General features: G+C 42.5%; 6 protein-coding genes and 1 pseudogene across 6 annotated transcripts in view; all 7 read right to left on the bottom strand.

Annotated features, from left to right (window-relative positions):
• Positions 1 to 7,832, bottom strand: part of LOC142851183 (antiviral innate immune response effector IFIT1-like) — a 10,511-nt gene extending 2,679 nt beyond the window's left edge. Inside the window, exon 1 of the mRNA XM_075975078.1 lies at positions 7,758 to 7,832. Coding sequence (XP_075831193.1) covers positions 7,758 to 7,762 — 5 coding nt within the window. The 5' untranslated portion in view covers positions 7,763 to 7,832. The remainder of the gene's footprint in view (positions 1 to 7,757) is intronic.
• A 1,960-nt stretch (positions 7,833 to 9,792) lies between these two features.
• Positions 9,793 to 18,040, bottom strand: LOC142851184 (antiviral innate immune response effector IFIT1-like). The gene is made up of 2 exons (XM_075975079.1): positions 17,900 to 18,040; positions 9,793 to 11,966 (listed from the first exon to the last, which is right to left on the bottom strand). Exons 1-2 carry the CDS (start codon positions 17,998 to 18,000, stop codon positions 10,580 to 10,582), a joined length of 1,488 nt encoding a protein of 495 aa, XP_075831194.1. The 5' UTR covers positions 18,001 to 18,040; the 3' UTR covers positions 9,793 to 10,579.
• Positions 18,041 to 30,160: 12,120 nt separating this feature from the next.
• On the bottom strand, positions 30,161 to 31,815 carry LOC142851413 (antiviral innate immune response effector IFIT1-like). Its single transcript, XM_075975260.1, has 2 exons — positions 31,766 to 31,815; positions 30,161 to 31,621 (listed from the first exon to the last, which is right to left on the bottom strand). The coding sequence occupies exons 1-2, from the start codon at positions 31,813 to 31,815 to the stop codon at positions 30,241 to 30,243; spliced, it is 1,431 nt and encodes a 476-aa protein (XP_075831375.1). The 3' UTR covers positions 30,161 to 30,240.
• A 14,671-nt stretch (positions 31,816 to 46,486) lies between these two features.
• LOC142851185 (antiviral innate immune response effector IFIT1-like) lies at positions 46,487 to 58,962 on the bottom strand. The gene is made up of 2 exons (XM_075975080.1): positions 58,853 to 58,962; positions 46,487 to 48,386 (listed from the first exon to the last, which is right to left on the bottom strand). Exons 1-2 carry the CDS (start codon positions 58,855 to 58,857, stop codon positions 47,012 to 47,014), a joined length of 1,380 nt encoding a protein of 459 aa, XP_075831195.1. The 5' UTR covers positions 58,858 to 58,962; the 3' UTR covers positions 46,487 to 47,011.
• An 18,909-nt stretch (positions 58,963 to 77,871) lies between these two features.
• Positions 77,872 to 87,917, bottom strand: LOC142851186 (antiviral innate immune response effector IFIT1-like; annotated as a pseudogene).
• Positions 87,918 to 93,918: 6,001 nt separating this feature from the next.
• On the bottom strand, positions 93,919 to 105,132 carry LOC142851187 (antiviral innate immune response effector IFIT1-like). The gene is made up of 2 exons (XM_075975082.1): positions 104,979 to 105,132; positions 93,919 to 95,920 (listed from the first exon to the last, which is right to left on the bottom strand). Exons 1-2 carry the CDS (start codon positions 105,077 to 105,079, stop codon positions 94,534 to 94,536), a joined length of 1,488 nt encoding a protein of 495 aa, XP_075831197.1. The 5' UTR covers positions 105,080 to 105,132; the 3' UTR covers positions 93,919 to 94,533.
• A 12,092-nt stretch (positions 105,133 to 117,224) lies between these two features.
• On the bottom strand, positions 117,225 to 118,912 carry LOC142851414 (antiviral innate immune response effector IFIT1-like). Its single transcript, XM_075975261.1, has 2 exons — positions 118,863 to 118,912; positions 117,225 to 118,718 (listed from the first exon to the last, which is right to left on the bottom strand). The coding sequence occupies exons 1-2, from the start codon at positions 118,910 to 118,912 to the stop codon at positions 117,338 to 117,340; spliced, it is 1,431 nt and encodes a 476-aa protein (XP_075831376.1). The 3' UTR covers positions 117,225 to 117,337.
• Positions 118,913 to 123,865: the final 4,953 nt, after the last annotated feature.

Below are 123,865 nucleotides of genomic sequence, written 5' to 3' on the forward strand. Positions count from 1 at the left end.
TATGTCTGAATTTTGATAACCCCAGTTAAAATCCATGAGCTCTAGTTTTAAATACTACAAGACCAGAATACTGCACCATCGCCTCAAAGGAAGCTTTGTGTGTGTGACAGGCCAAAATGCTAGAAAATCTCCAAGATGCTCCTGTAATAAAAGTGAGTTTTCATCCAAAGAATTAAAATAACTACAAACATAAAATAATCAATACGTTACAGCGCTACCATGAGTATTCATATGAGAGAAAAAGGCATATATAGCACAGAGGATGGCATTGCAGAAAGACATGGGTCAGAACACTGAGGGCATGGTAAAGCCCTTCTGCATACAGGGGGCTATAGGAAAACTCCATAGGCCCAGTGGCTTGCTCAACAGAACTTTGGGGGCTCTATATATCTAAATAATATTTTCTCTTACATAACAACCTCAGTTCTCCATTCTTCCTTTCCTCCTGCCCCCTACATCCCCTTCTTCCACCCTCCATCCACTCATCAGAAGGTAAGGCATTCCTTGGGAACTCAACAAAGTATGGCATACCAAGTTGAGGCAGGACCAAAACAATTCCCTCTGTATCAAGGTTGAGTAAGGTAATCCACCATAGGGGATGTGCTCCAAAAAGTCAGTTCATTACCTGAAATAGGTCTTGATCCCACTGCCATGGAGCCCCACAATAGATCAAGATACATGACTGTCACCCCACATTCAGAGAATCTATTTCAACACAATGCAGGTTCCACAACTATCAATCCATAGTCTGTGAGTTCCAACTAGCTCTGGTCAGCTGTCTTTATGATTTTCCCACCATGCCCTTCACCCCTCCCCCAGTCTTGTTCATATGATCCCTTCTCCCTCTCTTCAACTGAATGCCAAGAGCTCAGCCCAGTGCTTGGATGTGGGTCACTGCATCTGCTTCCATCAGTTACTAGATGTAATTCTGTGATGACAAGTAGACTAGTCAGCACTAAAAAGCAGTGACTTCTTGAAATTTGCAGACAAACGGATAGAACTAGAAAAAGCTTCCTGACTGAAATAACCCAGTCCCAGAAATACAAACACAGTATGTACTCACTCATAGTGGATATTAGGCATTCTGGCAGGGTTCTGAAAAATTGAGGTAGAAGAAAGAGAAGAACACAACACTTCCCTAGCAAATGTAGACTCTTAGAAGTGACAATCTGGAAGCAACTACTCTGAGACAGGTACCTTTGATTTAGAGAAGCACACATCTCAGTAAGGGACTCGATGGATAGATGTCCCTTCCATTTTGGAAATCTTACAATCTTTTGATTAGTTTTGAATGCCATTTCTCTATGTAAGACCAGAGATAGAATTCACCTCTAGAATTTTTGAAAATTTCATTGGCTTGAATGACCAAAGATGAGCTGCACAAAGATGATAACAATGCATGGGAAATATACAGATCAGATAGGAAGAGTCAGTGAGGCCTCATGATACACAAAGAGCAATGTACAAGCAGTACACTGGGGATGGGAGAGCTGGTATCCCCCTGGCTAGGCTGTACAGCACCAGATGTCCAACCCTGATGCCATACATATCAAGAAACATTATAAATGCTGGACAGGACCATAAACATATCTATGTTTATATACGTGTATACATTAACAACCAATGAAAAAAGGAGGCAATGATTCTGGAGCATAGTAGGAAGGGCAAATGTGAGGGCCTTGAAATAGGAAAGGAAAAAAGGTAGAAATGTAATTATTTATTAATCACAAATCTAAACAAAAACCTTGTGGAAGAATACATTAAAGTAAATGAAGAACAAGCAAAAACAATTCTTTTTTAAAGCAGTCATAACTATCAGGAAATGACATTTTAGGGGCTTCTTCTAAGCCTTGTTCTCTCCATGTTTCTCCTTATCTCACGGAATTTCAATTGTGTTTGTGGAGGGGCTGCAAATGCCAAGGCCCTCCTATGAAGGCCGGTGGACAGCACTTGGCGCTGGTCTTCACCTGCTTGTTTTCTGCAGCTCTGCTCTCAGTAATTGCACTGAGACTGCCATTCTCCCGCTTCCTTGGCAAGCCCTTTACCACTGAGCCATCTTTCCAGCTCCAGTCTAAGTCTCCAAGGGAAGCAACTGTGATGCTTTCTTCTGTCACATGATATTTCAGGTCTTACAGAGAGTTGCATAATATTGGGGTCCCAGAGAGAGCAGCATCAGTGACAATGAGCAAAGCTTGTTGAGTAAAAACACTGACAGCCCTTTCTCCCCTTGGCTTCAAGCAATGGACAGGGAATGCTTAAAATGACCTTGATGTACCAACCAGCAGAGGTGCCACAGCTCTTTGTTCATGCCGTATAAAGGGTCATGAGCTTCATGGACCAGTTCTCTTTGGGCTTATCCCTCATCTCACTTGTCCATTCTAATTTCCACAGCACTGTTTCATAATAAAATATTTCTAGTTCTCTTTCTAATCATATACCCCTGGTAGAGTTCTATTGATGCTGGACACAATTATGTGGATATTTGAAAAGTGCCTCTGTAAATGGTTGGCAGTTGTCCCTGTCCTCAAGTCTTTACTGATAACATTTGGTAAGCCAGGTTAGAAAGAGTTAAATGCAGAAGTTTTTTTATAGTCTCTGTGTCTGCCTGTCTGTCAGTCTCTCTGTCCCCCTCTGTCTCATTCTGTTTCTCTCCTCTTGTTCTGTCTCTGTCTGTTGAGCAGCACAAAGTCCTTGTCCCCTCAGATAAGCAGGAATGAAACCAGCAATGATAGACACATGGGATTGTTTCTTCAATTATAAATATGATAATAATACTGAGGAATATCTTGCATATCACCATAGAATCTTCATCTGGTGATGGATGGAGATAGAGACAGAGACCCACACTGAAGCACTGGACTGAGCTTCCAAGGTCCCAATGAGGAGTGGAAGGAGGGAGAAGATGAGCGAGGAAATCAGGACCACGAGGGGTGCGCCCACCCACTGAGACAGTGGGGCTGATCTATTGGGAGCTCACCAAGGCCAGCAGGACTGAGACTGAAAAAGCATGGGATAAAACCGGAATCTCTGATCATGGCGAACAATAAGGGCTGATGAGAAGCCAAGGACAATGGTATGGGGTTTTGATCCTACTTCATGTTCTGGCTTTGTGGGAGCCTAGCAAGTTTGGATGTTCACCTTCCAAGATATGGACGGAGGGGGGAGGACCTTGGACTTTCCACAGGGCAGGGTACCCTAACTGCTCTTGGGACTGGAGAGGGAGGGGGAGAGGAGTAGGGGAAGTGGGAGAAGGGTGGGAGGAAGGGGAGGGGATTCGGAGGATGGGAGGAGGCGGACACTTTTTTTTCCTTTTTTTCAATAAAATAAAATTAAAAATAAAAAAAAAAGAAATATGGATAACTTGTTTTTCTACCCTGAAGGCTGGGAATAGAGATCATTCATAGCCTGGTGATTGTGCTCTCTGTAGAGCCAGATCTACAATGCTCCCAAAACAGGACCAGAGGTGGCCAATAGCTAGGTGACCTTTGCTTTATCTGTATAGCCAAAGTCTCCTCAAGCTCCCAAATCAGGGAGGGACGTGTCTAATGCCCAAAAATAACATCTATGCTACTTGTATGACTGACACCTCACAGAATCCTTCCGTGGGCCCTTAAGGCAACACATAGAAGCTACCTCTACAACCCTTCTTATTAGAAGTACTTGGAATTGAGATCCAGTGCAATAATGCCTCCTTTTGGACAGAGCATTGTATTACACCAAAGAACTTTTGTTTTTCAAATTCAATTGGGCTTAATTTAATATTCTTACAACAAACTGCGTGGGGGTCAGACTCTAGTGAAGAGTTCAAGAATAAGAATCTTAAAATGTAGATTCCAGAAATATAAATTTGGAAATAAAAAAAAGATTGTAAGTCTAGTAAAATGAGAACAGACTGTCAGCAGCTCTCACCAGTTTGAGAGAGCTTTACAACCCATAGCTCTATGTACAAGGCCAAAGCATCTCTCTGCAAACTGAGAGCTAGCCTACGGATATGAGCTGAGTCAACTGTTAGGAAATAGATATACGACCTCTGGGTTAAGCCTTATACCAGCTATGTGAAATTGGCAGCATCAAAGGATACAACACAGGGCTTCAGTAAACACCTCCTGAACATCCCAAGGAAGACAATTAAGATTAAGCATAAACATTGGTTTAACTAAAAAGCCTTTGTTAATGGAGACTGTAAAATAAGGCAATCTGTACCTAAGTTTACTGTAGGAGGTTCTTCTGTTTATGTGTTGCTTTCTTTGGTTAACGAATAAAGAAACTGCCTTGGCCTTTGATAGGGCAGAACTTAGGTAGGCAGGGAAAACAGAGCTCAATGCTAGGAGGAAGACAGCAGAGTCAGAGAGCCACCATGGAGCCGCCAGAGTCAGACATGCTGAATCTTTCCTGGTAAGCCACTGCCACGTGGCAATATACAGACTAATAGAAATGGGTTAAATCAAGATGTTAGAGTTAGTCAATAAGAATCTAGAGCTAATGGGCCAAGCAGTGTTTTAATTAATACAATTTCTGTGTGGGTATTTCTGAACTAAGCTAGCCAGGCAGCTGGGATGAACAAGCAGCCTCTCCCTAAAACAACTGCCACTCCAACGTGGTCACTAAATCTACATAAAACCTGAGAGGGCTTGAAAAAGGAATTATAGAAGAAAGCAATATATATACATAAAGTTTAAGACAGCTTTTTGCTTTTTGCTGGTGGCGTTTCATAGCTCCTTTAAGACAGATTTTCCTGACTCAGCAGTCGCAGCAGGAAAAAGAACAACCTTTTACCTCAGCCTACATTAATCCATCTCTCGCTGAGGTCTCAGCTAGTTGATAAGCTTTGAGTGCCCAATGGAGATTTTTTATTTTATTTTTTACTGGATTCTTGTTTCTGGAATAAAGATTGGTTTTGGTTTATTAGACTTAGGTTGTCTATCCCCACCTTTGCATGACTCCGCTGGACCCAACATCTAGAAGTGTAAACAACACTGGCTGACTAAGGTGTGTTCAACCACATTTCTTTCTTGCCTCATGCAGGCCATCACTCTGCTGGCCATGGCGTTTGCAGAGAACCCAGCATTTCTTCTTCTCTGATTCTCTGTCTCTGTCTATAACAGCACTAAAAGCATGTGATTCTTTCTGTTCCTGGGCATGTAGAAATGATGGTCATTCTTCTATAGGAACATTAATCATAGTTTAGGGCGATCAAATTCAATCCTGCTTTTCTTTGATTTCCCTGCCTACAGCAACTACATTTGGAATTAGAGACTGTGTCCACACATTATGAGAAATAAAGATATTGTCATGGCAGCTAAGAACACTTTGAAATCTGGACACCATCAGACTATGGAGATCTGCCTTGACTGGGAGGACCCAAGGATTCTTTTGGGGAACTGTGTCCCAAGGGGGAGGCACAGGCACTTGTGCATAAGCTCTTGCAGCAGGAAAACTGAGCAGCACAAAGGGAGCTGCAATTTTTGTGGGCAAGGGGACAGAGAGCAACCTGGATCCTACTGCCCACATGCACTTGGAGATCTGAGCATCCAGCCTCCCCTGTGCACTTGGAGATCTGAGCATCCAGCCTCCCCTGTGCACTTGGAGATCTCAGCATCCAGCCTCCCCTGTGCACTTGGAGATCTGAGCATCCAGCCTCCCCTGTGCACTTGGAGATCTCAGCATCCAGCCTCCCCTGTGCACTTGGAGATCTCAGCATCCAGCCTCCCCTGTGCACTTGGAGATCTGAGCATCCAGCCTCCCCTGTGCACTTGGAGATCTGAGCATCCAGCCTCCCCTGTCCACTTGGAGATCTCAGCATCCAGCCTCCTCTGTGCACTTGGAGATCTCAGCATCCAGACTCCCCTGTGCACTTGGAGATCTCCAGCCTTTCCCACACTGCAGGCACTCATTTGCAAACCACAGTCCTAGCCACCTGCTAGAGTCATGGGAACTCTGGACCCAGTTACAGCTTAGTCATTGGCCTTATGACAATGACTGTCACCTGATAGCCCTCTTGTTTATTTTATTCCACAATTTTATACCACTTTTTTTGTAATCTCTATCTTCATACAACTGAAGCTCTGAGCCTCCTCCATACTCACGTTCTGTAGATGCTTCTATGTGCAAGAATATACAATAGTTGCCTATGAAAGAGATGATCACTGTAGCAATAAATTCAAAAGAAAACAACTTTATTGACTGACACTTTCAACCCAAACGGCAATATCAAATATAAAGTAAGAGACATTTACATTAAAAGATTTTACATGGACCCAGCTAGTGGTGTGCATGCCTTTAATCCCAGCACTCAAAAGCAGAGTCAGGCAGATCTCTGTGAGTTTACAATGAGCCTGGTCTACAAGAGCTAGATACAGGATAGGCTCCAAAACTACAGAGCAAATCTGACTCGAAAAACAAAACCAAAAAAACCCAAAAGCAAAAAACCAAAAACACTCCACAGTGCCTAGTATTTCTTTACGTTTTATATGTGTGTATGTATGTGAATATACATACATATATGCATATATTCCTTGGGGTGTTTAGTTTCTTGTGGGGAAATATTTAAATATCTCTCATCAAACAAAATAGAATTTCCAAATTTTTGTCTTTTACTAAGGGTCAGAAAAAAATGTGTCCTCTCTTCGGTTAACCCAGCCACAAATGAGCCAAAAGCACTTGAACCAGTAAGCTTAAACAGCATCTCAAAAGAACCTCTGGATGTAAGTTGGGTCCATCCCAAGGGTGATGAATGTGTGCGGTTAGGAGATGGGAAGGAAGCTGCTCTCTTTTAGGACTCTAAGTACATAGAGTGGTAACTCATTGTGTTGTAGGAGGTCGTATGTTTGTCCCAACTGGCCAGAACCAAATTGACCACACAGACACTGTATTAATTAAATCACTGCTTGGCCCCTTAGCTCTAAGTTCTTATTGGACAACTCTTACATCTTAATTTAACCCATTTCTAGTATTCTGCATATTACCATGTGGCTATGGCTTCCTGATAAGATTCTGAACAGAGTCTGTCTCTGGTGGAGTTACATGAGTTCTCTCTGACTCTGCTTTCTTTCTCCCAGCATTATGTTATAGTTTTCTCCACCTAGCTCTGATCTACCCTATCATGGGCCCAAAACAGCTTTAACCAATGGTATTCACAGCATATAGAAGTGAATCCCACATCATTATTCCACTCCTGAAGTTCTCGTTGGCAATTGTCTCTCTCTATGGGATGAACATGCTAATGTATCACCCAGAGATTTGAACTACATGTCTGAGACAGCCGTAAAAACTCTAGCAAGTATTCCATGCCCACATTATAATCATTCAACAAATTCTCTGGGCCATCAGTACAATTAGCATCCTTGTTCCCCTTTGAGTAGTAAAAAGAGAACTCATAAGACATAACAAATGAATGCAAGCAGACTCATCAGACCTGGCCACAAGAAATTATCTGAGCCGGGCGGTGGTAGCGCACGCCTTTAATCCCAGCACTCGTGAGGCAGAGGCAGGCGGATCTCGGTGACTTCGAGGCCAGCTTGGTCTAGAAGAGCTAGTTCCAGGACAGGAACCAAAAAGAGCTACAGAAAAACCCTGTCTCGAAAATCGAAAGAGGAAAGAAAGAAAGAAAGAAAGAAAGAAAGAAAGAAAGAAAGAAAGAAAGAAAGAAAGGAAGGAAGGAAGGAAGGAAGGAAGGAAGGAAGGAAGGAAGGAAGGAAGGAAGAAAGAAAATATCTGTGCCCTGGGTTCACTCAAACTGCAAGCAGGGAAATCCTTACCCCATGGTGGCTGTGAAGGTGGCTGCAGTTGTCTGGGTTTTCACCAGGAGAGAACTCCTCAGGATCCTTCCTTGATGCTCTGCTCTCTTCTGACCTTCGCACCAACTGGACTTCTCATATATAAGCTGGGAAGAGTGCTATAAAATGAGGTGTGGTGTGGCATACACCAGTGGGGAAATGAAACTGGAAACTGAAACAAAAGCCTTCAGGTTTCTCGTCAGCGAAACTGTGGACAACCAGGTATTGGCCTTCTTTCTCTCTCCTCTGAACTGATGGGGATAAGGCTCTGGAATAGACTGACTTGTCAGTTCCCCTCTCTGTCCAGAGAGAGACATCCCTGCACCAGGAGATGCTGTTACAAAGGGGTTGATGGAGGTGATGTGAACATAAAGAACCAGACTGGCATCTTCACAATTATTTTTTCATCAAAGTACTGATATTCTGCCTTTACTCTTTGGAAGTGAGACTATAGTCATGTTGATTTGATGGAATGACAAAAGGGAAGTTTAGGGATACAAGAGTCCATCTCAGCTAGACCCGGTCTTGCCAGTCTAGCTGCTGAGGTCAGACCTCAAGGTGCAGGCCCACAGCTTCCACAAGAGTCCAATAATAGATAAAAGTAAGTACAAATGGGTCCCCCCCCCCCCAAACCCCTATAGCATAGACAACAAAAAGGACCCACGAAAACACAGCTCTGTAGCCTGGGAGGCAATTTTAGAGTGCCATGGAGACGTCAGATTGGGGCTTTCAACATGTGGCCTAACCCCATGCAAAAAGGCCACCCTACCCAGTGGGACCTCCAAGATGTTAGGAGTTGTGTCAATGAGAAGAGTCGGGACAAGGAAAGAGAGACAACACTATGAGGAGATAAAGAAGAGCAAAATGGGCCTGGCGGTGGTGGCACATACCTTTAATCTCAGAACTCGGGAGGCAGAGGCAGGCAGATATCTGTGAGTTTGAGGCCAGCCTAGTCTACCAGAGCTTGCTCCAGGACAAGCTCTATGGAGAAGTCTTGTTTCGAAAAACCAAGAAGAAGAAGAAGAAGAAGAAGAAGAAGAAGAAGAAGAAGAAGAAGAACAAGAAGAAGAAGAAGAACAAGAAGAAGAACAAGAACAAGAAGAACAAGAAGAACAAGAAGAACAAGAACAAGAAGAACAAGAAGAACAAGAAGAGCAAGGAAAACCCAACCCAAAAGAGCGTGGGTCAGCAGACATAGAGCAGAAAGGTGCATAGGTGCATCCTGGGCCAGTGAGTCCAGGATCAAGAACTCAAGGCATGTTAATCAATGCAAGAACCTCAAGCATTTCAGTTCTCTAGTTTTGACCTGTAACTCTCATGGACTGAAGTAAAGGAGACAGGGCTTAGTGATAATAGGAACACACCAGATAGCTGAAGCATCCAGTATCTGACACACATACCATTTCCTAAAAAGTCTTGGAAAAGTGTCTCCCCTGGGGCAAAAATGGACATGGTTTCCTGGAAGAGAAACATCTGCCAAATACCCAAATCCCAGCTTTTCAATCAAACTGCATATCCTCTTGCTGCTTCCCAGTCTTTCTTACTCCCATTCCCTTTTCTTCTCCCTTCTCAGTTTCTCTTCCTCTCCATTGATGTGGGCTATCAGGGATCATCTTTATGAATCCTGAGAGCGGACACTACAGTTTTCCTTTGCTTGAATTTAATAAACATGTTATTGGCTTACCATGGATAAATCTGTAGAAAGTATCAGTTGTAACTTCCCAAGGGTCAGGCAAAGGAACACTAAGCTCATACCAAGCATCATCTTCCTACTGAGAAATATCAGCGCTCAGGTACCAGGGTAGCATCAGTCACCCTTACTATCCAGTGTTGTGTTGAATGAAATAGCCTTTTTCATATTTACACATCCCACGTGACACTTTCATGTGCACAGCTTTCTCCCCTGCTTGCCCACTAGACTCCTGGGAGTTGATTCTGCTATCCCATGCCTTCCTAAGTACCGTGAAAGATGAAGCTTTGGAATAGTATTAACAAATTACACTTAAAGAGCTTGTGATTCCCATAAATGTTAATGAATTTATTTTAATGGAGGGAAAAGCATCACACATAACACACTATCAATAGGACAGAAAAAAATCAGGCAAACTTTTTATGCCATCTTCAGTCTGTAAGGTTCAGCAAGTTTTCTTTGCATTACTGTCCCCCCGCTTAAGTCTCTCATTCGCTGTGAATGGGTGTCCAGGAATGTGAGAGCGTTCCTGCTTTCAAACTCCCTCCTTTGCTCAAATCTTTGCTCTGAGGTTGTACTATAGTAAGAGTTCCTAATGATCAAAATTGAATTCTGATTGGAAAAGACTTTTTGGTCCAGGACACTGGCAGTGAGAGTATGAAGACTTTCTTCTAACATTACAGATATAAGGTAAAAGGTTTGAGCCAGGACTCAAAGCATTGAGAACAGCAGCAGTCAGTCCCAGCCATTAAGTGAGCAGGTGTAATGAGGACAGAAATTCCTTCTAGACATGACCATGAGGGTGAGAAAGAGGTCGCAGGAGCCAATGCATTTAGGTACTTGGATTCCAGCAAGATTGCAGTTCTGGGGAAAGCTGTCAGTTGGGAGGGATGGAATCTCAGTGATGAGTACATTATCTTTTTTTTTTTTTTTGATTTTTCGAGTCAGGGTTTCTCTGTGGCTTTTGGAGCCTATCCTGGAACTAGCTCTGTAGATCAGGCTGGTCTCGAACTCACAGAGATCCGCCTGCCTCTGCCTCCCGAGTGCTGGGATTAAAGGCGTGTGCCACCATCGCCCGGCTTGAGTACATTATCTTCACAGAGGTGAGCTGCATTCAGAACTCAGGGTTCATCTCCCCAGTGAGTCTCAGAGCCCTTTCGTAGTACAGCAGGGCCTCGGGCATGTTCCCTTTAAGCTTGTGGACTAACCCAAGGAGGCTGGTGCTCTCCACAGGTCGAACATTCTGTTTAACCCATCTTTCAGCCACTTTCTCCAAAGCTATGAGGAGTTTCCTCTGGGCATAGGATGTTTCTTCTATTTTTAGACCTTTTAAATAGTGGGTGATCGCCTTTTTTTCTGATTTCTGATGAAATAACTGGTAACGGCCATAGCGTAAATGAATGTCCTGCTCTATGTGACCCACAAGGTTCTCCATGTTCAGCGCTATCTGGAAATTTGCCTCAGCTTCTTCATATTGGCAAATTTCTGCCTGCACTTCAGCCATGCAAACGTAAGCCATCTCAAACGTGGGCCTCAGTTCCACAGTCTTCTGAAATTTAGAAATGGCCCGTTGTGCCAATTCCTTAATGCTGCCCTGCCTTCTGGACAGTGTGTTTCTGGATGTTTTCAGTTGGATCATTTGTTTCTTGTAACAGAGCCCTATTTGGTAATGTAGGTAGCCAGACTCAGGTGATGTCTGCAAGGCCTTGTGTAGGAGTTGGAGAGCTTTGTCTATGTAACCTTTCCTTCGGTAATACTTGGCTGCATAACGAAAGACATAGGTTTGACAGGATGTGCTGCTGAGGGCTTCTTCAATGTGTCTTTCTGCTTCTTCTGTTTCTTCTATGTCCTGAAGTTTCAGGGCAAGATAAACTTTAATACATGGATCTGCTGGATTTAAAATTACAGCCTTCCTCAGGGGTTCCAAAGACATATTATTGTCATCGAAATCTTGACGATAGGCGGCTATTGCATAGCCAGTGTTGTATTCGGGGTTTTCAGGCTCAGCTTCCAGAGCTTTTGCAAAGCTTTCCATGGCGCGACTATAATTCCGTCCTCCACACTTCAGCAAGGCCCAGCCTTCCTCACAGTGCATCTCGGCACACTCCATCCTGTAGCGGAAGGGACTTCCAAATTGCTTGCAAGTATTCTCTACCTTGTCCAGGTAGCTCTGGGCTTCTGCCCAGCTGCCCATGTGGTAATGCACCCAGGCACAGTTGCCCCAGGTCACCAGGCTTCTCTTACCCAATGTCTCTTCCAGGATCAAGGCTTCTGCTTCTCTCAGGCTCTGCAGGGCTTCCTCATTCTGGCCTTTCCGGTGTCTCACATAGGCCAGGAGGTTGTGCATCCCCACTGTGCTCATGATGTCTAGAAACTCTACTTCCTCTGAGATTCTCATTTCCAAATCAGGAATGTCAATGTTTTCAAACAGCAAGCTCCACGTGAAGTGACAGCTCAGCTGAAGGAGATTCTCCTTGACCTGATCAGCACCAGCATTCTCTCTGCAAGAAGGAAGCAGAAAGATTTTTCATGTACAACCTGGCCAGAATCTGACACCATGGAAAACACATACAACATTCTGGCTTATTTCTTAGAAATCTAACATTTAGCCCATTTAGAATATCTTGATATCTGTTTTTTACATCGATCTCTCAGCTCCACTTACTAGAACTGCCAGAGTTTCCTTGACCATGCATGTCCATGTACATGTACTTACCATCTTAGCTTTTGAGTTCATCTATATATTCAAGACTGGACACGGTCACAGAGATACAGGCCGGGTCTGTATTCTTGTCAGACTCCTGCCCTGAGATGTGGAACTCAACAAAACTATTATCCCTTCCCCACTGTCTGTGAGGACAATGTGTACAAGTGCATGCCACATGAGCTGACCTAAATAGGACCTGGCCAGGGGTTCAACACCAAGTATTGGTCATTGCAGGTCCTTCCCTTTTCATCTCAGACACAAACACCTGGTATCCTTTCAGAAGTAGGCTGACTCAAAACAAATGGACAAGCTCTCTGCCTTGGGACAGCCTTGTGACAATAGCGATATGATTTTCTCTGGATCTTTTTTCTCTGGGCAACATAGATGGGGGGGTGACTCAACAATGGCGCAGGTGGTCCTTCTATATTTGTGTTGCTTTCATTGGTTTTTAAAGAAGCTGCCTTGGCCTAGTTGATAGGGCAGATGTCAGGTAGGCGGGAAAGACAGAACAGAATCCTGTGAAGAAGAACAGAGTCAGGCAGGTGCCATGAATCTCCAGCCTGAGAAGGAAGTAGGTTAGAATCTTGCTAGTAAGCCACAGTCACATGGTGATACACTGATTTAATAGAAATGGTTTACTTAAGAGGCTAGATATAATGGGGGAGGCAGTAATTTAATAAATACAATTTCTGTGTGGATATTTCAGGTATAAGCTCGCTGGGTGGTGGGATGCTACCTGCTCCTCCTACTCAGCTGGGGCGACAAGCCCCCCTTCTACTACAGAATGGGGCCTAGGATTACCTCTCCTATGGTTACAAAGAATCCCTGCATTCTACACATGCATCTACACTTCATGTGCTTTCTTTTTTCGCTATGGAACAGGACAATCACTTCCCTAGAATGTATCACTAATACCTCAATATCACACTGTGCCCATCTGTGTAATGGGAATGATATCAGTATATCCTATTTCTAGTCTTTGGGGAGATTAGTGAAGCTAAACACATGGCTATATTATAAACTCCACAGGAGTTTCCTGCTTTTCTATCAGTGTTGAGAGCAAGAGATAGAATTGTGTGACTCAGGTTTTGTAGGCACCCACAGCAGCACCTTTGAGTCTTCCATGGCTAGACGTCAATAGGCCATTGGTCCTGTTGGTAGTTGTCTGCCAGAGGCCAGAGATGCCATAGTGCTTAAATCAGCTGTCTTTGGCTTTGATCTGATCAGATGCCAAGAATAGCAGCAGGAGGTGCCATACCCTGTAAGGTCTATCCCATAAAGGAACACTCTAGCCTGGAGCCCTTAAGTGTTGACAAATAGAACATGACAGCCATTTAGAAACCTCATGAATCAGCCAGTTGGACTCACCAGCCAACCGATTTCTTATGCTTCTATTCTGATAATGTTATGATCAAAATCCTGAGGACTCTGTATATCACCCCCGACTTTTGGGTTCAAATTTTACTGTAGGAACTTCGTCTTCTTTTTTTCAGTTAAGTGTGAAAAGAAGTATGCTTTCTGAAAACCCCAGCTAACGTTCATGAACACCAGTTTTAAATACTATAAGACCAGAATACAGTACCATCGCCTCAAAGGAAGCCTTGTGTGACAGGCCAAAATGCTAGAAAATCTGCAAGATGGTCCTGTAATAAAAATGATTTTGAAAAAAAAAAGAATTGAAATCACTATAAAGCTAAAATAATCAAGATATTCTGGAGCTAGCATGAGTATCCCTATCATAGAAAAATGCACATATTCCACCGGGAATGGCGTTACAGGAAGACCTGAGAAAGAACACTGATTGCATGGTTGATCCCTTCTTCTCCTGTCACGTGGTATTTCAGATCTTATAGAGAGTTACATAAGATTGATCCCTAGAGACTGTGGCATCAGTGAACATGAAAAAAAGCCTATTGAGTAGAAACACTGACAGCCCTTTCTTCCCTAGGCTTCATGTATGCTCAAAATGTTCTTGATGTACCAACCAACAGAGGAGCCACGGCTCTTTGATATGCCGTATCTCCATGCCCTGTGCTGTTTGGGCTTATCCCTCATCTCACTCATCCATTCTAATTTCCAGAGCACTGTTTTATAATAAACTATCTCTAGTTCTGTTTCTAATCATGATCCCCTGGCAGAGTTCAATTGATGTTGGACACAATTATTTGGATATTTGAAAAGTGTCTCTGGGAATGGTTGGTCATTGTTCCTATACTCAGGTCTTTAACTATAACATTTGATAAGCAAAGCTAGAAAGAAATAAAAGTGTAAGAAGCTTTTTTGTTGTATCCTTGTCTGCCTGTCTGTCTGTTTTTCTGTCTCTGTCTCTGTCTGTCTGTCTGTCTCTCTCTTTCTCTCTCACTTTGTTTCTCTCTTCTTGCTCTGTCTCTGTCTGTTCAGCAGCACAAACTCCTTGTCCCCTCAGATGAGCACGAAGGACACCAGAAATGATAGACACATAGAATTGTTTCTTCAAGAGGAGAAATGTATAGCTTGTTTTTTCACCCTGAAGGCTGGGAACAGAGATCATTAATAGCCTGGTGACTGTGCTTTCTGTAGATCCAGATATACAATGCTCCCACAGAGGGACCAGAAATGGCCAATAACTAGATGGCCTTTGCTTTATCTGTATGGACAAAGTCTCCCCAAGCTCCCAAATCAAGAAGAGAGTTGTCTAATGCTCCAAATGTCCTCTACACTATCTGTATGACTGACACCACATAAGATCCTTCCCTGGGTCCTTAAGGCAATACATAAAACCTATCTCCACAACCCTTCTTCTTAGAAGGAGTACTTGGACTTGAGTTCCAATGCAATTATGCCTCTTTATGGACAGGGCATTGTATTCACCAAAGAAGTTTTTTCATATTCAATTGGGCTTAAATAAACACACAACAAACTGCTCAGGATCAGACTCTAGTGAAGAGTCCAAGACAATGAATATAAAAATGTAGATTCCAGAAACAGGAATGTAGAAATAAAAAAAATATAAAGTCGTGCCTAGGAAAATGAGAACAGAATGTCAGCAGCTCTCTCAGCAGCTTCAGGATGACCTATTAAAAATGGATTGTTTTGCTTTATAACCGATCGCTCTATGTACAAGGCCATAGCATCTCTCTGCAAACTGAGAGCTACCCTAAGGATATGAGCTGAGTCAACTGTTAGGAAATAGATATATGACCTCTGGGTTATGCCTTATCCCTGCTTTATGAAACTGACAGGATCAAAGGGGAGACCACAGGGCTTCAGCGAACACCACCTGGAAGTACCAAGGAAGACAACAGATTAGTGACAAACACTGGTTTAACCAAAACACCCTGTTAATGGAGATTGTAAAATAAGGCAATCTGTATCTGAGTTTTACCTTGAGATTTAAAAAATTCCTTTGTTCAGACGTAATGCTTTGTGCCCCTACTATATAAAGGTGGATTCAGAAACTGGCCTTTTACCACAGCCTAACAAAATCCATCTCTGGCTGTGGTCTCAGCTAGCTCCATAGAGACTTTTTAATTTTATTTCTTACAGGATTCTTGTTTCTGGGATAAAGTTTGCTTCTAGTTTATTAGACTTGGGTGGTCTGTCCCCACCTTTGCACAACCCCCCTGGAGCCAGCATCTGGAGGTGTGAACAACACTGGCTGACTAAGGAGTGTTCCACCACATTTCCTTCTTGCCTCGTGCAGACCATTACACAGCTGGCCATTTCATTTGCAGAGAGGGCAGCATTTGTCCTTCCCTGATTCTCTCTGTCTCTGTCTCTGTCTCTGAAAGCACTAAATACATGTACTTCTTTTCCCGGGCATGTAGAAACGATGTACATTTTTCTATAGGAACATTAATCATGGTCTAGGGACATCAGATTCAATCCTGCTTTTCTTTGATTTCCCTGCCTACAGCAACCCACAGCAGGAATTAGAGATGCTGTCCTCACATAATGGGAAATAAAGACATTGGCATGGTAGCTAAGAACGCTCTGAAATCTGGACACCATCTGTCCATGGAGATCAGCCTTGACTGGGAGGCCCTTAAGGATCCTTGTGGGGAGCTGTGCCCCAAGGGGAGGCACAGGCACTTGTGGATAAGCACTTGCAGCAGGAAAGCTGAGCAGCACAGAATCAGCCACCATTTTTGTGGGCAACGGGGACAGAGAGCAACCTGGATCCCACTGCGCACATGCACTTGTAGATCTCAGCATCCAGCCTCCCCTGTGCACTTGGAGATCTCAGCATCCAGCCTCCCCTGTGCACTTGGAGAACTCAGCATCCAGCCTCCCCTGTGCACTTGTAGATCTCAGCATCCAGCCTCCCCTGTGCACTTGGAGATCTCAGCATCCAGCCTCCCCTGTGCACTTGGAGATCTGAGCATCCAGCCTCCCCTGTGCACTTGGAGATCTCAGCGTCCAGCCTCCCCTGTGCACTTGGAGATCTCCAGCCTTTTTCACACCGCAGGCACCCATTTGAAAACCACAGTTCTAGCCACCTGCTAGAGTCATGGGAACTCTGGACCCAGGCACAGCTTAGTCATTGACCCTATGATCATGACTGTCACCTGACAGCCCTTAGTGTCTTCTGAACTCTTGTTGATTTCATTTCACAATTTTATGCCTCTGTGGTTTCTGTAATCTCTCTCATCATACAACAGAAGCTCTCAGCCTCCTGCATACTCACGTACTATAGATAGTTCTATGTGCAAGAGTATACAATAGTTGCCTAGGAAAGAGATGATCATTGTAGCTCTAGATTCGAGAGAAAACACTCTACTGACTGACACTTTAGACCCAGAAGGCAATTTCAAACATAGAAGTCAGAGGCATTTACATAAAAAGAGCTCACAGGGAGCTGGAGCCTAGTGGTAATGTCTCACTCCATTAATACCAGCACTTGGGAGGCACAGGTAGGGGGATCTCTGTGAGTTCATGACGAGCCTTGGTCTACAAGAGCTAGATCCAGGACAGGCTCTAAAACTATATAGAAACCCTGTCTCGAAAAACCAAAGACAAACAAAAACAAAAAGACTCCAGGTGCCTAGCATTTGTTACGTTTTATATATATATGGATGGATGTGAATATATATATGTGTGTGTACATACATACATTCCTGGGCATATTTAGTTTCTTACAGGGAAATATTTAAATAGCTCTCATCAAATGTATTAGAATTTCCATATTTTTTTCTCTTACTGAGGGACAGAAAGAAATGTGTTCTCTCTTAGTGTAACCCAGCCAGGGTGGGCAGAAAGCACTTGGAACAGTAACCTTGAGCAGCATCTCAAAAGATCCTCTGGGGGTCTGTTGGGTACATTTCAAGGGGAGTGAATGTGTGTGGTCAGGATACGGCAAGGAGAACACTCTCAGCAGCTGCTCTCGTTTATGGCTCTAATTACATAGAGTGGCACCTTGTTCCACTCCTGAAGCTCTCATTGGTAACCGTCTCTCTGTATGGGATGAGCATGCTAATATATCACCCAGGGATTTTGAACTACATGTGTGAGACAGCCTTACAAACTGAAGCAAGCATCTGTTCACCCATCCAGTCCCATGCAAATATTACAATCATTAAACAAATTTCCTGGATCCTCAGTACAATGAGCCTCCTTATTCCTTTCTGAGTAGTAGAAAGAGAAGCCACAAGAGAGAACAAAAAATGTAAGCAGACTCAGTCAGAACTGGCCACAAGCAAATGTCTGTGTCCTGGGTTCACTCAAACTGCTGAGCAGGGAAATCCTTACCCCATCGTGGCTGTGGAGGTCACTGAAATTCTCTGGACTTTCACCAGGACAGGACTCCTCAGGATCCCTCCTTGATGTTCTGCTCTGTTGTGGACTTTCATCCCCACTGGACTCTCAGATATAAGCCGGGAAACAGCTCTATAAAGGGAAGTGAGGTGTGGTACGCACCAGTAGGAAATTGAAACTGGAAAGTGAAACTAAAGCCTTCAGGTTCTCCTTAGTGAAACTGTGGACAACCAGGGATTTTCCTTCTTGCTCTCTCTTCTGAACTGATGGGGAGAAGGCTCTGGAACTGACAAACATGTCAGTTACACTGTCTGTCCAGAGAGAGACATTCATGGCACCAGAAGATGCTGTTACAAAGGGGTTGATGGAGGCAGTGAGAACATAAAGGACCAGACTGGCATCTTCCCAATACAACTGTTTCTCAGTCAAAAGAACTGAAGTTCTGTACATTGTTCTTGGCAGTGAGCCCATTGTCGTGTGGATTTGATGGGATGGCAAAAGGGAAGTTTAGGGATAGCAGAGTCCATCTGCAGGTCGGTTCCCATGCAGTCCAGAAGTGGTCCATACCACTTGGTTTGCTGTCTGGCTTTCCTTATGAACTTCTGTAGGTGCCATTATGTATATGTATATGTATGTGTATGTGTATGTGTATTTGTATGTGTATGTGTATGTGTATATGTATATGTATATATTCTAGTCTGCTTATAATCTGCCCTGTCATAGACTAAAGCAACTTCTTTATTAACGAATGGTAATAAAACATATTCACCATATACAGAGGGTATTCCCATATCATTTGCCCATGACTCATGGATTTTACCCCTCTTCCTGTATGACCTGTTCCATCTGCTTTCAGCTGGTGACTCTTTGGTCCATCTCAGTCAGTTGAATGTGGACTTTGCTCTCAGAACCAAGGTCAGACTCTACTCATGGTTTTGGGACAATCAATACAAATAGATTTCTCCAAACAGGCCCCTCATTTTGTCTAAATAAAAAGAGTTTTAACTGTAATATAGTAAAACTATGGACAATAAGGAAAATTATCAGGTATTGTCTAAATAGAAAGGAAAGCTATTAACTTTAACAAATGAAACTTTGTACAATAAGAGCAATTATCAAGTAAGAATTACATTCACATTGTCCAGTCCATTTGTTTTTGGCAAATTCAGAGAAAATATTACCTATCCTCTCCCGATAAACCCAAAGCTTTGTACCTAAATTACTTTCAATCATGGCTAAGAAAAACTACCTGTAACCATCTGTATTCAACACCATCAAAGAATTGAGAAGGATATACTATTACCTGAGTATATAGGAAGTGCACAGCAAGAATCTTCCAAAACTCTGAGTAATGACAGAAACAGCTGACATCCAAGCAATGTTGGAGCATCCATCTTTGGCCAACAGGCCTAGAATATCTGGTAGACTTTTCTGTGAAGAAGAAAATTTAAAAGACTGTCCTACCTTGTCTTGGCAAATTTCAGTAGTTGCCTTTTTGAGTGTCTTTGTTGAGAGGACAAAAATTCCAATTGAGACAGCATACCTTCAGCAGTTGAGGCAAGGGCAGTCTCTTTGCCCAGCTGCTAACTTTACCATAAATGAAAGAAAACTCCATGCAGAGGTTTTCTTTGCTGATCATCTTCTTTGCAGGAAATCAGTGCTGCTAGGAGCAGACGTGTCTCACTGTCACAAAAAGTACTTTGTTATTTGGTATTGGGACTTAGCTTTTTTTTTCATATTATATCCCTGAGAAAATGGTCAATAACAGAGACAAGAATTATTATACCTACAACAGTTTTCTAAAAATTATAATGGAGATAAGTTAATTTGCTGGCTAAATATTAAAGTGATTGGTAAATAAATAAATAAATAAATAAATTTGAATATTGTAAACCAACCCCAAGATAATTGCAGACAACATCACCATTCAAAATTTAACAACCTTTTTGTTTCTACTATGGATGCATTTCTGCAAGAGCTATATTACATACCTGGTACATATATTTCTGCCACGGACTGGCTCAGGGGAGCCACTCAGACTGGGGGAGAAGCAGGGTCTTGGTAACAGGAAGGCACAAGTTTGGCGAAAGACAGACAGACACAACCCACAAGAGAGTGGTTGGAATCTGCTGCAATTTTACTAAATTCATGTTTTCATTATACAGTATTCAAACAAAGAACAAATCAGAAGGTCATGTATCATTGATTGGCACAGTATGAAAGCTTCTTTTAGTCACATCAGAAATATTTAAGAAAAGTATATTATCAGGAACAGGTGTTAGACATAAAGCATCCTTAGAAGAGGAAATCTTGTTCTTGGGAATGTAAACCTCAGACAAGTGGTTTCATCTTATGAATAGAAAGTTTCTGTCTCATTATCACTATCATGGCCCTTCCTCTTCCTAACCCTTTATTTCATCTAGTGACCAAATATACCTAATCAGTTCTCTGCACATGTTGAACAATACTTTTTAGTACCTTCTTATGCAGCAGACATCATGGGGGTTGGGATCTAGCAAGCCTATCCATAAAGTTCAAAGTATAATATAACAGTCTTTGTCCACCAATGTTAACCCATCTATTCCCTAGCTCATAATATACCCTGTGTATAACAAAGGTTCTGCTGTAGTCTTATACATTCCCATACTGTGCTTCCCTATCTCAGAGCTGTTTCTGAAGAGAATGATCCTTGTCTTGTATATGTAAAGACCATCATTATTATGAAAGAAATTGTGCAAAGCTCATATCCCACATAGCCAGCTACTCGAGAATCCTGTCTGTGCCCCAAGGGCGGCCAATACCAGGCTATCTGCCATTGACCTCCAGGAAGCCTAGTCCCATGGAACATGTAGCTCCCGTCCGGCATAATGACATATGTCATGTCACACAGACAACACTGGAGTTGGTGTGGCATATTTCTGTGGCCACAGTAGTGATTAATTTTGTTCTTCTTTTTTATGTCCTTAAAGAAATGGTTTGATAACACAGTCAAGAATGGGAAATTGAGAAATGATACAGTCTTTATCCACAGGTTTTGAAGGCATGAAGAGGTCATAGAGAGCAGCTGAGGTTTGGTACTATGAGAGGCCAAGAAAGGCCATTTGGTGAAGATGCAACTTCAGTGGCAGTTGACAGCTCAAGACAGAAGGGGTCATGCAAAGAAGTTGAAGCTTGCAACTTTGAAAATAGCATGAGAGGCTGTTTGTGAAAGTAGAACCCAGTTGCAGAAAATGACCCCATCATTTTGAAGATTCCAGTACCACAGGATGGCCACCAAGAACAGCAGCAGCTGGGGAATGGAGCCAGCCAGAGCCTAGAAGACAAGCTGTGTGTGCTGCAGAGGGCAAAGGGATAAAAGTGACCTAAGCCCTTTGCAGGAGTCCAGAAAATTGTGAATGGATCCCAGATAATTGGATGGTTGAAATTTTATTTTGCTTTGACTTGATTGTGCCTGTGCCCTGATATTTCCCTCTTTATGTAAAAAGGATTTTACTGGAGCCCACAGTTGTGAGACTTGGCTTTTAAAAAACTGTATTTGCAAAGAAATTGGCTATTTTAAAAGAACTGATATTTTAATGTGTTGGAATTTGTAAAGACTGTGGAACTTTTAAAGTGTTTAAGATCTTGAGGATGAATAAGAAAGGAAGCGTTGTGGCTTAACAGAAGTTGGCAAGGGGTCAATTGTACTGACTGGTTTTGTGTGTCAACTTGATACAAGCTGGAGTCAACAAGGGAAATCAGCCAAGGAAAGGTCTCCTTGAGATTCAGGTGTAAGTCATTATTCTCATTTAGTGATCAGTGGAGGAGGGTCCAGCCCATTGTGAGTGCTGCCATCCCTGGGATGCTGGTTCTAGGTTTTATAAGCAGTTGGGTTGAGCAAGCCATGGGAAGCAAGTCAATAAGTAACTGCCTCCATGGCTTCTACATCAGCTCCCTCTCTGGGAACCTGTTCTATTTGAGTTTGTCCTAACTTCTTTCGAGGGTAAACAGCAATGCTGAAGTGTAAGCCAAATAAACTCTTTCCTCCCCAACTTGATTTTGATCATGGTGTTTCATTGCAGCAAGGGAAACCCTAAGACAGCCTTCTTGTATAAGAGCCATCATAGCCACTGCCATTCCTGTAAAAAGAAACTGACAAGCTTTCTTTGTGATGGGCTCTAATGGTCACAGTTCTCATGCTATGGAAGCCCAGCTGAGCGATACTTCCAGCTAGTGAGTGTCTAATGCCATCTGACTCAGTATTGAGGCATTTCTTTTACATAAGCACAGACTGACTTTTGATTAATCCTTGGTCATTAATGCCTGTCAATAACTCTGAGGAGTCTAAACATGACTGCCTGGGATGCTGAATGTCATCCAAGGTAGGCATCCTGACCTGACACATACCCCCTAACCACCAGAGATGCAGATTTCTACATGACTGGAAGCAATTTTATTCAAGATGTAACCAGGTATGTGGAGGCAGGATTGGTCAAGGGCAGAAAGGTCCTGAGAAAAGACATAATTGTCTTGGAATAGGCTTTAAGATGGACTGAAGGGCCAGGCAGTGGTGGTACAAGCCTTTAATCCCAGTACTTCGGAGGCAGAGGCAGGTGGATCTCTGTGAGTACCAGGCCAGCCTGGTCTACAAGAGCTAGTTTCAGGACAGGCTCCAAAGCTACAGAGAAACTCTGTTTCAAAAAACAAGAAAAAAAAAAACGGACTAAAGGAAAGCAGTAACCATTGACACAGACAGCCAATATGCTCTTGCCATGGTTCATGTCCATAGACAGATATATAAACAGAGGGACTTAGTCACCACAAAGGGAAAGATTATTAAAAATAAGTAAAAAATTGTCCAGTTGCTAGAGGCCATATGGTGCCAAGTGAATTGCCTATCATTCACTGGCCAGGACACCAAAATACAAAGCCCCCAAACTCAGGGTAACCACCAGGCAAATTAACTTGCTAAAGAGGATGATCCCCAAGAATTCAAACCCCAGACTATCTGTTGTCCCTGAGACCCAACTGTTCTTTGATAAAGATGTTCCTGAATCAGTTCAGGAGATATCAAGTTATATTTTTGTAACAGGATGGCCGCTTGTTTGTCCCGGCTGCCCAGAACCGAAATAATCACACAGAAAACATGTTCATTAAAACACTGCTTGGCCCATTAGCTCTAACTTATTATTGGCTAACTCTTACATCTTAATTTAACCCATCTCCACTAATCTGTGTATCGCCATGTGGCTGTGGCTTACCAGCAAGATTCTAACTGGCATCTATCTCAGGTGAAGAATCCATGGCTTCTCTTTCTGCCTCTTCTTCCCAGCATTCCATTTAGTTTTCCCTGCCTAGCTCTGTTCTCCTATGGCTCTGCTATGGGCCCAAAGCAGTTCCTTTATTAACCAATGAAAGCAACACATAGACAGAGGACCTCCTACACCATATTCTGACTTGGGAGCTCAGGGGAGCCACAATAGATGGTGGATCTAACCTGGCAGAAGAATCTGTATGCCAAAGGTACTGGGCCAAAACTTGCCAACTGCCTTGCATCGCTCCATGCACTTGTCACCTAAGAAGATCTCAGATGCCTTTCTAAAACTTTAGATTATCTTCTTGGGTTTTTCATCTCAAAGCTATTTGACAAAAACATCTTAGTCTAACTTTAAGTCCTTTTCAATGTTCTGTTTCAGCTGTGGGGCACTCTGAAACCCATGACCACATATCCCAATATTGAGCTTAAAAGAAATTAAGCTCACTGGACTAACTGGGACTCAAAAATTAAAATTTTTTCTTAATCATTAACCTTTTCTTAATCATTATGTCACAGTCTGTATGGCTCCTCAATAGAAACTTATGTGTTGTAACAGTGTGACACTTCCTTGTTTATATTTTAAACCATGAAAACTCTATCTAAACTGACATTATTATTATCATTTAGGTAGTATAGCTTAGGAAGAAATCATCTTCATAATAATAATGCTCAGTGGAATGAGATGTTTCCATGAGAGAAAGATGCCAGATACCAGAGAAACAGAGCAGCAGCAATCATGTGAGGGCACAGCAGAAGCCAAAGACGTTCCAGGGATTGTGATCTCTGGGTCTAATGTGTTAGAAATTGACCTATCAGAGAGTTTTGTCCTGGTGGGTTGATACTTTGAACTTAGGCTGCCATCTTTTGCTCTTCTGACACGGCCGCTAGCAAAGACACCCCCCATCAAAGATTTGACAGGAAAACATAAGTCAAGGAGGAAATGAGTAATATGCCTACTTGATTATGAAAACAGAACACATTATGCTGCATTGCTAACATCAGTTTCCATTTCCTGTAAGAGCTGAGTCACTACTTTTAAGTCTCTTTTCTGGATCCTGACCTGCCTCAACCTGTAGGCCCATATTTCTGTATGGTGTGGCTGCTAGGCTCTGAAGCCTTAGGCCCCACCTGAGTTTGTCACATAGCCCTGCAGAAAGGCTGTCACTGCCCCAACGAAACATCAAGATGTTGTTGTTCCTTTCTTTGTAATTTAGAAGAAGCCTTATAGACATGCTGATTCAAGCCTATGTGACAGCTAGCACACACAGCAGACAGGTAGATGCGGATGTGACAAAATGTCATTCACCTGATTACCTAGGAGACAGAATGTCAGTGTATTTCCCCCTCAGTTTGTGTGTTCGTATGAAAGCTGTTTGGAGAATGAACGAGAGGAAGTCTTTAGAATGTGAACTCAGGACCTCATGAGGGACCACTGAGAATCTCCCTCCCAATTAAGCATGTGAGTTGTGTCTTTAATTTTGTCTCCTCCACTCCAGTCAAGAAAGAGAGTTTATGTTGGGATCTGGTCTAGAGAAATAATTTATGGTCAGGGCTAGAAACGGACCCTAACATCAACCCATGAACTTGTCTTGTTTTTGAGAATCCTTTTACCCTCCTTGGCCCTCTCTAGTCATCTTCTCTAATTGCATGGTGACCACTATGATGTTTCTTGAGATTTTTCTGCATTTACTTATTGTCCCGTTGTCTCTCTTCTGTAAACCTGCTTTGCAAGCTACTGGTGATTTTACTCCTTAAAAAGGGCCTAAAAATGGATTCAGGGCTGCTCTCGTTAACACAATTCAGGAGGCAGCCATTATCCAGCTCTTGGGTGCGCCCCAATGAAATCAAGCTTACTACAAATTCGGCTCACATTGTGGTAATGGTCTTATTCTCACCTGGTGCAATTAACACTATAAATGAATTTTCTAAATTGTGATTGAAAAGAACCCATTTAACTCAAAACTGGCTTTTCCTTTGCTTTAAGGCTCCCCCTCTTTGAGCTGTGGGTTGGGCTTTTTGGTGATGCAGCTGCCCCAGTTCACTTGCATTTCTGTGAGTAGCTACAATAAATTGATTGACACACCATGCTGTACTTACATGGAATTTCTCCTGTCTGTCAGTGTCTTCCACGTGGGGTAAATAGATAAGTCTTTCTATGAACACAGAAAAGTTGTGTAACAGTAGGCCAGCACTGAAAATGAGTGACAGGAAGTGTAGATTCTTCCCATTACTTCACACGGAACTGCTTCCTTTTGTTTCTGTAGGCTCCTATCTTATTTGGATTTTTATTGCTGTGAAAATACACCATGACCACAGCAATTCTTATAAAGGAAATCATTTATTATGGGCTAGCTTACAGTTTTAGAGGGTTAGTCCATTATCATTATGGCAGAAATCTTGACAGTGTAAAGGTAAAGATAGTGTTGGAGGAACTGGGAATTCTACATCTGTCAAGATGTAGGCAACAGAAGAGAAAAATGTCCCACACTGTGTGTCGCTTGAGCATGTGAGAACTTAAAACCTCCATCCACAGTGACACACTTCCTCTGCCAAGGCCATACTTCTTCCATCAAGGCCGCACCTCCTAATAGTGTCATTCCCTATAGGCTAAGCATTTAAGCACTTGAGTTTATAGGGGTCATACCTATTCAAACCTCCACAGGCTCTGTGTTCAAGCCAGTCCCTGTGCTGGTTTGAATAAAAATAGCCACCAGAAATCCCTTAGGGAAGGGTGCTACTAGGAGGAATGACCTTGTTGGAGGAGGTGTGTCACTATGGGCCAGCTTTGAGCTCTTAGATGCTCAAGCCAGGGCCAGTGTGTCCTTCTCTTCCTGCTTCCCACTAATCCAGATACAGTTTTCCCAGTTCCTTCCCCAGAACTGTGTCTGTCTGTATACCACCATACTTCCTGCCATCACTATAATGGGCACAAGAGAAAGAAGCATGTTCCAGTCAACAAAGCTGAAAGAAACTAGAGATCTGAAGAGCATTTTGACATCAAATATGGAGATGTAAAGTTTGTATTTTGCCCAGCTGGTTTTTGGTCTTGCTTTGGTTCAGTATTTCCTCACTATGTTCCCTTTTCTGCTTTTTGGAATGATAATATATATCCTGAACATGATGTTGTAAGATAGCAGGAGACTTTGAAATTTTAAGAAGGTTCGAGATAGCTATAAATAGACTCGTGGGACATTCGAAGTTGGACAAAGTACATTGTGATATGACTACAAGGCTATGAGGGCCTTGTAGTGTGGTCATGTGGTAGTTTGAATAAAAATGGCCTCCATAGGTCCATAGGGTGTGCCACTATTAGGAGGTGTGGCCTTCTTGGTGTAAGTGTGGTCTTGTGTCAATACGTGTGGCCTTGCTGGAGGAGTGTGTCACTGTAGGTAGGCTTGGAGTTCTCAGATGATGAAGATAGGCCTGCTGGGTCCATGAGGGTTGCACAGAGATGGGCACAGATCACCAAAGACTAGTCAACCAGAAGCAAACTTTATTCTGGGAAAAAATTAAAATAAATAAATAAATAAATCTCCATGGGCACAAAAATCTTATCAGTTATGTGAGACCACAGCTAGAGTTTGGACTTGTAAGCCTGTGGCAAAGGTTGGCTCCTCCTTTTATAGCAAGCATTAGGCAATAACAAAGGAATTTTTAGAGTCTTGAGGTGAAACTTAGACACAAATTGCCCTTCTTTGCAACTTTCAGAAGTAGAATTTTTCAGTTAAACTAGTGTTTATATTTAGTCCATTGTTTTCCATGCTGTCCCCTGATAGTGTTTACCAAGGCTCTGCACCTCCCCTGACACTGCCAGTTTCCCATAGCAGGGAGGGGTAGGGGAAAATGCACAACTGAAATGTCACATACACCCCACCACTTAAAGGTTAACTCAGCTCATATTCAGTTGTTGATCATGAGTGGCCAGTTTACAGAGCTGACCCTCAGTTTGCAGAGGGCTTCTTCAGTCTTGCAGAGAGAGCTGTTTACAAAAGGGAGCAGCTAATCCTTAAGCTGCTGAGAAAGCTACTGACAGCCTGCTCTTATTCTTCTAGGCTTACAACTTTATATTTCTTTATTTCTACATTCTTATGTCTGGAATCTACATTTCCATATTCTTATTCTTGAACTCTTCTGTTCTACTGTGGCGTTTTCTTCCTGCTGCCTGTTGATCTGATGTAGAACTCCAAGTCCTTCTCCAGCACATGTCTGACTGCACACTGCCATGCCTCCTGCCATAACAATAATGTAATGAACGTCTGAACTGTAATCCATCCCCAATTAAATGTTTTCTTTTATAGACCTTGCCATGGCCATTGTATCTCTTCACACCACTAGAAACCCTAAGAGTTCCTATCCACCAAAGTATTGTTGATTATTCTCTGACGGTCATGCTGTTTAATACAAAAAACACTGACATGGATATTCATACCTTCCATGAAGTACCTGAAATGCAACTAACTAGAGATGGCCCTGTTCCCTTTCTTACTATAGCCACCCCTGTAATTGGTTTTTTATTCTTTGTTCTTTGAGGGGTCTGCCACCCAGCTCCCAAATAAATCCCACAGAGACATTCTTTCTTATGAATGCTCGGCCTTGCCTTGGCTTGTTTCTGGGACACTTTTCTTAGATTAAATTAACCCATCTACCTTCTGCCTCTTTTACTTTTACTTTTCTATATTCTATGTTCCTTTCTTTCCTTCTTACTCTACAGCTGGCTATGTGGTTGGGTGCCTGACCCCTGGCATTCACCTTTCCTTCTTTTTTTGCTCCTCCCTCTTCTGTTATTTATTCTCTCTGCCTGTCAGTCTACCTATCCCTCTCTCTTGCATAGTTATTGGCTGTTCAGCTCTTTATTATACCACTCAGGCATTTTAGACAGGCAAAGTAACACAGCCTCACAGAGTTAAACAAATGCAATATAAAAGAATGCAACACTTCTTTGCACCATTAGACAAATATTCCATGGCATAAACAAATGTAACATATCTTCAACTAATATTGAATACAACACACCCCCATTGTAGTTTTTCAGAAAATAATTCATAAATCCAGTCCATTATCATTGAAACTGCCAGTACAAATATCTGATAAACATGCAAACTTTAAATATATTATTTTTTAGTCTTTTAAATTTGTGTGTATACGCGTGTGCCTGCATAAGTCTATGTGTACAATATGCAAGGAGGAGTCTATGGAGGCAAACAGCGGGTTGACATGGACCAGCCTCGACAAAAACACATCTTGTCAGGGTAGAGGCAAAGGGATTTAGAAATAGAGATAAGAATATGAAAATGAAAATAATAACATGGAGAAAACGCCTTTAATCCCAGCACATGGGAGGCAGAGGCAGGTGGATCTCACACTTATCATCCCCTGAAATATTTTGTAAATATGTCTCCCCTCAGGCAAAGGTGGAAATGGATTACTGGAAGAGAAGAGCCTGCCAAATAGCCAGATCCTAGCTTGTCAATCAAACTGCTGCTGCCCAATCTTTCTCTCTCCCGTTCCCTTTTCGTCTCCCGTCTCAGTTACTCTTCCTGTCCATTGATGTGGGCTATCAGGGATCATCTTTATGAATCCTGAGAGCGGACACTACAGTTTTCCATTGCTTGAATTTAATAAACATGTTATTGGCTTAACATGGATAAATCTGTAGAAAGTATCCGTTGTAATTTCCCAAAATTCAGGCAAATGAAGTCTAAGCTCGTCCCAAGCATCATCTTACTACTGAGAAAAGCAGGGCTCAGGTACCAGGGTAGCATCAGGCACGCTTACTAACACGAGTTGTGTAGAATGAAATAACCTTCTTCATGTTTTCACATCCCATGTGCTGCTCTCATGTGCACAGCTTCTCCCATGCTTTCCCACTAGACTCCTGGGAGTTGGTTCTGCTATCCCATGCCTTCCTGAGTACTGTGAAAGATGAACCTTTAAAATACTATCAACAAATTACACTGAAAGAGCTTGTGATTCCCATAAATTTTAATGGATTTATTTTAGTGGAGGGAAAAGCATCACACATAGCAAACTATCAATAAGAGAGAAAAAAATCAGGCAAACTTTTTATTTCATCTTCGGTCTGTAAGGTCCCAGAAAGCTTTCCTTGCATTACTGTCCCCACACTTAAGTCTCTCATTAGCTGTGAATTGGTATCCAGGACTGTGAGAGCGTTTCTGCTTTCAAACTCTCTCCTTTTCTCATCTCTTTTGCTCTGTGGTTGTACTATAGTAAGAGTTTCTGACGACCTAAAATGAATCCTAATTGGAGAAGACTTCTTCGTCCAGCACACTGGCAGGCAGACGATGAAGATTTTCTTTATTTTCTTCAGTAAACTCCATTATATTTTTTTGTTTTTTTAAATTAATTAATTAATTTATTTAAAATTTCCACCTCCTCCCATCCTCCCATTTCCTTCCAACTCCCCCCACTCCCATTCCCCGCGCTCCCCAGTCCTAAGAAAAATAAGGTGCCCTGCCTTGTGGGAAGTCCAAGGATCTCCCTCCATCCTAGAAAGTTGTGCATCTAAACAGACTAAGCTCCCGAAAAGCCAGTACATGCAATACAATCAAAATCCAGTGTAATTGTCATTGGCTTCTCAGTCCGGGCTCATTGTCAACCACATTCAGAGTGTCCGGTCTGATCATATGCTCATTCAGTCCCAGTCCAGCTGGCCTTGGTGGGCTCCCATTAGATCAGTTCCACAGTCTTCCTGGGTAGATGCAACCCTCGCAGTCCTGTCTTCCTTTCTTATATTCTCCCTTCTTCTGCACTTCGATGAAGATTTTCTTGTCACAACACACACATAAGGAAAAAGGTTTGTGTCAGCGCTCAAAGGGTTGAGAACAGCAGGAGTCAGTCCAGGCCACCATTAAGTGAGCAGGTGTAGTGGGGACAGAAGTGAGGGTGAGAAAGAGGTGGCAGGAGCCAATGCATTTAGGTACTTGGATTGCAGCAAGATTGCAGATCTGAGGAAAGCAGTCAGTTAGGAGGAATGGAATCTCAGTGATGAGTACATTATCTTCGCAGAGCTGAGCTGCATTCAGAACTCAGGGTTCATCTCCCCAGTGAGCCTCAGAGCCTGCTCATAGTACAGCTGGGCCTCGGGCATGTTCCCTCTCAGCTTGTGGACTAACCCAAGGAGGCTGGTGCTCTCCACAGGTCGATCATTCTGCTGAATCCGTCTTTCAGCCACTTTCTCCAAAGCTGTGAGTAGTTTCCTCTGGGCATACGACTTTTCTTCTATTTTTAGACCTTTTAAGTAGTGGGTGATGGCCGTGTCTTCTGATTGAAATTGCTGGTAACGGCCATAGCGGAAATGAATGTCCTGCTCTATGTGCCCACTGAGGTTCTTCATGTTCAGCGCTATCTGGAAATTTGCCTCAGCTTCTTCATATTGGCGAATTTCTGCCTGTGTTTCAGCCATGCAAACATAAGCTGCATCAAACGTGGGCCTCAGCTTCACACTCTTCTGAAATTCAAAGATGGCCCGTTGTGCCAATTCCTTAATGCTGCCAGGCCTTCGGGTCTGTCTGTTCCTGGATGTCTTCAGTTGGATCATTTGTTGCCTGTAGCAGAACCCTATTTTGTAATGCAGGTAGCCAGACTCAGGTGATGTCTGCAAGGCCTTGCGTAGGAGTTGGAGAGCTTTGTCTATGCAGTCTTTCTTTAGGTAATACTTGGCAGCATGTCGAAAGACATAGGTTTGACAGGATGTGCTGCTGAGGGCTTCTTCAATGTGTCTTTCTGCTTCATCTGTTTCTCCTATGTCCTGAAGTTTCAGGGCAAGATAAACTTTAAGATATGGATCTGCCAGATTTAACCTGACAGCCTTCCTCAGGGGTTCCAGAGACATATTATTGTCATCATTGTCTTCACGATACGCGGCGACAGCATAGCCAGTGTTGTATTCGGGGTTTTCAGGCTCAGCTTCCAGAGCTTTTGCAAAGCAGGCCAGGGCTCGTCTATTATACTTTTTCCCACATTTCAGCAAGGCCCAGCCTTCCTCACAATGCACCTCGGCACACTCCATCCTGTAGCGGAAGGGATTTTCAGATTCCTTGCAAGTATTCTCCACCTTGTCCAGGTAGCTCTGGGCTTCTGCCAAGCTGCCCATGTGGTAATGCACCCAGGCACAGTTGCCCCAGGTCACCAGCATTTTCTTGCCCAGTGGCTCTTCCTGGATCAAGGCTTCTGCTTTTCTCAGGCTCTGCAGGGCTTCCTCATGCTGGCCTTTCAGGTGTCTCACATAGGCCCGGAGGTTGTGCATCCCCACTGGGCTCATGATGTCTAGGAATTTGATCTGCTCTGAGATTCTCATTTCCAAATCGGGTATGTCAGCGTCTTCAAACAGCAAGCTCCACGTGAAGTGACAGCTCAGCTGAAGGAGATTCTCCTTGACCTGATCAGCACCAGCATTCTCTCTGTGAGAAGGAAGCAGGATGATTGGTTATGTGAGACACGGGCAGAATCTGACACCACGGAAAACACATTTTACAACATTCTTGCTTATTTCTTGGAAATCTAACATTTTGCCCTTTTAGAATTTCTTGATATCTGTTTTTTACATCGATCCCTCAGTTCCACTTACTACAACTGTCAGAGTCTCCTTGACCATGCACGTCCATGTACGTGTACTTACCATCTTAGCTTTTGAGTTCATCCATTTATTCAAGACTGGACACAGTCACAGAGATACAGGCTGGGTCTGTATTCTTATCAAACTCCTGCCCTGAGATGTGAAACTCGATAAAACTATTATCCCTTCCCCACTGTCTGTGAGGAGAATGTGTACAAGTGCCTGCCACCTGAGCTGACCTAAATAGGAACTATTTGTCATTGCAGGCCCTTCCCTTTTCATCTCCGACACCAACAGCTGGTGTCCAGTCAGAAGTAGGCTACTCAGAATCGACATGCTCTCTGCCTTGGAACAGCCTTATGACACTAGCAATATGATTTTCTCTGGATCTTTTCTCTCTGGGCAACATAGATGGGGGGGAGGGTGACTCAACAATGGTGTAGGAGGTCCTTCTGTATTTGTGTTGCTTTCGTTGGTTATTAAAGAAACTGTCTTGGCCTAGTTGATAGGGCAGAACTCAGGTTGGCGGGGAAGACCAAACGAAGAAGAACAGAGTTAGGCTATACCATGGATCTCCAGCTTGAGACAGACATAGGTTAGAATCCTGCCAGTAAGCCACTGTCACATGGTGATACACTGATTTAATAAAAACGGGTTAATTAAGATGTGAGAGTTGGCCAAGAAGAGGCTAGATGTAATGAGCCAGGCAAAAATTTAATTAATACAATTTCTGTATGGTTATTTCAGGTGTAAGCTAGCTGGGTGGTGGGATGCCACCTAATCCTCCTACTCAGGTGGGTCAACAACACCCTCCCCTTCTACAGAGTGGCACATAAGATGTCCTCTCCTATGGTTACAAAGAATCCCTGCATTCTAAACATGCATCTACACTTTATGGGCTTTCTTGTGTTGCTATGGAGCAGGACAATCACTTCCCTAGACTGTTTCACTAATACCTCAATATCACACTTTACCCATCTGTGTAATGGAAATGATATCAGTGTTTCCCATTTCTGGTCTTTGCTGAGATTAGTGAAGCTAAACACATGGCTATGTTATAAACTACACAGGAGTTTCCTGCTTTTTTACCAGTGTTGAGAGCAAGAGATAGAATTGTGTGACTCGGGTTTTGTAGGCACCCACAGCTGCACCTTTGAGTCTTCCATGGCTAGACGGGAATAGGCCCTTGGTCCTATTGGTAGTTGTCTGCCAGAGGCCAGAGATGCCAAAGTGCTTAAATTAGCTGTTTTTGGCTTTGATCTGATCAGATGTCAAGAATAGCAGCAGGAGGTGCTATACCGTGTTAGGTCTGTCCCATAAAGGACACTCTAGCTTGGAGCCCTTAAGAGTTGACAAATGGAACATGACAGCCATTTAGAAACCTCATGAATCAGCCAGCTGGACTCACCAGCCCATCCATCCCCTATACCTCTATCCTGATAATGGTTTGATCAAAATCCTGATGCCTTTGGATAACCCCCTCCCCTTTCTGTATTCAATGTCTACAGTAGGATCTTCATCTTCTTTTGTTCAGTTAAGTTCTCATAATATGTCTGAATTTTGATAACCCCAGTTAAAATCCATGAGCTCTAGTTTTAAATACTACAAGACCAGAATACAGCACCATCTCCTCAAAGGAAGTGTTGTGTGACAGGCCAAAATGCTAGAAAATCTCCAAGATGCTCCTGTAATAAAAGTGAGTTTTCATACAAAGAATTAAGATAAATACAAATCTAAAATAATCAATACATTACAGCGCTAGCATGAGTATTCATATGAGAGAAAAAGGCATATATAGCACAGAGGATGGCATTACAGAAAGACATGGGTCAGAACACTGAGTGCATGGTAAAGCCCTTCTGCATACAGGGGGCTATAGGAAAACTCCATAGGCCCAGTTGCTTGCCCAACAGAACTTTGGGGGCTCTATATATCTAAATAATATTTTTTCTTACATAAAAACCTCAGTTCTCCATTCTTCCTTTCCTCCTGCCCCCTACATCCCCTTCTTTCACCCTCCATCCACTCCTCAGAAGGTATGGCGTTCCTTGGGGACTCAACAAAGTATGGCATACCAAGTTGAGGCAGGACCAAAACAATTCCCTCTGTATCAAGGTTGAGTAAGGTAATCCACCATAGGGAATGTGCTCTAAAAAGTCAGTTCATTACCTGAAATAGGTCCTGATCCCACTGTCAGGGAGCCCCACAATAGATTAAGATACATGACTGTCACCCCATATTCAGAGAATCTATTTCAACACAATGCAGGTTCTACAACTATCAATCCGTAGTCTGTGAGTTCCAACTAGCTCTGGTCAGCTGTCTTTATGATTTTCCCACCATGCCCTTCACCCCTCCCCCAGTCTTGTTCATATGATCCCTTCTCCCTCTCTTCAACTGAATGCCAAGAGCTCAGCCCAGTGCTTGGATGTGGGTCACTGCATCTGCTTCCATCAGTTACTAGATGTAATTCTGTGAAGACAAGTAGAGTAGTCAGCACTAAAAAGCAGTGACTTCTTGAAATTTGCAGACAAATGGATGGAACTAGAAAAAGCTTCCTGACTGAAATAACCCAGTCACATAAATACAAACACAGTATGTACTCACTCATAGTGGATATTAGGCATTCTGGCAGGGTTCTGAAAAATTGAGATAGAAGAAAGAGAAGAACACAAAACTTCCCTAGCAAATGTAGACTCTTAGAAGTGACAATCTGGAAGCATCTACTCTGAGACAGGTACCTTTGATTTAGAGAAGCACACATCTCAGTAAGGGACTCGATGGATAGATGGCCCTTCCATTTTGGAAATCTTACAATCTTTTGATTAGTTTTGAATGCCATTTCTCTATTTAAGACCAGAGATAGAATTCACCTCTAAAATTTTTGAAAATTTCATTGGCTTGAATGACCAAAGATGAGCTGCACAAAGATGATAACAATGGACAGGAAACATACAGATCAGATAGGAAGAGTCAGTGAGGCCTCATGATACACAAAGAGCAATGATCAACCAGTACAGTGGGGTAGGGAGAGCTGGTATCCCCCTGGCTAGGCTGTACAGCACCCGATGTCCAACCTTGATACCATACATAACAAGAAACAGTATAAGGACTGGACAGGTACACACACATATCTATGTTTATATACGTGCATACATTAACAATCAATGAAAAAAGGAGGCAATGTTTCTGGAGCAGAGTCGGAAAGGCAAATGTGAGGTCCTTGAAATAGGAAATGAAAAAAAGGTAGAAATGTAATTATATATTAACCACAAAAATAAATCCAAACCTCATGCAAGAATACATTAAAGTAAATGAAGAACAAGCAAAAACATTTTTTAAAGCAGTCATAACTATCAGGAAATGACATTTTAGGGGCTTCTTCTAAGCCTTGTTCTCTCCATGTTTCTTCTTATCTCACGGAATTTCAATTGTGTTTGTGGAGGGGCTGCAAATACCAAGGCCCTCCTATGAAGGCCGGTGGACAGCACTAGGCGCTGGTCTTCACCTGCTTGTTTTCTGCATCTCAGCTCTCAGTAATTGCACTAAGACTGCCATTCTCCCGCTTCCTTGGCAAGCCCTTTACCACTGAGCCATCTTTCCAGCTCCAGTCTAAGTCTCCAAGGGAAGCAACTGTGATGCTTCCTTCTCCTGTCATGTGGTATTTCATATCTTACAGAGAGTTGCATTATTTTGGGGCCCCATGGAGAGCAGCATCAGTGACAATGAGCAAAGCTTGTTGAGTAAAAACACTGACAGCCCTTCCTTCCCTTGGCTTCAAGCAATGGACAGAGGATGCTTAAAATGACCTTGATGTACCAACCAGCAGAGGTGTCACAGCTCTTTGTTCATGCCATATAAAGGGTCATGAGCTTCATGGACCAGTTCTCTTTGGGCTTATCCCTCATCTCACTTGTCCATTCTAATTTCCACAGCACTGTTTCATAATAAAATATTTCTAGTTCTCTTTCTAATCATATACCCCTGGTAGAGTTCTATTGATGCTGGACACAATTATTTGGATATTTGAAAAGTGCCCCTGGAAATGGTTGGCAGTTGTCCCTGTCCTCAAGTCTTTACTGATAACATTTGGTAAGCCAGGTTAGAAAGAGTTAAATGCAGAAGTTTTTTTTTTTATAGTCTCCGTGTCTGCCTGTCTGTCAGTCTCTCTGTCCCCCTCTGTCTCATTCTGTTTCTCTCCTCTTGTTCTGTCTCTGTCTGTTGAGCAGCACAAAGTCCTTGTCCCCTCAGATGAGCAGGAATGAAACCAGCAATGATAGACGCATGGGATTGTTTCTTCAATTAGAAATATGGATAACTTGTTTTTCCACCCTGAAGCCTTCGAATAGAGATCATTCATAGCCTGGTGATTGTGCTCTCTGTAGAGCCAGATATACAATGCTCCCAAAGTAGGACCAGAGGTGGCCAATAGCTAGGTGTCCTTTGCTTTATCTGTATAGGCAAGCTCACAAATCAGGGAGGGACGTGTCTAATGCCCCTAAATAACATCTATGCTATTTGTATGACTGATACCTCACAGAATCCTTCCCTGGGACCTTAAGGCAACACATAAAAGCTACCTCTACAACCCGTCTTATTAGAAGTACTTGGAATTGAGATCCAGTGCAATTATGCCTCCTTTTGGACAGAGCATTGTATTACACCAAAAAACTTTTTTTTTCAAATTTAATTGGGCTTAATTCAATATTCTCACAACAAACTGCGTGGGGGTCAGATTCTAGTGAAGAGTTCAAGAATAAGAATATTAAAATGTAGAATCCAGAAATATAAATTTAGAAATCAAAAAAAATTGTAAGTCTAGTAAAATGAGAACCGACTGTCAGCAGCTCTCTCAGCAGTTTGAGGATGAGCTATTCACAAGGGGTTATTTTGCTTTACAACACATAGCTCTATTTACAAGGCCAAAGCATCTCTCTGCAAACTGAGAGCTAGCCTACGGATATGAGCTGAGTCAACTTTTAGGTTATAGATATATGACCTCTGGGTTAAGCCTTATATCTGCTATGTGAAACTGGCAACATCAATGGGGACAACACAGGGCTTCAGTAAACACCTCCTGAACATCCTAAGGAAGACAATTAAGATTAAGTATAAACATTGGTTTAACTAAAAAGCCTTTGTTAATGGAGACTGTAAAATAAGGCAATCTGTACCTAAGTTTTCTGTAGGAGGTTCTTCTGTTTATGTGTTGCTTTCTTTGGTTAATGAATAAAGAAACTGCCTTGGCCTTTGATAGGGCAGAACTTAGGTAGGCAGGAAAAACAGAACTCAATGCTAGGAGGAAGACAGCAGAGTCGGAGAGCCACCATGGAGCCGCCAGAGTCAGACATGCTGAATCTTTCCTGGTAAGCCACTGCCACGTGGCAATATACAGACTAATAGAAATGGGTAAATCAAGATGTTAGAGTTAGTCAATAAGAATCTAGAGCAAAGGGGCTGGAGAGACGGCTCAGTGGTTAAGAGCATTGCCTTTTCTTCCAAAGGTCCTGAGTTCAATTCCCAGCAACCACATGGTGGTTCACAACCACCTGTAATGAGATCTGGTGGCCTCTTCAGGCATACATATAGACAGAATATTGTATACATAATAAATTAAATTTTAAAAATAAAAAAAGAAGCTAGAGCAAATGGGCCAAGCAGTGTTTTAATTAATACAATTTCTGTGTGGGTATTTCGGGACTAAGCTAGCCAGGTAGCTGGGATGAACAAGCAGCCTCTCCCTAAAACAGCTGGCACTCCAACGTGGTCACTAAATCTACATAAAACCATAGAGGACTTGAAAAAGGAATTATAGAAGAAAACAATATATTTACATAAAGTTTAACACAGCTTTTTGCTGTTTGCTGGTGGTGTTTCATAGCTCCTTTAAGACAGATTTTCCTGACTCAGAAGTCGCAACAGGAAAACAACAACAACAAAAAACGGCCTTTTACATCAGCCTAAAATAATCCATCTCTGGCTGTGGTCTCAGCTAGCTGATAAGCTCCTCGTTCCCCATGGAGATTTTTTTTTTTTACTGGATTCTTGTTTCTGGAATAAAGATTGTTTCTACTTTATTAGACTTTGGTTGTCTATCCCCACCTCTGCATGAGCCCGCTAGACCCTACATCTAGAAGTGTGAACACCACTGGCTGACTAAGGTGTGTTCAACGACATTTCTTTCTAGCCCATGTAGGCCATTACTCCTCTGGCCAAGGCATTTGCAGAGAGCCCAGCATTTCTTCTTCTCTGACTCTCTTTGTCTCTGTCTATGAAAGCACTAAATGCATGTTTATTCCTTCTGTTCCAGGGCACGTAAAAATGGTGATCATTTTTCTATAGAAACATTATCATAGTTTAGGGCGATCAGATTCAATCCTGCTTTCTTTGATTTCCCTGCCTACAGCAACCCACAGAAGGAATTAGAGACGCTGTCCTCACATAATGGGAAATAAAGACATTGGCATGGTAGCTAAGAACACTCTGAAATCTGGACACCATCTGTCCATGGAGATCAGCCTTGACTGGGAGGCCCCCAAGGATCCTTGTGGGGAGCTGTGCCCCAAGGGGAGGCACATGCACTTGTGGATAAGCACTTGCAGCAGGAAAGCTGAGCAGCACAGAGGCAGCTGCCATTTGTGTGGGCAACAGGGACAGAGAGCAACCTGGATCCCACTGCGCATGTGCACTTGTAGATCTCAGCATCCAGCCTCCCCTGTGCACTTGGAGATCTCCAGCCTTTCTCAAACTGCAGGCACTCAATTGCAAAACACAGTCCTAGCCACCTGCTAGAGTCATGGGAAATGTAGCCCCAGGCACAGCTTAGTCACTAGACCTATGACCATGACTGTCACCTGAAAGCTCTTAAAGTCTTCTGCCTCCTTGTTTATTTTATTCCACAATTTTATACCTCTGTGTTTTCTATATTTTTCTTTCCATACAACCGAAGCTCTCAGCCTCCTCCATACTGACGTTCTGTAGATGTTTTTATGAGCAAGAACATAAAATAGTTGCCTTTGAAAGAGATGATCACTATAGCCCTAGATTTTATAGAAAACAACTCTACAGACTCACATTTTCAACTCAAAAGGCAGTATCAACATAAAACAAGAGACATTTACATAAAAAGACTTAACATGGAAGCAGCTAGTGTTGTGCACGCCTTTAATCCTAGCACTCAGAGGCAGAGTTTACAGATCTCTGTGAGTTTACAATGAGCCTAATCTACAAGAGCTAGATCCATGATAGGCTCCAAAACTACAGAGAAACTCTGACTTGAAAAACAAAACCAAAAATACCCAGAAACCAAAAAAATAAAAAAGACTACACGGTGCCTAGTACTTCTTTACATTTTATATATGTGTATGGATATAAATATACATACATATATGCATAAATTCCTGGTGGTATTTAGTTTCTTGCAGGAAAATAATTAAATATTTCATATCAAATATAATAAAATTTCCACATTTTGTCTCTTACTAAGGTACAGAAAAAAAATGTGTCCTCTCTTGGGTTAACCCAGTCAGGGATGGGCCAAAGCACTTGAACCAGTAACCTTGAACAGCATCTCCAAAGATCCACTGGGTATCTCTAGGGTCCATCCCAAGAGCAATGAAGATGTGGGGTTAGGAGATGGCATGGAAGATACTCTAAGCAGCTTCTATTTTTTAGGACTCTAAGTACATAGAGTGGTAACTTATTGTGTTGTAGGAGATCACATGTTTATCTCGACTACCCAGAACCAAACTGACCACACAGACACTGTATTAATTAAATCACTGCTTGGCCCCTTAGCTCTAACTTCTTATTGGACAACTCTTACATCTTAATTTAACCCGTTTCTAGTAATCTGTGTATCACAATATGGCTGTGACTTACTGACAAGATTCTGAACAGAGTCTGTCTCTGGTGGAGTTACATGAGTTCTCTCTGACTCTGCTTTCTTTCTCCCTGCATTAAGTTTGGTTTTCCTCACCTAGCTCTGATCTACCCTATCACAGGCCCAAAAAGTTTTAACCAATGGTATTCATAGCATATAGAAGTGACTCCCACATCATTATTCCACTCCTGAAGTTCTCATTGGTAATGTCTCTCTCCATGGGATGAGCATGCGAATGTATCACCCAGGGATTTGAACTACATGTCTGAGACAGTCTTAAAAACTCTAGCAAGTATTCTTTCACTCATCCAGCCTCATGCCCACATTATAATCATTGAATAAATTCTCTGGTCCATCAGTACAATTAGCATCCTTGTTCCCTTTTAAGTAGTAAAAAGAGAACCCATAAGACATAACAAATCATTGTAAGAGACTCATCAGAGCTGGACACAAGCAAATATCTGTGTCCTGAGTTCACTCAACCTGCAGAGCAGGGAAATCCTTACCCCATGGTGGCTGTGAAGGTGGCTGCAGTTGTCTGGGTTTTCACCAAAACAGGACTCCTCAGGATCCTTCCTTGATGCTCTGCTCTCTTCTGGACTTTCACACTAATTGGACTTCTCATATATAAGCTGGGAAGAGTGCTATAAAATGAGGTGTGGTGTGGCATACACCAGTGGGAAAATGAAACTGGAAACTGGAACAAAAGTCGTCAGGTTTCTCGTCAGTGAAACTGTGGACAACCAGGTATTGGCCTTCTTGCTCTCTCCTCTGAACTGATGGGGTGAAGTCTCTGGAATAGACTGACATGGTAGTTCCACTGTCTGTCCAGAGAGAGACATCCCTGCACCTGGAGATGCTGTTACCAAGGGGTTGATGGAAACAATGTTAACATAAAGAACCAGACTGGAATCTTCACAACACAATTATTTATTCATCAAAAGAACTGATATTCTGTACTTACTCTTTGGAAGTGAGACTATAGTCATGTTGATTTGATGGGATGGCAAAAGGGAAGTTTAGGGATAGCAGAGTCCATCTGGAAGTTGGTTCCTCTACAGTCCGGAAGTGGTCCAAACCATTTGGTTTGCTGTGAGGCTTTCCTTATCAACTTCTGCAGATGCCATAATGCATGTCCACCTCCAACTGCAGAGGCTTTACTAGTTAGATCGTAGGTCTGGGACAAATAACCAACCACTTTAATATAAGCAGAAGGGTTAGTATAAAAGGAACGTAGCCACTTTTCTACCTGAGAGAGATCTGAAAAAGAAAAGGGAACATGAACTTTTATAATGCCATTGATTCGTGCCATATCCGGGAGAGGATAGAAGAGGGCAGAACTATGTTCGTATCCAGTATGGGAGGAGACTGGGGAGGATTGGGAGGTGGTAGCCCAGTGTCCAGAGGAGGTTTATTGGTGGAAAGTTGGGGTAGGACGGGGAGGGCGAGAAGGACATGTAGGTGGGTAAGGTGGAAGTTGACCTTAAACTTCCAGATTGGCAAGGAAGTGATAGACAGGGAAGGAGAGAAATGTAAAAAATGTTGCTTCATAGGAGGGGGTTGGGTAGTGTGGGCTTGAGGGAGTAGGGGAGGGACCAGTGCCTTTGACTGCATGGTCCAGTTGGAATTATTAGGGTCACGATTCTCAGATGACTGGAAATTTGGAGGCGTTGTGGCCTTAGCTACCAAGACCAGTGACAAGAGACACTGGTTATGAAGGGAAGGGAAAGAGCACAGAGCTGAAAAACCATGGACATATGTAAGCTCTGCCCATTTTTCCTGAAGGCAACAAAAATTTTCCAGGTTCCCGAGGATAGTAGCTCAAGGTTTCCTTCTGGTATCCAATACATTCCACTGTCAAGATAGTATTGAAGCCAAATCTTAGTTGCATAGGGAAGTTAGCCATTCGGGACAAATTGTATAGGATAGTCCCAATTAATAAAGATTTTGTAAGAGGCATCCCAGGGGCGACAGCAGATCTAGCTTTGAACTGCAAGTGCCCATTTTAAAGTCTATGCCCAACTGTGTGGCCTAAGTCTATTACAGTGTGTCCACTAAAATAGCTCTTCCGTCTAACTGTGTTTGGAAAATTGAATGCTAAGGTGTCCCTAAAGCAAAAAAAGGTCCATCTCAGCTAGGCCCTGTCTTGCCGGTCTAGCCGCTAAGATCAGAGCTCATGGAGAAGGCCTACAGCTTCCACAAGCGTCTTATAATCAATAAAAGTAAGTACAAATGGGTACCCCCAAACACCTATAGCATAGACAACAAAAAAAGGACCACCTAGATGCAGTTCTGTATCCTAGGAACCGATTTTAGAGTGGCATGGAGAGCTCAGATTGTAGACTAGGGGGCTTTTGACATGTGGCCTATGGCCACAACGAAAGGCTACCCTACCCGGTGGGACCTCCAAGATATTAGGAATTTTCCTAATGCAAGTTCTCTGCTGATGCAAAAAAAAAAAAAAAAAAACAATCAAGCCAATTTACAAGTCAAACTTACAAATATCCAAATTTAATGGGACTTCTAAGCTCTTAGGTGGCCTGGAGGAAGAGGTAGAGGAAAGAGAATACAAGGGAACTTTCTGGGGAAACAGTTTGAATAGACTGGGGCTGTGGTCAAAATTTTGGCAGGCTGTCTTGACCCTTATCCAGGGAATGGTCAGGGCTTGGCAGGCACAGAGACAGGTCCTCCAAAAATGGAGACAAAAGAATGGGGCTTACAGTTCCAACCCCTTTAGCCATTGGATAGAGCCAGAAAATACACCAACTGCGCTCAGCCCTCATCCAGCCCAGACTGACAAATGGTGTACACCTGGGAGAGGAAGGGAGGCTTCTCTACAAAATCATTGTGGAGAAGTCTGTGCCATACCCCAGTCAGGGCCTATGTCCAAGTCCCAAGCCCTGCTACAGCAGTGATCTGTGTTGCTGTCCAAAGGCTGAGTTATAACCAAAGGCCATGTGAGTGTCTGGGTTCTGTGCTGTCACCTGAGGCCATTGTGACATTTGTGGTCAGGGTGGCCTGCAAGGGCCTTGTCTGGGTCCATGGTCTAATGCAGTTTGTGTTCTAGCTCAATCTGTGCTCTCAGCATCTATCAAAGGCCATGGGGATGTCCTTGGTCTCTGCCAATCCATGAAGCCATCAATATCTGTAGGCTGTGCTGCTGTAGGGTACCAGATTGTTGTTGGTGGCCATCTTGATGTCCTCTGACAGGTCAGCCTATGACAGCAGGATCTCGGTTAGTGTTCTTACTGAAGCATTGGACTATGTTTGTGGTCTATAGTGTCCCCAGAATTTGACTGGGTCCCACAACCCATGTCCTCACTGAATGGAAAGAGCACAGAGATTATTTTTGTGATAAAAGTGATTTTGATGGCTGCAGAGCCAAGTTTGAGAGGGGAAAATATGGAAGGCTTTTGTGGCAGACATTGGACCTCCCAAACTGTCTTCCCCTAAAACACATAACAGGCTAGACAGAGAGCCACCAAAAAAAAAAAAAAAACTTTTAAAAAGTGTGACAAAGTGTGATGTCAATCATCTGTAACGTCAGCTACCCTACATCAACTCTTTTTTTCCACCTTTAAAACCAGAACTCCACAGGCAGAAATATCTGAGTTTATGACCACCCTGGTCTACAGAGTGAGTTCCAGAATAGTCAGAGCTACACATTGAAATTCAGTCTCAAAAAATCAAAATGAATGAAACACTGACTAAATAAATAAATATAAGAAAACTTATGAACTAGTTGAAGACTAGCTGTTATGATTGTTCATCTCTTTAAGACACAAGAAATGCACACTCTCTGCATCCCCACCCTTCCTCACTATCTTGGCTTCTCTCTCTGTTCCCTTTTCCACTGACCTCTTCTCTCTCCCTCTGTCCTCTATTCCATTTTTTCTCTGTTTCTCTTTTTCTAACTCTCTCTCTTATCCTCTTTCCCCCTTTTTCCTTCCCCTCCATAACTGAACTAATAAATATCCAATGCTATTCTGTATGATGTGTCTGTCCATGTGCCTAGACCAATCACTGCCAGGAACTTGCACCTTCACCAAAAACTTGCACTTTCCAGGGACTCATGGTCTTTGAAACCAGCCTGTAGCAGCCTGGCTGGAGCCAGCCACCTTGGTTTATGGACCCCCTGCAAGGTGCCCCGGAACTGCAGCAAAAATCATAACACTGGGTCTATGCAATTCATAGCTCTGAACTTCTGGTGAATGTGTGGGAGAGGAAGGACTCTGTTGAATTTCATGGGCCGAGCACTAAGAATTTGACAATGCTCCAAATACTATATAGATAACACAAAGTGATATTTGTGTTTTTCTTATTCGTTTGTTTTACTTCTTTTGTGAGTAAGTTTACAAGGGGGAGTGGACATGGAAGGACTGTCAAGATCAGGGTGCATGATGTAAAGCTCCCAGATAATCAAGAAAAGATGGTATGTGGGGGAAAAAATTACCATATGTATTAAAAATGTTGTGAATTAATAGGCATTTCAAGGAAACCAGGCCCAAGGACTTACCTGACAAATCAGATTGAAGAAATGTAGGCCCATATTTCTACATGATGTGACATCTAAGTTCTCAAGCCATGGTTATGATCCATCAGGCACCCTTCCTGACAGGCTGTCACTGCCCTAACAAAGGTCAGCATAGGCTGCTCCTTTTCCTTTGTAATTATGTAGATCACCTGAAAAGAGGTGTTATTTCCAAACTAGTGACCAAGCTGTGGACACGACTGCAGTTCTGCTACCCAGGACAGAGAATGTTAATGAAATTCCACCTTAGTTTATCTTGGGGGAATAAAAGGTGTTTGGTTAGTAAACACTGGTGATCTTTAGGATTTGAATAAATCCTGAGACTCCCTTCCCATATTGCTGTTTGAACTTTGTCTCATTTATTCCTGTGCCTCCCTACAGGTCCAAGAGAGAAAAATAGTTAAAGTTGGGGCATCGGACTCTGACAAGGAAAGGGTGTTGCTTCCACCGTTGGATATCACCCATAGAGTGACAGTTAGCTGACACTGGGATGTCACAGCCCATACTAACCTATCATCTGATACCTGTTGTTTGTGTCAAGGGACAATTTGACCAATCTTAGTCCCCTCCCTTGATGCAGTCTGCTCTACTGAAGGCCCTTTCCCCTGATCACCCATCTAGACCTGGACCTGACTTGCAACTCTTGCCCTTGACTTGGTTAGGCCTTTTGACTCCTGGCTTGATTCCTCAGCATCTTTCTTGGCCTGACACTGAAAGCAACACCAGCAATCAGTACCAGCAGCCCCCTCCTGGCCTCCATAGATATCATCCATGGCTCTTTCTCCAGTGTGATCATTCTCTTTTGGGCTACAATTTATCATGGAATATTGGGAACTGTACTTGTAACTAAGTACACATGATCTACATTTAGTAAACCATAATGACGCTATTAGCTACAGCCTGATACTCAAACCATAAAGCACAGTAGTTTTACTTATCATTATTAATTTAAATATTCTTCACATTTGTTTAGTATTGTGTGCTTGTATATGTGCTTGTGAACATGCACCATGATTGTCCCTTGCATAGCTGTGCAGGGCAGGCCACAACTTGTTGAAGTTTCATCCATGCAGTTGTGTCAATGAGAAGAGTCAGGACAAGGAAAAAGAGACAACACTATGAGGGGAGAAAGAAGAACAAAGTGGCCGGGTGGTTGTGGCACACTCCTATAATCTCAGCACTAGGGAGGCAGCGGCAAGCAGAACTCTGTGAGTTCAAGGCCAGCCTGGTCTACAAGAGCTCGCTCCAGTACAAGCTCCAAACCACAGAGAAACCCTCTCTCAGAAAAACAAAAAACAAAAAAAGAAAAAGAGCAAAGAAAACCCAAAGAGCTGACAGGACAGTTAAAGAGCAGGAAGAGAGGAGGGGCAGAGGGCAGAGAAGAGCTCCTGAGCATTGGCAGTGTAGGCAAGCAGACATAGAGCATAAAGGTGCATCCTGGCCCAGTGAGTCTGGGATCTAGGAACTCAAGGCACGTTAATCATTGCAAGAACCTTAAGAATTTCAGTTCTCTAGTTTTGACCTATAACTCTCATGGATTGAAGTAAAAGAGACAAGGCTTAGTGATAAAAGAAATACCCCAGATAGCTGAAGCATCCAGTATCTCACACACATACCATTCCCTAAAAGTCTTGGAAAAGTATCTCCCCTGAGGCAAAGTAGAAATGATTTTCTGGAAGAGAAAAGTCTGCCAAATACCAAAATTCCAGCTTTTCAATCAAATTGCATATCCTCTTGCTGCTTCCAAATCTTTTTACCTTTTCTTCTCCTGTTTCAGTTACTCTTTCTCTCCATTGATGTGGACTACAAGGGAGCATCTTTATGAATCCTGAGAGCTGACACTACAGTTTTCCATTGCTTGATTTAATAAACATGTTATTGGCTTAACATGGATAAATCTGTAGAAAGTATCCGTTGTGATTTCCCAAAAGTCAGGCAAATGAAGTCTAAGCCCATCCCAAGCATCATCATCCTACTGAGAAATAGCAGCGCTCAGGTACCTGGATAGCATACTATCTGGTGTTGTGTAGAATAAAATAACCTTCTTCATGTTTTCACATCCCACGTGCTCCTTTCTTGTGCACAGCTTTCTTCCCCGCTTGCCCACTAGACTCCTGGGAGTTGATTCTGCTATCCCATGCCTTCCTGAGTACTGTGAAAGATGAATATTTGGAGTACTATCAACAAACTACACTGAAGAGCTTGTGATTCCAGTAAAATTTAATGGATTTATTTTAGTGGAGGGAAAAGCATCACACATAACACACTATTAATAGGACAGAAAATAATCAGGCAAACTTTTTCTGTCCTCTTCAGTCTGTAAGGTCCCAGCAAGGTTTCCTTGCATTACTGTCCCCACACTTAAGTCTCTCATTCGCTGTGAATGGGTGTCCAGGACTGCGAGACCTCTCCTGCTTTCAAACTCTCTCCTTTGCTCATTTCTTTTGCTCTGAGGTTGTACTAGAGTAAGAATTTCTGATGAGCTAAAATGAATCCTGATTAAATTAGACTTCTTTGTCCAGGACACTGGCAGGCAGAGGATGAAGACTTTCTTTGTCACAGCACAGACATACGGAATAAGCTTTGTGTCAGGACTCCAAGGGTCGAGCACAGCAGGTGTCAGTCCTGGCCATTAGGTAAGCAGGTGTAGTGGGGACAGAATTTCCGTCTAGACAGAACAATGAGTGTGGGAAACAGGTGGCAGGAGCCAATGCATTTAGGTACTTGGATTCCAGCAAGATTGCAGTTCTGGGAAAAGCAGTCAGTTAGGAGGGATGGAATCTCAATGATGACTACATTATCTTTGCAGAGGTGAGCTGCATTCAGAACTCAGGGTTCATCTCCCCAGTGAGCCTCAGAGCCTTCTCATAGCACATAAGGGACTCTTGCATGTTCCCTTTCAGCTTGTGGACTAACCCAAGGAGGCTGGTGCTCTCCACAGGTCGAACCTTCTGCTTAACCCGTCTTTCAGCCACTTTCTCCAAAGCTATGAGGAGTTTCTTCTGGGCATAAGACTTTTCTTCTATTTTTAGACCTTTTAAGTAGTAGGTGATCGCCTTGTCTTCTGATTTTTTATGAAATTGCTGGTAACTGCCATAGCGGCAATGAATGTCCTGCTTTATGTGCCCCCTAAGGTTCTGCATGTCCAGCGCTATCTTGAAATTTGCCTCTGCTTTTTTATATTTGCGAATTTCTGCCTGCACTTCAGCCATGCAAACGTAAGCCATCTCAAACGTGGGCCTCAGTTTCACAGTCTTCTGGAATTCAGAGATGGCCAGTTGGGCCTTTTCCTCCATGCTGTCCTGCTCACCAGGCTCAGTCTTCAGTTGGATCGTTTGATGCTTATAACATTGCCCTATTTGGTAATGCAGGTAGGAAGAGTCACCTGATGATGCCAAGGCCTCCTTTAGTAGTTGGAGAGCTTGGTCTATGCAGCCTTTCTTTCGGTAATACTTGGCTGCATAACGAAAGACATAGGTTTGACAGGATGTGCTGCTGAGGGCTTCTTCAATGTGTCTTTCTGCTTCATCTGTTTCTCCTATGTCCTGAAGTTTCAGGGCAAGATAAACTTTAATATATGGATCTGCTGGATTTAACCTGACAGCCTTCCTTATGGGTTCCAGAGAAATATTATTGTCATCAAAGTCTTCACGATAGGCGGCGACTGCATAGCCAATGCTGTATTCGGGGTTTTCAGGCTCAGCTTCCACAGCTTTTGCAAAGCAGGCCAGGGCTTGTCTATAATTCTGTCCTCCACACTTCAGCAAGGCCCAGCCTTCCTCACAATCCATCTCGGCACACTCCATCCTGTAGCGGAAGGGACTTGCAAAATCCTTGCAAGTATTCTCCACCTTGTCCAGGTAGCTCTGGGCTTCTGCCAAGCTGCCCATGTGGTAATGCACCCAGGCACAGTTGCCCCAGGTCACCAGCATTTTCTTGCCCAACTGCTCTTTCTGGGCCAAGGCTTCTGCTTTTCTCAGGCTCTGCAGGGCTTCCTCATTCTCTCCTTTCCGGTGTCTCACGTAGGCCAGGAGGTTGTGCATCCCCACTGGGCTCATGATGTCTAGGAACTTGACCTCCTCCAAGATTCTCATTTCTAAATCAGTTATGTCAGAGGCTTCAAACAGCAAGTTCCACGTGAAGTGACAGCTCAGCTGAAGGAGATTCTCCTTGACCTGAATAGCACGAGCATTCTCTCTGCCAGAAGGAAGCAGGAAGATTTTTCATGTACAACCTGGCCAGAATCTGACACCATGGAAAACACACTTTACAACATTCTTGCTTATTTCCAGGAAATCTAACATTTTGCCCATTTAGAATTTCTTGATATCTGTTTTTTACATCGATTCCTCAGCTCCACTTACTACAACTGTCAGAGTCTCTTTGCACATGCATGTCCACGTACGTGTACTTACCATCTTAGCTTTTGAGTTCATCCATTTATTCATGAATGGACACGATCAAAGAGATACAGGCCGGCCCACATACTTGTCAGACTCCTGCCCTGAGATGTGGAACTCGATAAAACTATTACCCTTTCCCCACTGTCTGTGAGGACAATGTGTACAAGTGCATGCCACCTGAGCTGACCTAAATAGGAACTGTTTGTCATTGAAGGTCCTTCCCTGTCATCTTAGACACAAACAGCTGGTGTCCTGTCAGAAGTAGGCTAAGTCAGAACAAATGGACATGCTGTCTGCACTGTGACAGCCTTGTGACACTAGCGATATGATTTTCTCTGCATCTTTTTTCTCTGGGCAACATAAATGGGAGGGGGGTGTGATTCAACAATGGTGTAGGTGGTCTTTCTGTATTTATGTTGCTTTCATTGGTTATTATAGAAACTCCCTATTCTAGTTGATAGGGCAGAACTCAGGTAGGTGGGGAAGACAGAACTGAATGCTGGGAAAAAGAACAGAGTCAGGCAGACTCCATGAATCTCCAGCCTCAGACGGATGTAGGTTAGAATCTAGCCGGTAAGCCACACACGTGGTGATACACTGATTTAATAGAAATGAGTTAATTAAGATGTGAGAGTTGTCAAGAAGAGACTCGATATAATGGGCCAGGCAAAAATTTAATTAATACAATTTCTGTCTGGTTATTTCAGGTAAAGGCTAGCTGGATGGTGGGATGGCGCCTGATCCTCTTACTCGGGTGGGGCAACAACCCCCGCCCCTTTTACAGAGTGGCGCCTAGGATTACCTCTCCTATGATTACAAAGAATCCCTGCATTCTAAACATGAATTTACACTTCATGGGCTTTCTTGTCTCCCCATGGAGCAGGACTAGCTCTTTTCTAGAATGTATCACGAATGCCTCAGTATCACACAATACCCATCTGTGTAACGGAAATGATATCAGTGTTTCCCATTTCTGGTCTTTGGGGAGATTAGTGAGGTTAAACACATGGCTATGTTATAAACTCTACAGGAGTTTCCTGCTTTTCTATCTGTTTTGAGAGCAGGAAATAGAATTGTGTGACTCGGGTTTTGTAGGCACCCACAGCAGCACCTTTGAGTCTTCCATGGCTAGACGGCAATAGGCCCTTGGTCCTGTTGTTAGTTGTCTGCCAGGGGCCAGAGATGCCATAGTGCTTAAATCAGCTGTCTTTGGCTTTGATCTGATCAGATGCCAAGAATAGCAGCAGGAGGTGCCATACCCTGTTAGGTCTGTCCCATAACGGAAAACTCTAGCTTGGAGCCCTTAAGGGTTGACAAATAGAACATGACAGCCATTTAGAAACCTCATGAATCAGCCAGTTGGACTCACCAGCCAACCGATTTCTTATGCTTCTATCCTGACAATGTTATGATCAAAATCCTGAGGACTCTGGATAGCACCCCCCATTTTTGGGTTCAACTTTTACTGTAGGAACTTTGTCTTCTTTCTTTCAATTTAAGTCTGAAAAGAAGTCTGCTTTCTGAAAACCCCAGCTATAGACCCTGAACACCAGTTTTAAATACTACAAGACCAGAATACAGCACCATCACCTCAAAGGAAACTTCGTGTGACAGGCCAAAATGCTATAAAATCTCCAAGATGCTCCTGTAATAAAAATGAGTTTGAAAACAAAGAATTGAAATCACTATAAAGCTAAGATAATCAAGATTTTATGGCACTATCATGAGTATCCCTATAAGAGAAAAAGGCATATATAGCACACGGCTCTTACTACATAGTGGCAACACTGCTCCACACTACAGAGTGGCACCCAACGTGGTAATGAACTCCACGTAAAACCTGAGAGAGAGCTTAATTTTAAACACACATACACACACACAAAAAGAGTTTAACACAGCCTTTTGCTATTTGCTAGGGCGTGCTGTAGAGAGAGTTCCTGTTTCAGCAATAGCGGCAGAAAAAAGCTATGTCATTTTAAAGCGTGGCTTCCTGGGGCTGTGCTGCCAGTGCAAACTCTGGCTTTTAAAGCATTTCAATTGCTCTTATGGGACTGGATGTTTGTGTTCTTGCTTGGGATGGGAAGGAGAGTGCTCTGAGACCGTGCCCATGGCTCAGCACTCCCCCCTGCACCTGGGCAGAAGGCAGAATCAGGCTTAGGCAGGCAGAAGAGCATGGCAGATTCCTGCCAACATACAGAGACATGTTTTCAGACTGTGCAGTGCTCTGCTTGTCAGATTTGGCTGTAACTTGGATGAAAAGAGTTTCTGTGCCGCACACTCAGTCTCAGAGTTAAACTGCTGAGTGCGACTCCAATGTGGACTTGCTGTGTGCCTGGAACTGTGTGCACCTCAGGGCACCGAATGGATCTGAGGCAGGAGAGGCTGCTCCATGCTGAACTGTGCTGACCTCAGGCAGGAATGATTGTAATTACCATAATAACAGCGCAATTAAGGTTTAGACTGGCAATAAACAGGCAGTACCATATTACCCCTACATGGTGCAACTTAAGTTTTTAAGAAGTGCTTAACATTTTAAGAAATGCTCCTGGATAGTAAAAAAATTACAGATTCACAATAAAACTGATTTCAGACACAGAAGACCTTTAAATGGATCACAGTGTTGGATGAATGTATGTAGGCTTGAGAGAGAGAGAAGAAAAATAAAGAGAATAAAGTTAATGGTATAAAAAAAGGGTAAAGCCTTTAAAGAGACAAAATAGAGTGATAGAATAAAAATAAGCCACATAAAAATGGAAAATTCACAGAGAGTCTGGATTCTTTGTATTATTTTGTTTTCTTTAAAGTTTTTGACTGTAAGGGAGCTAAGTACAGAGAGACATTTCATTATATGGGCTGCCAAGTGGAACCAGAATGGATATCATAAGGGTATTATGATTTGAGAATTTGGGCCTAAGGATATGATGCTGTGGAGAGGGTCTTCTTCTGTTTTCACAGAGGATGAGACCCTGTGGATTGCTTCTATCCCAATATGGTATGATAGACCACGCCCTCCTGAAAGGTTGCTGTAAACACCCTCAAAAAATTACTTCGCTCAACTGCTAACTGAGATGAACCTGGCACACAGGTTACACCATGAAAGACCTAAATAACAGCACTCCTGTACAGTGGGAAGAAGTTTGGAGAGAAATAACTGAGCCCATATTCCCAAATATTGTTTATAAATGTTCTTTTACATTTAAAGGGGGATATGATATAGATATGAATAATTTGAATTGGTATGGATTTGACTTTATTGATATAAATTTAAGGTCAATCTTGTTAAATGTATATGTATTTCTAATCTTGATTAAGGTATTGTGATTGTGTAGTTCATGTAAAAATGTAATGTATATAGGTTGTAAATGGATAATCATTAATAATAATCAAGCTTGTAGTGATGTTAGTTAAATTTTATAGAAGTTCATAGATATATTATAGATAGGCATTCTTCATATATTTCAAAGACTACAGAATATGACATTAAATGTTTTAATAACTTAGGACTTTTCATGACAATGAGACATGTCTGCTCCTGGCAGCACCATCTACTTCAAAAGGAAGATGGGCATCGAAGAGGCTCCTTATGGAGTTGGTTAGCCATTTGGGCAAGAAACTGCTCTTGCCTGGACTGATGCATGATCTGGACACAAAGAACCTGCAGAAAGAAGATTGCTGAACTTGCCTAAAGGTGAGATGTTCTTTCAGGGTTCCTGATTTATGAAAGAGTCTGTGAGACATTCTGCAGGACATAGCAGAAAGTGACTGAACTGTCTTTGAAATTTCCTGCTTCATGGAAAAGTCAGCTGGATACTATGGGCCTATAGGCCGAAGATGGATGCTCCAATGGTACAGAGGAACTTTGGGTGACTGTCCAAGCAGTGAGTTGTCTCTGCCATTTCTAGAGTTATGAACTTCTTGTTTGCTTAGGTAATGTTATATCCTTCTGGAGTCTTTGATGGAGTTGAAAAATGGTTAGTTATAGTTACAGCTTTCCTTAGTTATGATAAAAGATAAAATAGATATAAATATTGTAACTGTAATTCTTGCTTTATAACTGTTTTGCTATATGTAATTGTACTATGTTAAAACGAAAGCCTTCTTTTTTGTTTAAATAGAAAAGGGGGAAATGATGGAGGTGGGTCTTTTGTCTATCAGTTGCTTTCATTGGTTAATTAATAAAGAAACTGCTTGGCCTTTGATAGGACAGAAAATTAGGTAGGCGGAGTAAACAAAACAGAATGCTGGGAGAAAGAAGCAGATTCAGGCAGATGCCATGCCTCTCCTCTCTGAGACGGAAGCAGGTTAAGAGTCTCCCTGGTAAGCCACCAGCTCATGGTACTACACAGATTATTAGAAATGGGTTAATCAAGATGTGAGAATTAGCCAATAAGAGGCTAGAACTAATGGGACAAGCAGTGTTTAAAAGAATACAGTTTCCGTGTAATTATTTTGGGTGTAAAGCTAGCCGGGTGGCGGGACGCAGCACGCCGCTCCTACTACAGAGTGGCCACACCGCTCCACACTACACAAAAGGGGGACCCTAAGAGACACACACATCAGGGTCCCAAGAAAGGAAAATAATTAAAAGCTTCTGGGTAAACTTGTGCCAGGATCGAGTCAGGGATAGGACAGAGGGGAGAGTAATGTAAGAGGTACTGTGATAGAGGGGGTCAATCTGGGGTTGGGGAGAATCCTGATGCTGGAGAAATTGTCAGGAATCTTCAAGGATGATCCCAGCTATGAGTCCTAGCAATAGTGGAGAGGGAATCTGAATGGGCTTTCCACTTTCTAAGACATTAATTGCCATGACATCAAAGAGCCTGCCTGTATGGCACCTCACCTGGTAGGTGTTTCTTCCTAACGTGCAGAGGACCACATTCCTGCTAGATCCTCATGTGGTCTTTCTTGTCTGTGCAATGAACTCTGAGAATGCTTTTCTGTTTTCTTGTTTTGTTGTTGTAGGAAATCCTCCCAGTCCTGTAGCAGAAGAGCCCACCCTTGCATCTTCAGCTAACTTTAATCACCTTCCCCTAACTTTATCCATAGATAAGTACTATTCTTGAGGCTGATTTGGACAGGGACACAGTTTGGAAATTAGTATAGCCAAATGATTTTTGACTTCTTGATTTAGCATCTCTAAGGATTTGATTTGAAGAAAGAGGTTCTTTTGGGCAGATTTTAAAGTCTCTCATAAAACTGAATGCAAAAATAGAGTAGGAAGGATATACTAGGATAATTTATTCACCATTTAAGATGGAAAAAGCGCCCATGAGAAAATGTTGCAAGATAGATTTAAATCATGGCATTTGTCTAGAGCCCAGGGGTAGGTACAGAGCTCCAGGGTGTATTCCTCAGTTTTCTCCCTGTGTTTCCACCTTCCTATAGTTTGTGGTCTGTGGTCTGTCTGGTGTGTGTGTTTGAGCTGTCTGTCCTTGTTATCTGAGTGATGGTGTAAAAAACTGTATGTGCTCAGGCCCAATTTTTAACTTGGTTTCAAGTCAGGCAAAAGTTCAGTCTCTTTAAAGGTTAGAGATACGTTCAGAAAAAAAAAGATTTTAACCTTGTCTCAGAGCATTCTGGCAGGGTAAAAAAAAAAAGAGACATAAAAAGGAAAAGAAAATCAATACTTTCCCACAAATTAGAGGGTTAGAAGTGACAATCTGGAAGCAATTAATCTGAGACAGGGGCTTTTGGTTTAGAGAATCATACATCTCAGTAAGGGACTTGATGGATAGATGCCCCTCCCATTTTGGGAATCTGACAGTCTTTTATTGGTTTTGAATACCATTTCTCTACATTAGAGCAGAGATATAATTCACCTCCAAACTTTCTGAAAATTTCACTAGTATGAATGGCCAAGTGTGAGATGACCAAGGATGATAACAATGGACAGGAAAATACAGATCAGATAGGAAGAGTCAGTGAAGCCTCAATGATACACAAAGAAAAATAAACGACCAATACAGTGGGAATTGTAGAGGTGGTATCACCCAGGCTAGGCTGTGCAGCACCAGATTGTCAACCCTGATATCATACATAACAAGAAACAGTATAAATGCTGGACAGGAACACACACATATCTATGTTTATATACACACATACAAAACAATGAATAAACTAAGGAGGCAATGAATTTGGAGGAGAGCAGGGAGGGTAAATGTGAGGGGCTTGAAAGACGAAAGGAAAAGAAAGGGAGAAATGTCATTGGATTCTAACAGCAAAAATAAACAAAAACTATGTGGAAGAATACATTAAAGTAGATTAAGAAAAAGTGAAAATATATTTTTAAAGCAATCATAATGATCAGGAATTAACTTTTCTTAGGGGCTTCTTCTAAGCCTTGTTCTCTCCATGCTCCTCCATTTCCCATGGCATTTCAATTGTGTTTGTGGAGGGGCTGCAAATGCCAAGGCCCACCTATGAAGGCAGGTGGACAGCATTAGGTGCTGGTCTTCACCTGCTTGTTTTCTGAGAAGGAAAGACAGTGTTCAGCAGATCTTCTCTCAGTAATAGCATTGAGACTGCCATTCTCACTCTTGCTTGGCAAGCCCTTTACCCACTGAGCCCATCTCTCCAGCACCAGTTTAAATCTCCATTGGAAACAATGTGATGCTTCCTCCTCTTGTCAAGTGGTATTTCAGATCTTACAGAGAGTTGTGTGAGATTGGGGTCCCAAGAGAGAGCGGCATCAGTGAATATGAAAAAAAAAGGCCTATTGAGTAGAAACACTGACAGCCCTTTCTTCCCTAGGCTTCATGTATGCTCAAAATGTTCTTGATGTACCAACCAACAGAGGAGCCACGGCTCTTTGATATGCCGTATCTCCATGCCCTGTGCTGTTTGGGCTTATCCCTCATCTCACTCATCCATTCTAATTTCCAGAGCACTGTTTCATAATAAAATACTTCTATTTCCGTTTCCAATCATGAGCCCCTGGCAGAGTTCAATTGATATTGGACACAATTATTTGGATATTTGTTAAGTGTCTCTGCAAATGGTTGGTCATTGTTCCTATACTCAGGTCTTTAACTATAACATTTGTTAAGCAAAGCTAGAAAGAGATAAAAGCGTAAGAAGTTTTTCAGCTGTATCCTTGTCTCTCTCTCTCTGTCTGTCTGTCTGTCTGTCTTCTGTTTGTCTGTCTGTCTGTCTGTCTGTCTGTCTCTCTCTCTCTCTCTCTTTCTCTGTCACCATGTTACTCTGTTTCTCTCTTCTTGTTCTGTCTTTGTCTGTTCAGCAGCAGAAAGTCCTTGCCCCCACATATAAGCACGAAGGAAACCAGCCATGATAGACATGTAGGATTGTTTCTTCAGTAGGCGAAATGTATAGCTTGATTCTCCACCCAGAAGCCTAGACATAGAGATCATTAATAGCCTGGTGATTGTGCTCTCTGTAGAGCCAGGACATACAATGCTCCAAGAGCAGGACCAGAGGTGGCCAATAGCTAGGTGACCTTTGCTTTATCTGTATGGCCAAAGTCTCCCCATGCTCCCAACTCAAGAAGACAGTTGGCTAATGCCCCAAATGTCCTCTACACTATCTGTATGACTGACACCATACAAGATCCTTCCCTTTTCTTTAAGGCAATACATAAAACCTATCTCCACAACCCTTCTTCTTAGAGGAGTACTTGGAGTTGAGTTCCAGTGCAATTATGCCTCTTTGTGGACAGGGCACTGTATTACACCAAAGAAGTTTTTCATAGTCAACTGGTCTTAAATAAACTCACAACAAACTTCTCAGGGTCAGACTCTAGTGAAGAGTCCAAGACTATGAATATAAAAATGTAGATTCCAGAAACAGGAATGTAGAAATAAAAAAAAATATGAAGTTGTACATCTAGGAAGATGAGAACAGACTCTCAGTAGCTCTCTCAGCAGCTTGAGGATAAACTATGAAAAATGGCTTATTTCGCTTTACAACCCATAGCTCTATTTACAAGGACAAAGCATCTCTCTGCAATCTGAGTGTTACCCTACAGATATGAGCTGAGTCAACTTTTAGGAAATAGATATATGACCTCTGAGTTATTCTTTATTCCTGCTATATGAAACTGGCAGCTTCAAAGGGGAGATCACACAGCTTCAGTAAACACTGCCTGGAAGTACCAAGGAAGACAAGAGATTAATTACAAACACTGGTTTAACTAAAAAACTCTGTTAATGCAGATTGTAAAATAAGGCAATCTGTATCTGAGTTTTACATTGAGATTTTTAAAATTCCTTTGTTCAGACCTAATGCTTGGTGCCCCTACTATAAAAAGGTGGATTCAGAAACTGGCCTTTTACCACAGCCTAACAAAATCCATCTCTGGCTGTGGTCTCAGCTAGCTGATAAGCGTTTTGTGCTCCATAGAGATTTTTTTTATTTTATTTTTGACAGGATTCTTGTTTCTGGGATAAAGTTTGCTTCTACTTTATTAGACTTTGGTACTCTATCCCCACCTTTGCACAACCCCCCTGGACCCAACATCTAGAGGTGTGAACAACACTGGCTGACTAACGTGTGTTCCACCACATTTCCTTCTTGCCTCGTGCAGACCATTACTCTGCTAGCCACGGTTTTTGCAGAGAGCCCAGAATTTCTTCTTCTCTGATTCTCTCTGTCTCTGTCTCTGAAAGCACTAAATGCATGTTTACTCCTTCTTTTCCTGGGCACATAGAGTCCTCGCATCATTGGAAATAAAGATATTTGAATGGTTGCTAAGAACACTCTGAAATCGAGACACCATTTGTCTATGGAGATCTCCTTAACTGGTAGGCCCCCAAGAATCCTTTTGGGGAGCTGTGCCCCAAGAGGGAGGCACATGCACTTGCGCATAAGCACTTGCAGCAGGAAAGCTGAGCAGCACAGAGGCAGCCGCCATTTGTGTGGGCAACTGGGACAAAGAGCAACCTGGATCCCACTACCCACATGCACTTAAAGATCTCAGCATCCAACCTCCCCTGTGCACTTGGAGATCTCCAGCCTTTCTCACACTGCAGGCACTCAATTGCAAAACACAGTCCTAGCCACCTGCTAGAGTCATGGGTACTGTAGCACCAGGCACAGCTTAGTCATTGGCCCTATGACCATGACTGTCACCTGACAGCCCTTAGTGTCATCTGCCCTCTTGTTTAATTCATTCGCAATTTTATACCTCTGTGGTTTTTGTAATCTCTCTCATCATACAACAGAAACTCTCAGCCTCCTCCATACTCACGTTCTGTAGATGCTTCTATGTGCAAGAACATACAATGGTTGCCTATGAAAGAGAGAATCTGTAGCCCTAGATTCAAGAGAAAATACTTTACTGACTGACACTTTATAGCCAGAGAGCAATTTCAAACATAAAAGTCAGAGACATTTACATAAAAGGACTTCACACAGAACTGAAGCCCAGTGGTGGCATCTCACTCCTTTAATCCCAGCCCTTGGTAGGCACAGGCAGGGGGATCTCTGTGAGTTCACTAGGAGCCTGGTCTACAAGAGCTAGTTCCAGGACAGTCTCTAAAACTAGAGAGAAACCCTGCCTCGAAAACCAAAAACAAAGAAAAAACAAAAAGACTCCAGGTGCCTAGCATTTCTTTATGCTATATATATATAAATGGATGGATGTGAATATACATATGTATATGTTTGTATACACACATACATGCTTATCTTCCTGGGCATATTTAGTTTCTTGCAGGGAAATATTTAAATAGTTCTCATCAAATATATTAGAATTTCTACATTTTTGTCTCTTACTGAGGGACAGAAAGAAATGTGTTCTCTCTTAGTTTAACCCAGCCAGGGTGGGCAGAAAGCACTTTTGAGCAGCATCTCAAAAGATCCCCTGGGGGTCTGTTGGGTACATTTCAAGGGGAGTGAATGTGTGTAGTCAGGATACGGCAAGGAGAACACTGCAGCTGCTCTCGTTTAGGGCTCTAATTACATAGAGTGGCACCTTGTTCCATTCCTGAAGCTCTCATTGGTAACCGTCTCTCTGATGGGATGAACATGATAATGTGTCATCCAGGGATTTTGAACTACATGTGTGAGACAGCCTTACAAACTGAAGCAAGCATCTGTTCACCCATCCAGTCCCATGCAAATATTACAATCATTAAACAAATTTCCTGGACCCTCAGTACATTTAGCCTCCTTGTTCTTTTCTGAGTAGTAGAAAGAGAAGCCACAAGAGAGAACAAAAGAATGTAAGCAGACTAAGTCAGAATTGGCCACAAGCAAATGTCTGTGTCCTGGGTTCACTCAAACTGCAAGCAGGGGAATCCTTACCCCATGGTGGCTGTAAAGGTGGCTGCAGTTCTCTGGACTTTCACCAGGACAGGACTCCTCAGGATCCCTCCTTGATGCTCTGCTCTTCTCTGGACTTACGCACCAACTGAACTCTCATATATGAGCTGGGAAACAGCTCTATAACGGGAAGTGAGGTGTGGCACACACCATTGGGCAACTGAAACTGGAAAGTGAAACTAAAGTCTTCAGGTTTCTCGTCAGCGAAACTGTGGAAAACCAGGTATTGGCCTTCTTGCTCTCTCCTCTGAACTGATGGTGAGAAGGCTCTGAATAGACAGACAAGTCAGTTCCCCTCTCTGTCTTGAGAGAGACATCCCTGGCACCAGGAGATGCTGTTACAAAGGGGTTGATGGAGGCAGTGTGAACATAAAGGACCAGACTGGGCATCTTCCCAACACAAATGTTTCTCAATCAAAAGAACTGAAGTTCTGCACTGTCTCCTTGGAGCCCATAGTCATGTGGATTTGATGGGATGGCAAAAGGGAAGTTTAGGGATAGCAGAGTCCATCTACACATCTGTTCCCCTGCAGGCCGGAAGTGGTCCACACCACTTGGTTTGCTGTGTGGTTTTCATTATGAACGTCTGTAGATGCCATCATTTATGTCCACTTCCCTCTGCAGAGCTTTTCAATATACCTGGGGCTTTAGGAGTTAACCCTTCATTAACCAGGTCAATATTCCAGAGCCTAGAGCCATGGAGTCTTGCTTTGTGTTAATTGTTCTGAGATGTTTGTTTGTAAAGGGTTCTTGCCACTAGTCACAGCCGTATAAACAAAATAAACCCTCTGTAGAGTGCTGTATTCACAGCCTTGATGCTATCCTGTCCTAAAGGCTAAAAAGAACAGTATAGAAAACTGTAGAAAGTGGGGCTCAGACTGGTTCAGGTCTAGGTCAAGTATGTTAGTCTATCATCTTGGTTTCCTTGGTTAATCTGCTTTCTCAGCCCTACTGGGGTCTATCTACTTCCTTAGCCTGGCCATTGATTCCTGTCTCCTCAAATACAGCTCATCCTTCACACCTCCAAACATAATAAAATCATTAAAAGGAACTTAAATATCTCCCTCCTTCTCTCTTTGATAGCATTTATCCTCTCCTGAAAGTTTTCCCTGACCAGAGAGTTTCATTCCTAAACTTCAGTCAGCGGATAACAAGAGGGGAAGAGGCTCTTTGGACATTTTCCCCTATGAAGTTTAATTATGAAGAACCTGGAGGTGTGAGTCAGTGAGCTTGCTAGGTATATGTCACAGAGTTAAAATGCTTGCTATCAATCCTGCCTCCGCCTGGTTTTAGTCCCCAGAATCCATCATCAAAATAGAACTAAATCTGGAGCGGGTGGGGGAGTTGTACTGTGACCTTCATACAAATGCCTTGACATGTTTGTTTGCTAAAACAAACACTCACCCATAAAGCTAATAAGGAACTTGCCTAACTCCATTTTGAAGACTGTAATCATAATGTTCCATTGTTATGGAATACAATCAGTTTCCATTTACTGTAAGTGCCTTTTTTTCTAGATATTTCAATTTTATTTAGATGATGTTCAACATTCTCATTCATTTCTGAATTTGCATTTAATATGATATATATATATATATATATATATATATATATATATATAACATGAGCTGACATGAACGTAACATTCAGCGAAATGTGTTTGAAAAACTTACAGTCTCTGCAGATGTGACGCTGAAGACAAGGAATTCCAGGAATTTGTAGGCAACTGTAGCTACACAGTAAATTTGAGGCCAACATGGACTACAAAGCACGATTTTGTCTTAGCAAAACAATAGCAACAATAACAACAGCAACAACTCCCACAAAACTAAAACAATAACAAAAAATGATCAATTAAATAGTAGCCTCTAAAAAGCAATATGAGTCAAAAAAATGAGATTATGTGTTTAAGAAAAAATATGAAGAAAGGATAACATTAAATATGATAGCCATCACGACTAAGAAAACAATCGCATAAATACAGTAAGCATATTTCTAATATAGTAACACATATTAATGAAAAGATTTTTCCTATGAAAACTTACGTGTAAAAAATTATCCCTAAAGTAACGTTGTGTAATATTAGTGTTTACATTTATAAAAACATTAAAATAGTTTATTTTCTTGGTATTTTATATGTAAAATGTTTATATAAATGAATATCTACAAAATGCTGAATTAAAAACTGATGTTTAGTTAACAGAAAAATAGCTTGAATTACTATATCTAAGTGTTGAGTTGCAGTTTTTAAGTCTGTTTTGTGGAGCCCTACCTGCCCCAATGCATGACCTTGGTTTGTTTTTGACAATTCCTTTACTATTTCTAACCTTTTCAAACCACCCTCTCTAATCACTTGGTGACCACAAGGTGTGTTCTGAGATGTCTCTTCATTTCCTTATTGCCCCATGGTTGGCGTTTTGTCTTTTTGGTTTTATGTCTTTTTTTAAAAAGCAAAACTGCCTTGCAACAACTAGTGTTTTTATTCCTTAAAAGGGGCACAAGAAATGAATTTGGGGGTGCTCTCTTTAGCACAACTTAGGAGGTAGTAACTAGCCAGCTCTTGGGTATACCTCAATATAATCAAGCTTGCTCCAATTTGACTCAAATTGTGGTGATGGTAGGTTTATCATTTTCTGGAGGCACCAGTGAGATTCAGACCACTCACCCAAATTCTCAACCTGGACATTTGCTCTGGAATTCTAGGCTGCTTCAGGAGGCACCTGATTTAAGGCAGTCCAAGGTTATGAGGTGGCCCTTGGTTTGTCAGGCTATCAGAGTGAACTACCACATTGGGTATCAATTTGTTGTCAGAGGCTGTTTGTTCGTTTCTAAGCCACCTAGACTTCCATAATAATCACACAGAAATCTGTTTTAATTGCAATACTGTTTGGCCAATAGCTTAAGCATATCTCTAACTAGCTCTTACATCTTAAATCAACCCATCTCTATTAATCTGTGCATCACCATGATGTTGTGGCCTACTAGCAAAGTTCTGGCATCTGTCTCCTATGGCGGCAGCAACATATTTTCTCCCTCACTCTGACTTCTTTCTCCCAGCATTCAGTTTAGTTTTCCTACCTAGCTCTATTCTACTAAGCCAATAGCTGAAACAGCTTTATTCATTAACCAATAAAAGCAACACATACACAGAAAGACCTCCCACACCAAACCCCTATGCTGAGAAAAGCAGCAAGCTTCTAAGTAGGCCTCCTGGTGAGTCAGTCTACTTCTGTTTCATAGCATCCCTATCTGGGGGGTTCATCATGATGCCAGTATTCTCCATTCCAGGACTAAATGTGGGATTTTATGCTCCCTGTCTGAGATTCTTTGTCTGGCTTTCTATCCTGTTTGTTTGACTTTTTAATTCTTGTCTTTGGTTTCATTTACTCTTCTCTTTCAGTCTTTTGTACTTTTTGTGTTAATTGGTTTATCTTGAACTTGGAGTGTAGGAGAGTGTGAATAAATGAATTTCACATTAACTCAGAATTAAGTATAATAAGGGGTTTTTTATTTAAGGGAAACTTACAGATCACAGTTCTCTGTATGAACAGGGGACAGGAACTGAATCCAGCATCCAGGCAAGAGAGGAAAGAGAGAGGGCACGTGAGCACACACCTTTTTGGTACCCAAGGCCATGCCCAATCTGGTTCAGCCTCTCAAAGGTCATTGACTGAAGGATGTTTCCCAGCACCTCCCTCTGTTGTCTAAATAAGAGAGTTCCAAACTCAACACAAAACTATATGCAATAAGAATAGAAATCAAGTATAAAAATTAGAATTACAACCAGCATAAACAATATTAAGCAAGAAACATATGCTAAATGTTTCAATAATCATTAGATCCTAAAGAGTCTAAGTCTTTTTTTTTTTTTTTTTTTTTTTTTTTTTTGGTTTTTCAAGACAGGGTTTCTCTGTGGCTTTGGAGCCTGTCCTGGAACTAGCTCTGTAGACCAGGCTGTTCTCGAACTCACAGAGATCCGCCTGCCTCTGCCTCCCGAGTGCTGGGATTAAAGGCGTGCGCCACCATCGCCCGGCTAAGAGTCTAAGTCTTATATTAGAAATGACTTGTCTAAATCATAAGAGGAAAGTAAGAATGGTTATCTAGTCTTCAACCCCATCAAAGACATGAAAATGGAGATAATATTACCAGAGTAGCAGGAAGTGCAATCAAGCAGCTTCCAAAATGTGCAATAAATGACAGAGACAATTGGCTACGTGGGTAATCACCCAAAGTCTCATTTGCAACATTGTAGTAACCAACTTTGGCTAAGGCCTAAAGTAACTGACAGACCATTTTCAGAAGTACAAGAATTTTCAAAGATGTCTTACCCTGTCTTTGCAAGGTCTGGCAGTCCTTTTTCTTGTATCCTACTTATCCAGTCCAGGTATCATGCACTTTGTCAGTGCATATTTCTGCATATTGGAAATCAATAACTATATTGAGAGGTTCTTTAAAATCCCTTAGTACCATGAGAATAGCATATAATTCTGCCTTTTAACCAGAGAGATGTGTGTGACTAGCTGTGGCATGAATAGTCCTACTTTCGTTCCTTCTTAACTATTGATAAATATGCTTTTCTTGACAGGTTAAGAGCAATTATTACTGGCAATTAATGCAATTCTGAATACAGGGAGTTTTTGGTGACCAGAATATCAAGAAATCCAAAAATTGATATCAAACACAAGCTGCAGTTGGGTTGTATGCAGCCGGCCGATATGACATCACAGAGATCATAGTGGGGAACAAAACCCAACAAAACCCAGGCAGCTGGAGAGGTTGCAGCAGTATATTGTGGGAAGGAGGCAGTTGCAGGAAGCCAGTACTGGTAAGTTCAGGCTGGTGGTATCCATGTTGGGGATGTAGGAGAATGTGAGTAGACTAATCCCATACTAACTCAGAATTAAATACAATAAAGTCTTCTTTATTTAAGGGGGACTTACAGATCACGGTCCTCTGCATCAAAAGGGCACAAAAACTGAATTCAGCATCCAGGTAAGAGAGGAGAAAGAGAGAGGTGTGCGCTCTCATACGTTTTTGGTACTAAAGGCCATGCCACAGCTGGTCCAGCCTTTCAAAGGCCATTAGCTGAAGGTGGTTTCCCAGCACTGGGGCAGCTGAACTAACAGGTCTCTAATCTGTGTTCTAAAGACATTTTATAAATTTTATCCCCTATCATTAAGGAGGATTATGATTATCCTATCACCAAGAGTTACCTCTAAAAATTCTGTGAAACTGAATAGCCTATACTTATGCTGACTGGCCCTCTCAGGGTACTTTTAATTCTCAGCCTGTGCAGTGATAAATGACAACCTCAGTAAGCCCAGCCAACCAGATCATATTTGGATATATCTTCCCTTAAGCTAAAGCAACTTCTAACCCACCCCTCTGGATGAAGGTTTGTTTGGCCTGCAATGGACAATATGACCAAGCCTTAGTTACCAGCAGATGAAATCTTCAAGGGCCTGTAGCAAAACCAATAAGCCCCATCTGAAACCGTTCTGCAGGACTCAGAGGAGGATGAACTTCTCCTCCCTCCACATGAACATCCTTACCTCCTTTTCCCTTTGTCACCACTCCAGTCCCTACCACCATGGCCTTACTCTGTCCCCCTGTCAGCACCTACCTCTTCCCCATCTTCTAGTTCTTCTCTACCTCTACCCGCCTTCTCTCCCAAGCTTATCCCTACCCACCCCTCGTCTTTGTCTCACCCCACACTCACTAGGGGGTCCCTTATGGCCCTACTGATTCTTCCTCTGATTCTGGTTCTGTGGTGGTTCCTCCTTCCATCTTCACATCCCTCTGACATTACCTGACAATGCTACCCCTATATCCTTTTCTCTATCACAGATCTCTACAATTGGAAGGTCTAGGAACCCTCCTTTCAACACTAACCCCAATTCCTAACAATCATTTCTCCGTGTTGGATGACTGTTAGCAGATTCTCTATACCCTCTTCACTGTCAAAAACAAGGAATGGATTCTCATGAAAGCAACTGAATAGCTCCCTGGAATAGTTTCAATGGCTGGTGACCAGAGAGAAGAGGCACTCTATCATGCTATGGCAAGAAGGAGACCTCAACGGGGCTACAACACAGAGAGAGATAGGCAGTTTCTCAATGAATACCACCAGGTTCTCTTACAAGGGATGAAATGGACAACCCAAAAGCCTACTAACTTATATAAGGCGACATATATAAAACAGAGCCCAGATGAAACATTTGCAGCTTTTTTGGAGCACCTTCTGGATACTTAATGGTCACACACTCCTATAGACACAGTGGACCTGGTAAATCTGAACCTGGCCTTTGTTACTCAGTTAGCCACTAACACGTGTAGAAATATAAAAAATGATGAGTGGGTTTACAGGAAAGAACAGGTCTGAACTATGAGAAATAGCCCAGAAGATGTTTGACTTGAGGGAAGTGAACAAAAGGATATAATCTATTTATCCAACTGTTCCAAATACCTACAGTTTGTTCAGTTTATAACAACCAGATCAAAAGATTACACTGTATTTGACTTAAAAGATGCATTCTTCTCCATCCCTCTGTCAAAATTAAATCAGCTTATTTTGCCTATGAATGGGCTGACTCTGAACTAGTGATACAGGAACATTTAAACCTGGACCAGACTGCCTCAGTGGTTAAAAAATTTCCTCACCATCTTTAATGAATCACTCAACCAAGATTTAAGTTTCTTCTACAGTAAAATACCCTGAGGTAATTTTGCTCAAACATGTGGGTGATTTACTATTGGCCACTAAAGACGAAAAGGACTACTCAGAGCCACCAGAGGCCTTTTGGAAAGTATAGTGCAATTAGGCTATAGAGTTTCTAAAAAAGAAAGCCCAAATTGGCTCACTGTAAGTTACTTACTTGGGATATGAACTAAGATAAAGGAAAAGACTGCTATCCTAGGACCACAGAGTGGCCATAATGAAATTCTCAACTTCAGTCACCAAGAAACAAATTAGGGAATTTCTGGGAGCTGTTGGATATTGCAATGTTTGGATACCTGGTTTTGTTGAAATTACCAAACCCTTGTACTCTGCTACAGATGGATTCACACCCCTTTGGAATGGACTGAGGAACTTGAACAGGCCTTTAAGAACTTAAAAGAGGCCCTGGTACAGTCTCCTTCCTTAACTCTCTCTGATATCTCCAAGCCCTTTCATATTTTTAAAATATTCATCTATTTTACATTCCACCCAGAGTTTTCTCTCCCTCCTCTCCTCCCAATTCCTCCCCCACTTCCCCTCTGCCTCCTTCAATCCATTCCTCCGCTGTTTGTATTCAGTAAATGGCAGTCCTCCCATGAATATTAACTAAACAAGACATATCAAGTTGTAGCAAGACTAAGCAGCTCCCCTCCTATTAAGGCTGAGCAAGGCAAAAGAAAAGGGTATTGCCAAAGGAGTCCTGACTCAGACTTGGGTTCCTGGAAAAGGCTGATAGTGATCAAAGAGGCTGGATCCCACAGCCTCTGGTTTTATGTGTCAACTTGAAAAAAATTAGAATCATCAGAGTAAGGAGCCTCAGTAAATGCCTCCTTGAAATTGAGCTGTAAGGCATGTTTTCAGATGGGGAGAGGGCCCAGTCTGTGGTGTCATCCCTGGGTTCCTGGTTTTTGCTTTTCTAAGAAGGTGGGTTAAGCAAACCAGGGGAAGCAAGTCAGTAAGTAGTTTCCCTCCATAGCTTCTGCATCAACTCGTATCTCTTAGAACTTGCCCTGTTTTGGTTCTTCTCCTGACTTCCTTCAGTGATGAACAGCAATAATAAAGTATAAGCTAAATAAACTCTTTCTCCAACTAGTTTTTTGTTCATGGTGTTTCATCACAGCAATAGAAACCCTAAAACAAACTGATACCAGTGCAGAGGGGTTATTGTAGATGGATTTTTCTTGTTTGTCTATCTTTGGACTTCCAGGCCCCAAATAACAATATGGAGACTTCTTATGAAAGTTTGACCTTTAGCTTAGGCTTGTCTCAACTAACTCCCATAACTTAAATTAACCCATTTCTATTCATCTATGCATTGCTGTGGACAGAGACCACACTTTTGTTTCACAGCTGCCCGGACCCAAATAATCTCACAGAAACTATATTAATTTCAACACTATTTGACCTATTAGCTCAGGCTTCTTACATCTTAAGTTAACCTATTTCTATTAATCTGTGTATCACCACAAGGCTATGACTTACCAGTAAGGTTTCAGCATGTCTTCTTCTTCTGCAGCTACATGGTAGCTTTCCATACATGCTTCTCTCTCTCTCTCTCTCTCTCTCTCTCTCTCTTGAATATATTCTGCCCTGTCATAGACTAAAGCAAATTCTTTATTAACAGATGGTAATAAAACATATTCACCACATACAGTGGGTATTCCCATGTCTTCCCATATCATTTGCCCATGAATCATGGATTTTACCCCTCTTCCTGCCTGACCTGCTTCCTCTGCTTCCAGCTGGTGACTCTTTGGTCCATCTCAACCAGTTGAATATGTACTCTGCTCGCAGAGCCGAGGTCAGACTCTATTCACAGTCTTGGGACAATCAATACAAACAGATCTCTTCCAACAGACCCCATCATTTGGTCTAAATAAAAAGTGTTTTAACTGAAATATAGTAAAAATATGTACAATAAGGAAAATTATCAGGTATTGTCTAAATAGAAAGGAAAGCTATTAACTTTAACAAATGAAACTTTGTATAATAAGAGCAATTATCAAGTAAGAATTACATTCACAATGTCCAGTCCATTTGTTTTTGGCAAATTCAGAGAAAATATTACCTATCCTCTCTTGATAAACCCAAAGCTTTGTACCTAAATTACTTTCAATCATGGCTAAAAAAAACTAACCATAACCATCTATATTCAACACCATCAAAGAACTGAGAAGGATAGACTATTACCTGAGTATATAGGAAGTGCACAGCAAGCATCTTCCAAAACTCTGAGTAATGACAGAAACAGCTGACATCCAAGTAATGTTGGAGCATCCATCTTTGGCCAACAGGCCTAGAATATCTGGTAGACTTTTCTGTGAAGAAGAAAATTTAAGACTGTCCTACCTTGTCTTGGCAAATTTCAGTAGTTGCCTTTTTGAGTGTCTTTGTTGAGAGGACAAAAATTCCAATTGAGACAGCATACCTTCAGCAGTTGAGGCAAGGGCAGTCCCTTTGCCCAGTGGCTAACTTTACCAAAAATGAAAGTAAACACCATGCAGAGGTTTTCTATGCCCATCATCTTCTTTGCAGCAAATCAGTGCTGCTAGGAGCAGACGTGTCTCGCTGTCACGAAAAGTCCTATGTTATTTGATATTGGGACTTAGCTTTGTTTTTCATATTATATCCCTGAGAAAATGGTCAATAACAGAGACAAGAATTAATATAACTACAACAATTTTCTAAAAATTATAATGGAGAAAAGTTAATTTGCTAGCTAAATATTAAATTGATTGGTAAATAAATAAATAAATTTGAATATTGTAAACCAACCCCAAGATAATTGCAGAAAACATCACCATTCAAAATTTAACAACCTTCTTGTTTCTACAATGGATGCCTTTCTGCAAGAGCTATATTACCTACCTGGTACATATATTTCTGTGGCCAAAGTGGTAATTAATTTTGTTCTTCATTTTTATGTCCTTAAAAATGTGATTTGATAACACAGTCAAGAATGGGAAATTGAGATATGATACAGTCTTTATACACAGGTTTTGAAGGCATGAAGAGGTCATAGAGAACAGCTGAGGTTTGAAGTACTATGAGAGGCCAAGAAAAGCCATTTGGTGAAGATGCAACTTCAATGGCAGTTGACGGCTCAAGACAGAAGGGGTCATGCAAAGAAGTTGAAGCTTGCAACTTTGAAAATAGCATGAGGCTGTTTGTGAAAGTAGAAACCAGTTGCAGAAAATGACCCCATCATTTTGAAGATTCCAGTACCACAGGATGGCCACCAAGAACAGCAGCAGCTGGGGAGTGGAGCCAGCCAGAGCCTAGAAGACAAGCTGTGTGTGCTGCAGAGGGCAGAGGGAGGAAAGTGACCTAAGCCCTTTGCAGGAGTCCAGAAAATTGTGAATGGATCCCAGATAATTGGATGGTTGAAATTTTATTTTGCTTTGACTTGATTGTGCCTGTGCCCTGATATTTCCCTCTTTATGTAAAAAGGATTTTACTGGAGCCCACAGTTGTGAGACTTGGCTTTTAAAAAACTGTATTTGCAAAGAAATTGGCTATTTTAAAAGAACTGATATTTTAATGTGTTGGAATTTGTAAAGACTGTGGAACTTTTAAAGTGTTTAAGATCTTGAGGATGAATAAGAAAGGAAGCGCTGTGGCTTAACAGAAGTTGGCAAGGGGTCAATTGTACTGACTGGTTTTGTGTGTCAACTTGATACAAGCTGGAGTCAACAAGGGAAATCAGCTAAGGAAAGGTCTCCTTGAGATTCAGGTGTAAGTCATTATTCTCATTTAGTGATCAGTGGAGGAGGGCCCAGCCCATTGTGAGTGCTGCCATCCCTGGGATGCTGGTTCTAGGTTTTATAAGCAGTTGGGTTGAGCAAGCCATGGGAAGCAAGTCAATAATTAACTGCCTCCATAGTTTCTACATCAGCTCCCTCTCTGGGAACCTGTCCTATTTGAGTTCTTGTCCTAACTTCTTTCGAGGGTAAACAGAAATGCTGAAGTGTAAGCCAAATAAACTCTCTCCTCCCCAACTTGCTTTTGATCATGGTGTTTCATTGCACCAAGGGAAACCCTAAGACAGCCCTCTTGTATAAGAGCCATCATAGCCACTGCCATTCCTGTAAAAAGAAACTGACAAGCTCTCTTTGGGATGGGCTCTAATGGTCACAGTTCCATGCTATGGAAGCCCAGCTGAGCGATACCTCCAGCCAGTGAGTGTCTAATGCCATCTGACTCAGTATTGAGGCCTTTCTTTTACATAAGCACAGACTGACTTTTGATTAATCCTTGGTCATTAATGCCTGACAATAACCCTGAGGAGTCCAAACATGACTGCCTGGGATGCTGAATGTCATCCAAGGTAGGCAACCTGACCTGACACATACCCCCTAACGACCAGAGATGCAGATTTCTACATGACTGGAAGCAATTTTATTCAAGATGTAACCAGGTATGTAGAGGCAGGATTGGTCAAGGGCAGAAAGGTCCCGAGAACAGACATAATTGTCCTGAAATAGGCTTTAAGATGGACTGAAGGGCCAGGCAGTGGTGGTACAAGCCTTTAATCCCAGTACTTGGGAGGCAGAGGCAGGTGGATCTCTGTGAGTACCAGGCCAGCCTGGTCTACAAGAGCTAGTTTCAGGACAGGCTCCAAAGCTACAGAGAAACTCTGTTTCAAAAAACAAGAAAAAAAAAAACGGACTAAAGGAAAACAGTGAACATTGACACAGACAGCCAATATGCTTTTTCCATGGTTCATGTTCATAGACAGATATATAAACAGAGGGACTTAGTCACCTCAGAGGGAAAGATTATTAAAAATAAGTATAAAATTATCCAGTTGCTAGAGGCCATGTGATGCCAAGTGAATTGCCTATCATTCACTGGCCAGGACACCAAAATACAAAGCCCCCAAACTCAGGGTAACCACCAGGCAAATTAACTTGCTAAAGAGGATGATCCCCAAGAATTCAAACCCCAGACTATCTGTTGTCCCTGAGACCCAACTGTTTTTCGATAAAGGTGTTCCTGAATCAGTTCAGGAGATATCAAGTTATATTCTTGTAACAGGATGGCCACTTGTTTGTCCCGGCTGCCCAGAACCGAAATAATCACACAGAAACCATGTTCATTAAAACACTGCTTGGCCCATTAGCTCTAACTTATTATTGGCTAACTCTTACATCTTAATTTAACCCATCTGCAATAATTTGTGTATCGCCATGTGGCTGTGGCTTACCAGCAAGATTCTAACTGGCATCTATCTCAGGTGAAGAATCCATGGCTTCTCTTTCTGCCTCTTCTTCCCAGCATTCCATTTAGTTTTCTCTTCCTAGCTCTGTTCTCCTATGGCTCAGCTATAGGCCCAAAGCAGTTCCTTTATTAACCAATGAAAGCAACACATAGACAGAGGACCTCCTACACTCTGACTTGGGAGCTCAGGGGAGCCACAACAGATGGTGGATCTAACCTGGCAGAAGAATCTGCATGCCAAAGGTACTGGGCCAAAACTTGCCAACTGCCTTGCATCGCTCCATGCACTTGTCACCTAAGAAGATCTCAGATGCCTTTCTAAAACTTTAGATTATCTTCTTGGGTTTTTCATCTCAAAGCTATTTGACAAAAACATCTTAGTCTAACTTTAAGTCCTTTTCAATGTTCTGTTTCAGTTGTGGGGCACTCTGAAACCCATGACCACATATCCCAATATTGAGCTTAAAAGAAATTAAGCTCACTGGACTAACTGGGACTCAAAATTTAAAACTTTTTCTTAATCATTAACCTTCTCTTAATCATTAAGTCACAGTCTGTATGGCTCCTCAATAGAAACTTACATGTTGTAACAGTGTGACACTTCCTTGTTTATATTTTTAACCATGAAAACTCTATCTAAACTGACATTATTATTATCATTTAGGTAGTATAGCTTAGGAAGAAATCATCTTCATAATAATAATGCTCAGTGGAATGGGATGTTTCCATGAGAGAAAGATGCCAGATACCAGAGAAACAGAGCAGCAGCAATCATGTGAGGGCACAGCAGAAGCCAAAGACGTTCCAGGGATTGTGATCTCTGGGTCTAATGTGTTAGAGATTGACCTATCAGAGATTTTCGTCCTGGTGGGTTGATACTTTGAACTTAGGCTGCCATCTTTTGCTCTTCTAACACGGCCGCTAGCAAAGACACACCCCATCAAAGATGTGACAGGAAAACATAAGTCAAGGAGGAAATGAGGAATATGCCTACCTGATTATGAAAACAGAACTTATTATGCTGTATTGCTAAACATCAGTTTCCATTTCCTGTAAGAGCTGAGTCACTACTTTTAAGTATCTTTTCTGGATCCTGACCTGCCTCAACCTGTAGGCCCATATTTCTGTATGGTGTGGCAGCCAGGCTCTGAAGCCTTAGGCCCCACCTGAGTTTGTCACATAGCCCTGCAGAAAGGCTGTCACTGCCCCAACAAAACATCAAGATGTTGTTGTTCCTTTCTTTGTAATTTAGAAGATGCCTTATAGAGATGCTGATTCAAGCTTACATGACAGCTAGCATACACAGCAGAACGGTAGTTTGGGACGTGACAAAATGTCATTCACCTGATTACCTAGGAAACACAATGTTGGTGTATTTCCCCCTCAGTTTGTGTGTTGGTATGAAAGCTGTTTAGAGAATAAACGAGAGGAAGTCTTTAGGATGTGAACTCAGGACTTCATGAGGGACCACTGAGAATCTCCCTCCCAATTAAGCCTTGTGAGTTGCATCTGTATTTCTGTCTCCTCCACGCCAGTCAAGAGAGAGAGTTTATGTTGGGATCTGGGCTAGAGAAATAATTTATGATCTGGGCTAGAACTGGGCCCTAACATCAACCCATGATCTTGACTTGTTTTTGAGAATCCTTCTTACCCTCCCTAGTCATCTTCTCTAATTGCATGGTGACCACAATGATGTTTCTTGAGATTTTTCTGCATTTCCTTATTGTCCCGTTGTCTCTCTTCTGTAAACCTGCTTTGCAAGCTACGGGTGATTTTACTCCTTAAAAAGGGCCTAAAAAATGGGTTCAGGGCTGCTCTCTTTAACACAATTCAGGAGGCAGCCATTACCCAGCTCTTGGGTGCGCCCCAATGAAATCAAGCTTACTACAAATTCGGCTCACATTGTGGTAATGGTCTTATTCTCACCTGGTGCAAGTAACACTATAAATGAATTTTCTAAAGTGTGATTGAAAAAACCCATTTACCCAAAACTTGGTTTTCCTTTGCTTTAAGGCTGCCCCTCTTTGAGCTGTGGGTTGGGCTTTTTTGGTGATGCAGCTGCCCCAGTTCACTTGCATTTCTGTGAGTAGCTACAATAAATTGATTGACACACCATGCTGTACTTACATGGAATTTCTCCTGTCTGTCAGTGTCTTCCACGTGGGGTAAATAGATAAGTCTTTCTATGAACACAGAAAAGTTGTGTAACAGTAGGCCAGCACTGAAAATGAGTGACAGGAAGTGTAGATGCTTCCCATTACTTCACACGGAACTGCTTCCTTTTGTTTCTGTAGGCTCCTATCTTATGTAGGATTTTTATTGCTGTGAAAATACACCATGACCACAGCAATTCTTATAAAGGAAATCATTTATTATGGGCTAGCTTACAGTTTAAGAGGGTTAGTCCATTATCATTATGGCAGAAATCTTGACAGTGTAAAGGCAAAGATAGTGTTGGAGGAACAGGGAATTCTACATCTGTCAAGATGTAGGCAACAGAAGAGACAAATGTCCCACACTGTGTGTCGCTTGAGCATGTGATAACTTAAATCCTCCATCCACAGTGACACACTTCCTCTGCCAAGGCCATACTTCTTCCATCAAGGCCGCACCTCCTAATAGTGTCATTCCCTATAGGCTAAGCATTTAAGCACTTGAGTTTATAGGGGTCATACCTATTCAAACCTCCACAGGCTCTGTGTTCAAGCCAGTCCCTGTGCTGGTTTGAATAAAAATAGCCACCAGAAATCCCTTAGGGAAGGGTGCTACTAGGAGGAATGACCTTGTTGGAGGAGGTGTGTCACTATGGGCCAGCTTTGAGCTCTTAGATGCTCAAGCCAGGGCCAGTGTGTCCTTCTCTTCCTGCTTCCCATTAATCCAGATACAGTTTTCCCAGTTCCTTCCCCAGAACTGTGTCTGTCTGTATACCACCATACTTCCTGCCATCACTATAATGGGCACAAGCATGTTCCAGTCAACAAAGCTGAAAGGAGCTAGAGATCTGAAGAGCATTTTGACATCAAACATGGAGATGTAAAGTTTGTATTTTGCCCAGCTGGTTTTTGGTCTTGCTTTGGTTCAGTATTTCCTCACTATGTTCCCTTTTCTGCTTTTTGGAATGATAATATATATCCTGAACATGATGTTGTAATATTGCATGAGACTTTGAAATTTTAAGAAGGTTCAAGATTGCTATAAATAGACTGTTGGGACATTCGAAGTTGGACAAAGTACATTGTGATATGACTACAAGGCTATGAGGGCCTTGTAGTGTGGTCATGTGGTAGTTTGAATAAAAATGGCCTCCATAGGTCCATAGGGTGTGCCACTATTAGGAGGTGTGGCCTTCTTGGAGTAAGTGTGGTCTTGTGTCAATACGTGTGGCCTTGCTGGAGGAGTGTGTCACTGTAGGTAGGCTTGGAGTTCTCAGATGATGAAGAAAGGCCTGCTGGGTCCATGAGGGTTGCACAGAGATGGGCACAGGTCACCAAAGACTAGTCAACCAGAAGCAAACTTTATTCTGGGGGAAAAATTTAAAAATTAAATAAATAAATAAATCTCCATGGGCACAAAAATCTTATCAGTTATGTGAGACCACAGCTAGAGTTTGGACTTGTAAGCCTGTGGCAAAGGTTGGCTCCTCCTTTTATAGCAAGCATTAGGCAATAACAAAGGAATTTTTAGAGTCTTGAGGTGAAACTTAGACACAAATTGCCCTTCTTTGCAACTTTCAGTAGTAGAATTTTTCAGTTAAACTAGTGTTTATATTTAGTCCATTGTTTTCCATGCTGTCCCCTGATAGTGTTTACCAAGGCTCTGCACCTCCCCTGACACTGCCAGTTTCCCATAGCAGGGAGGGGTAGGGGAAAATGCACAACTGAAATGTCACATACACCCCACCACTTAAAGGTTAACTCAGCTCATATTCAGTTGTTGATCATGAGTGGCCAGTTTACAGAGCTGACCCTCAGTTTGCAGAGGGCTTCTTCAGTCTTGCAGAGAGAGCTGTTTACAAAAGGGAGCAGCTAATCCTTAAGCTGCTGAGAAAGCTACTGACAGCCTGCTCTCATTCTTCTAGGCTTACAACTTTATATTTCTTGATTTCTACATTCTCATGTCTGGAATCTACATTTCCATATTCTTATTCTTGAACTCTTCTGTTCTACTGTGGCGTTTTCTTCCTGCTGCCTGTTGATCTGATGTAGAACTCCAATCCTTCTCCAGCACATGTCTGACTGCACACTGCCATGCCTCCTGCCATAACAATAATGTAATGAACGTCTGAACTGTAATCCATCCCCAATTAAATGTTTTCTTTTATAGGCATTGCCATGGCCATTGTCTCTCTTCACACCACTAGAAACCCTAAGAGTTCCTATCCACCAAAGTATTGTTGATTATTCGCTGATGGTCATGCTGTTTAATACAAAAAACACTGACATGGATATTCATACCTTCCATGCAGTACCTGGAATGCAACTAACTAGAGATGGCCCTGTTCCCTTTCTTACTATACCACCCTGTAATTGGTTTTTTATTCTTTGTTCTTTGAGGGGTCTGCCACCCAGCTCCCAAATAAATCCCACAGAGACATTCTTTCTTATGAATGCTCGGCCTTGGCTTGGCATGTTTCTAGGACACTTTCCTTAGCTTAAATTAACCCATCTACCTTTTGCCTCTGGGTTTTTACTTTTCTATATTCTATATTCCTTTCTTTCCTTCTTACACCACAGCTGGCTATGTGGTTGGGTGCCTGACCCATGGCATCTACCTTTCCTTCTTTTTTTGCTCCTCCCTCTTCTGTTATTTATTCTCTCTGCCTGTCAGTCTACCTATCCCTCTCTCTTGTATAGTTATTGGTTGTTCAGCTTTTTATTATACCACTCAGGCATTTTAGACAGGCAAAGTAACACAGCCTCACAGAGTTAAACAAATGCAATATAAAAGAATGCAACACTTCTTTGCACCATTAGACAAATATTCCATGGCATAAACAAATGTAACATATCTTCAACTAATATTGAATACAACACACCCCCATTGTAGTTTTTCAGAAAATAATTCATAAATCCAGTCCATTATCATTGGGACTGCCAGTACAAATGTCTGATAAACATGCAAACTTTAAATATATTATTTTTTAGTCTTTTAAATTTATGTGTATATGCGTGTGCCTGCATAAGTCTATGTGTACAACATGCATGGAGGAGCCTATGGAGGCAAACAGCGGGTTGACATGGACCAGCCTCGACAAAAACACATCTTGTCAGGGTAGAGGCAAAGGGATTTAGAAATAGAGATAAGAATATGAAAATGAAAATAATAACATGGAGAAAACGCCTTTAATCCCAGCACATGGGAGGCAGAGGCATGTGGATCTCACACTTATCATCCCCTGAAATATTTTGTAAATATGTCTCCCCTCAGGAAAAGGTGGAAATGGATTACTGGAAGAGAAGAGCCTGCCAAATAGCCAGATCCTAGCTTGTCAATCAAACTGCTGCTGCCCAATCTTTCTCTCTCCCGTTCCCTTTTCGTCTCCCGTCTCAGTTACTCTTCCTGTCCATTGATGTGGGCTATCAGGGATCATCTTTATGAATCCTGAGAGCGGACACTACAGTTTTCCATTGCTTGAATTTAATAAACATGTTATTGGCTTAACATGGATAAATCTGTAGAAAGTATCCGTTGTAATTTCCCAAAATTCAGGCAAATGAAGTCTAGCCCATCCCAAGCATCATCTTCCTACGGAGAAAAGCAGTGCTCAGGTACCAGGGTAGCATCAGGCACACTTACTAACACGAGTTGTGTAGAATGAAATAACCTTCTTCATGTTTTCACATCCCATGTGCTGCTCTCATGTGCACAGCTTCTCCCATGCTTTCCCACTAGACTCCTGGGAGTTGGTTCTGCTATCCCATGCCTTCCTGGGTACTGTGAAAGATGAACCTTTAAAATACTATCAACAAATTACACTGAAAGAGCTTGTGATTCCCATAAATTTTAATGGATTTATTTTAGTGGAGGGAAAAGCATCACACATAGCAAACTATCAATAAGAGAGAAAAAAATCAGGCAAACTTTTTATTTCATCTTCGGTCTGTAAGGTCCCAGAAAGCTTTCCTTGCATTACTGTCCCCACACTTAAGTCTCTCATTAGCTGTGAATTGGTATCCAGGACTGTGAGAGCGTTTCTGCTTTCAAACTCTCTCCTTTTCTCATCTCTTTTGCTCTGTGGTTGTACTATAGTAAGAGTTTCTGACGACCTAAAATGAATCCTAATTGGAGAAGACTTCTTCGTCCAGCACACTGGCAGGCAGACGATGAAGATTTTCTTTATTTTCTTCAGTAAACTCCATTATATTTTTTTTGTTTTTTTTAAATTAATTAATTAATTTATTTAAAATTTCCACCTCCTCCCATCCTCCCATTTCCTTCCAACTCCCCCCACTCCCATTCCCCGCGCTCCCCAGTCCTAAGAAAAATCAAGGTGCCCTGCCATGTGGGAAGTCCAAGGATCTCCCTCCATCCTAGAAAGTTGTGCATCTAAACAGACTAAGCTCCCGAAAAGCCAGTACATGCAATACAATCAAAATCCAGTGTAATTGTCATTGGCTTCTCAGTCCGGGCTCATTGTCAACCACATTCAGAGTGTCCGGTCTGATCATATGCTCATTCAGTCCCAGTCCAGCTGGCCTTGGTGGGCTCCCATTAGATCAGTTCCACAGTCTTCCTGGGTAGATGCAACCCTCGCAGTCCTGTCTTCCTTTCTTATATTCTCCCTTCTTCTGCGCTTCGATGAAGATTTTCTTGTCACAACACACACATAAGGAAAAAGGTTTGTGTCAGCGCTCAAAGGGTTGAGAACAGCAGGAGTCAGTCCAGGCCACCATTAAGTGAGCAGGTGTAGTGGGGACAGAAGTGAGGGTGAGAAAGAGGTGGCAGGAGCCAATGCATTTAGGTACTTGGATTGCAGCAAGATTGCAAATCTGAGGAAAGCAGTCAGTTAGGAGGAATGGAATCTCAGTGATGAGTACATTATCTTCGCAGAGCTGAGCTGCATTCAGAACTCAGGGTTCATCTCCCCAGTGAGCCTCAGAGCCTGCTCATAGTACAGCTGGGCCTCGGGCATGTTCCCTTTCAGCTTGTGGACTAACCCAAGGAGGCTGGTGCTCTCCACAGGTCGATCATTCTGCTGAATCCGTCTTTCAGCCACTTTCTCCAAAGCTGTGAGTAGTTTCCTCTGGGCATACGACTTTTCTTCTATTTTTAGACCTTTTAAGTAGTGGGTGATGGCCGTGTCTTCTGATTGAAATTGCTGGTAACGGCCATAGCGGAAATGAATGTCCTGCTCTATGTGCCCACTGAGGTTCTTCATGTTCAGCGCTATCTGGAAATTTGCCTCAGCTTCTTCATATTGGCGAATTTCTGCCTGTGTTTCAGCCATGCAAACATAAGCTGCATCAAACGTAGGCCTCAGCTTCACACTCTTCTGAAATTCAAAGATGGCCCGTTGTGCCAATTCCTTAATGCTGCCAGGCCTTCGGGTCTGTCTGTTCCTGGATGTCTTCAGTTGGATCATTTGTTGCCTGTAGCAGAACCCTATTTGGTAATGCAGGTAGCCAGACTCAGGTGATGTCTGCAAGGCCTTGCGTAGGAGTTGGAGAGCTTTGTCTATGCAGTCTTTCTTTAGGTAATACTTGGCAGCATGTCGAAAGACATAGGTTTGACAGGATGTGCTGCTGAGGGCTTCTTCAATGTGTCTTTCTGCTTCATCTGTTTCTCCTATGTCCTGAGTTTCAGGGCAAGATAAACTTTAATATATGGATCTGCCGGATTTAACCTGACAGCCTTCCTCAGGGGTTTCAGAGACTTATTTTTGTCATCATTGTCTTCACGATACGCGGCGACAGCATAGCCAGTGTTGTATTCGGGGTTTTCAGGCTCAGCTTCCACAGCTTTTGCAAAGCAGGCCAGGGCTCGTCTATTATACTTTTTCCCACACTTCAGCAAGGCCCAGCCTTCCTCACAGTCCATCTCGGCACACTCCACCCTGTAGCGGAAGGGACTTGCAGATTCCTTGCAAGTATTCTCCACCTTGTCCAGGTAGCTCTGGGCTTCTGCCAAGCTGCCCATGTGGTAATGCACCCAGGCACAGTTGCCCCAGGTCACCAGTCTTCTCTTACCCAATGGCTCTTCCTGGATCAAGGCTTCTGCTTCTCTCAGGCTCTGCAGGGCTTCCTCATGCTGGCCTTTCAGGTGTCTCACATAGGCCAGGAGGTTGTGCATCCCCACTGGGCTCATGATATCTAGGAATTTGATCTGCTCTGAGATTCTCATTTCCAAATCAGGTAGGTCAGCGTCTTCAAACAGCAAGCTCCACGTGAAGTGACAGCTCAGCTGAAGGAGATTCTCCTTGACCTGATCAGCACCAGCATTCTCTCTGTGAAAAGGAAGCAGGAAGATTTTTCTTGGACAATCTGGCCAGATTCTGACACCACGGAAAACACATTTTACAACATTTTTCCTTATTTCTTGGAAATCTAACATTTTGCCCATTTAGAATTTCTTGATATCTGTTTTTTACATCGATTCCTCAGCTCCACTTACTACAACTGTCAGAGTCTCCTTGACCATGCACGTCCATGTACGGGTACTTACCATCTTAGCTTTTGAGTTCATTTATTTATTCAAGACTAGACACGGTCACAGAGGTACAGGCCCGGTCTGTATTCTTGTCAGACTCCTGCCCTGAGATGTGGAACTCAACAAAACTATTATCCCTTCCCCACTGTCTGTGAGGAGAATGTGTACAAGTGCCTGCCAACTGAGCTGACCTAAATAGGAACTATTTGTCATTGCAGACCCTTCCCTTTTCATCTCCAACACCAACAGCTGGTGTCCTGTCAGAAGTTGGCTACTCAGAATGGACATGCTCTCTGCCTTGGAACAGCCTTGTGACACTAGCAATATGATTTTCTCTGGATCTTTCCTCTCTGGGCAACATAGATGGGGGGGGGGGGTTACTCAACAATGGTGTAGGTGGTCCTTCTGTATTTGTGTTGCTTTCGTTGGTTATTAAAGAAACTGTCTTGGCCTAGTTGATAGGGCAGAACTCAGGTTGGCAGGGAAGACCAAATGAAGAAGAACAGAGTCAAGCTACACCATGGATCTCCAGCTTGAGACAGACGTAGTTTAGAATCCTGCCAGTAAGCCACTGTCACGTGGTGATACACTGATTCAGTAGAAACGGGTTAATTAAGATGTGAGAGTTGGCCAAGAAGAGGCTAGATGTAATGAGCCAGGCAAAAATTTAATACAATTTCTGTATGGTTATTTCAGGTGTAAGCTAGCTGGGTGGTGGGATGCCACCTAATCCTCCTACTCTGGTGGGTCAACAACACCCTCCCCTTCTACAGAGTGACGCATAAGATGTCCTCTCCTATGGTTACGAAGAATCCCTGCATTCTACACATGCATCTACACTTCATGTGCTTTCTTGTTTCGCTATGGAGCAGGACAATCACTTCCCTAGAATGTATCACTAATACCTCAATATCACACTGTGCCCATCTGTGTAATGGAAATGATATCAGTGTTTCCCATTTCTGGTCTTTGCTGAGATTAGTGAAGCTAAACACATGGCTATGTTATAAACTACACAGGAGTTTCCTGCTTTTTTATCAGTGTTGAGAGCAAGAGATAGAATTGTGTGACTCGGGATTTGTAGGCACCCACAGCTGCACCTTTGAGTCTTCCATGGCTAGACGTCAATAGGCCGTTGGTCCTGTTGGTAGTTGTCTGCCAGAGGCCAGAGATGCCAAAGTGCTTAAATCAGCTGTTTTTGGCTTTGATCTGATCAGATGTCAAGAATAGCAGCAGGAGGTGCTATACCATGTTAGGTCTGTCCCATAAAGGACACTCCAGCTTGGAGCCCTTAAGAGTTGACAAATAGAACATGACAGCCATTTAGAAACCTCATGAATCAGCCAGCTGGACTCACCAGCCCATCCATCCCCTATACCTCTATCCTGATAATGTTTTGATCAAAATCCTGATGACTCTGGATACCCCCCCTTTCTGTTTTCAACATCTACTGTAGGAACTTCATCTTCTTTCTTTCAGTTAAGTTCTCATAATATGTCTGAATTCTGATAATCCCAGTTAAAATCCATGAGTTCCAATTTTAAATACTACAAGACCAGAATACAGCAAAATTGCCTCAAAAAAAGTGTTGTGTGACAGGCCAAAATTCTAGAAAATCTCCAAGATGTTCCTTTAATAAAAGTTAGTTTTCATAAAAAGAATTAAAATAACTACAAACCTAAAATAATCAAAACACTACGCGCTAGCATGAGTATTCATATGAGAGAAAAAGGCATATATAGCACAGAGGATGGCATTGCAGAAAGACATGGGTCAGAACAATGAGTGCATGGTAAAGCCCTTCTACATACAGAGGGCCATAGAATAATTCCATGGGCCCAGTGGCTTGCACAACAGAACTTTGGGGGCTCTATATATCTAAATAATATTTTTTCTTACATAACAACCTCAGTTCTCCATTCTTCCTTTCCTCCTGCCCCCTACATCCCCTTCTTCCACCCTCCATCCACTCATCAGAAGGTAAGGCATTCCTTGGGAACTCAACAAAGTATGACATACCAAGTTGAGGCAGGACCAAGACCATTCCCTCTGTATCAAGGTTGAGTAAGGTAATCCACCATAGGAAATGTGCTCCAAAGAGTCAGTTCATTACCTAAAATAGGTCTTGATCACACTGTCAGGGAGCCCCACAATAGATTAAGATACATGACTATCACCCCACATTCAGAGAATCTATTTCAACACAATGCAGGTTCCACAACTATCAATCCATAGTCTGTGAGTTCCAACTAGCTCTGGTCAGCTGTCTTTATGATTTTCCCACCATGCCCTTCACCCCTCCCCCAGTGTTGTTCATATGATCCCTTCTCCCTCTCTTCAACTGAATGCCAGGAGCTCAGCCCAGTGCTTTGATGTGGGTCACTGCATCTGCTTCCATCAGTTACTAGATGTAATTCTGTGATGACAAGTAGAGTAGTCAGCACTAAAAAGCAGTGACTTCGTGAAATTTGCAGACAAACGGATGGAACTAGAAAAAGCTTCCTGACTGAAATAACCCAGTCACGTAAATACAAACACAGTATGTACTCACTCATAGTGAATATTAGGCATAATGGCAGGGTTCTGAAAAATTGAGATAGAAGAAAGAAAAGAACACAACACTTCCCAAGCAAATGTAGACTCTTAGAAGTGACAATCTGGAAGCATCTACTCTGAGACAGGTACTTTTGATTTAGAGAAGCACACATCTCAGTAAGGGACTCGATGGATAGATGTCCCTTCCGTTTTGGAAATCTTATAATCTTTTGATTAGTTTTGAATGCCATTTCTCTATGTAAGACCAGAGATAGAATTCACCTCTAAAATTTTTGAAAATTTCATTGGCTTGAATGACCAAAGATGAGCTGCACAAAGATGATAACAATGGACAGGAAACATACAGATCAGATAGGAAGAGTCAGTGAGGCCTCATGATGCACAAAGAGCAATGATCAACCAGTACAGTGGGGTTGGGAGAGCTGGTATCCCCCTGGCTAGGCTGTACAGCACCCGATGTCCAACCTTGATACCATACATAACAAGAAACAGTATAAGGACTGGACAGGTACACACACATATCTATGTTTATATACGTGCATACATTAACAATCAATGAAAAAAGGAGGCAATGTTTCTGGAGCAGAGTCGGAAAGGCAAATGTGAGGTCCTTGAAATAGGAAATGAAAAAAAGGTAGAAATGTAATTATATATTAACCACAAAAATAAATCAAAACCTCATGCAAGAATACATTAAAGTAAATGAAGAACAAGCAAAAACATTTTTTAAAGCAGTCATAACTATCAGGAAATGACATTTTAGGGGCTTCTTCTAAGCCTTGTTCTCTCCATGTTTCTTCTTATCTCACGGAATTTCAATTGTGTTTGTGGAGGGGCTGCAAATGCCAAGGACTTCCTATGAAGGCCGGTGGACAGCACTAGGCGCTGGTCTTCACCTGCTTGTTTTCTGCATCTCAGCTCTCAGTAATTGCACTGAGACTGCCATTCTCCCGCTTCCTTGGCAAGCCCTTTACCACTGAGCCATCTCTCCAGCTCCAGTCTAAGTCTCCAAGGGAAGCAACTGTGATGCTTCCTTCTCCTGTCACGTGGTATTTCATATCTTACAGAGAGTTGCATTATTTTGGGGCCCCAGGGAGAGCAGCATCAGTGACAATGAGCAAAGCTTGTTGAGTAAAAACACTGACAGCCCTTCCTTCCCTTGGCTTCAAGCAATGGACAGAGGATGCTTAAAATGTCCTTGATGTACCAACCAGCAGAGGTGTCACAGCTCTTTGTTCATGCCGTATAAAGGGTCATGAGCTTCATGGACCAGTTCTCTTTGGGCTTATCCCTCATCTCACTTGTCCATTCTAATTTCCACAGCACTGTTTCATAATAAAATATTTCTAGTTCTCTTTCTAATCATATACCCCTGGTAGAGTTCTATTGATGCTGGACACAATTATTTGGATATTTGAAAAGTGCCCCTGGAAATGGTTGGCAGTTGTCCCTGTCCTCAAGTCTTTACTGATAACATTTGGTAAGCCAGGTTAGAAAGAGTTAAATGCAGAAGTTTTTTTATAGTCTCTGTGTCTGCCTGTCTGTTAGTCTCTCTGTCCCTCTCTGTCTCATTCTGTTTCTCTCCTCTTGTTCTGTCTCTGTCTGTTGAGCAGCACAAAGTCCTTGTCCCCTCAGATGAGCACAAATGAAACCAGCAATGATAGACACATGGGACTGTTTCTTCAATAAGAAATATGGATAACTTGTTTTTCCACCCTGAAGGCTGGGAATAGAGATCATTAATAGCCTGGTGATTGTGCTCTCTGTAGAGCCAGAACTACAATACTCCTAAAGCGGGACCAGAGGTAGCCAATAGCTAGGTGACCTTTGCTTTATCTGTATAGCCAAAATCTCTTCAAGCTCCCAAATCAGGGAGGGACGTATTTAATGCTGAAAAATAACATCTATGCTATCTGTTTGACTGACACCTCACAGAATCCTTCCCTGGGCCCTTAAGGTAACACATAAAAGCTACCTCTACAACCCATCTTATTAGAAGTACTTGGAATTGAGATCCAGTGCAATTATGCCTCCTTTTGGACAGAGCATTGTATTACACCAAAGAACTTTTTTTTTTTCAAATTCAATTGGGCTTAATTTAATATTCTCACAACAAACTGCGTGGGGGTCAGTCTCTAGTGAAGAGTTCAAGAATAAGAATATTAAAATGTAGATTCCAGAAATATAAATTTAGAAATCAAAAAATTTTTTGTAATCTAGTAAATTGAGAACAGACTGTCAGCAGCTCTCTCACCAGTTTGAGAGAGCTTTACAACCCATAGCTCTATTTACAAGGCCAAAGCATCTCTCTGCAAACTGAGAGCTAGCCTACGAATATGAGCTGAGTCAACTGTTAGGAAGTAGATATACGACCTCTGGGTTAAGCCTTATACCCCCTATGTGAAACTGGCAACATCAATGGGGACAACACAGGGCTTCAGTAAAAACCTCCTGAACATCCCAAGGAAGACAATTAAGATTAAGTATAAACATTGGTTTAACTAAAAAGCCTTTGTTAATGGAGACTGTAAAATAAGGCAATCTGTACCTAAGTTTACTGTAGGAGGTACTTCTGTTTAAGTGTTGCTTTCTTTGGTTAACAAATAAAGAAACTGCCTTGGCCTTTGATAGGGCAGAACGTAGGTAGGCAGGAAAAACAGAACTCAATGCTAGGAGGAAGACAGCAGAGTCAGAGAGCCACCATGGAGCTACCAGAGTCAGACATGCTGAATCTTTCCTGGTAAGCCACTGCCACGTGGCAATATACAGACTAATAGAAATGGGTAAATCAAGATGTTAGAGTTAGTCAATAGGAAGGTAGAGTAAAGGGGCTGGAGAGATGGCTCAGTGGTTAAGAGCATTGCCTTTTCTTCCAAAGGTCCTGAGTTCAATTCCCAGCAACCACATGGTGGTTCACAACCACCTGTAATGAGATCTGGTGGCCTCTTCAGGCATACATATAGACAGAATATTGTATACATAATAAATTAAATTTTAAAAATAAAAAAAGAAGCTAGAGAAAATGGGCCAAGCAGTGTTTTAATTAATACAATTTCTGTGTGGGTATTTCGGGAGTAAGCTAGCCAGGTAGCTGGGATGAACAAGCAGCCTCTCCCTAAAACAGCTGGCACTCCAACGTGGTCACTAAATCTACATAAAACCATAGAGGACTTGAAAAAGGAATTATAGAAGAAAACAATATATATACATAAAGTTTAACACAGCTTTTTGCTGTTTGCTGGTGGTGTTTTATAGTTCCTTTAAGACAGATTTTCCTGACTCAGAAGTCGCAACAGGAAAACAACAACAACAACAACAAAAAACGGCCTTTTACATCAGCCTAAAATAATCCATCTCTGGCTGTGGTCTCAGCTAGCTGATAAGCTCTTCGTTCCTCATGGAGATTTTTTTTTTTACTGGATTCTTGTTTCTGGAATAAAGATTGTTTATACTTTATTAGACTTTGGTTGTCTATCCCCACCTCTGCATGAGCCCGCTAGACCCTACATCTAGAAGTGTGAACAACACTGGCTGACTAAGGTGTGTTTAACCACATTTCTTTCTTGCCCATGTAGGCCATTACTCCTCTGGCCAAGGTATTTGCAGAGAGCCGAACATTTCTTCTTCTCTAACTCTCTTTGTCTCTGTCTATGAAAGCACTAAATGCATGTTTATTCCTTCTGTTCAGGGGCACGCAAAAATGGTGATCATTTTTCTATAGAAACATTATCATAGTTTAGGGCGATCAGATTCAATCCTGCTTTTCTTTGATTTCCCTGCCTACAGCAACCCACAGCAGGAATTAGAGATGCTGTCCTCACATAATGGGAAATAAATACATTGGCATGGTAGCTAAGAACACTCTGAAATCTGGACACCATCTGTCCATGGAGATCAGCCTTGACTGGGAGGCCCCCAAGGATCCTTGTGGGGAGCTGTGCCCCAAGGGGAGGCACATGCACTTGTGGATAAGCACTTGCAGCAGGAAAGCTGAGCAGGACAAGGCAGCTGCAATTTGTGTGGGCAACGGGGACAGAGCAACCTGGATCCCACTGTGCACATGCACTTGGAGTTCTCAGCATCCAGCCTCCCCTGTGCACTTGGAGTTCTCAGCATCCAGCCTCCCCTGTGCACTTGGAGATCTCAGCATCCAGCCTCCCCTGGGCACTTGGAGATCTCCAGCCTTTCTCAAACTGCAGGCACTCAATTGCAAAACACAGTCCTAGCAACCTGATAGAGTCCTGGGAAATCTAGCCCCAGGCACAGCTTAGTCACTAGACCTATGACCATGTCTGTCACCTGAAAGCTCTTAAAGTCTTCTGCCTCCTTGTTTATTTTATTCCACAATTTTATACCTCTGTGTTTTCTATATTTTTCTTTTCATACAACCGAAGCTCTCAGCCTTCTCCATACTCTCGTTCTGTACATGTTTCTATGTGCAAGAATATAAAATAGTTGCCTTTGAAAGAGATGATCACTATAGCCCTAGATTTTAAAGAAAACAACTCTACAGACTGACATTTTCAACTCAAAAGGCAGTATCAACATAAAACAAGAGACATTTACATAAAAAGACTTAACATGGAAGCAGCTAGTGGTGTACATGCCTTTAATCCCAGCACTCAGAGGCAGAGTTTACAGATCTCTGTGAGTTTACAATGAGCCTAATCTACAAGAGCTAGATCCATGATAGGCTCCAAAGCTACAGAGAAACTCTGACTTGAAAAACAAAACCAAAAATACCCAGAAACCAAAAAAATAAAAAAGACTACACGGTGCCTAGTACTTCTTTACATTTAATATATGTGTATGGATATAAATATACATACATATATGCATAAATTCCTGGTGGTATTTAGTTTCTTGCAGGAAAATAATTAAATATTTCATATCAAATATAATAAAATTTCCACATTTTGTCTCTTACTAAGGTACAGAAAAAAAATGTGTCCTCTCTTGGGTTAACCCAGTCAGGGATGGGCCAAAGCACTTGAACCAGTAACCTTGAACAGCATCTCCAAAGATTCACTGGGTGTCTCTAGGGTCCATCCCAAGAGCAATGAAGGTGTGGGGTTAGGAGATGGGATGGAAGATACTCTAAGCAGCTGCTCTCTTTTAGGACTCTAAGTACATAGAGTGGTAACTTATTGTGTTGTAGGAGTTCGCATGTTTATCTCGACTACCCAGAACCAAACTGACCACACAGACACTGTATTAATTAATCACTGCTTGGCCCATTAGCTTTAACTTCTTATTGGCCAACTCTTACATCTTAATTTAACCCATTTCTGGTAATCTGTGTATCACAATATGGCTGTGACTTACTGACAAGATTCTGAACAGTCTGTCTCTGGTGGAGTTACATGAGTTCTCTCTAACTCTGCTTTCTTTCTCCCAGCATAAAGTTTGGTTTTCCTCACCTAGCTCTGATCTACCCTATCACAGGCCCAAAGCAGCTTTAACCAATGGTATTCACAGCATATAGAAGGAAATCCCACATTATTATTCCACTCCTGAAGTTCTCATTGGTAATTGTCTCTCTCCATGGATGAGCATGCTAATGTGTCAACCAGAGATTTGAACTACATGTCTGAGACAGTCTTAAAAACTCTAGCAAGTATTCTTTCACTCATCCAGCCCCATACCCACATTATAATCATTGAACAAATTCTCTGGTCCATCAGTACAATTAGTATCCTTTTCCCTTTTCAGTAGTAAAAAGAGAACCCATAAGACATAACAAATGATTGCAAGCAGACTCATCAGACCTGGTCACAAGCAAATGTCTGTGTCCTGGGTTCACTCAACCTGCAGAGCAGGGAAATCCTTACCCCATGGTGGCTGTGAAGGTGGCTGCAGTTGTCTGGGTTTTCACCAGGAGAGGACTCCTCAGGATCCTTCCTTGATGCTCTGCTCTCTTCTGACCTTCGCACCAACTGGACTTCTCATATATAAGCTGGGAAGAGTGCTATAAAATGAGGTGTGGTGTGGCATACACCAGTGGGAAAATGAAACTGGAAACTGAAACAAAAGCCTTCAGGTTTCTCGTCAGCGAAACTGTGGACAACCAGGTATTGGCCTTCCTGTTCTCTACTCTGAACTGATAAGGAGAAAACTCTGGAAGAGACTGACATGTCAATTCCCCTCTCTGTCCAGAGAGAGACATCCCTGCACCAGGAGATGCTGTTACAAAGGGGTTGATGGAGGCAATGTGAACATAAAGGACCAGACTTGCATCTTCACAATTTTTTCATCAAAAGTACTAATATTCTGCATTTACTCTTTGGAAGTGAGACTATAGTCATGTTGATTTGATGGGATGACAAAAGGGAAGTTTAGGGATAGCAGAGTCCATCTGCAAGTTGGTTCCTCTACAGTCTGGAAGTGGTCTAAACCACTTCGCTTGCTCTGTGGCTTTCCTTATCAACTTTTGCAGATTCCATCCATGCATGTCCTCTTCCCTCTGCAGAACTTCCCAGTGTACCTGAGGCTTTAGTAGTTAGATCATAGGTCTGGGACAAACAATGAAACTCTTTAATATAAGCAGAAGGGTTAGTAGAAAAGGAACCTAACCTCTTTTCTCTCTGAGAGAGATCTGAAAGAGAAAAGGGAACATGAAATTTTATAATGCCATTGATTCCCTCCACCTCCCAGAGAGGGCAAAAGAGTGCAGTTCTATGTTGGTATCTGGCATGGGAGGAGACTGGGGAGGATTTGGAGGTGCTAGCCCAGTGTGCAGAGGGGGTTTATTGGTGGAAAGTTGGGGTAGGACGGGGAGGGTGAGAAGAAGAGGATGGTGGGTAAGATAGAAGTTGACCTTGACCATCCAGATTGGCAAGGAAGGGGGTAGACAGGGAAGGAGAGAAATGTAAAAAATGTTGCTTCATAGGAGGGGGTTGGGTAGTGTGGGCTTGACGGAGTAGGGGAGGGGCCAATGCCCCTGGCTTCATGGTCCAGCTGGAATTATTGGGGTCACAATTCTCAGATGACTGGAAATTTGGAGGCGTTGTGGCCTTAGCTACCAAGACCAATGCTGCGAGACACTGGCTACTAAGGGAAGGGAAAGAGCACAGAGCTGAAAAACCATGGAAATATGTAAGCTCTGCCCATTTTTTCTGAAGGCGACAAAAATTTTCTAGGATCCAGAGGATGGTAAGCCCATGGCTTCCTTCTGGTATCCAATGCATCCCATTGTCAAGATAGTATTGAGGCCAAATCTTAGTTGCATAGGGAAATTAGACACTCGGGACAGATTGCATCGGACAGCCCCAATTTATAAAGATTTTGTAAGAGGTATCCCAGGGGCGACAGCAGATCTGGCTTTGAACTGCAAGTGCCCATTTTAAAGTCTATGCCCAACTGCGTGGCCTAAGTCTATTACAGTGTGTCCACTAAAATAGCTCTTCCTTCTAAGTGGATCAGGGAAATTGAATGCTAGGTGTCCCTAAAGCAAACAAAGTCCATCTCCTCTAGACCCGGTTTTGCCGTTCTAGCCACTGAGGTCAGGCCTCAAGGTGCAGGCCCGCAGCTTCCACAAGGGTCCAATAATCGATAAAAGTAAGTACAAATGGGTCCCCCCAAACACCTGTAGCATAGACCAGAAAAAGGGACCCACAAAGACACAGCTCTGTAGCCTGGGAGCTGATTTTAGAGGGGCTTGGAGAGCTCAGACTGTGGACTAGGGGGCTTTTGACATGTGGCCTATGGCCACGAAGAAAGGCCACCCTACACGGTGGGACCTCCAAGATGTTAGGAATATTCCTAACGTGAGTCTCTGCTGACACAAAAATCCCAATCAAGCCAAATTACAAGTCAAACTTACAAATATTCAAATTTAATGGGACTCCTGTGCTCTTGAGTGGCCACTAGGGGGAACCGGGATACCAGGAATGTAATTACGGGCTGGAGCAGGGGAGTGGAGGAAAGAGACCAGGAGGGAACTTTCCAGGAAAGCAGTTTAAGTAGACTGGAGCACTGGTCAAAATTTTGGCAGGCTGTCTTGACCCTGATCCAGGGAATGGTCAGGGCTTGGCAGGCACAGAGACTGGGCCTAGAAAAATGGAAACCAAAGAATAGGGCTTATATCACAAACACTTTAGCCACTAGAGAGCCAGAAAGTACACCAGCTGAGCTCAGCACTCATTCAACCCAGACTGACAAATGGTTTACACATGGGAGAGGAAAAGAGGCTTCCCTACAAGATCATTGTGGAGAAGTCTGTGCCATACCCCAGTCAGGGCCTATGTCCAAGTCCCAGGCCCTACTACAGCAGTGATCTGTGTTGTTGTCCAAGGGCTGAGTTATAACCAAAGGCCATGTGAGTGTCTGGGGTCTGTGTTATCACCTGAGGCCATAGTGACATTTGTGGTCAGGGTGGTTGCAAGGGTCTTGTCTGGGTCCATGGTGCTAATGCAGTATGTGCTCTGTGCCGTCAGCATCCATCAAAGACCATGGGGATATCCTTGGTCTCTGCTAATGCATGAAGCCATCAATATCTGTAGGCTGTGCTGCTGCAGGGTACCAGATTGTTGTGGGTGGGCATCTTGATGTCTGCTGACAGGTCAGCCTATGACAGCTGGGTCTCAGTTAGTGTTCTTACTGAAGCATAGGGCTGTGTTTGTGGTCTACAGTATACCCAGAATTTGAGTGTGTCATCACGACCCATGTTCCCACTGAATGGAAAGAGCATAGAGATGACTTTTGTGGTGAAAGTGATATCGAAGTCTGCAGAGGCAGGGTTGAGAGGGGAAGATATGGAAGGCTTTTGTGGCAGACATTGGACCTCCCAAACTGCCTTCGCCTAAAACACATAACAGCCTAGACAGAGAGCCACCAAAGAAAACTCTTAAAAAGTGTGACAAAGTGTGATGTCAGTCATCTCTGATGTCAGCTACCCTATATCAACTCTTTTTTTCCACCTTTAAACCAGAACTCCACAGGCAGAAACTGGTAGATATCTGAGTTCACGACCACCCTGGTCTACAGAGGGAGTTCCTGAACAGTCAGAGCCACACACAGAAATTTAGTCTCAACAAACCAAAATGAATGAAGCAGTGACTGAATAAATATAAGAAAACATGTGAACTAGATGAAGACTAGCTGTGACGATTGTTCATCACTTTAAGAGACAAGTCACACCCACTCCCTGCAGTCCCTTCCTCCATCACCTTCTTGTTTTCTCTCTCTGTTTCCTTTTCTGCTTCCCCCTTCTCTCTCTTCCTCTGTCCTCTTTCCTTCTTTTCTCTCTCCCTCTATCTCTCTCTCTGTCTCTCACACCCTTTTTTCCTTTTCCTTACCCTCCATAATTCAACTAATAAATACCTAATTCTATTCTGTACAATGTGTCTGTCCATGGTGTGCTGACCATATGCCTACACTGCTAGCCGGCAGGAACTTGTACCTTCATGGGGAACTTGCACTTTCCAGGGGACTCACAGTCTGCTGGACCAACTTTTCTCTGCATGGCTGGGGCAAGCCACCTTGGTTTGTGGACCCACCACAAGCTGCCCAGGGCCTGCAGAAAAATCATACACTAGCTCTCCTCAACCCATAGCTTCTAGCTTCTGGTGAATGTGTGGGAGAAGAAGAATTCAGTTGTATTTCTGGGGCTGGGCACTAAGAATTTGATGATGCTCCAAATACTATATAGATAACACAAAGTGAAACTTGTATTTTTCTTGTTTGCTTACTTCTGTTGTGAGTAAGTTTACAAGGGGCAGTGGACATGAAAGGACTTTCAAGATAAGAGTGTATGATGTAAAGCTTCCAGATAATCAATAAAAGATGGTATGTGTTGAAAAAAGATTACCAAATGCATTAAAAATGTTGTGAATTAAGGGGCATTTCAAGGAAACCAGGCTCAAGGACTTACCTGACAAATCAGATTGAAGAAGTGTAGGCCCATATTTCTACATGATGTGACATCTAAGTTCTCAGGCCATTGGTAATCTTCAGGATTTGTAAAAAGCCTGAGACTCCCTTCCAATACTGCTGTGTGAACTGTGTCTCAATTATTCCTGCATTTCCCTTCACGTCCAAGAGAGAAAAATACTTAATGTTGGGACATTGGACCCTGATAAAGAAGGGGTGTTGCTTCCACCCTTGGATATCATCCATAGAGTGACAGTTAGCTAACACTGGGATGTCACAGCCCACACTAACCTATCATCTGATACTTGATGTTTGTGTCAAGGGCTGAGAACCATGTGACAAACATTAGTCCCCTCCCTTGGTGCAGTCTGCTCTACTGAAGGCCCTTTCCCCTGATCACCCATCTAGACCTGGACCTGACTTGCAGCTCTTGTCCTTGACTTGGTTGGGCCTTTTGACTCCTGGCTTGATTCCTCAGCATCTTTCTTGGCCCGATGCTGACAACAACACCAGCAATCAGTACCAGCAGCCCCTCCTGGACTCCTACTCATCTATGGCTCTTTCTCATTGGGATCATTCTCACTCCTCTTTTGAACTACAGATCATCATGGAATATTGGGAACTGTACTCGTAACTAAGTACACATAATCTACATTTAGTAAACAATAATGACACTATTAGCTACAGTGTGATGCTCAAACCATAAAGCACAGTGGTTTTACGTATTATTAATTTAAATATTTTTCATACTTATTTAGTGGTGTGTGCTTGTTATGTGCTTGTGCACATGCACAGTGTATCACCCATGATTATCCCTTGCATAGCTGTGCAGGGCGGCCACAACTCATTGAAGTTTCATCCATGCAGTTGTGTCAAGGAGAAGAGTCAGGACAATGGGAGAGACAACTCTATGAGGAGAGAAAGAAGAGCAAAGTGGGCCGGGAGGTGGTGACGCACGCCTTTAATCTCAGCACTCAGGAGGCAGAGGCAGGCGGATCTCTGTGAGTTTGAGGCCAGCCTGGTCTACAAGAGCTTGCCCCAAGACAGCTCCAAAGGTACAGAGAAACCCTGTCATGAAAAACCAAAAAAAAAAAAAAAGAAGAAGAAGAAGAAGAAGAGCAAAGAAAACCCAAAGAGCTGACAGGACCGTTAAACAACAGGAAGGGAGGGAGAGGAGGAGCAGAGGGCAGAGAAGAGCTCCTGAGCATTGGTAGTGTAGGTCAGCAGACATAGAGCACAAGGTGCATCCTGGCCCAGTGAGTCGGGGATCTGGGAACTGAAGGCACATTAATCAATGGAAGAAACTTAAGCATTTCAGTTCTTTAGTTTTCACATACAACTCTCATGAAGTTAAGGGCAGGATACAGGGCTTAGTGATAATAGGACATGCCAGATAGCTGAAGCATCCAGTATCTGACACACATATCATCCCCTGAAATATCTTGTAGATACGTCTCCCCTCAGGCAAAGGTGGAAATGGTTTCCTGGAAGAGAAGAGCCTGCCAAATAACCAGATACTAGCTTGTCAATCAAACTGCATGTCTTCCTGCTGCTGCCCAATCGTTCTCTCTCTCATTCCCTTTTCTTCTGCCATTTCAGTTACTCTTCCTCTCTATTAAAGTGGACTACCAGGGAGCATCTTTATGAATCCTGAGAGCTGACACTACAGTTTTCCATTGCTTGAATATAATACACATGTTATTGGCTTAACATGGATAAACCTGTAGAAAGTATGAGTTGTACTTTCCCAAGGGTCAGGCAAAGGAAGTCTAAGCCCATCCCAAGCATCACCTTCCTACTGAGAAATATCAGCGCTCAGGTACCTGGGTAGCATCAGTCACCCTTACTATCTGGTGTTGTGTAGAATGAAATAACCTTCTTCATGTTTTCACATCCCACGTGCTGCTCTCATGTGCACAGCTTCTCCCATGCTTGCCCACTCGACTCCTGGTAGTTGGTGTTGCTACCCCATGCCCTCCTGAGTACCGTGGAAGACTAACCTTTGGAATACTATCAACAAATTACATGGAAAGAGCTTGTGATTCCAGTAAATTTTAATGGATTTATTTTAATGCAGGGAAAAGCATCACACATTACACACTATCAATAGGACAGAAAAATTCAGACGAACTTCTTATGTCCTCTTCAGTCTGTAAGGTCCCAGAAAGGTTTCCTTGCATTACAATCCCCACACTTAAGTCTCTCATTAGCTGTGAATGGGTGTCCAGGACTGTGAAAGCTCTCCTACTTTCAAACTCTCTCCTTTGCTCAAATCTTTTGCTCTGAGGTTGTACTATAGTAAGAGTTCCTGATGATCAAAATTGAATTCTGATTGGAAAAGACTTTTGGTCCATGACACTGGCAGAGAGAGGATGAAGACTTTCTTCTAACATTACAGATATAAGGAAAAAGGTTTGTGACAGGACTCAAAGCATTGAGAACAGCAGGAGTCAGTCCCGGCCATTAAGTGAGCAGGTGTAATGGGGACAGAAGATCCTTCTAAACGTGACCATGAGGGTGAGAAAGAGGTGGCAGGAGCCAATGCATTTAGGTACTTGGATTCCAGCAAGATTGCAGTTCTGAGGAAAGCAGTCAGTTATGAGGGATGGAATCTCAGTGATGAGTACATTATCTTCACAGAGGTGAGCTGCATTCAGAACTCAGGGTTCATCTCCCCAGTGAGCCTCAGAGCCTTCTCATAGTACATTAGGGACTCTTGCATGTTTCCTTTCAGCTTGTGGACTAACCCAAGGAGGCTGACACTCTCCACAAGTCGAACTTCCTTTTTAATTCTTTTGTCAGCAACTTTCTCCAAAGCTATGAGTAGTTTCCTCCAGGCATAGGATGTTTCTTCTATTTTTAGACCTTTTAAGTAGTGGGTGATCGCCTTGTCTTCTGATTTTTGATGAAATTGCTGGTAACGGCCATAGCGTAGATGGATATCTTGTTTTCTGTGACCTGTAAGGTTCTGCATGTTTAGCACCATCTGGAAATTTGCCTCAGCTTCTTCATATTGGTGAATTTCTGCGTGCATTTCAGCCATGCAAACGTAAGCTACATCAAACGTGGGCCTCAGTTCCACAGTCTTCTGAAATTCACAAATGGCCAGTTGGGCCATTTCCTGCGTGCTGCCCTGCCTTCTGGACGGTGTGTTTCTGGGTGTCTTCATTTGGAACATTTGTTCTCTGTAGCAGAGCCCTATTTGGAAATGCAGGTAGCCAGAGTTAGGTGATGTCTGCAAGGCCTTGTGTAGGAGTTGGAGAGCTTTGTCTATGCAGCCTTCCCTTCGGTAATACTTGGCTGCATAACGAAAGACATAGGTTTGACAGGATGTGCTGCTGAGGGCTTCTTCAATGTGTCTTTCTGCTTCTTCTCTTTCTCCTATATCCTGAAGTTTCAGGGCAAGATAAACTTTAATATATGGATCTGCTGGATTTAACATGACAGCCTTCCTTAGGGGTCCCAGAGAAATATTATTGTCATCGAAGTCTTGACGATAGGCGGCTATTGCATAGCCAGTGTTGTATTCGGGGTTTTCAGGCTCAGCTTCCAGAGCTTTTGCAAAGCAGGCCATGGCGCGACTATAATTCCGTCCTCCACACTTCAGCAAGGCCCAGCCTTCCTCACAGTCCATCTCGGCACACTCCATCCTGCAGCGGAAGGGACTTGCAAAGTCCTTGCAAGTATTCTCCACCTTGTCCAGGTAGCTCTGGGCTTCTGCCAAGCTGCCCATGTGGTAATGCACCCAGGCACAGTTGCCCCAGGTCACCACACTTCTCTTGCCCAGTGGCTCTTCCTGAATCAAGGCTTCTGCTTCTCTCAGGCTCTGCAGGGCTTCCTCATGCTGGCCTTTCAGGTGTCTCACGTAGGCCAGGAGGTTGTGCATCCCCACTGGCCCCTTGATGTCTAGAAACTCTACCTGCTCTGAGATTCTCATTTCCAAATCGGGTATGTCAGCGTCTTCAAACAGCAAGCTCCACGTGAAGTGACAGCTCAGCTGAAGGAGATTCTCCTTGACCTGATCAGCACCAGCATTCTCTCTGTGAGAAGGAAGCAAGAAGATTTGTTATGTGAGACCTAGGCAGAATCTGACACCATGCAAAGCACATTTTACAACATTCTTGCTTATTTCCTAGAAATCTAACATTTTGTCCATTTAGAATTTCTTGATATCTTTTTTTACATCGATCCCTCAGCTCCACTTACTACAACTGTCAGAGTCTCCTTGACCATGCATGTCCATGTATGTGTACTTACCATCTTAGCTTTTGAGTTCATTTATTTATTCAAGACTAGACACGGTCACAGAGATACAGGCCCACCCGCATTCTTGTCAGACTCCTGCCCTGAGATGTGGAACTCGATAAAACTATTACCCCTTCCCCACTGTGTACATGTGCCTGCCATCTGAGCTGACCTAAATAGAAACTGTCCATGGGTTCAAGACCAAGTATCAGTCATTGCAGGTCCTTACCATTTCATCTCAGACACAAACAGCTGGTGTCCTGTAAGAAGTAGCTGACTAAGAAAAAATGGTCATGCCCCTGCCTTGTGACAGCCTTGTGACACTAGCGATATGATTTTCTCTGGATCTTTTCTCTCTGGGCAACATAGATGGGGGGGGGGGTGAGTCAACAATGCTATAGGTGGTCCTTCTGTATTTGTGTTGCTTTCATTGGTAATTAAAGAAACTGTCTTGGCCTAGTTGATAGGGCGGAACTCAGGTAGGTGGGGAAGACAGAACAGAATGCTGGGGAAAAGAACAGATTCAGGCAGACTACATGAATCTCCAGCCTGAGAAGGACATAGGTTAGAATCTTGCTGATAAGCCACAGTCACATGGTGATACACTGATTAATAGAAATGGGTTAATTAAGATGTGAGAGTTGGCCAAGAAGAGGCTAGATGTAATGGGCCAGGCAGTAATTTAATTGATACATTTTCTCTATGGTTATTTCAGGTATACACTAGCTGGGTGGTGGGATGCTGCCTGCTCCTCCTACTTGGGTGGGGCTATAAGCCCCCAGCTTCTACAGAGTGGCACCTAATACGTCCTCTTCTATGGTTACAAAGAATCCCTGCACTCTAAACATGCATCTACTCTCATGTTCTTTTTTGTTTTGCTATGGAGCAGGACAATCACTTCCCTAGAATGTATCACTAATACCTCAATATCACACTGTGCCCATCTGTGTAATGGGAATGATATCAGTGTTCCCCATTTCTGGTCTTTGGGGAAATTAGTGAACCTAAACACATGGCTATGTTATAAACTCCACAGGACTTTCCTGCTTTTCTATCAGTGTTGAGAGCAAGAGATAGAATTGTGTGACTCGGGTTTTGTAGGCACCCACAGCAGCACCTTTGAGTCTTCCATGGCTAGACGGCAATAGGCCATTGGTCCTGTTGGTAGTTGTCTGCCAGAGGCCAGAGATGCCATCGCGCTTAAATCAGCTGTTTTTGGCTTTGATCTGATCAGATGCCAAGAATAGCAGCAGGAGGTGCCATACCTGTTAGGTCTATCCCATAAAGGAACACTCTAGCTTGGAGCCCTTAAGTGTTGACAAATAGAAAATGACAGCCATTTAGAAACCTCATGAATCAGGCATTGGACTCACCAGCCCACCCATCCCCTATGCTTCTATCCTGAAAATGTTATGATCAAAATCCTGATGACTCTGGATAGCCCTCCACTTCTGGGTTCAACGTCTACTGTAGGAACTTTGTCTTCATTCTTTCAGTTAAGTCTGAAGCCTGCTTTCTGAAAATCCCAGGTAAGGTCCATGAGCACCAGTTTTAAATAATACGAGACCAGAATACAGCACCATCGCCTCAAAAAAAGCTTTGCATGACAGGCCAAAATGCTAGAAAATATCCAAGACGCTCCTGTAATAAAAATGATTTTGAAAACAAAGAATTGAAATCACTATAAAGCTAAAATAATCAAGACATTATGGCACCAGCCTAAATATCCCTATAAGAGAAAAAGGCATATACAGCACCGGGGATGGCGTTTTAGAAACACCTGAGACAGAATACTGATTGCATGGTTGAGCCCTCTGCATACAGGCGGCCGTAGGAGAACCACTGAGCATAGTGCCTTGCCAACAGAACTTGGGGGATTTATATTTTTAAAAAATACTTTTTTTTACATACTAATCTTAATTCTCCCTCCCTACTTCCATCCTGCCCCCTACATCTCCTTCTTTTCACCCTCCATCCACTCCTCAGGCAGGTTAAGGCCTTTCTTGGGGACTCAACAACGTACGACATACCAAGTTGAGGCAGGACATTCCTTCTGTATCAAGGTTGAAAAAGGTAGTCCACCACAGGGAATGGGATCCAAAAAGTCAGTTCATGCACATGGAATAGGTCCTGATCCCATTGCCAGGAAGCCCCACAATAGATCAAGATACATGACTGTCACCCCACATTCAGAGAATCTATTTCAACACAATGCAGGTTCCCCAACTATCAGTTCATAGTCTATGAGCTCCATCTTGCTCAGGTCAGCTGTCTCTGTGGGTTTTTTTCCCACCATGCTCTTCACCTCCCAGTCTTGTTCATATGACAACTCCTCCCTCTCTTCAACTGAATGCCAGGAGTTCAGCCCAGTGCTTGGATGTGGGTCACTGCATCTGCTTCCATCAATTACTAGATGTAGTTTTGTGATGACAAGTAGGGTAGTCACTAATTGCTCAGCACTAAAAAGCAATGACATCATGAAATTTGCAGGCAAAAGGATGGTTCAGAAAAAGCATCCTGACTGAAAAAAGCATCCAGACTGAAGTAACCCAGACCCAGAAAGACAAACATAGTATGTACTCACTCATAGTCCATATTATATGTAAACAAAGAATAACCAGGCTGCAATCCTCAAACACAGAGAGACTAGGTCAAAAGGGGGACCCTAAGAGACACACACATCAGGGTCCCAGGAAGGGAAAATAATTAAAAGCTTCTGGGTAAACTGCACCAGGATCGAGTAAAGGATAGGACAGAAAAGGAGAGCAATGTAAAAGGTACCTTGATAGAGGGGGCCAATATGGGGTTGGGGAGAATCCTGATGCTGGAAAAATTGTCAGGAATCTTCAAGGATGACCCCAGTTACGAGTCCTAGCAATAGTGGAGAGGGAATCTGAACAGGCCTTCCCCTTTCTAAGATTACTACACTAATTGCCATGACATCAAAGAGCCTGCCTACATGGCACCTCACCTGGTAGGTGTTTCTTCCTAACGTGCAGAGGACCACATTTCTGCTAGATCCTCATGTAGTCTTTTTGTCTGTGCAATGAACTCTGAGAACTCTTTTCTGTTTTCTTCCTCTTCTTGTAGGAAAACCTCCCGGCCCTGTAGCAGAAGAGCCCACCCTTGCATCTTCAGCTAACTTTAATCACCTTCCTCTAACTTTATCCGTAGATAAGTACTTTCCTTGAGGCTAATTTGGACAGGGACACAGTTCAGACCTTAGTATAGCCAAATGATTTTTGACTTCTTGATTTAGCCTCTCTAAGGATTTGATTTGAAGAAAGAGGTTCTTTGGGGCAGATTTTAAAGTCTCTCGTGCAACTGAATGCAAAAATGGAGTAGGAAGGATATACTAAAGTAGTTTATTCACCATTTAGGATGGAAAAAGCACCCATGAGAAAATGTTGCAAGAATGGTTTAAATCATGGCATTTGTCTAGAGCCCAGGGGTGGGTACAGAGCTCCAGGGTGTATTCCTCAGTTTTCTCCCTGTGTTTCCACCTTCCTATAGTTTGTGGTCTGTGGTCTGTCTGGTGTGTGTGTTTGAGCTGTCTGTCCTTGTTATCTGAGTGATGGTGTAAAAAACTGTATGTGCTCAGGCCCAATTTTTAACTTGGTTTCAAGTCTGGCAAAAGTTCAGTCTCTTGGAACGTTAGAGATACTTTCAGAAAAATAGATTTTAACCTTGTCTCAAGGCATTCTGGCAGGGTTATGAAAAAGGGAGATAGAAAAAGGAAAATAAAATCAATACTTTCCCACAAATTAGAGGGTTAGAAGTGACAATCTGGAAGCAACTACTCTGAGACACGGGTTTTTGGTTTAGAGAAGCACACATCTCAGTAAGGGATTAGATAGAATGATGCCCCTTCCAACTTGGAAATCCTAGAGTCTTTTATTAGTTTTGAATGCCATTTCTCTACATAAGACCAGAGATAGAATTCACCTCCAAACTTTTAGAGAATTTTACTAGTATGAATGGCCAAAGATGAAATGAACAAGGATAACAACAATGGACAGGAAGCCTCAATGATACACAAAAAATAATGAACAACCAGTACAGTGAGGATGGGAGAGCTGGTATCCCCCGGCTAGGCTGTAGAGCACCAGATGTTCAACCCTGATATCATCCAGAGCAAGAAACATTATAAGGACTGGACAGGTACACACACATATATATGTTTATATACACACATACAAAATCAATGAATGCACTAAAGAGGCAATGAATTTGAAGCAGAGCAGGGAGGGTAAATGTGAGGGGCTTGAAAGAGGAAAGGAAACGAAAAGGAGAAATGTCATTGGATTCTAACAGCAAAAATAAACAAAAACCATTAAAGTAAATTAAGGAAAAGTAAAAACATATTTTTAATTTTTTTTTCTGATGAGACGCCAAGGACAATGGCACGGGGTTTTGATCCTACTTAATGTGCTGGCTTGGTGGGAGCCTAGCCAGTTTGGATGTTCACCTTCCTAGATATGGACGGAGGGGGGAGGACCTAGGACTTACCACAGGGCAGGGAACCCTGACTGCTCTTTGGACTGGAGAGGGAGGGGGAGAGGAGTGGGGGGAGGGGGAAAAGGGTGGGAGGAGGGGGAGAAGAGTGGGAGGAGGGGGAGAAGAGTGGGAGGAGGGGGAGGGAAATGGGAGGCTGGGAGGAGGTGGAAATTTGTTTTTTTTTAATTTTAATTGAAAAATAAAAAAAATTAAAAAACATATTTTTAAAGCAGTCATAACGATCAGGAAGTAACTTTTCTTAGGGGCATCTTCTAAGCCTTGTTCTCTCCATGCTCCTCCTTTTCCCATGGCATTTAAACTGTGTTTGTGGAGGGGCTGCAAATGCCAAGGCCCACCTATGAAGGCCGGTGGACAGCATTAGGCACTTGGCTTCACCTGCTTGTTTTCTGAGAAGGAAAGAGAGTGGTTGGCAGCTCTGCTCTCAGTATAGCACTGAGACTGCCATTCCCACACTTGCTTGGCAAACCCTTTACCACTGAGCCATCTCTCCAGCTCCAGTCTAAGTCTCCAAGGGAAGCAACTGTGATGCTTCCTTCTCCTGTCACGTGGTATTTCAGATCTTACAGAGAGTTACATAAGATTGATCCCCAGAGACAGTGGCATCAGTGAACATGAAAAAAAGGCCTATTGAGTAGAAACACTGACAGCCCTTTCTTCCCTAGGCTTCATGTATGCTCAAAATGTTCTTGATGTACCAACCAACAGAGGAGCCACGGCTCTTTGATATGCCGTATCTACATGCCCTGTGCTGTTTGGGCTTATCCCTCATCTCACTTGTCCATTCTAATTTCCAGAGCACTGTTTTATAATAAAATATCTCTAGTTCTGTTTCTAATCATGAGCCCATGGCAGAGTTCAATTCATGTTGGACACAATTATTTGAATATTTGAAAAGTGTCTCTGGGGATGGTTGGTCATTGTTCCTATACTCAGGTCTTTTACTATAACATTTGATAAGCAAAGCTAGAAAGAAATAAAAGTGTAAGAAGCTTTTTTGTTGTATCCTTGTCTGTCTGTTTGTCTGTCTCTGTCTCTCTGTCTGTCTGTCTGTCTGTCTGTCTCTCTCTCTCTCTGTCTGTCTGTCTGTCTGTCTCTCTCTTTCTCTCTCACTTTGTTTCTCTCTTCTTGCTCTGTCTCTGTCTGTTCAGCAGCACAAACTCCTTGTCCCCTCAGATGAGCACAAAGGACACCAGCCATGATAGACACATACGATTGTTTCTTCAAGAGGAGAAATGTATAGCTTGTTTTTTCACCCTGAAGGCTGGGAACAGAGATCATTAATAGCCTGGTGACTGTGCTTTCTGTAGATCCAGATATACAATGCTCCCACAGAGGGACCAGAAATGGCCAATAACTAGATGGCCTTTGCTTTATCTGTATGGACAAAGTCTCCCCAAGCTCCCAAATCAAGAAGAGAGTTGTCTAATGCTCCAAATGTCCTCTACATTATCTGTATGACTGACACCACATAAGATCCTTCCCTGGGTCCTTAAGGCAATACATAAAACCTATCTCCACAACCCTTCTTCTTAGAAGGAGTTCTTGGAGTTGAGTTCCATTGCAATTATGCCTCTTTGTGGACAGGGCATTGTATTCACCAAAGAAGTATTTTCATATTGAATTGGGCTTAAATAAACTCACAACAAACTGCTCAGGGTCAGACTCTAGTGAAGAGTCCAAGACAATGAATATAAAAATGTAGATTCCAGAAACAGGAATGTAGAAATAAAAAAATTATAAAGTCGAGTCTAGGAAAATGAGAACAGAATGTCAGCAGCTCTCTCAGCAGCTTCAGGATGACCTATTAAAAATGGATTATTTTGCTTTATAACCGATCGCTCTATGTACAAGGCCATAGCATCTCTCTGCAAACTGAGAGCTACCCTAAGGATATGAGCTGAGTCAACTGTTAGGAAATAGATATATGACCTCTGGGTTATGCCTTATCCCTGCTTTATGAAACTGACAGAATCAAAGGGGAGACCACAGGGCTTCAGCGAACACCACCTGGAAGTACCAAGGAAAACAACAGATTAATGACAAACACTGGTTTAACCAAAAAACCCTGTTAATGAAGATTGTAAAATAAGGCAATCTGTATCTGAGTTTTACATTGAGATTTTAAAAATTCCTTTGTTCAGACCTAATGCTTGGTGCACCTACTATATAAAGGTGGATTCAGAAACTGGCCTTTTACCACAGCCTAACAAAATCCATCTCTGGCTGTGGTCTCAGCTAGCTCCATAGAGACTTTTTAATTTTATTTCTTACAGGATTCTTGTTTCTGGGATAAAGTTTGCTTCTAGTTTATTAGACTTGGGTGGTCTGTCCCCACCTTTGCACAACCCCCCTGGAGCCAGCATCTGGAGGTGTGAACAACATTGGCTGACTAAGGAGTGTTCCACCACATTTCCTTCTTGCCTCTTGCAGACCATTACACAGCTGGCCATTGCATTTGCAGAGAGGGCAGCATTTGTCCTTCCCTGATTCTCTCTGTCTCTGTCTCTGAAAGCACTAAATACATGTACTTCTTTTCCCGGGCATGTAGAAACGATGTACATTTTTCTATAGGAACATTAATCATGGTCTAGGGACATCAGATTCAATACTGCTTTTCTTTGATTTCCCTGCCTACAGCAACCCACAGCAGGAATTAGAGATGCTGTCCTCACATAATGGGAAATCAATACATTGGCATGGTAGCTAAGAACGCTCTGAAATCTGGACACCATCTGTCCATGGAGATCAGCCTTGACTGGGAGGCCCCCAAGGATCCTTGTGGGGAGCTGTGCCCCAAGGGGAGGCACATGCACTTGTGGATAAGCACTTGCAGCAGGAAAGCTGAGCAGCACAGAATCAGCCACCATTTTTGTGGGCAACGGGGACAGAGAGCAACCTGGATCCCAATGCCCACATGCACTTGGAGATCTCAGCATCCAGCCTTCCCTGTGCACTTGGAGATCTCAGAATCCAGCCTCCCCTGTGCACTTGGAGATCTCAGCATCTAGCCTCCCCTGTGCACTTGGAGATCTCCAGCCTTTTTCACACCGCAGGCACCCATTTGGAATCCACAGTTCTAGCCACCTGCTAGAGTCATGGGAACTCTGGACCCAGGCACAGCTTAGTCATTGACCCTATGATCATGACTGTCACCTGACAGCCCTTAGTGTCTTCTGAACTCTTGTTGATTTCGTTTCACAATTTTAAGCCTCTGTGGTTTATGTAATCTCTCTCATCATACAACAGAAGCTCCCAGCCTCCTGCATACTCACGTACTATAGATAGTTCTATGTGCAAGAGCATACAATAGTTGCCTAGGAAAGAGATGATCATTGTAGCTCTAGATTCGAGAGAAAACACTCTACTGACTGACACTTTAGACCCAGAAGGCAATTTCAAACATAGAAGTCAGAGACATTTACATAAAAAAAGCTCACAGGGAGCTGGAGCCTAGTGTTAATGTCTTACTCCACTACTACCAGCACTTGGGAGGCACAGGTAGGGGGATCTCTGTGAGTTCATGACGAGCCTTGGTCTACAAGAGCTAGATCCAGGACAACCTCTAAAACTACACAGAAATCCTGTCTCGAAAAACCAAAGACAAACAAAAAACAAAAAAACTCCAGGTGCCTAGCATTTGTTACGTTTTATATTTATATGGATGGATGTGAATATATATATGTGTGTGTACATACATACATTCCTGGGCATATTTAGTTTCTTGCAGGGAAATATTTAAATAGCTCTCATCAAATGTATTAGAATTTCCATATTTTTTTCTCTTACTGAGGGACAGAAAGAAATGTGTTCTCTTTTAGTGTAACCCAGCCAGGGTGGGCAGAAAGCACTTGGAACAGTAACCTTGAGCAGCATCTCAAAAGATCCTCTGGGGGTCTGTTGGGTACATTTCAAGGGGAGTGAATGTGTGTGGTCAGGATACGGCAAGGAGAACACTCTCAGCAGCTGCTCTCGTTTATGGCTCTAATTACATAGAGTGGCACCTTGTTCCATTCCTGAAGCTCTCATTGGTAACCGTCTCTCTGTATGGGATGAGCATGCTAATATATCACCCAGGGATTTTGAACTACATGTGTGAGACAGCCTTACAAACTGAAGCAAGCATCTGTTCACCCATCCAGTCCCATGCAAATATTACAATCATTAAACAAATTTCCTGGATCCTCAGTACAATGAGCCTCCTTATTCCTTTCTGAGTAGTAGAAAGAGAAGCCACAAGAGAGAACAAAAGAATGTAAGCAGACTCAGTCAGAACTGGCCACAAGCAAATGTCTGTGTCCTGGGTTCACTCAAACTGCTGAGCAGGGAAATCCTTACCCCATCGTGGCTGTGGAGGTCACTGAAATTCTCTGGACTTTCACCAGGACAGGACTCCTCAGGATCCCTCCTTGATGTTCTGCTCTGTTGTGGACTTTCATCCCCACTGGACTCTCAGATATAAGCCGGGAAACAGCTCTATAAAGGGAAGTGAGGTGTGGTACGCACCAGTAGGAAATTGAAACTGGAAAGTGAAACTAAAGCCTTCAGGTTCTCCTTAGTGAAACTGTGGACAACCAGGGATTTTCCTTCTTGCTCTCTCTTCTGAACTGATGGGGAGAAGGCTCTGGAACTGACAAACATGTCAGTTACACTGTCTGTCCAGAGAGAGACATTCATGGCACCAGAAGATGCTGTTACAAAGGGGTTGATGGAGGCAGTGAGAACATAAAGGACCAGACTGGCATCTTCCCAATACAACTGTTTCTCAGTCAAAAGAACTGAAGTTCTGTACATTTTTCTTGGCAGTGAGCCCATAGTCGTGTGGATTTGATGGGATGGCAAAAGGGAAGTTTAGGGATAGCAGAGTCCATCTGCAGGTCGGTTCCCATGCAGTCCAGAAGTGGTCTATACCACTTGGTTTTCTGTCTGGCTTTCCTTATGAACTTCTGTAGGTGCCATTATGTATATGTATATGTATGTGTATGTGTATGTGTATGTGTATGTGTATGTGTATTTGTATGTGTATGTGTATTTGTATGTGTATGTGTATATGTATATGTATATATTCTAGTCTGCTTATAATCTGCCCTGTCATAGACTAAAGCAACTTCTTTATTAACGAATGGTAATAAAACATATTCACCATATACAGAGGGTATTCCCATATCATTTGCCCATGACTCATGGATTTTACCCCTCTTCCTGTATGACCTGTTCCATCTGCTTTCAGCTGGTGACTCTTTAGTCCATCTCAGTCAGTTGAATGTGGACTCTGCTCTCAGAACCAAGGTCAGACTCTACTCATGGTTTTGGGACAATCAATACAAATAGATTTCTCCAAACAGGCCCCTCATTTTGTCTAAATAAAAAGATTTTTAACTGTAATATAGTAAAACTATGGACAATAAGGAAAATTATCAGGTATTGTCTAAATAGAAAGGAAAGCTATTAACTTTAACAAATGAAACTTTGTACAATAAGAGCAATTATCAAGTAAGAATTACATTCACATTGTCCAGTCCATTTGTTTTTGGCAAATTCAGAGAAAATATTACCTATCCTCTCCCGATAAACCCAAAGCTTTGTACCTAAATTACTTTCAATCATGGCTAAGAAAAACTACCTGTAACCATCTGTATTCAACACCATCAAAGAGCTGAGAAGGACATACTATTACCTGAGTATATAGGAAGTGCACAGCAAGAATCTTCCAAAACTCTGAGTAATGACAGAAACAGCTGACATCCAAGCAATGTTGGAGCATCCATCTTTGGCCAAAAGGCCTAGAATATCTGGTAGACTTTTCTGTGAAGAAGAAAATTTAAAAGACTGCCCTACCTTGTCTTGGCAAATTTCAGTAGTTGCCTTTTTGAGTGTCTTTGTTGAGAGGACAAAAATTCCAATTGAGACAGCATACCTTCAGCAGTTGAGGCAAGGGCAGTCTCTTTGCCCAGCTGCTAACTTTACCATAAATGAAAGAAAACTCCATGCAGAGGTTTTCTTTGATGATCATCTTCTTTGCAGGAAATCAGTGCTGCTAGGAGCAGACGTGTCTCACTGTCACAAAAAGTCCTATGTTATTTGGTATTGGGACTTAGCTTTGTTTTTCATATTATATCCCTGAGAAAATGGTCAATAACAGAGACAAGAATTATTATACCTACAACAGTTTTCTAAAAATTATAATGGAGATAAGTTAATTTGCTGGCTAAATATTAAAGTGATTGGTAAATAAATAAATAAATTTGAATATTGTAAACCAACCCAAAGATAATTGCAGACAACATCACCATTCAAAATTTAACAACCTTTTTGTTTCTACTATGGATGCATTTCTGCAAGAGCTATATTACATACCTGGTACATATATTTCTGCCACGGACTGGCTCAGGGGAGCCACTCAGACCGTGGGAGAAGCAGTGTCTTGGTAACAGGAAGGCACAAGTTCGGCGAATGACAGACAGACACAACCCACAAAAGAGTGGTTGGAATCTGCTGCAATTTTACTAAATTCATGTTTTCATTATACAGTATTCAAACAAAGAACAAATCAGAAGGTCATGTATCATTGGTTGGCACAGTATGAAAGCTTCTTTTAGTCACATCAGCAATATTTAAGAAAAGTATATTATCAGGAACAGGTGTTAGACATAAAGCATCCTTAGAAGAGGAAATCTTGTCCTTGGGAATGTAAACCTCAGACAAGTGGTTTCATCTTATGAATAGAAATTTTCTATCTCATTATCGCTATCATGGCCCTTCCTCTTCCTAACCCTTTATTTCATCTAGTGACCAAATATACCTAATCAGTTCTCTGCACATGTTGAACTATACTTTTTAGTACCTTCTTATGCACCAGACTTCATGGGGGTTGGGATCTAGCAAGCCTATCCATAAAGTTCAAAGTATAATATAACAGTCTTTGTCCACCAACGTTAACCCATCTATTCCCTAGCTCATAATATACCCTGTGTATGACAAAGGTTCTGCTGTAGTCTTATACGTTCCCATACTGTGCTTCCCTATCTCAGTGCTGTTTCTGAAGAGAATGATCCTTGTCTTGTATATGTAAAGACTATCATTATTATGAAAGAAATTGTGTAAAGCTCATATCCCACATAGCCAGCTACTCGAGAATCCCGTCTGTGCCCCAAGGGCGGCCAATACCAGGCTATCTGCCATTGACCTCCAGGGAGCCTAGTCCCATGGAACATGTAGCTCCCGTCCGCCATAATGACATATGTCATGTCACACAGACAACACTGGAGTTGGTGTGACATATTTCTGTGGCCACAGGGGTGATTAATTTTGTTCTTCTTTTATGTCCTTAAAGAAATGGTTTGATAACACAGTCAAGAATGGGAAATTGAGAAATGATACAGTCTTTATACACAAGTTTTAAAGGCATGAAGAGGTCATAGAGAGCAGCTGAGGTTTGGTACTATGAGAGGCCAAAAAAGGCCATTTGGTGAAGATGCAACTTCAGTGGCAGTTGACGGCTCAAGAGAGAAGGGGTCATGCAAAGAAGTTGAAGCTTGCAACTTTGAAAATAGCATGAGAGTCTGTTTGTGAAAGTAGAAACCAGTTGCAGAAAAAGACCCCATAATTTTGAAGATTCCAGTACCACAGGATGGCCACCAAGAACAGCAGCAGCTGGGGAGTGGAGCCAGCCAGAGCCTAGAAGACAAGCTGTGTGTGCTGCAGAGGGCAAAGGGATAAAAGTGACCTAAGCCCTTTGCAGGAGTCCAGAAAATTGTGAATGGATCCCAGATAATTGGATGGTTGAGATTTTATTTTGCTTTGACTTGATTGTGCCTGTGTCCTGATATTTCCCTCTTTATGTAAAAAGGATTTTACTGGAGCCCACAGTTGTGAGACTTGGCTTTTAAAAAACTGTATTTGCAAAGAAATTGGCTATTTTAAAAGAACTGATATTTTAATGTGTTGGAATTTGTAAAGACTGTGGAACTTTTAAAGTGTTTAAGATCTTGAGGATGAATAAGAAAGGAAGCGTTGTGGCTTAACAGAAGTTGGCAAGGGGTCAATTGTACTGACTGGTTTTGTGCGTCAACTTGATACAAGCTGGAGTCAACAAGGGAAATCAGCTAAGGAAAGGTCTCCTTGAGATTCAGGTGTAAGTCATTATTCTCATTTAGTGATCAGTGGAAGAGGGCCCAGCCCATTGTGAGTGCTGCCATCCCTGGGATGCTGGTTCTAGGTTTTATAAGCAGTTGGGTTGAGCAAGCCATGGGAAGCAAGTCAATAAGTAACTGCTTCCATGGCTTCTACATCAGCTCCCTCTCTGGGAACCTGTTCTATTTGAGTTTGTCCTAACTTCTTTCGAGGGTAAACAGCAATGCTGAAGTGTAAGCCAAATAAACTCTTTCCTCCCCAACTTGATTTTGATCATGGTGTTTCATTGCAGCAAGGGAAACCCTAAGACAGCCTTCTTGTATAAGAGCCATCATAGCCACTACCATTCCTGTAAAAAGAAACTGACAAGCTCTCTTTGGGATGGGCTCTAATGGTCACAGTTCTCATGCTATGGAAGCCCAGCTGAGCGATACTTCCAGCTAGTGAGTGTCTAATGCCATCTGACTCAGTATTGAGGCCTTTCTTTTACATAAGCACAGACTGACTTTTGATTAATCCTTGGTCATTAATGCCTGTCAATAACCCTGAGGAGTCCAAACATGACTGCCTGGGATGCTGAATGTCATCCAAGGTAGGCAACCTGACCTGACACATACCCCCTAACCACCAGAGATGCAGATTTCTACATGACTGGAAGCAATTTTATTCAAGATGTAACCAGGTATGTGGAGGCAGGATTGGTCAAGGGCAGAAAGGTCCTGAGAAAAGACATAATTGTCTTGGAATAGGCTTTAAGATGGACTGAAGGGCCAGGCAGTGGTGGTACAAGCCTTTAATCTCAGTACTTCGGAGGCAGAGGCAGGTGGATCTCTGTGAGTACCAGGCCAGCCTGGTCTACAAGAGCTAGTTTCAGGACAGGCTCCAAAGCTACAGAGAAACTCTGTTTCAAAAAACAAGAAAAAAAAAACGGACTAAAGGAAAGCAGTAACCATTGACACAGACAGCCAATATGCTCTTGCCATGGTTCATGTCCATAGACAGATATATAAACAGAGGGACTTAGTCACCACAAAGGGAAAGATTATTAAAAATAAGTAAAAAATTGTCCAGTTGCTAGAGGCCATATGGTGCCAAGTGAATTGCCTATCATTCACTGGCCAGGACACCAAAATACAAAGCCCCCAAACTCAGGGTAACCACCAGGCAAATTAACTTGCTAAAGAGGATGATCCCCAAGAATTCAAACCCCAGACTGTCTGTTGTCCCTGAGACCCAACTGTTCTTTGATAAAGATGTTCCTGAATCAGTTCAGGAGATATCAAGTTATATTTTTGTAACAGGATGGCCGCTTGTTTGTCCCGGCTGCCCAGAACCAAAATAATCACACAGAAAACATGTTCATTAAAACACTGCTTGGCCCATTAGCTCTAACTTATTATTGGCTAACTCTTACATCTTAATTTAACCCATCTCCACTAATCTGTGTATCGCCATGTGGCTGTGGCTTACCAGCAAGATTCTAACTGGCATCTATCTCAGGTGAAGAATCCATGGCTTCTCTTTCTGCCTCTTCTTCCCAGCATTCCATTTAGTTTTCCCTGCCTAGCTCTGTTCTCCTATGGCTCTGCTATGGGCCCAAAGCAGTTCCTTTATTAACCAATGAAAGCAACACATAGACAGAGGACCTCCTACACCATATTCTGACTTGGGGGCTCAGGGGAGCAACAACAGATAGTGGATCTAACCTGGCAGAAGAATCTGCATGCCAAAGGTACTGGGCCAAAACTTGCCAACTGCCTTGCATCGCTCCATGCACTTGTCACCTAAGAAGATCTCAGATGCCTTTCTAAAACTTTAGATTATCTTCTTGGGTTTTTCATCTCAAAGCTATTTGACAAAAACATCTTAGTCTAACTTTAAGTCCTTTTCAATGTTCTTTTTCAGCTGTGGGGTACTCTGAAACCCATGACCACATATCCCAATATTGAGCTTAAAATAAATTAAGCTCACTGGACTAACTGGGACTCAAATATTAAAATTTTTTCTTAATCATTAACCTTCTCTTAATCATTATGTCACAGTCTGTATGGCTCCTCAATAGAAACTTATGTGTTGTAACAGTGTGACACTTCCTTGTTTATATTTTTAACCATGAAAACTCTATCTAAACTGACATTATTATTATCATTTAGGTAGTATAGCTTAGGAAGAAATCATCTTCATAATAATAATGCTCAGTGGAATGAGATGTTTCCATGAGAGAAAGATGCCAGATACCAGAGAAACAGAGCAGCAGCAATCATGTGAGGGCACAGCAGAAGCCAAAGACGTTCCAGGGATTGTGATCTCTGGGTCTAATGTGTTAGAAATTGACCTATCAGAGAGTTTTGTCCTGGTGGGTTGATACTTTGAACTTAGGCTGCCATCTTTTGCTCTTCTGACATGGCCGCTAGCAAAGACACCCCCCATCAAAGATTTGACAGGAAAACATAAGTCAAGGAGGAAATGAGGAATATGCCTACTTGATTATGAAAACAGAACACATTATGCTGCATTGCTAACATCAGTTTCCATTTCCTGTAAGAGCTGAGTCACTACTTTTAAGTCTCTTTTCTGGATCCTGACCTGCCTCAACCTGTAGGCCCATATTTCTGTATGGTGTGGCAGCTAGGCTCTGAAGCCTTAGGCCCCACCTGAGTTTGTCACATAGCCCTGCAGAAAGGCTGTCACTGCCCCAACGAAACATCAAGATGTTGTTGTTCCTTTCTTTGTAATTTAGAAGAAGCCTTATAGACATGCTGATTCAAGCCTATGTGACAGCTAGCACACACAGCAGACAGGTAGATGCGGATGTGACAAAATGTCATTCACCTGATTACCTAGGAGACAGAATGTCAGTGTATTTCCCCCTCAGTTTGTGTGTTCGTATGAAAGCTGTTTGGAGAATGAACGAGAGGAAGTCTTTAGGATGTGAACTCAGGACTTCATGAGGGACCACTGAGAATCTCCCTCCCAATTAAGCATGTGAGTTGTGTCTTTAATTTTGTCTCCTCCATTCCAGTCAAGAAAGAGAGTTTATGTTGGGATCTGGTCTAGAGAAATAATTTATGGTCAGGGCTAGAAACGGACCCTAACATCAACCCATGAACTTGTCTTGTTTTTGAGAATCCTTTTACCCTCCTTGGCCCTCTCTAGTCATCTTCTCTAATTGCATGGTGACCACTATGATGTTTCTTGAGATTTTTCTGCATTTACTTATTGTCCCGTTGTCTCTCTTCTGTAAACCTGCTTTGCAAGCTACTGGTGATTTTACTCCTTAAAAAGGGCCTAAAAATGGATTCAGGGCTGCTCTCGTTAACACAATTCAGGAGGCAGCCATTATCCAGCTCTTGGGTGCGCCCCAATGAAATCAAGCTTACTACAAATTCGGCTCACATTGTGGTAATGGTCTTATTCTCACCTGGTGCAATTAACACTATAAATGAATTTTCTAAACTGTGATTGAAAAGAACCCATTTAACTCAAAACTGGCTTTTCCTTTGCTTTAAGGCTCCCCCTCTTTGAGCTGTGGGTTGGGCTTTTTGGTGATGCAGCTGCCCCAGTTCACTTGCATTTCTGTGAGTAGCTCCAATAAATTGATTGACTCACCATCCTGTACTTACATGGAATTTCTCCTGTCTGTCAGTGTCTTCCACGTGGGGTAAATAGATAAGTCTTTCTATGAACACAGAAAAGTTGTGTAACAGTAGGCCAGCACTGAAAATGAGTGACAGGAAGTGTAGATTCTTCCCATTACTTCACACGGAACTGCTTCCTTTTGTTTCTGTAGGCTCCTATCTTATGTAGGATTTTTATTGCTGTGAAAATACACCATGACCACAGCAATTCTTATAAAGGAAATCATTTATTATGGGCTAGCTTACAGTTTTAGAGGGTTAGTCCATTATCATTATGGCAGAAATCTTGACAGTGTAAAGGCAAAGATAGTGTTGGAGGAACTGGGAATTCTACATCTGTCAAGATGTAGGCAACAGAAGAGAAAAATGTCCCACACTGTGTGTCGCTTGAGCATGTGAGAACTTAAAACCTCCATCCACAGTGACACACTTCCTCTGCCAAGGCCATACGTCTTCCATCAAGGCCGCACCTCCTAATAGTGTCATTCCCTATAGGCTAAGCATTTAAGCACTTGAGTTTCTAGGGGTCATACCTATTCAAACCTCCACAGGCTCTGTGTTCAAGCCAGTCCCTGTGCTGGTTTGAATAAAAATAGCCACCAGAGATCCCTTAGGGAAGGGTGCTACTAGGAGGAATGACCTTGTTGGAGGAGGTGTGTCACTATGGGCCAGCTTTGAGCTCTTAGATGCTCAAGCCAGGGCCAGTGTGTCCTTCTCTTCCTGCTTCCCACTAATCCAGATACAGTTTTCCCAGTTCCTTCCCCAGAACTGTGTCTGTCTGTATACCACCATACTTCCTGCCATCACTATAATGGGCACAAGCATGTTCCAGTCAACAAAGCTGAAAGGAGCTAGAGATCTGAAGAGCATTTTGACATCAAATATGGAGATGTAAAGTTTGTATTTTGCCCAGCTGGTTTTTGGTCTTGCTTTGGTTCAGTATTTCCTCACTATGTTCCCTTTTCTGCTTTTTGGAATGATAATATATATCCTGAACATGATGTTGGAAGATTGCATGAGACTTTGAAATTTTAAGAAGGTTCGAGATTGCTATAAATAGACTCGTGGGACATTCGAAGTTGGACAAAGTACATTGTGATATGACTACAAGGCTATGAGGGCCTTGTAGTGTGGTCATGTGGTAGTTTGAATAAAAATGGCCTCCATAGGTCCATAGGGTGTGCCACTATTAGGAGGTGTGGCCTTCTTGGTGTTAGTGTGGTCTTGTGTCAATACGTGTGGCCTTGCTGGAGGAGTGTGTCACTGTAGGTAGGCTTGGAGTTCTCAGATGATGAAGATAGGCCTGCTGGGTCCATGGGGGTTGCACAAAGATGGGCACAGATCACCAAAGACTAGTAAACCAGAAGCAAACTTTATTCTGGGGAAAAAATTTAAAAATTAACATAAATAAATAAATAAATCTCCATGGGCACAAAAATCTTATCAGTTATGTGAGACCACAGCTAGAGTTTGGACTTGTAAGCCTGTGGCAAAGGTTGGCTCCTCCTTTTATAGCAAGCATTAGGCAATAACAAAGGAATTTTTAGAGTCTTGAGGTGAAACTTAGACACAAATTGCCCTTCTTTGCAACTTTCAGTAGTAGAATTTTTCAGTTAAACTAGTGTTTATATTTAGTCCATTGTTTTCCATGCTGTCCCCTGACAGTGTTTACCAAGGCTCTGCACCTCCCCTGACACTGCCAGTTTCCCATAGCAGGGAGGGGTAGGGGAAAATGCACAACTGAAACGTCACATACACCCCACCACTTAAAGGTTAACTCAGCTCATATTCAGTTGTTGATCATGAGTGGCCAGTTTACAGAGCTGACCCTCAGTTTGCAGAGGGCTTCTTCAGTCTTGCAGAGAGAGCTGTTTACAAAAGGGAGCAGCTAATCCTTAAGCTGCTGAGAAAGCTACTGACAGCCTGCTCTCATTCTTCTAGGCTTACAACTTTATATTTCTTTATTTCTACATTCTTATGTCTGGAATCTACATTTCCATATTCTTATTCTTGAACTCTTCTGTTCTACTGTGGCGTTTTCTTCCTGCTGCCTGTTGATCTGATGTAGAACTCCAATCCTTCTCCAGCACATGTCTGACTGCACACTGCCATGCCTCCTGCCATAACAATAATGTAATGAATGTCTGAACTGTAATCCATCCCCAATTAAATGTTTTCTTTTATAGACATTGCCATGGCCATTGTCTCTCTTCACACCACTAGAAACCCTAAGAGTTCCTATCCACCAAAGTATTGTTGATTATTCTCTGACGGTCATGCTGTTTAATACAAAAAACACTGACATGGATATTCATAACTTCCATGAAGTACCTGAAATGCAACTAACTAGAGATGGCCCTGTTCCCTTTCTTACTATAGCCACCCCTGAAATTGGTTTTTTATTCTTTGTTCTTTTAGGGGTCTGCCACCCAGCTCCCAAATAAATCCCACAGAGACATTCTTTCTTATGAATGCTCGGCCTTGCCTTGGCTTGTTTCTAGGACACTTTTCTTAGCTTAAATTAACCCATCTACCTTCTGCCTCTGGGCTTTTACTTTTCTATATTCTATGTTCCTTTCTTTCCTTCTTACACCACAGCTGGCTATGTGGTTGGGTGCCTGACCCCTAGCATCTACCTTTCCTTCTTTTTTTGCTCCTCCCTCTTCTGTTATTTATTCTCTCTGCCTGTCAGTCTACCTATCCCTCTCTCTTGCATAGTTATTGGCTGTTCAGCTCTTTATTATACCACTCTGGCATTTTAGACAGGCAAAGTAACACAGCCTCACAGAGTTAAACAAATGCAATATAAAAGAATGCAACACTTCTTTGCACCATTAGACAAATAGTCCATGGCATAAACAAATGTAACATATCTTCAACTAATATTGAATACAACACACCCCCATTGTAGTTTTTCAGAAAATAATTCATAAATCCAGTCCATTATCATTGAAACTGCCAGTACAAATATCTGATAAACATGCAAACTTTAAATATATTATTTTTTAGTCTTTTAAATTTGTGTGTATACGCGTGTGCCTGCATAAGTCTATGTGTACAATATGCAAGGAGGAGTCTATGGAGGCAAACAGCGGGTTGACATGGACCAGCCTCGACAAAAACACATCTTGTCAGGGTAGAGGCAAAGTGATTTAGAAATAGAGATAAGAATATGAAAATGAAAATAATAACATGGAGAAAACGCCTTTAATCCCAGCACATGGGAGGCAGAGGCATGTGGATCTCACACTTATCATCCCCTGAAATATTTTGTAAATATGTCTCCCCTCAGGAAAAGGTGGAAATGGATTACTGGAAGAGAAGAGCCTGCCAAATAGCCAGATCCTAGCTTGTCAATCAAACTGCTGCTGCCCAATCTTTCTCTCTCCCGTTCCCTTTTCGTCTCCCGTCTCAGTTACTCTTCCTGTCCATTGATGTGGGCTATCAGGGATCATCTTTATGAATCCTGAGAGCGGACACTACAGTTTTCCATTGCTTGAATTTAATAAACATGTTATTGGCTTAACATGGATAAATCTGTAGAAAGTATCCGTTGTAATTTCCCAAAATTCAGGCAAATGAAGTCTAGCCCATCCCAAGCATCATCTTCCTACGGAGAAAAGCAGGGCTCAGGTACCAGGGTAGCATCAGGCACGCTTACTAACACGAGTTGTGTAGAATGAAATAACCTTCTTCATGTTTTCACATCCCATGTGCTGTTTTCATGTGCACAGCTTCTCCCATGCTTGCCCACTAGACTCCTGGGAGTTGGTTCTGCTATCCCATGCCTTCCTGGGTACTGTGAAAGATGAACCTTTAAAATACTCTCAACAAATTACACTGAAAGAGCTTGTGATTCCCATAAATTTTAATGGATTTATTTTAGTGGAGGGAAAAGCATCACACATAGCAAACTATCAATAAGAGAGAAAAAAATCAGGCAAACTTTTTATTTCATCTTCGGTCTGTAAGGTCCCAGAAAGCTTTCCTTGCATTACTGTCCCCACACTTAAGTCTCTCATTAGCTGTGAATGGGTGTCCAGGACTGTGAGAGCGGTTCTGCTTTCAAACTCTCTCCTTTTCTCATCTCTTTTGCTCTGTGGTTGTACTATAGTAAGAGTTTCTGACGACCTAAAATGAATCCTAATTGGAGAAGACTTCTTCGTCCAGCACACTGGCAGGCAGACGATGAAGATTTTCTTTATTTTCTTCAGTAAACTCCATTATATTTTTTTGTTTTTTTAAATTAATTAATTAATTTATTTAAAATTTCCACCTCCTCCCATCCTCCCATTTCCTTCCAACTCCACCCACTCCCATTCCCCGCACTCCCCAGTCCTAAGAAAAATCAAGGTGCCCTGCCTTGTGGGAAGTCCAGGTATCTCCCTCCATCCTAGAAAGTTGTGCATCCAAACAGACTAAGCTCCCGAAAAGCCAGTACATGCAATACAATCAAAATCCAGTGTAATTGTCATTGGCTTCTCAGTCCGGCCTCATTGTCAACCACATTCAGAGTGTCTGGTCTGATCATATGCTCATTCAGTCCCAGTCCAGCTGGCCTTGGTGGGCTCCCATTAGATCAGTTCCACAGTCTTCCTGGGTAGATGCAACCCTCGCAGTCCTGTCTTCCTTTCTTATATTCTCCCTTCTTCTGCACTTCGATGAAGATTTTCTTGTCACAACACACACATAAGGAAAAAGGTTTGTGTCAGCGCTCAAAGGGTTGAGAACAGCAGGAGTCAGTCCAGGCCACCATTAAGTGAGCAGGTGTAGTGGGGACAGAAGTGAGGGTGAGAAAGAGGTGGCAGGAGCCAATGCATTTAGGTACTTGGATTGCAGCAAGATTGCAGATCTGAGGAAAGCAGTCAGTTAGGAGGAATGGAATCTCAGTGATGAGTACATTATCTTCGCAGAGCTGAGCTGCATTCAGAACTCAGGGTTCATCTCCCCAGTGAGCCTCAGAGCCTGCTCATAGTACAGCTGGGCCTCGGGCATGTTCCCTCTCAGCTTGTGGACTAACCCAAGGAGGCTGGTGCTCTCCACAGGTCGATCATTCTGCTGAATCCGTCTTTCAGCCACTTTCTCCAAAGCTGTGAGTAGTTTCCTCTGGGCATACGACTTTTCTTCTATTTTTAGACCTTTTAAGTAGTGGGTGATAGCCTTGTCTTCTGATTGAAATTGCTGGTAACGGCCATAGCGGAAATGAATGTCCTGCTCTATGTGCCCACTGAGGTTCTTCATGTTCAGCGCTATCTGGAAATTTGCCTCAGCTTCTTCATATTGGCGAATTTCTGCTTGTGTTTCAGCCATGCAAACATAAGCTGCATCAAACGTGGGCCTCAGCTTCACACTCTTCTGAAATTCAAAGATGGCCCGTTGTGCCAATTCCTTAATGCTGCCAGGCCTTCGGGTCTGTCTGTTCCTGGATGTCTTCAGTTGGATCATTTGTTGCCTGTAGCAGAACCCTATTTGGTAATGCAGGTAGCCAGACTCAGGTGATGTCTGCAAGGCCTTGCGTAGGAGTTGGAGAGCTTTGTCTATGCAGTCTTTCTTTAGGTAATACTTGGCAGCATGTCGAAAGACATAGGTTTGACAGGATGGGCTGCTGAGGGCTTCTTCAATGTGTCTTTCTGCTTCATCTGTTTCTCCTATGTCCTGAAGTTTCAGGGCAAGATAAACTTTAATATATGGATCTGATGGATTTAACCTGACAGCCTTCCTCAGGGGTTTCAGAGACTTATTTTTGTCATCAAAATCTTCACGATAGGCGGCTACAGCATAGCCAGTGTTGTATTCAGGGTTTGCAGGCTCAGCTTCCAGAGCTTTTGCAAAGCAGGCCAGGGCTCGTCTATAATTCCGTCCTCCACACTTCAGCAAGGCCCAGCCTTCCTCACAGTGCACCTCGGCACACTCGATCCTGTAGCGGAAGGGATTTTCAGATTCCTTGCAAGTATTCTCCACCTTGTCCAGGTAGCTCTGGGCTTCTGCCAAGCTTCCCATGTGGTAATGCACCCAGGCACAGTTGCCCCAGGTCACCAGCATTTTCTTGCGCAATGGCTCTTCCTGGATCAAGGCTTCTGCTTTTCTCAGGCTCTGCAGGGCTTCCTCATGCTGGCCTTTCAGGTGTCTCACATAGGCCAGGAGGTTGTGCATCCCCACTGGGCTCATGATGTCTAGGAATTTGATCTGCTCTGAGATTCTCATTTCCAAATCGGGTATGTCAGCGTCTTCAAACAGCAAGCTCCACGTGAAGTGACAGCTCAGCTGAAGGAGATTCTCCTTGACCTGATCAGCACCAGCATTCTCTCTGTGAGAAGGAAGCAGGATGATTGGTTATGTGAGACACGGGCAGAATCTGACACCACGGAAAACACATTTTACAACATTCTTGCTTATTTCTTGGAAATCTAACATTTTGCCCTTTTAGAATTTCTTGATATCTGTTTTTTACATCGATCCCTCAGCTCCACTTACTACAACTGTCAGAGTCTCCTTGACCATGCACGTCCATGTACGTGTACTTACCATCTTAGCTTTTGAGTTCATCCATTTATTCAAGACTGGACACAGTCACAGAGATACAGGCTGGGTCTGTATTCTTATCAAACTCCTGCCCTGAGATGTGAAACTCGATAAAACTATTATCCCTTCCCCACTGTCTGTGAGGAGAATGTGTACAAGTGCCTGCCACCTGAGCTGACCTAAATAGGAACTATTTGTCATTGCAGGCCCTTCCCTTTTCATCTCCGACACCAACAGCTGGTGTCCAGTCAGAAGTAGGCTACTCAGAATCGACATGCTCTCTGCCTTGGAACAGCCTTATGACACTAGCAATATGATTTTCTCTGGATCTTTCCTTCTGGGCAACATAGATGGGGGGGAGGGTGACTCAACAATGGTGTAGGAGGTCCTTCTGTATTTGTGTTGCTTTCGTTGGTTATTAAAGAAACTGTCTTGGCCTAGTTGATAGGGCAGAACTCAGGTTGGCGGGGAAGACCAAACGAAGAAGAACAGAGTCAGGCTATACCATGGATCTCCAGCTTGAGACAGACATAGGTTAGAATCCTGCCAGTAAGCCACTGTCACATGGTGATACACTGATTTAATAAAAACGGGTTAATTAAGATGTGAGAGTTGGCCAAGAAGAGGCTAGATGTAATGAGCCAGGCAAAAATTTAATTAATACAATTTCTGTATGGTTATTTCAGGTGTAAGCTAGCTGGGTGGTGGGATGCCACCTAATCCTCCTACTCAGGTGGGTCAACAACACCCTCCCCTTCTACAGAGTGGCACATAAGATGTCCTCTCCTATGGTTACAAAGAATCCCTGCATTCTAAACATGCATCTACACTTTATGGGCTTTCTTGTGTCGCTATGGAGCAGGACAATCACTTCCCTAGACTGTTTCACTAATACCTCAATATCACACTTTACCCATCTGTGTGATGGAAATGATATCAGTGTTTCCCATTTCTGGTCTTTGCTGAGATTAGTGAAGCTAAACACATGGCTATGTTATAAACTACACAGGAGTTTCCTGCTTTTTTATCAGTGTTGAGAGCAAGAGATAGAATTGTGTGACTCGGGTTTTGTAGGCACCCACAGCCGCACCTTTGAGTCTTCCATGGCTAGACGTCAATAGGCCCTTGGTCCTATTGGTAGTTGTCTGCCAGAGGCCAGAGATGCCAAAGTACTTAAATTAGCTGTTTTTGGCTTTGATCTGATCAGATGTCAAGAATAGCAGCAGGAGGTGCTATACCGTGTTAGGTCTGTCCCATAAAGGACACTCTAGCTTGGAGCCCTTAAGAGTTGACAAATGGAACATGACAGCCATTTAGAAACCTCATGAATCAGCCAGCTGGACTCACCAGCCCATCCATCCCCTATACCTCTATCCTGATAATGGTTTGATCAAAATCCTGATGCCTTTGGATAACCCCCTCCCCTTTCTGTATTCAATGTCTACAGTAGGATCTTCATCTTCTTTTGTTCAGTTAAGTTCTCATAATATGTCTGAATTTTGATAACCCCAGTTAAAATCCATGAGCTCTAGTTTTAAATACTACAAGACCAGAATACAGCACCATCTCCTCAAAGGAAGTGTTGTGTGACAGGCCAAAATGCTAGAAAATCTCCAAGATGCTCCTGTAATAAAAGTGAGTTTTCATACAAAGAATTAAGATAAATACAAATCTAAAATAATCAAAACACTACGCGCTAGCATGAGTATTCATAAGAGAGGAAAAGGCATATATAGCACAGAGGATGGCATTGCAGAAAGACATGGGGCAGAACACTGAGTGCATGGTAAAGCCCTTCTGCATACAGGGGGCCATAGAACAATTCCATGGGTCCAGTGGCTTGCCCAACAGAACTTTGGGGGCTCTATATATCTAAATAATATTTTTTCTTACATAAAAACCTCAGTTCTCCATTCTTCCTTTCCTCCTGCCCCCTACATCCCCTTCTTTCACCCTCCATCCACTCCTCAGAAGGTATGGCGTTCCTTGGGAACTCAACAAAGAATGGCATACCAAGTTGAGTCAGGACCAAGACCATTCCCTCTGTATCAAGGTTGAGTAAGGTAATCCACCATAGGGAATATGCTCCAAAACATCAGTTCATTACCTGAAATAGGTCCTGATCCCACTGTCAGGGAGCCCCACAATAGATTAAGATACATGACTGTCACCCCATATTCAGAGAATCTATTTCAACACAATGCAGGTTCTACAACTATCAATCCGTAGTCTGTGAGTTCCAACTAGCTCTGGTCAGCTGTCTTTATGATTTTCCCACCATGCCCTTCACCCCTCCCCCAGTCTTGTTCATATGATCCCTTCTCCCTCTCTTCAACTGAATGCCAAGAGCTCAGCCCAGTGCTTGGATGTGGGTCACTGCATCTGCTTCCATCAGTTACTAGATGTAATTCTGTGAAGACAAGTAGAGTAGTCAGCACTAAAAAGCAGTGACTTCTTGAAATTTGCAGACAAACGGATGGAACTAGAAAAAGCTTCCTGACTGAAATAGCCCAGTCCCAGAAATACAAACACAGTATGTACTCACTCATAGTGGATATTAGGCATTCTGGCAGGGTTCTGAAAAATTGAGATAGAAGAAAGAGAAGAACACAAAACTTCCCTAGCAAATGTAGACTCTTAGAAGTGACAATCTGGAAGCATCTACTCTGAGACAGGTACTTTTGATTTAGAGAAGCACACATCTCAGTAAGGGACTCGATGGATAGATGGCCCTTCCATTTTGGAAATCTTACAATCTTTTGATTAGTTTTAAATGCCATTTCTCTATGTAAGATCAGAGATAGAATTCACCTCTAAAATTTTTGAAAATTTCATTGGCTTGAATGACCAAAGATGAGCTGCACAAAGATGATAACAATGCATGGGAAACATACAGATCAGATAGGAAGAGTCAGTGAGGCCTCATGATACACAAAGAGCAATGATCAACCAGTACAGTGGGGTTGGGAGAGCTGGTATCCCCCTGGCTAGGCTGTACAGCTCCAGATGTCCAACCTTGATACCATATATAACAAGAAACAGTATAAGGACTGGACAGGTACACACACATATCTATGTTTATATACATGCATACATTAACAATCAATGAAAAAAGGAGGCAATGTTTCTGGAGCAGAGTCGGAAAGGCAAATGTGAGGTCCTTGAAATAGGAAATGAATAAAAGGTAGAAATGTAATTATATATTAACCACAAAAATAAATCAAAACCTCATGCAAGAATACATTAAAGTAAATGAAGAACAAGCAAAAACATTTTTTAAAGCAGTCATAACTATCAGGAAATGACATTTTAGGGGCTTCTTCTAAGCCTTGTTCTCTCCATGTTTCTTCTTATCTCACGGAATTTCAATTGTGTTTGTGGAGGGGCTGCAAATACCAAGGCCCTCCTATGAAGGCCGGTGGACAGCACTAGGCGCTGGTCTTCACCTGCTTGTTTTCTGCATCTCAGCTCTCAGTAATTGCACTGAGACTGCCATTCTCACGCTTCCTTGGCAAGCCCTTTACCACTGAGCCATCTTTCCAGCTCCAGTCTAAGTCTCCAAGGGAAGCAACTGTGATGCTTCCTTCTCCTGTCACGTGGTGTTTCATATCTTACAGAGAGTTGCATTATTTTGGGGCCCCATGGAGAGCAGCATCAGTGACAATGAGCAATGCTTGTTGAGTAAAAACACTGACAGCCCTTCCTTCCCTTGGCTTCAAGCAATGGACAGAGGATGCTTAAAATGTCCTTGATGTACCAACCAGCAGAGGTGTCACAGCTCTTTGTTCATGCCATATAAAGGGTCATGAGCTTCATGGACCAGTTCTCTTTGGGCTTATCCATCATCTCACTTGTCCATTCTAATTTCCACAGCACTGTTTCATAATAAAATATTTCTAGTTCTCTTTCTAATCATATACCCCTGGTAGAGTTCTATTGATGCTGGACACAATTATTTGGATATTTGAAAAGTGCCCCTGGAAATGGTTGGCAGTTGTCCCTGTCCTCAAGTCTTTACTGATAACATTTGGTAAGCCAGGTTAGAAAGAGTTAAATGCAGAAGTTTTTTTATAGTCTCTGTTTCTGCCTGTCTGTCAGTCTCTCTGTCCCCCTCTGTCTCATTCTGTTTCTCTCCTCTTGTTCTGTCTCTGTCTGTTGAGCAGCATAAGTCCTTGTCCCCTCAGATGAGCACGAATGAAACCAGCAATGATAGACACATGGGATTATTTCTTCAATAAGAAATATGGATAAATTGTTTTTCCACCCTGAAGCCTTCGAATAGAGATCATTCATAGCCTGGTGATTGTGCTTCTGTAGAGCCAGATATACAATGCTCCCAAAGCAGGACCAGAGGTGGCCAATAGCTAGGTGTCCTTTGCTTTATCTGTATAGGCAAGCTCACAAATCAGGGAGGGACGTGTCTAATGCCCCTAAATAACATCTATGCTATTTGTATGACTGATACCTCACAGAATCCTTCCCTGGGACCTTAATGCAACACATAAAAGCTACCTCTACAACCCGTCTTATTAGAAGTACTTGGAATTGAGATCCAGTGCAATTATGCCTCCTTTTGGACAGAGCATTGTATTACACCAAAAAACTTTTTTTTTCAAATTTAATTGGGCTTAATTCAATATTCTCACAACAAACTGCGTGGGGGTCAGATTCTAGTGAAGAGTTCAAGAATAAGAATATTAAAATGTAGAATCCAGAAATATAAATTTAGAAATCAAAAAAAATTGTAAGTCTAGTAAAATGAGAACAGACTGTCAGCAGCTCTCTCAGCAGTTTGAGGATGAGCTATTCACAAGGGGTTATTTTGCTTTACAACACATAGCTCTATTTACAAGGCCAAAGCATCTCTCTGCAAACTGAGAGCTAGCCTACGGATATGAGCTGAGTCAACTTTTAGGTTATAGATATATGACC

Source organism: Microtus pennsylvanicus, chromosome 5 (genome assembly GCF_037038515.1).
Source record: "Microtus pennsylvanicus isolate mMicPen1 chromosome 5, mMicPen1.hap1, whole genome shotgun sequence".
Taxonomy (NCBI): Eukaryota; Metazoa; Chordata; class Mammalia; order Rodentia; family Cricetidae; genus Microtus; species Microtus pennsylvanicus.

Coding starts and splice junctions, on each gene's coding strand:
- LOC142851184 (XM_075975079.1), bottom strand. CDS start 18,000: ATGAAAGTCCACAACAGAGCAGAACATCAAGGAGGGATCCTGAGGAGT. Junction 11,967..17,899: donor ACCTCCACAGCCACGATGGG/GTAAGGATTTCC, acceptor TCCTTCTTGCAG/AGAGAATGCTGGTGCTGATC.
- LOC142851413 (XM_075975260.1), bottom strand. CDS start 31,815: ATGGTCAAGGAGACTCTGACAGTTGTAGTAAGTGGAACTGAGGGATCG. Junction 31,622..31,765: donor AGTGGAACTGAGGGATCGAT/GTAAAAAACAGA, acceptor TCCTTCTCACAG/AGAGAATGCTGGTGCTGATC.
- LOC142851187 (XM_075975082.1), bottom strand. CDS start 105,079: ATGAAAGTCCACAACAGAGCAGAACATCAAGGAGGGATCCTGAGGAGT. Junction 95,921..104,978: donor ACCTCCACAGCCACGATGGG/GTAAGGATTTCC, acceptor TCCTTCTCACAG/AGAGAATGCTGGTGCTGATC.
- LOC142851414 (XM_075975261.1), bottom strand. CDS start 118,912: ATGGTCAAGGAGACTCTGACAGTTGTAGTAAGTGGAGCTGAGGGATCG. Junction 118,719..118,862: donor AGTGGAGCTGAGGGATCGAT/GTAAAAAACAGA, acceptor TCCTTCTCACAG/AGAGAATGCTGGTGCTGATC.